The following is a 124,404-nucleotide window of genomic DNA, read 5'->3' as shown; positions in this document are numbered from 1 at the left end:
GGGGGAGTGAAAGGCAGAGGGGAAAGCAGACTCCCTGCTGAGCAAGGAGACTACTGCCGAACTCCATCCCAGCACCCTGGGATAACGACCTGAGCTGAAGACAGATGCTTAACTGACTGAGCCACCCAGATATCCCTATTTTTAATTTTTTGCCAACTCTTGTTATTTCTTGTCTTTTTCAGAATAGCCATTCTAACAGGTGTGAGGTGATACTTCATTGTGGCTTTGATTTCAGTTTTCCTGAAGGTTAGTGATGTTGAGCATCTTTTCATGTGTCTGTTGGCCATATGTATATCTTCTTTGGAAAAAATGTCTTCTTGGGTCTTCTGCCAATTTTTTAAATTGGATTGTGTTGTTTTGTTTTGTTTTTTCTGTTGAGTTGTAGGATTTCTTTATATATTTTGGATATTAACCCCTTATCAGATACATGATTTGCAGAAATTTTCTCCCATTCCATAGGTTGCCTTTTCATTTTGTTGTTGGTTTCCTTTGCTGTGCAGAAGCTTTTTACTTTGATGTAGTCCCACTATTTATTTTTACTTTTGGTGTTAGATGAAATAAAACCGTTATTGTGAAGACTGATGTCCAGGAGCTTACCACCTGTATTTTCCTCATCGCCTAGGAGTTTGTTTTATGGTTTCAGGCCTTAAATTCAAGTCTTCAATCCATTTTGAGTTCATTTTTGTGTATGGTGTAAGATAGTAGGCCAGTTTCATTCTTTTGCTTGAGGCTACCCGCTTTTTCCACCACTATTTGTTGAAGAGACCATCTTTTCCCCATTGTATATTCTTGGCTCCTTTGTCATAAATTATTTGACCATGTAAATACAGGTTTATTTCTGGACTCTGTATTCTCTTCCATTTATCTGTCTGTTTATATGCTAACGCTATACTATTTGGTTACTAGAGCTTTATAATATACTTCGAAATCAGGAAGCATGATCCCTCTAGATTTGCTCATCTTTGTGAAGATTGCTTTGGCTGTTTGGGGTCTTTTGTGGTTCTATATGAATTTTAGGATTACTTGTTCTAGTTCTGTGAAAAATACCATTGAAATTTCGAAAGGAGTTGCACTGAATCTTTGGATTGCTTTGAGTAGTATGGACATTTTAACAGTATTAGTTCTTCCAGTCCATGAACATGGAATATCTTTCCATTTATTTGGGTCTTCTTCACTTTCTTTCGTTAATGTCTTACAGTTTTCAGGGTACAGGTCTTTCACCACCTGGGTTAAATTTATTTCTGTGTATTTTATTCTCCACCCCCCCCCCCGCCTGGGGAAGGTGGGGGTGGGGTGGAGGGAAGGAGAGAGAGAGAATCTTTTTTTGGGGGGGTGGGGGGAGAAAATCTTAAGCAGGCTCTATGACCACCAGTGTGGAGCCCAATGTGGCACTCCATCTCATGACCCAGAGATTATGACCTGAGCCAAAATCAAGAGTCCTACACTTAACCGACTAAGCTACCCAGGTGCCCCTGTATTTTATTCTTTTTGATGCAATTGTAAAGGAGATTGTTTTCTTAATTTCTCTTTCTGATAGTTCATCATTAGGGTATAGAACCACAGATTTTGTATACTGATTTTTTACCCTGTAACATTACTGAATTTGTTCATTAGTTCCAACAGTTTTTTGGTAGAGTCTTTAGGGTTTTCTAGATGTATTATCTGTACATAATATCATGTAATGTGCAGATAGTGACAGTTTTACTTCTTTTTCAATGTGGATGTCTTTATTTGTTTCCTTTCTAATTGCTTTGGCTAGGACTTCCAGTACTATGTTAAATTTAAATTTATGGTATTAAAATTACTTTTTAGTTACCTAAGCTATTCATAAAAAACAACATTCTCCTGGTAATAAATAGAAACATGGAAGATAAGACTAAAATCTCCTTTAACCACACCCTGGGACTTGTACTTACTCCAGTCCTGGTCCTCACCTGGTCTCAGAAGTTATCAGGCTGATGTGTTTTCTGCAAATCTTAGTTTTATGTATTTATATACCTGTGTATATTCCTACAGAAAATCGTAGAAATATGTGTGAGTGTTTTAAACTACTGTAAATATCTGCAACTTCTTTTATTCAGAAATATATTTTGGAGTCTCCCCATGTTAGTTTGTATAATTCTACTTTATTATTCTGTGTATTTCTAAGGTTTTACCATCAAGTTTAATATTTACTATAATTTTCTGGTAGGTATACTTTATGAGTTTAAAAAGTTCTCTTCTAGTTTTGGTTTGTCAAGAATTTTTGTCTTAATTTTAAATGGTGAATATCACATGCTTTTCTGCTATTTATTAAGATGATCACATAATTTCTCTATGTTCTTCTGTTAATGTAGTGAATTATAATGACACATCGTCAAATGTCGCACCATCCTTGAAGTCTTGAGATAACTCATATATGAGTAACACTTTTGTCATACCCTGTAGGTTTTTATATGCTTTTGTTGTCTCACATTTATTTTGAAGTGTGTTTTAAATTTTTCAGCCTCATAGCTTATTTGTAGTTTTGTTTTCAGGTTTTGGTGTTAGGCTTATGTTGACCTCATAAAATGTGTTGAGAAGTGTTCTCTACTTTCTAAAACACCCCAAAATTTGTATATGAGTACTGTTTTTCCTTCCTTGAATGTTGATAGAATTTACCAGTGAAACCATTGGGCTTGTAGTTTTCTTTGATAATGAATTCATTTTTTTAATTGAAGTACAGTTGTCCTACAATATTATTCTCAGGTGTACATAGTGATTCAACATTTATATACATTAGGAAGTGATCACCATTATAAGTCTAGCTACCATCTGTCACCATACGAAGTTGTTACATTATTATCACTTATATTTCCTATAGTGTACATTGCATTCCCATCTTATTTATTTTATAACTGAGAAGTTTGTGCCTTTTATCTCCTTTCCTTATTTTGCCCATTTCCCCTGTGGCACCACAAGATTATTGTCTGTATCTATGAGTCTGTTTCTGTTTTCTTTTTGTTTTGTTTTTAGGCTCCCCATATAAGTGAAATCATTTGATAGTTGTCTTTCTCTGTCTGACTCAACTTCACTTAGCATAATACCCTCTGGGTCCATCCATGTTGTCCCAAATGACAAGGTTTCATTTTTTTAAATGGCTGAATAGTATTCCATTGTATATTTTTATACCATATATTCTTTATCCATTCATCTATTGATAGACCCTTAAGTTGTTTCCATATCTCTGCTGTTGTAAGTAATGTTGCAGTGAACAAGGGGATTCATATATTTTTTCTAGTTAGTGCTTTTGTTTTCTTCCAGTAATACCCAGCTGTGCAATTGCTGGATTGTATGGTATTTCTATTTTTAATTTTGGGGGGAACCTCCAGACTATCCATTGCAGCTACACCATTTTGCATTCCCACCAACAGTACCCAAGTTTTCCCTTTTTTCTACATCTTTGCTGACCTTGTTATTTCTTGTCTTTGATACTCACCATTCTGACAGGTATGAGGTGATATCTCACTGTAGTTTGGGTTTGAATTTCACTGAAGATTAGTGATGTTGAACATCTTTTCATGTGTCTGTTCGCCATCTGTATGTATTCTTTGGAGTAATGTCTGTTTAGGTTCTCTATCCATTTTCAATTGGATTTTTTTTTGATAGAGTTGTATGAGTTCATTTTTTTTTTTTTTAAGATTTGTTGTTGTTGTTGTTTGTTTGACAGAGAGAGACACAGCGAGAGAGGGAACACAAGCAGAGGGAGTAGGAGAGGGAGAAGCAGGCTTCCCGCTGAGCAGGGAGTCCGATGTGGGGCTCGATCCCAGGACCCTGGGATCATGACCCAAGCCAAAGACAGACACTTAATGACTGAGCCACCCAGGCGCCCCTGTATGAGGTCTTTATATATTTTGGATATTAACCCCTTATCTGTTTTATCAGTTGCAAATGTCTTCTCTCATTTAGTAGATAGGGTGCATTTCATTCTGTTGATGGTTTCCTTCCAGTTTTGAAGGAGTGGCTTTATGCAGAAGGTATCCTGTCAGGTCCAGTTGTGCGACCCCACCCCCCAACCCCTCATTACTTGAGCCAGGTGCCCTAGTGGTCTCCCCTGTTTGGGCTGCAGGTACCCTCCTGTTGTAGCTGGGTTGCACTTGGTGTGGACTCACTGGTGTGCAGAGCTGTTCCCCAGTGCAGCTTCTGTGAAGCCTAGCCACGTCAGCTGTGGATGTGCCTGTGGATGTGGATGTGCAGCTTCTGTGAAGCCTAGCCACGTCTGGCTGAGAGTCCAGGCCATAACTGCTGTGAGCATGCTCATGTGCAGGGTTGGCCCCTCACGCAGTTGGCTGTGAAGTCCTGGAGCAACAGCTGGTGGGCATGTGTGTGGATGGGATAGGCCTCCCGTGTGTTGGCAGTGAGGTCCGGCTGTGACTATCGCAGGTCCTTTCGTGTTTGGCTCTTTCCCCTGGGATGGAGGTTGCTTGGCGGGGATGGGGTAATGGGGAGGCTGGGACTCTGGGACAGCCGCCTCCACGTCCAGGTGTGGCCAGGTGGGAACATCTTTGGGGGGTGCCAGGCTGGAGCAGGCAAGTTGGGCTGGTGAAGTCTGCAGAGGGAGGCTGCGGCCAGATGATTGGTGCTAGCGCAGTAGGTAGAGTGTTAGAAATGGCTGCTGCCAGGCTGGGCCAGCTGGGGAGAAGGGAAATGAATAAAAAAGTGTCTGTTAACACTGTACGCTTTGGAGAATGTTCTACCAGATCCCTGCCCCTGTGGCACATGTCCTAAAATTGGTGAATGGATCTCCTTTCCGTGTAAGCCAGGTGCTTGTCCAACTGCTGCCTCTGCTCTGGAACTGGGACCGAGTGACATTATGCACCTGTCCTTTAAGTGTCCTACTGCCTTCTGGGTCTCCCATATGTAAGCACCACTGGCTTTCACAGCCGTTTGTAATGGGGACTCATTTTTCCCATGCATGTTTCTTGACTGGGGATCCAGATGTGGGGCTTGGACCCCTTGTTCCTCTTTGAGGGCCTGTATGTTTGTGCTATCCCTCTGCAGGAGATCACTGTGCAGGGGCTGTGGGTCCTGACTAGATCACATCTCTGCCCCTCCCACCATCTTGAATGTGGCTTTATATCTGTAGTTGTATAAGATCTGTTCTGGTAGTCTTCAGTTTGTCTTCAGAGATAGTTGTTTTGTATGTAGTTGGTGATGTTGGTATGTCCATGGGAGGAAGTAAGCTCAGGATCTTCCTACTTTGCCATCTCGCTCCCTCCTCCTGAATTCAATTTCTTTGAAAGATATAGTGCTATTGAAAATTTCTGTTTCATCTTCTTTCAAATTTAGTGAGATATTTTTCATTGAATTTGTTCATTTAATCTGGCAAATTGGTTGGCATAAAGTTTTCATAAATACAGTCTTATTGTCCCTTTAACGTCTATATTATCTATAGTGAGAACCCCATTTTCATTACTGATTTTGGTGGTTGGTGTTTCCTTTCTCGTTGTAACTGGGAGTTTTCTGTTTTTTTCAAAGAAAGATTTTGGCTTTATTAATTTTCTCTTCTGTTTGTCTTTTTTCTATTTTGTTAATTTCTGTTCTGTATTATTTTATACATTCTACTTTCTTTGGTTTTACTCTTTTTTGAGCTTCATAAGTAGAACCTTACATCACTGATTTTAGATCTTTTTTTTCTTTTTTGTTTCATGTTTTTATTTAAATTCCACTTAGTTAACATATAGTGGGATATTAGTTTCAGGAGTAGAATTTAGTGATTCATCACTTACATAAAACATCCAGTGCTCATCACAACAAGTGCTCTCCTTAATAACCATCACCCATTTAGCCCATCCCCCTGCCCATCTCCCTTCTAGTGACCCTCAGTTTGTTCTCTGTAGGTAAGGGTCTTGTGTTTTGTTTTTAAGATTTTATTTATTTATTTATTTATTTAAGAGCTAGAGAAAGAGAGAGAGTGAGGGGAGAGGAGCAGAGGGGGAGGGAGAGAGAGGGGGAAAATAATTTTAAGCAGACTGCGCTGAGCACAGAGCCCAGTGTGGGGCTCGATCTCATGACCCTGAGATCATGACCTGAGCTGAAACCAAGAATCCAATGCTTGACTGATTGAGCCATGCCCCGAGTCTGTTTTATGGTTTACCTCTCTCTCTTTTTTTCTCTCTATGTTCATCCGTTCTGTTTCCACATATGGGTGAAATCATATGACATTTATCTTTGTCTGACTGACTTGTTTCGCTTAGCATAATACACTCTAGCTCCATCCACATCATTGCAAATGGCAAGATTTCATTCTTTTTTATGGCTGAGTAACATTCCTGTGTGTGTGTGTGTGTGTGTGTGTGTACATACACCACAACTTCTTTATCCATTCATCTGTCAGTGGGCATTTGGGCTTTTTCCATAATTTGGCTATTGTTGATAATGCTGCTATAAACATTGGGATACATGTGTCCCTTAAAATCAGTATTTTTGTATCTTTTGGGTAAATATCTAGTAGTCCAATTGCTGGATTGTAGGGTAGTTCCCTTTTTAACTTTTTGATGAACCTCTATACTGTTTTCCAGAGTGGCTGCACCAGTTTGCATTCCTACCAGTAGTGTGAGAGGGTTTCCCTTTCTCTGCATCCTTGCCAAGATCTGTTGTTTCCTGACTTGTTAATTTTACCCATTCTCACCAGTGTGAGGTGGTATCTAGTTGTGGTATTGATTTGTATTTCCCTTATGATGAGTGATGTTGAGCATCTTTTCATGTGTCTGTTAGTTGTCTGGATGTTTTCTTTGGAGAAATGTGTGTTCATGTCTTCTGCCCAGTTCTTTACTGGATTATGTGTTTTACTGGGTGTTGAGTTTGGTAAGTTCTTTATAGGTTTTGGATACTAACCCTTTTTTTTTTTAAGTTTTTTATAGTTTCATTGATTGTTTCCTTCGCTGTGCAGAAGCTTTTTATCTTGATGAAGTCCCAGTAATTCATTTTTGCTTTTGTTTCCCTTGCCTCTGGAAACATAGCTGATAAGAAGTTGCTGCGGCCAAGGTCAAAGTGGTTGCTGCCTTTGTTCTCCTCTAGGATTTTGATGGTTTCCTGTCTCACATTTAGCTCTTGAATCTATTTTGAATTTATTTTTGTGTATGGTGTAATAAAGTGGTCCAGTTTCATTCTGCATGTGGCTGTCCAGTTTTCCCAATACCATTTGTTGAAGAGACTGTTTTTTTCCCATTGGATATTCTTTCCTGCTTGTTGAAGATCAGTTGACCATATAATTGTGGGTCCATTTCTGGTTTTCTATTCTGTTTTGTTGATCTATGTGTCTGTTTTTGTGCCAGTACTATACTGTCTTGATCACTACAGCTTTGTAATACAGCTTAAAGTCTGGAATCATGATGCCTCCAGCTTTGCTCTTCTTTTTCAACATTCCTATGGCTCTTTGGGATCTTTTTTGATTCTATACAAATTTTAGGATTGTTTGTTCTAGGTCTGTGAAAAATATTGGTGGTATTTTGATAGGGATTGCATAAAATGTGTGGATTGCTTTGGGTAGTATAGACAATTTAACAACATTTGTTCTTCCAATCAATGGCATAGAATGTTTTTCCATTTCTTTGTGTCCTCTTCAATTTCTTTCACAAATGTTCTGTAGTTTTCAGAGTACAGATCCTTTACCTCTTTGGTTAGGTTTATTCCTAGGTATCTTACGGTTTTTGGTGTAATTGTAAATGGAATTGATTCCTTGATTTCTCTTTCTGCTGCTTCATTACTGGTGTATGGAAATGCAGTATTTCTATATATTGATTTTGGTTTTTGTTGTTGTTTTGGGTTGTTTTGGTTTGTCAGTTTTTCTTTAATGATGAATACAAAAGTTTTTCACATCTAAACTTTAAGCATGGCAAATAGTTTCTTCCCAGATTCATTGTTTCAAAATCCATTTAGTTATTCTACCCTTTGGAGAGGGTGGGGGAAATATGATTAAAATTTCCCCATCTATACAAGTCTTACTGTGTTCTTTTTTTAAATTTAAATTCAGTTAATTAACATATAATGCATTATTAGTTTCAGAGGTAGAGGTCAGTGATAATACCCAGTGCTCATTATATCACGGACCCTCTTTAATGTTCACCACCCTGTTACCCCATCCTCCTATCCCCTCCCCTCCAGCAACCCTCAATTTGTTTCCTATGATTGAGTCTCTTATGCTTTGTCTCCCTTTATGATTTCATCTTGTTTTATTTTTTTCTCTCTTCCCCTATGATCCTCTGTTTTGTTTCTTAAATTCCACATATGAGTGAGATCATATGATTATTGTCTTCCTCTGACTTGTTTTGCTTAGCATAGTACCCTCTAGTCCATCCATGCCATTGCAAATGGCAAGATTTCATTTTTTGATGGCTGAGTTGTATTCCATTGTGTGTATGTATATGTGTGTGTGTGTATGTGTATATATACACATACATATTACATCTTCTTTATCCATTCATCTGTCTATGGACATCTGGGCTCTTTCCATAGTTTGGCTATTGTGGACATTGCTGCTATATATATTGGGGTGCATGTGCCCCTTAGGATCACTACATTTGTATCTTTGGGGTAAATACCCAGTAGTGCAATTGCTGGGTCATAGGTAGCTCTATTTTCAACTTTTTGAGGAACCTCCATACTGTTTTCCAGAGTGGCTGCACCAGCTTGCATTCCCACCAATGATGTAGGAGGGTTCCCCTTTCTCCGCATCCTTGCCAACATCTGTCATTTCCTGAATTGTTAATTTTAACCATGCTGACCAGTGTGAGGTCGTATCTCATTGTGGTTTTGATTTGTATTTCCCTGATGCCTAGGGATGTTGAGCATTTTTCCATAGATCTGTTGGCCATTTGTATGTCTCTGGAGAAATGTCTGTTCATGTCTTCTGCCCATTTCTTGATTGGATTATTTGTTCTTTGGGTGTTGAGTTTGATAAGTTCTTTGTAGATTTTGGATACTAGCCCTTTATCTGATAAGACATTTGCAAATATCTTCTCCCATTCTGTCAGTTGTCTTTTGGTTTTGTCGACTGTTTCCTTTGCAAACGCTTTTTATCTTGATAAGTCCCAATAGTTCATTTTTACCTTTGTTTCCCTTGCCTTTGGAGATGTGTCTAGGAAGAAGTTGCTGTGGCTGAGGCCTGTGTTCTCCTCTAGGATTTTGATGGATTCCTGTCTCGCATTTAAGTCTTTCAACCATTTTGAGTCTATTTTAGTGTATGGTGTAAGGAAATGGTCCAGTTTCAATCTTCTGCATGTGGCTGTCCAATTTTCCCAACACCATTTGTTGAAGAGACTGTCTTTTTTTCATTGGATATTCTTTCCTAATTTGTTCAAGATCAGTTGACCATAAAGTTGAGGGTCCATTTCTGGGTTTTCTTTTCTGTTGCATTGACCTGTGTGTGTGTTTTTGTGCCAGTACCATACTGTCTTGATGGTTACGGCTTTGTAATAGAGCTTGAAGCCCGGGATTGTGATGCCACCAGCTTTGCTTTTCTTTTTCAACATTCCTCTGGCTATTCGGGTTCTTTTTTGCTTCCATAGAAATTTTAGGATTATTTATTCCAGCTCTGTAAAAAAAGTGGATGGTATTTTGATGGGGATTGCATTGAATGTGTAGATTGCTCTAGGTAGCATTGACATCTTCACAATATTTGTTCTTCCAATCCATGAGCATGGAACGTTTTTCCATTTCTTTGTGTCTTCCTCAATTTCTTTCATGAGTATTTTATAGTTTTCTGAGTACAGATCCTTTGCCTCTGGTTAGGTTTATTCCTAGGTATCTTATGGTTTTGGGTACAATTGTAAATGGGATCAATTCCTTAATTTCTCTTTCTTCTGTCTCATTTTTAGTGTATAGAAATGCAGCTGATTTCTATGCATTGATTTTATATCCTGCCACTTTGCTGAATTCCTGTGTGAGTTCTAGCAATTTTGGGGTGGAGTCTTTTGGGTTTTCCACATAGAGTATCATGTCATCTGCAAAGAGTGAGAGTTTGACTTCTTTGCTGATTCTGATGCCTTTTATTTTTTTGTGTTGTCTGATTGGCTAGTCTGAGGCTAGGACTTCTAGTACTGTATTGAACAACCATGATGATAGTGGACATCCCTGCCATGTTCCCGACCTTAGGGGAAAAGCTCTCAGTTTTTCCCCATTGAGAATGATATTCTCACTGTGGGTTTTTTATAGATGGCTTTTATGATTTGAGGTGTGTACCCTCTGTCCCTACACTGTGAAGAGTTCTAATCAAGAAAGGATACAGTACTTTGTCCAGTGCTTTTTCTGCATCTCCTGAGAGGATCATATGGTTCTTGTCCTTTTTCTTATTAATGTAGTGTATCACATTGATTGATTTGCAGATGTTGAACCACACTTACAGCCCAGGAGTAAGTCCTACTTGGTCCTGGTGAATAATCTTTTTAATGTACTGTTGGGTCCTATTAGCTAGTATCTTGGTGAGAATTTTGGCATCCATGTTCATCAGGGATATTGGTCTATAATTCTCCTTTTTGGTGGGGTCTTTGTCTGGTTTTGGGATCAAGGTAATGCTGGCCTTATAGAATGAGTTTGGGAGTTTTCCTTCCATTTCTATTTTTTGAAACAGCTTCAGAAGAATAGGTATTAATTCTTAATGTTTGGTAGAGTTCCCCAGGGAAGCCAAATGGCCCTGGACACTTGTTTGTTGGGAGATTTTTGATTACTGCTTCAATTTCCTTGCTGGTTATGGGTCTGTTCAGGTTTTCTATTTCTTTCTGTTTCAGTTTTGGTAGTTTATAAGTTTCCAGGAATACATCCATTTCTTCCAGATTGCCCAGTTTGTTGGCATATAGTTTACTCATGTTATGTTCTTATAATTGTTTGTATTTCTTCGGTGTTGGTTGTGACCTCTCCTCTTTCATTCATGATTTTATTTATTGGAGTCCTTTCTCTTTTCTTTCTGGTAAGTCTGAGTAGGAGTTTATTGATCTTATTAATTCTTTCAAAGAACCAGCTTCTAGTTTTGTTGATCTGTTCTACTGTTCTTTTGGTTTCTGTTTCATTGATTTTTGCTCTAATCTTTATTATTTCTCTTCCGCTGGGTTTAGGCTTTATTTTCTGTTCTTTCTCCAGCTCCTTTAGGTATGAGGTTAGTTTATGTATTTGAGACCTTTCTTGTTTCTTAAGGCTTGTATTGTTATATTCTTCTGTCTTAGGACCTCCTTTGGTACATCTCACAGGTTTTGAACAATTGTGTTTTCATTTTCATTTGTTTCCATGAATTTTTTAAATTCTTTTTAAATTTCCTGGTTGACCCATTCATTCTTTAGTAGGATGTTCTTTAGCCTCCATGTATTTGAGGTTTTTTTCCAAATTTCCCCTTGTGATTGAGGTCCAGTTTCAAAGCTTTGTGGTCTGAAAATATGCAGGGAATGATTCCAATCTTTGGTACTGCTTGAGACCTGATTTGTGACCCAGTATGTGATCTATTCTGGAGAATGTTCCATGTGCACTTGAGAAGAATGTGTATTCAGTTACTTTAGGATGGAATGCTCTGAATGTATCTGTGAAGTCCATCTGGTCCATTGTGTCATTCAAAGCCCTTGTTTCCTTGTTGATCTTCTGCTTAGATGATCTGTCCATTGCAGTGAGTAGGGTGTTAAAGTCCCTTACTAGTATTGCATTATTATCAATGTGTTTCTTTAATTTTGTTATTAATTGGTTTATATAATTGGCTGCTTCCATGGTAGGGGCATAAATATTTAGAATTGTTAGATCTTCTTGTTGGATAGACCCTTTAATTATGATACAGTGTCCTTCCTCATCTCTTATTACAGTCTTTGGTTTAAAATCTAATTTGTCTGATATAAGGATTGCTACCCCAGCTTTCTTTTGATGTCCATTAGCATGGTAAATTGTTTTCCACCCCCCTCACTTTCAATCTGGAGGTGTCTTTGGGCCCAAAATGAGTCTCTTGCAGACAGCATATCGATGGGTCTTGCTTTTTTATCTAATCTGATACCTGTGTCTTTTGATTGGGGCATTTAACCCATTTACATTCAGAGTAACTACTGAAAGATATGAATTTAGTGCCCCTGTATTTCCTGGAAAGTCACTGTTTCTGTAAATTGTCTCTATTCCTTTCTGGTCTGTGTTACTTTTGGGCTGTCTTTTCTTTTAAAGGATCCCCTTTAATATTTCTTGCAGGGTTGGTTTAGTGATCACAAATTCTTTTAGTTTCTCTTTGTCCTGGAAGTTTTTTATCTCTCATTCTATTTTGAATGACATCCTTGCTTGATAAGGTATTCTTGGCTGTGTATTTTTCTTATTTAGCACCCTGAATATATCATGCCAGTCCTTTCTGGCCTGCCAGGTCTCTGTGGATAGGTCTGCTGCCAGTCTAATGTTTGTACCATTGTAGGTTATGGACCTCTTGTTCCAAGCTGCTTTAAGGATTTTCTCTTTGTCTCTGAGACTCCTAAGTTTTACCATTATATGTTGGTTGTTGACCTATTTTTATTGATTTTGAGGAGGGTTCTCTGTGCCTCCTGGACTTGGATGCCTGTTTCCTTCCCCAGGTTAGGGAAGTTCTCTGCTATAATTTGCTAGAGTATACCTTCTGCCCTTCTCTCTCTCTCCCCTTCCTCTTCTTCTGGGATCCCAATTATTCTAATATTGTCTTGCTTTATGCTATCACTTATGTTTTGAGTTCTCCCCTCATGATCCAGTAGTTGTTTATATATATATTTTTAATCTATTTAAATGTTATATTTGCCTCCCACGAATAAACCTTTATTTCACTCAAACTGAGCAATAAATCTTCCACACTGAAGTATCTTCCTTGCCCAATTAATCCAAAGGAAAAAAACTGAAATGATTAATAAAGAAAAATGTAGGGACTAACACACCCTTTTAATATGTTTTTAAATATTTTTAAGGTTTAAAAAGTGTTTAAAGTTTGTAATTCCTAGTAGGAAAACATTATCTGAATGAATACCCTAATGGCAAACCACTATAGAATGTTTCAGCTGCATTTGGGGCAGAGGGGTAGGGATTCTCTTCACAGCACCTCAGCTTTCTTCATGAGAAGGTCAGAGGTACACTGGTTTATATTATTGCGACATCCATTAGGTGATCGTTGCTTTTCCTTCAGCAAGGGCTTTATTTGTCAGAAGGGCATTATGCTTGACCTCCAAATTTGGCTGACAATTTACTGATGAGATTCATAACCTTTGAATTGCTCTGATATTTTGACATATTCGCTGGGTTCTGGGCCACATCCTGGAAGGCCACCATAACATCTGGATCCTGCATGGCTGCGAGAACCCCTGGATCACTAAGAATTTCATTGAGCCCAGGCATTCCTGCCATTCCAGGCATCCCCCCTGCCATTCCAGGCATTCCTCCAGGAAAATTACCAGGCATTCCCCCAGGAAAGCCACCTGGGAAAGAGCCATACTGAGCTCCTGATTGTCGTCTGGCTTCTTCCTCCCTCTGGGCTCTCTTATGTTCTTCCTGAGCCTTCTTAACCCTTTCTGTTCTTTCTTTGATCTCTCGCTCTTCACGTTTTCACTCATAACTTTCTCCGATGTTCAGCAATTTTCTGGGCCCCCTTCTTTCAGCATTGCACTAGCATCTTCATCGTAATCCAGTTTACAAGCAAGGGCAAGATCATATGCTGCTTCTTCCCAATGGCCCAGAACTCTGTGTGCTTTCCCTCGCCACTTATAAGGCTGAGCTGAATCAGGATTTATTTCAATGGCTCTGTCACAGTCTCAAATGGCAGCATTTGGTTTCTGTAATTTGATGAAGACACTGGCTCTCTTGGCATACAGAATGGCCAAGCAAGGATTCAGTTTGATGGCATCTGTGAACAAGTCAGTGGCTTTCTGTAGTTCACCATCATTTAGGGCATCAGTGGCAGCCACTTTTTATCATTTGCCTGATCCATCATTTCCTCAGTTATCTCTACATTTTCATCTCCCATTTCTTGAGGGGCATCAGTATCTGGTTCAATCACACCTTCATTGTCAATTTCTAGATCACTTTCCTCACTTGATGGTTCATCTGTCTTTATGTTTTCCTCCACCTTCTTACTGTTTTTTCTACCTTCGTATTGTCTTCTGATAGAGTTTTATGAGTGGCAGGTGGTATTTTACCCCCCATGCTCTCCACCCACTCCCACAGGAAGCACATTTCCTCGGTGTGCAGACGCTTGGATCCTGCTTACACATTTTCACGAAGGCCTGAAGCTCGCTCACTTGCGGGGGTCCATGGTCCAGAGGCGGTGGCAGGCGGCAGGCGAGGCTGAGGTTGCGGCCCGATTCCAGGCCCGGGTACTAGCTCAGTGTGATCGTGTGGAAGGGGGCCATTTATATTTCTTTTTCTCAGCTTTATTCTCCATCATTTGGTCTTCTGTATCATTAATTCTTTCTTCTGCCTCATTTATCCCAGCAGTTAGAGCCTCCATTTTTTTTTTTTAAATATTTTTATTATTATTTATTTGACAGAGAGAGACACAGCGAGAGAGGGAATACAAGCAGGTGGAATGGGAGAGGGAGAAGCAGGCTTCCCACAGAGCAGGGAGCCCGATGCGGGGCTCGATCCCAGGACCCTGGGATCATGACCTGAGCCGAAGGCAGATGCTTAACGACTGAGCCACCCAGGCGCCCCGAGCCTCCATTTTTTATTGCATCTCATTAATAGCCTTTGTGATTTCAACTTGATTAGATTTTAGTTCTTTTATTTCTCCAGAAAGGGCTTCTCCAGTGTCTTCTTTGCTTTTTTCAAGCCCAGCTACTATCTTTATAATTGTTATTTTGAACTTTAGTTCTGACATCTTACTTCTATCCATACTGATTAGGTCCCTGACAGTACTGCCTCTTGTTCTCTTTTTTAAGGTGAGTTTTTCCGTCTTGTCATTATTGCAGAAAGTGGTCGCTTTTCTATTTGTAGAGTTGCAGCAGTTCTTTTCTTAGTTCTCTGGTTGAGTTCACAGGTGTTCAGAATGATTTGGTAGCCATCTAGCTGAATTCCTGGGACCAGACAAAACTAAGGTCTACTACTCCTCTGCCATCTTGGATCTTCCTTCTGTATGTTGATTTTGTGTCTGCAACTTTACTGAATTTGTGTATCAGTGCTGGCAATTTTTTGGTGGAGTCTTCCAGGTTTTCTTCATAGTATATCATGTTGTCTGCAAATAGTGAAGGTTTGACTTCTTCCTTGCCAATTTGGATGCCTTGTATTTCTTGTTCCTGTCTGATTGCGAGGCTAGGACTTCCAGTACTGTGTTAAATAACAGTGGTGAGAGTGGACATCCCTGTCTTGTTCCTGACTGTAGAGAAAAAGCTCTCAGTTTTTCCCTATTGAGAATGATATTAGCTCTGGGCATTTTATATATGGCTTTTATGATGTTGAGATATGTTCCCTATATCCCTACTTTTTTGAGGGTTTTTATCAAGAATGGATGCTATACTTTGTCAAATGCTTTTTTTGCATCTATTGGAAGGATCATGTGGTTCTTACCCTTTCTTTTATTCATGTGGTGTATCATGTTGATTGATTTGTGAATATTGAATCACCCTTGCAGTCGAGAAATAAATCCCACTTGACTGTGGTGAATGATTCTTTTCATGAAGGGATTCGATTTGCTAGTATTTTGTTGAGAATTTTCATATTGATTTTCATCAGGGATATTAGTCTGTAATTCTCTTTTTTAGTGGAGTCTTTGGTTTTGGAATCAGGGTAATGCTGGCCTTGTAGAAAGAGTTTGGAAGTTTTCCTTCCATTTCTGTCTTTTGGAACATTTTGGAAGAATAGGTATTAACTCTTCTTTAAATGTCTGGTAGAATTCCCCTGGGAAGCCATCTGCTCCTGGAGTTTTGTTTGTTGGGAGACTTTTGTTTACTGATTCAATTTCTTTGCTGGCTATTGGTCTGTTCAAGTTTTCTGTTTCTTCCATTTTTAGTTTTGGTAGTTAATATGTTTCTAGGAATTTATGCATTTCTTCCAGATTGCCTAATTTGTTGGCATATAATTTTTCATAATATTCTCTTATAATTGTATTCCTGTGCTGTTGGTTGTTATCTCTCCCTTTTCATTCATGATTTTAACTATTTGGGACCTTTCTCTTTTCTTTTTGGTAAGACTGGCTAGGGGGTTATCAATTGTATTGATTCTTTCAGAGAACCAGCTCCTGATTTCATTGGTCTGTTCTACTGGTTTTTGTTTGTTTCTATATCTTTTATGTATGCTCTAATCTTTATTATTTCCCTTCTTCTCCTGGCTTTAGGCTTCATTTGTTCTTGTTCTTTTTTTTTTTTTTTTAAAGATTTTATTTATTTATTCATGACAGACAGAGAGAGAGAGAGGCAGAGGGATAAGCAGGCTCCCAAGGAGCAGGGAGCCCGATGTGGGACTTGAACCCAGGACCCTGAGATCATGACCTGAGCTGAAGGCAGACGCTTAACCATCTGAGCCACCCAGGTGCCCCATTTGTTCTTTTTCTAGCTCCTATAGATGTAAGGTTAGGTTGTGTATTTGAGATTTTTATTGCTTCTTGAGGAAGGACTGTATTGCTATATACTTTCCTTTTATGACTGCTTTTGCTGCCTCCCAAAGGTTTTGGACTCTCCTGTTTTCACTACTGTTTGTTTCCATCTATTTTTAAAGTTTCTTCTTTAATTTCCTCGTTGACCCATTCATTCTTAAAGAACATAGGATGTTCTTTAACCTCTGTGTATTTGTGGTCTTTCCACATTTTTTCTTGTCATTGACTTCAAGTTTCATAACATTGTGGTCAGAAAATGTGCACAGTATAATCTCAGTTTTTTTGTACTTGTTGAGGTCTGATTTGTGACCCAGTATGTAATATTCTGGAGAATGCCCCATGTGCACTCGAGAAGAATGTGTATTTTCCTGCTTTAGGATGAGATGTTTCGAATATGTCTGTTAAGTCCGTCTGGTCCAGTGTGTCATTCAATGCCATTGTTTCCTTGTTGATTTTCTGCTTAGATGATATAGCCATTGCTGTAAATGGGGTGTTAAAGTCCCCTTCTCTTTTTTTTAAATTTTATTTTATTATGTTCTGTTAGTCACCATACATTACATCATTAGTTTTTGATGTAGTGTTCCATGATTCCTTGTTTGCGTATAACACCCAGTGCTCCATGCAATACGTGCCCTCCTTAATACCCATCACCGGGCTAACCCATCCCCCCAGCCCCCTCTCCTCTAAAACCCTCAGTTTTTTTCTCAGAGTCCATAGTCTCATGGTTCGTCTCCCCTTCCGATCCCCCCCCCCTTCATTTTTCCCTCCCTACTTTCTTCTTTTTTTTTTTTTTTAACATATAATGAATTATTTGTATCAGGTACAGGTCTGTGATTCATCAGTCTTACACAATTCACAGCACTCACCATAACACATACCCTCCCCAATGTCCATCACCCAGCCACCCCATCCCTCCCACCCCCCACCACTCCAGCAACCCTCAGTTTGTTTCCTGAGATTAAGAATTCCTCATATCAGTGAGATCATGTGATACTTGTCTTTCTCTGATTGTAAAGTCCCCTACTATTATTGTGTTATTATCAATGAGTTCCTTTGTTTGTTATTAACTTCTTTATGTATTTGGGTCCTCCCAAGTTGGGCACATAAATATTTACAATAGTTAGATCTTCTTGTTGGATAGGACAGATCCCTTTATTATGATACAGTGCCCTTCTTCATCTCTTGTTACAGTCTTTGGTTTAATGTCTAGTTTGTCTGACATAAGTATGGCTACTCCGGCTTTCTTTTGGTGTCCGTTAGCTTGATAAATGCTTCTCCATTTATCCCCTCGCTTTCAATCTGCAGGTGTCTTTAGGTCTAAAATTAATCTTCTGTAGGCATCATATAGACTGATCCTGTTTTTTATCCATTTAAATGTGGAATGATTATTGATAGGTATGAATTTGGTGTATTGTATTACTTGTTAAGTAGTTGTTTCTAAAGATTTTCTCTGTTCCTTTCTAGTCTTTTTCACTTTAGTCTTTCTTTTAGTCTTTCTTGCCCACTCAGAGTCCCCTTTAATACTGCTTTTTTAAATTTTTATTCATTTTTGAGAGAGAGAGAGAGAGCGGGTGGGGGGGAAGGGTAGAGGCAGAGGGAGAAGCAGGTTCCCCGCTGAGCAGGGAGCCTGGTACGGGACTTGATCCCAGGACCCTGGGATCATGACTGAGCCGAAGGCAGATGCTTAACCTACTGAGCCCCACCCAGGTGCCCCCCTTTACTATTTCTTGTAGGGCTGGTTTAGTTTTGTTTGTCTGGGAAACTCTTTTTCTCTCCTTCTATTCTGAATGACAAGCCTTGCTGGCTAGAGTATTCTTGGCTGCATATTTTTCTCATTCAGTATATTGAATATATCCTGCCACTCTCTTCTGGCTTGCCAAGTTTCTGTGGAGAGATCTGCTGCTAACCTTATTTGTCTTTCTTTGTAAGTTAGGGATTTCTTTTCCCTTGCTGCTTTTAGGATTTTTTCCTTATCTCTGTATTTTGCAAATTTTACTACTATATGTCTTGGTGTTGGCCTGCTTTTGTTGATTTTGATGGTAGTTCTCTGTGCTTTCTGGATATGGATATGTGTTTCCTTCCCCAGATTAGGGAAGTTTTCAGCTATAATTTCCTCAGGTAAACCTTCTGCCCCTTTTCCCCTCTTTTCTTCTTCTGGGACTCCTATGATATGGATGTTATTACACTTTATGGAGTTGCTGATTTCCTTAAGTCTACATTTGTGATCCAATATTTTTCTTTCCCTCTTTTCATATTCATTATTTTCAGTAATTTTGTCTTCTATATCACTTATTCATTCCTCCCCTTCTTCCATTCTTGTGGTCATTACATTCAGTTGGTTTTGCATCTCACTTATAGCATTTTTTTTTTTTTTGGCCTGACTAGTTTTTAGGTCTTTTATTTCTGTGGTAAGGGACTCCCTAGTGTCTTCTATGCTTCTCTCAAGTCCAGCTAGTGTCCTTACGATTGTTGTTTTAAATTCTGGATCATGCATGTTATTTATATCTGTTTCAGTTAGATCCCTGGCCATGACCTTTTCTTTTTTGGGGATGAATTCCTCCATCTTGTCATTTTTGTGTAGGTCTTTGTCTTCTCTGTGTTAGGAAAGCCTGTTATGTTTCCTGCTCCTGAGAGTAATGGTTTTAGTAAGAAAAGGTCATAAACTGTCCAGGGCCTTGCGATTCAGAAAGTGTTTCTGGTATATGCTATGTGTACTCTGCTGCTGTGTTTTGGCTGCTCTTTTCCTCCAGTCAGTCCTCTGGAGAATTTCTCCTTGCCTGCAGTGGGGAGTGTTTGCACTTTGGCCAGAGTGTGGTCAGTTTTAACTAGGTGTGCTCTGGGCTGCTTGTTAAAAGAGACCTGATGCTCTTTCCATTAGAGCTGAAGCTTTGCAGCACTCTGTGGTCAGCAGACTTGGTGCATGTGGGGGGCTTTGGCTGGTCTTCTGGGTGAGGGGCCTGCTGCTCTGGTTCTCAGGTACACTTGGCCTAGTAAAGAAGCACATGCAGAGTGCAGGAGGCAGGGCTTAGTGTAAGCAGCCTGTGCCTCCACTGTTGGTGCAGTGCTGCTTACTGGTGTTAGTTTATACTGAGAGGCTGGGGAGGGAAATAATGCCAACCCTCTCCCTTGTCTCTGAAGAGGGGTTTGTGCCCACCACTGTCCAGGAAGCCCTCACAGAAGAGTGAACAGTCTCCCCTCATGTGTCCCAGGCCTCCCTCAGATCCCTGCCTTCACCCTGTCTGTGCCTCTTCGGGCTGTCTTCCTGTCCTGCAGCACAGTGCACCTGTGTTCTATCCCAGGGAGGCCAGCTGAGTTTTGAAACTCTCAACTGTAGAGGGACCTGGTATGTGGCATACCTGCACTCATGCTCTCGGGGAGGGTCTCACTCTTCTGGGGCTGGTGCTGGTTTGTCCCAGAAGGGCAGTCGCACCAAAGCGCCAGAGCTTGGAGTTTGGAGCAAAGTGCAGCAAAAAGCCAGTGTCCAGGTTAGCCACCCAGGTTAGCAGGTGTCTCTGCACCTATGCTGAGAGTCAGGGGAAGGTAATGGCATCTGTGGGCTCTTTTGTCCTTGGTGAGGCAATGCCACCTCGTCCAGATGTGCTCCAAGAAGGGGAACCGTCTCTTCCAGTGTATTCGCTTTCTCTCTCATGCCTCTCTCGGTGATCACCACTACTTCTCCTCTGCAACACCCACAATCCTTTTCTCCCCCAGATCTCGTCTCTGCACCTTCCACAGTGTGGCCTCTTCTCTCTGCCTAGTTGTGTAGTTTGCTCTTTTAGTCCTCAGATCAATTTCTTGGGTTTTCTGAATGATCCAGTAGTTATCTAGCCATGTTTGAGTGATGAGGCAAGCTTAGGATTTTTTTTTTCAAAATTGATATTATTGCAGCCAAAACAGTGGAATTAACTGTACATAATAAACTATTATATATATATATATATACACACACACACACACACACACACACACATATGTATGTATATACACACATCACACACACACACATTTTAAGTTATAGGGAATAAAGTTTATTTTGGCAGATAGTGTTAAACAAAATTAAAGTTGCATACATTAGTAACATAACATCCTTAATTTGGTATAAGTTTGACACATTTTCTTGTTTTCCTGTGTTCTGCTAAATCACCATAACTGATTTATAAAACTGATGTGTTGAAATTTAGCTTTACTGTTTTTGCTTATGCTCAGATTCCAAACAAACTTTTTGTAAGCTTCTTCTGTCTCTGGGTCCATCTCATCATCATCATCATCCAAGTATGGATCCTCCCTATGTTTTAGGTATATGGTGTAAGGTATATTTTATATCCTTTTATTTTGTGAGTTCCTTGATTGATACTTTATAGAAATATTAATTTTTACTGCTTTTGTGTTTCCTACGTTCATACTGTCATTTTTGGTCTTTCCTTTCCACTCAAAGAGTCCCCTTTAGTATTTCTTGCAGGGCTCCTTTAGTTTTTGTTTGTCTGGGAAACTCTCTCTCTCCTTCTATTTTGAATGAGAGCTTTGCTGGATAGATTATTCTGAGGTGCAGGTTTTTACCATTCAGCACTTCACTTTTTTTTTTTTTTTTAAATAATCTCTATACCCAATGTGGGACTCAAACTCATGACCCTGAGATCAAGAGTTGCATGCTCTACCTAGTGAGCCAGCCAGATGCCCCTCCCATTCAGCACTTTGAGTATATCATGCCACTCCTTTCTGGCTTGGAAAGTTCCTGCTGAAAAATCTGCCAATAGCCATATGGGGTTTCCCTTGTAGGTAACTATCTTCTTTTGTCTCACTGCTGTATTTATTTATTTAAAGATCTTATTTATTTATTAGAGAGAGAGAGCGCAAGTGAGAGAGAGAACACGAGCATGGGGGAGAGGGAGAAGCAGGCTCCTGCTGAGCAGGGAGCCTGATGTAGGACTCGATCTCAGGGCCCTGGGATCATGACTTGAGCCGAAGGCAGACACTTAACCAACTGAGTCACCCAGGCGCCCCACTGCTATTTTTAAAAAAAGATTTATATATTCATTTGAGAGAGAGAGAGAAGAGAGGGTATGCATGCATGTGCACTCAGGGAAAGGCAGAGGGAGAGAAAGAGGCAGAAAAGCAGACTCCATGCTGAGTGTGGAGCCTGATGTGGGGCTCTATCCCAGGACCCTGACATCATGACCTGAGCCAAAATCAAGAGTTGGATGCTTAACTGACTGAGCCACCCTGATGCCCCATGTCTCTCTGCTTTTAATATTTTTCATTATCACTATATTTTGCCATTTTCATTACAATATGTCTTGGTGTAGATCTGCTTTTGTTGATTTTGTTGGCGGTTCTCTGTGACTCCTGCATGTGCATATCTATTTCCTTTTCCAGGTTAGATAAGTTTTCAGCTATTATTTTTTAAAATAAATTCTCTGCCCCATTTTCTCTTTCTTCTTCTAGGACTCCTGTAATAACAAATGTACTATGTTTGATGGAGTCACTGAGTTCCCTAAGTCTATTCTCATTTTGCATAATTCTTTTGTCTCTCTTTTATTCAGCTTGATTACTTTTATTACTCTTTCTTCCAGGTCACCAATTCATTCCTCTGCTTCTTCCAGCCTGCTGTTTATTCTATCAAATATGTTTCTCATTTTGTTTATTGAGCCATTTATCTCTTCTATGTTATTCCTTATCTCTGTGTTAATAGTCTCACTAATGTCCTATACTCTTTTCTCAAGCCCAGGGAGTATCCTTATGATCGTTGCTTTAAATTCTCTATTAGGCATTATTACTGATCTCTTTTTCACTTAGATCCCTGGTGTGGTCTTGTTCTGTTCTTTCATTTGGGACAAATTCCTTTGTCTTCTCATTTTGTCTAAGTCTCTGTGCTTGTTTCTTTGTGTTAGGGAAGTCTGCTATGTCTCCTGTTCTTGAGAGTAATGGCTTTATGAAGAAGAGGTCCCTGCATTGTAATGTCACCTGTTCCCTAGGGCCTGGTGCTCTTGAGAGTATATCCATTGTGTGTTGCATGCACTCTGCTTTTGTGTCCTGGCTGCTTTATCGGGTCAGTTGTCTGCAGAGGCTCTCTTTGCCTCTTGTGGGCAGTCTTTGGTCCCTGGCCTGATTGTGGTGAGTTTCAAGTAGGTGTGCTCTGGTCTGCTTATGAAATGAGACCTGTTGGGGCTGTACCACTGCCACCAGAACTGAGGGTCCCAAAACTCCCACATTAGGAGATGAGGTGTGAGCATGGGTTTGGGCCAGTCTTCTGGGGGAAGGGCCTGCCGTGCTGGGACTGAGGCAGGTGTGACTGGGAGGGATGGCTCCACCAGTGCGTGGGGGTGCAGGGCTTGGTGTAAGTTAGGTGGCAAGTGTCTGTGCTGGTTCCTGCAGGTGGCCCTGTACTTATGCTAAGGGGCAGGATGGGAAATGGTGTCTGTGAGTTCTTTTCTTCCGGGAGGAGTCTCATCATGAACGCTGACTCTCTGTGATATGCTCTGAGATGAGGAACTAACCTCATCATGTGTGCCCCAGGTGCTCTTCAGATCACTGTTCCCAAGCTGTAAGTCTGCAGAGTGTTTGACCTGCCTTTGCTCTTACAGCAGCCCCAGTGTCCTCTGGAACTCTCTTAGAGCCAAGCATGCTGACCTTTAGAACTCCAGGCTTTAAGCCCGGCTGGTTGGAAGAACTCAGGAAATTTGGGCCCTCCTGCTTTCTAAGCCAATTGCTATGGGGATTCATTTTCCTGTTGCCCTCCACTGTGTGTTAGCTTGTCTCTAGTCCTTCTCTGCAACCATAGCTCCCTCCCCACTGCAGTGGCCACAATCAGTTTCTCCCAAACTGCGTCTCTGCACTTCCTGCCTTCTTCAATGTGGTCTCTACCTTTAGTTGTGGAGTTTGTTTTGTCAGTCTAAAGGTCGATTTCTAGCATACTTAAGATGACTTGATAGTTACCCAGTTGTATTCATGGAGCGAGGTAATCCTAGGGTCCTCCTACTCTGCCATCTTCCCCTGTCTCAAGAATCCAGTTCTTGGGGCGCCTGGGTGGCTTAGTCAGTTAAGCATCTGCCTTTGGCTCAGGCCATGATCCTGGGGTCCTGGGATCGAGTCCCGCTTAGGGCTCCTTGCTCAGTGGGGAGTCTGCTTCTCCCTCTCCCTCTGCTGCTCCCTCTGCTTGTGTGCTCACTCTCTCATGAGTGCGTTCTTTCTCTCTTGCTCTTTCTCTCTCTCTGTCAAATAAAGAAAATCTTAAAAAAAAAAAAAAAAGAATCCAGTTCCTTTATTAAGCTGGAAATACTTGTGCAAAGCTGTAAAAAATGCTGTTCTTCTCACTACTTGGGAGGGGGTGGGAATTAGCTGTTTTTCTTAAAGGTATGTTATCTATATTAAGATGTAATAGATTTTGAGTTTTTATTTTTAATGAATTAATAAATATTTTAGAGCATTAGTTTTCATATGATCTAGGAAATATCAGTAGATATATCCCATATAAACAAAAGCCCCTTGGGGACTCTTGATACTCTTCAAAAGTATAATGGAGTCTGAGGACAAAAATGTTTTAGAATCGAGTGTTAGAACCGCATACTGTGGTGCAAAATTTTGAGAAGGAGAGTATGTGATAAGGCATTTCATTGGATATTGAGTTAATGCCAGTTCTTTGAATTACAGTAGTATATTACATATTGACAAAATTAGTCACAAAGTATTTGGAAGTTATTTTGTGCTGTAGGACCTAAAATGTTGCATAAAAAGGAGAAGAAAAAAATGATCTCTGTTAGTCTTTAAATTAGCAAAAGCCACCACTTCCTCCAGACACTTTGCTGCCATCTAGTGGAACGTAGTAAATCCACAAATCTATTAGGACAATAGTGTGAATGATGCCCCATAGAATTCTGTAGTACACTGTTGGTTGTGGCAGCTTTGAATATCAACTGGAAGATTCCATGCGATTGGTTCTCAGCTGCCTCTCAGATCAAATTATGAGACCAAGAAGTTTGAGAACCATGGGCATGAGCAAAGGTACAGAGATGGGATTGAACACAGTGGGTTCACAGAGCAAAAATATAATCTGAGTAAAGCAAAAATTTGCATTAGTAGTAGTAGGAAATTAGGTTTTCAGGCAGAGTAGAATCACACCATTGGATATGTTGAGATCTGAGGTATAGGTAGTAGGGAGTCATTGAAGGTTCCAGAGCACTACCATGTAGAAATAGTTTAGGAAGCTCAGAGGAATAGTGGTTGCCAAGACGGATGGGGGGGCGGGGGTGGGGGGGGTAGATGAATGCTGGATGGATGGGTGGGCACGTGGATGGCCAGCTAGGAGCAGGATGGTTTTCAGAACAGGAAACCAGAAAAGAAGTTATCAAGTGTCTTGATACAGCCTCTCCTTGGTTGTAACTGATTGTCAGAGGGGACAGGAGAATAGGAATGACCTATCAGATAATAAACATTGAGTCTAGATTTTAGATTTGAAAAATAGAAGTCTCAGTGATAGCCTTTTGAGTTTTTTAATTTTCTAAGAGGAACACTGACACAACTGCTTTATTCATGAGAGAGAGGTGAGGTAAAGTCTGATTTTCAGATAACTGGCAAAGTTTAACACACCAAGATCATCCTTTAATTAAAGAAAAGTTTTACTCTGCTGCCCTCTTCTGGATATTAGGTAATTGCCTAAATAATTCTTAAACTGGTGGTCAATTAGTGTGGGAAGAATTGCCACTGAAACGCAGGAACTTAGCTGCAAAAGAAGGAAATCAAGGTAAAATGTAAAAAAAGAAATGATGGCAAACCAAAAACCGTACAAACTTAGAAGTATTTTACCAACTTTTATTTGAAAATTTCTAACCTATGGAAAAGTACAATGAAAAACCATCTAAGTTTCAGCAATTGTTAATATTTTGCAAGATTGCCTCCCTTTGTCTCTCTTTTTTTCCTTTCCATTTGAACAGCTTTACAAGAATAACATTTTTCTTTTTCTTTTCTTTTCTTTTTATTGTGTTAATCACCATACGTTACATCATTAGTTTTTGATGTAGTGTTCCATGATTCATTGTTTGCGTATAACACCCAGTGCTCCATGCAGAACGGGCCCTCTTTAATACCCATCACCAGGCTAACCCATCCCCCCACCCCCCTCCCCTCTAGAAGCCTCAGTTTGTTTTTCAGAGTCCATAGTCTCTCTTGATTCGTTCCCCCCCTCCGAATTCCCCCCCTTCATTTTTCCCTTCCTACTATCTTTTTTTTTTTTTTAACATATAATGTATTATTTATTTCAGAGGTACAGGTCTGTGATTCAAGCGCTCACCATAGCACATACCCTCCCCAATGTCCATCACCCAGCCACCCCATCCTTCCCACCCCCCACCACTCCAGCAACCCTCATTTGTTTCCTGAGATTAAGAATTCCTCATATCAGTTAGGTCATATGATACATGTCTAAGAATAACATTTTTCTATGTAATACCAATATCATATGCAATATCATGAATATATAGTCCATATTTAAATTTCTCTTATCTCAAAAATGACTTGTTTTTAAAATTGGATCAGAGTTCACGCATTGCATTTTGTCTATTTTAATCTGCTCTAATTTAGTCTACCTCTGCTTTTGTTTTTCATGACATAAAACATTTATTTATTTAGTTAGTTGGTAGGCTCCACACCCAGTGTGGAGCCCATCATGGGGCCTGAATTCCCGACCCTGAGATCAAGACCTGAGCTGATGTCAAGAGTTGGACACTTAACCAACTGAACCCCAGGTGCCCCAAGACATAAAACATTTATGAAGAGATCAGACCTGGTGTCTTGCATAAATGTTTTATATTCACCATTTTTCTGATTGTTCCTCATAATTCAACTTGGACACTTTTGGCAAAAGGTAGACTTTTAATTTTGATGATACAGATCCTTATAATATATATTATATATAATGTGTACTTACTGCATTGCATCAGGAGTCACATCATTTCGGTCTGTCCTGGTAACGCGATGCTACATGTGAGCACTTTTTAAAAGTGACAACAGACCTCGACTGGAAGATAATAGTTTCCCATTATATTTTTAAGTAATCTCTAGAGTGATGCTCTGTGGCCATGAGAGGGTCCTTTTTCCCAACCTGTCACTCAGTAGTTTCAGCATCAATGAGGATTTTTGCCTGAGTCCATTACTACACTAGAGTTCATGAAATGATGTGTTTCTAATTTGATCCCCCTTTCTGTATTTTTAGTTTTTTTAGGGTATTCTTTGGTAAAGAACAGTTTTCTTTTTCTCATTCTCTGCCCTGTCATAATCACTGTTGGCTCTTGGATCTTTTTTTTTTTTCCCCAGCATATTAACATCATTATCCTGTTTGATGATCAAATTGCCCCAAATTTGTTCTGTAGGAGCCCTGTTAAGCTGTATCCTTTTGACTTGCCCCATTAGGCTTATGTTTTAGGCTCACTTTCTATTTTATTGTTCCAGATCTGGAACTAGTTATTTATATAAGGAGCCCTGTTTCTTTTCATTTAAGGTGTCAGCCTTAGACGCCAAGCTTGAGAAGAGAGGTGTGCTCATTGTTACTAAAAACTATATTTTAAAAACCATGAGTTCGGGGTGCCTGGGTGGCTCAGGCGTTAAGCGTCTGCCTTCAGCTCAGGTCATGATCCCAGGGTCCTGGGATCAAGCTCCCCATTGGGCTCCCTGCTGCACAGGAAGCCTGCTCCTCCCTCTTTCGCTCCCCCTGCTTGTGTTCCTGTTCTCGCTGTCTCTCTCTCTGTGGTCGAATAAATAAATACAATCTTAAAAAAACAAAACCATGAGTTCATGGCCAATTGAAATTTAATAACATTTGATTTCCCCCTACCTTCTCCCATTCATATTTATATCTTCCTTCTCCCACAGTGAAAACCCTGTTTCTCAGTGGCATCAATATATTTACTTATTCACTCTGTCCTACAGTATGCAAAATGCTTTGAGAATTACGACACTGCTACCGAAACCAAATATTTATTTGCTTTCTTTAGTTCTTGAATATATCCCACTAAGAATATACAGTCAGAAAACTGTTCTCATCAGTCACTTAAGCTATAAATATTTTAGTTAAGTTAGAAATCAGCTATATTTTTTTAGTCAGTAATTTCTCCTTGCCATTTGGTTCAACAAACCAAGGTTGAGTCTGTTTCAGCCCCTGCACTAGTCAGTGAGGGCACAGAAATAAATAAGATACTCTTCCTACAGCTGCAAAACTCATAGTCTCTTACAGAAGAAATGTAATTAAAAGATTATAGCCCAGTGGGGGAAGGATGAAAAAGTTTAGTTATGGCTGCCAAAGCATTACAGGAGAGACTCATCTGACTCAGCATGGGTAGGGGTAACTTTCTAGAGGAACTAAGAGTAAGTCTTGAAGAATAAGTTGAAGTGAATCAAGTGAAGAGAGGGACAGAATGTCCTAGTAGAGGAGTGTGATGATAAAAGACACCATTCCCTGTGCTGGGAAATAGCAATGGCTGGGAAGTTGTCTTGGTCTTGAGAAGGTGATAGTCCAGGAGATGAGAGAGTTGAGCAGAAGTCAGACCATGAAAAGAACCTTGTAAGCCATCTAGACTACTTCCCTTCACTTCTACGTAAGTTTTTTTTTAAGATTTTATTTATTTGAGACAGAGAGAATGAGAGACAGAGAGCATGAGAGGGAGGAGGGTCAGAGGGAGAAGCAGACTCCCTGCCGAGCAGGGAGCCCGATGCGGGACTCGATCCCGGGACTCCAGGATCATGACCTGAGCCGAAGGCAGTCGCTTAACCAACTGAGCCACCCAGGCGCCCCATCTACGTAAGTTTTTTAAAATGAGATATAGCAGTGTATTAGTTTTATAAGTACAACATAACGATTTGATATATGTATACACTGCAAAATCACCACCACAATAAGTTAACATCTATCACCACACATAGTTAACAATTTTTTTCTTGTGCTGAGAGCTTTTAAGATCTACTCTCAGCAACTTTCAAATATACAATATAGTATTGTTAGCTGTAGTCACCATGTTGTACTCAATACTGTACATTCCTAGGACTTATAGCTGGAAGTTTGTACCTTTTAACCACCTTTACCCATTTTGCCCACCTATAATCCCCAACCCCTGGCAGCCACCAATCTGTTCTATGTATCTGTGAGTTTGTTTTTTAAGATGCTACATATTAGTGGATCATACCATCTTTGTTTTTCTCTGACTTATTTCACTTAACATAATGCCCTCGAGGTTCATTGATGTTGTTGCAAATGATAGGATTTCTTTCTTTTTCACAGCTGAATAACACATACACACACACACACACGCACACCACATCTTTATCCTTTCGTCTAATTGATGGACACTTGGGTGGTTTTTATGTGTTGGTTATTGAAAATAATGCTGCAGTGAACATGGGAATGCAGATACCTTTTTGAGATAATCATTTCATTTCTTTCGGATAAATACTCAGCGGTGGAATTACTGGATCATGTGGAAGTTCTGTTTTTAATTTTTTGAGGAAACTTCATATTCTTTTCCACAGTGGCTGCACCAATTTACATTCCCCTAGGTGATATCTCCTTGTGGTTTTAGATTTGCATTTCCTTCATGATTATTGATGTTGAGCACCTGTTCACGTATCTCTTGGCCATTTGTATGTCTTCTTTGGAAAAACTATTCAGGTCCTCTGTGCATCTTTTAATTAGATTGGCTTTTGCTATTGAGTTGTGAGTTCTTAACATATTTTGTATTAACCCCTTATGAGATACATGACTTGCAAAGATTTTCTCCCATTTAGTAGGTTGCCTTTTCATTTTGTTGTTTCTTTTGCTGTATAGAAGTTTTTAGTTTCATGTTCCACTTACTAACTTTTGCTTTTGTTGCTTCCGCTCTGGTGTTCTATCCAAAAAATTGTTGCCAAGACCATCATCAAGAGTTTTTATCCCTGTGTTTTTTTTCTAGGAGTTTTACATTTTCAAGTCTTATATTTAAGTCTTTAATCCATTTTGAGGTAATTTTTATGAGTGATGTAAGATCAGTGTTTGGTTTCATTATCCTGAAAATTGTTACCCAGGTTTTTCTAGCACCATTTTGAAAAGAGTTTTTTTTTTCCCTTACTGAATATTCTTGACTCCCTTGTCAAATATTAGTTGGCTGTATATGTGAGGGTGTATGCCTAGGCTCTTAATTTAGTTCCATTTGTCATTGTATCTATTTTGATGCCAGTACCATACCATTTTGATTACTATATATATTTGCATTTCCCTGATGATTAATGATTTTGAGCATCTTTTCATGTGTGTTGGCTATCTGTAGATGTTATTTGGAAAAATAACTAATCAGGTACTCTGCCCATTTTTTAATCATATTGTTTGTTTTTTGGTGTTTAGTTGTATGAGTTCTTTATATATTTGGATATTAACCCCTCATCGTATATATCGTTTGCAAATATCTTCTCCTATTTAGTAGGTTGCCTTTTTGTTTTGTCGATGGCAGCCTTCACTGTGCAGAAGTTTTTTAGTGTGATATAATCCCAATAGTTTATTTTTGCTCTTGCTGCCTTTGCCAGAGGAGAGAGAACCAAAAAATACTGCTAAGACTGATGTCCAAGAGTTTACTATGTTTTCTTTTAAGATTTTTATGGTTTAGCTCCTGTGTTTAGGTCTTTAATCCACTTTGAACTTATTTTTGTATATGGTATAAGAAAGTGATTGTTTTATTCTTTTACTTGTAGCTGTCCAGTTTTTCTAACACATTTATTGGGGAGACTGTCTTTTCCCCATTGTGTATTCTTGACTCCTTTGTCATAGATAATTTGACCATATAAGTATGGCTCTATTTCTGGGCTCTCTGTTCTCTTCAATTCAGCTGTGTTCTGTTTTTGTGCCAGTACCATACTGTTTTGATTACTACAGCTTTGTAGTATAGTTTAAAATCTGGGATTGTGATAATTCTAGCTTTGTTACTCATTCTCAGGATTGTTTTGGCTTCTCAGGGTCTTTTGTGGTTTCAGATAAATGTTAGGGTTCTTTGTTCTTGTTCTGTGAAAAATACTATTGGTTATTTTTTTTTTAAAGATGTATTTGAGAAAGAGCAAGACAGTGCACACATGTAGGGGGAGGGGCAGAGGAAGAGAATCTCAAGCAGACTCCCCACTGAGTGGGGAGTCCAACGCAGGGCTCTATCTCACAATCTATGAGACCATAACCTGAGTCAGATGCTTAACCAACTGAGCCACCCAGGTGCCCTTGTTGGTATTTTGATAGGGACTGCACTGAATCTATAGACTGCTTTGGATAGTATGGACATCTTAACAATATTAATTCTTCCAGAGCAGGAGCATGGTATATTGGTATATATTTTCATTTATTTGTGTCTTCTTCAATTTCTTTTATCAGTGTTTTAATAGTTTTCAAAGTACAGGTCTTCCACTTCTTTGGTTAAATTTACTCCTAGGTATTTTATTCTTTTTGATGCAATTGTAAATGGGATTGTTTTCCTAATTTCTCTTTCTGCTAGTTATTATCACTGTATAGAAATGCAACATATTTCTCTGCATCAATTTTGTATCTCAACTTTACTGAATTCATTTATTAGTTCTAACATTTTTGGTGGAATTTTTGGATTTTATGTATATAAGGTTATATCATCTGTAGACAAAGACAGTTTTACTTCTTTCTTTCTGATTTGGATGCTTTTTAGTTTTTTTTTCTTATTGTTCGGGCCAGGAAATTCCAGTACTATGTTGAGTAAGACTGGTGAGAGTACGCACCCCTAATTGTTCCTAATCTTAGAGGAAAAGCTATCAACTTTTCATCTACACAACTAAGTTATGTACAGCCCTCATCCTGGCAGCATATTTATGTAAAGGTTGAGAAATCTCCCTAAGTACATTGACTTTAAGGGAAAATAACAATTATATATATGAAAACTTAGTTGAGTGTGATGTTAGTTGTGTACTTGTCATGTATGGCCTTTATCATGTTGAAGTATGTTCCTTCTATACCCCAATTGTTGAGCGTTTTTTTTAAATCATAAAATGATATTGCCATTTTGTCAAAAGCTTTCTGCATCTATGTGCCATATCACATTTTTTGGTTTGTATATGTTGAACCATGCTTGTATCCCAGGAATAAATTCCTCTTGTTCGTGGTGTGTGATCCTTTTGATGTGCTGCTGAATTCAGTTTGATGTTTTGTTGTGATTTTTCACATCTGTACTTATCAGGGATTTTGGCCTGTAGTTTTCTTTGCCAGTAGAGTCCTTATATGGCTTTGGTATCAGGCTAATGTTGGCCTCATGAATTGAGTTTGGGAGTGTTCCCTCTTCAGTTCTTTGGCAAAGTTTGAGAAGGATATTGATTCTTTAAATGTTTGATAGAATTCACCTGTGAAACAATCTTGTCCTGGGCTTTTTTTTTTAATTTTTTAAGTTTTATTATGTTAATCACCATACATTACATTATTAGTTTTTGATGTAATGTTCCATGATTCATTGTTTGCGTATAACACCCAGTGCTCCATTCAGTACGTGCCCTCTTTAGTACCCATCACCAGGCTAACCCATCCTCCTACCCTCCTCCCCTCTAGAACCCTCAGTTTGTTTCTCAGAGACCATAGTCCCTCATGGTTCGTCTCCCCATCCGATTTCCCCCGCTTCATTTTTCCCTTCCTGCTATCTTGGTTTTTTTTTTTAATATAATGTATTATTTGTTTCAGAGGTACAGGTCTGTGATTCAACAGTCTTGCACAATTCACAGCGCTCACCATAGCACATACCCTCCCCAATGTCTATCACCCAGCCACCCCATCCCTCCCATCCCCCACCACTCCAGCAAACCTCAGTTTGTTTCCTGAGATAAAGAATTCCTAATATCAATGAGATCATATGATACATGTCTTTCTCTGATTGACTTATTTAGCTCAGCATAATACCCTCCAGTTCCATCCACGTCATTGCAAATGGCAAGATTTCATTCCTTTTGATGGCTGCATAATATTCCATTGTGTATATATACCACATGTTCTTTATCCATCATCTGTCGATGGACATCTTAGCTCTTTCCATAGTTTGGCTATTGTGGACATTGCTGCTATAAACATCAGGGTGCATGTACCCCTTCGGATCCCTACATTTGTAAATTTGGGGTAAATACCCAGTAGTGCAATTGCTGGGTCATATGGTAGCTCTATTTTCAACTTTTTGAGGAACCTTCATACTGTTTTCCAGAGTGGCTGCACCAGCTTGCATTCCCACCAACAGTGTAGGAAGGTTCCCCTTTCTCCGCATCCCCGCCAACATCTTTCGTTTCCTGACTTGTTAATTTTAGCCATTCTGACTGGTGTGAGGTGGTATCTCATTGAGGTTTTAATTTGGATTTCCCTGATGCCGAGCAATGTTGAGCAGTTTTTCACGTGTCTGTTGGCCATTTGGATGTCTTTGGAAAAATGTCTGTTCATCTGCCCATTTCTTGATTGGATTAGTTGTTCTTTGGGTGTTGAGTTTGATAAGTTCTTTATAGATTTTGGATACTAGCCCTTTATCTGATATGTCATTTACAGATATCTTCTCCCATTCTGTCGGTTGTCTTTTGGTTTTGTCGACTCTTTCCTTTGCTGTGCAAAAGCTTTTTATCTTGATGAAGTCCCAATAGTTCATTTTTGCCCTTGCTTCCCTTGCCTTTGGCGATGTTTCTAGGAAGAAGGTGCTGTGGCTGAGGTCGAAGAGGTTGCTGCCTGTGTTCTCCTTTAGGATTTTGATGGATTCCTGTCTCACATTTAGGTCTTTCAACCATTTTGAGTCTATTTTTGTGTGTGGTGTAAGGAAATGGTCCGGTTTCATTCTTCTGCATGTGGCTGTCCAATTTTCCCAACACCATTTGTTGAAGAGACTGTCTTTTTTCCATTGGACATTCTTTCCTGCTTTGTCAAAGATGAGTTGACCATAGAGTTGAGGGTCCATTTCTGGGCTCTCTATTCTGTTCCATTGATCTATGTGTCTGTTTTTGTGCCAGTACCATGCTGTCTTGATGATGACAGCTTTGTAATAGACCTTGAAGTCTGGAATTGTGATGCCACCAGCTTTGCTTTTCTTTCTCAACATTCCTCTGGCTATGCGGGGTCTTTTCTGGTTCCATACAAATTTTAGGATTATTTGCTCAATTTCTTTGAAAAAAGTGGATGGTATTTTGATAGGAATTGCATTGAATGTGTAGATTGTTCTAGGTAGCATTGGCATCTTCACAATATTTGTTCTTCCAATCCATGAGCATGGAACGTTTTTCCATTTCTTTGTGTCTTCCTCAATTTCTTTCATGAGTATTTTGTAGTTTTCTGAGTACAGATTCTTTGCCTCTTTGGTTAGATTTATTCCTAGGTATCTTATGGTTTTGGGTGCAATTGTAAATGGGATCAACTCCTTAATTTCTCTTTCTTCTGTCTTGTTGGTGGTGTATAGGAATGCCACTGATTTCTGTGCATTGATTTTATATCCTGCCACTTGACTGAATTCCTGTATGAGTTCTAGCAGTTTTGGGGTGGAGTAGTTTGGGTTTTCCACATAAAGTATCATATCATCTGCAAAGAGTGAGAGTTTGACTTCTTCTTTGCCGATTTGGATGCCTTTTGTTTCTTGTTGTTGTCTGATTGCTGTGGCTAGGACTTCTAGTACTATGTTGAACAATAGTGGCGAGAGTGGGCATCCTTGACGTGTTCCTGATCTTAAGGGAAAGGCTCTCAGCTTTTCCCCATTGAGGATGATATTCACTGTGGGTTTTTCATAGATGGCTTTTATGAACTTGAGGAATGTTCCCTCTATCCCTCTACTCTGAAGAGTTTTGATCAAGAAAGGATGCTGTACTTTGTCAAATGCTTTTTCTGCATCTGTTGAGAGGATCATATGATTCTTGTTCTTTCTTTTATTAATGTATTGTAACACATTGATTGATTTGCGGATGTTGAACCAACCTTGCAGCCCAGGGATAAATCCCACTTGGTCCTGGTGAATAATCCTTTGAATGTACTGTTGGATCCTGTTGGCTAGTATTTTGGTGAGAATTTTTGTATCCATGTTCATCAAGGATATTGGTCTGTAATTCTCCTTTTTGATGGGGTCTTTGGTTTGGGGATCAAGGTAATGGTGGCCTCATAAAACGAGTTTGGAAATTTTCCTTCCATTTCTATTTTTTGGAACAGTTTCAGAAGAATAGGTATTCATTCTTCTTGAAATGTTTGGTAGAATTCCCCTGGGAAGCCATCTGGCCCTGGGCTTTTGTTTGTTGGGAGATTTTTGATGACTGCTTCAATTTCCTTAGTGGTTATAGGTCTGTTCAGGTTTTCTCTTTCTTCCTGGTTCAGTTTTGGTAGTTTATAGAGCTCTAGGAATGCATCCATTTCTTCCAGCTTATCTAATTTGCTGGCATATAGTTGCTTATTATATATTCTTATAATTGTTTGTATTTCTTTGGTGTTGGTTGTGATCTCTCCTCTTTCATTCATGATTTTATTTATTTGGGTCATTTTTCTTTTTGATAAGTCTGGTCAGGGGTTTATCAATCTTATTAATTCTTTCAAAGAACCAGCTCCTAGTTTCGTTGATCTGTTCTACTGTTCTTTTGGTTTCGTTTTCATTGATTTCTGCTCTCATCTTTATTATTTCTCTTTTCCTGCTGGGTTTAGGCTTTATTTGCTGTTCTTTCTCCAGCTCTTTTAGGTGTAGGGTTAGGTTGTGTATTTGAGACCTTTCTTGTTTCTTGAGAAAGGCTTGTATTGCTATATACTTTCCTCTTAGGACTGCCTTTGCTGCATCCCAAAGATTTTGAACAGTTGTGTTTTCATTTTCATTTGTTTCCATGAATTTTTTAAACTCTTCTTTAATTTCCTGGTTGACCCATTCATTCTTTATTAGGATGCTCTTTAGCCTCCATGTATTTGAGTTCTTTCCGACTTTCCTCTTGTGATTGAGTTCTAGTTTCAAAGCATTGTGGTCTGAAAATATGCAGGGAATGGTCCCAGTCTTTTGGTACTGGTTGAGACCTGATTTGTGACCTAGGATGTGATCTATTCTGGAGAATGTTCCATGGGCACTAGAGAAAAATGTGTATTCCGTTGCTTTGGGATGGAATGTTCTGAATATGTCTGTGAAGTCCATTTGGTCCAGTGTGTCATTTAAAGTCTTTATTTCCTTGTTGATCTTTTGCTTAGATGATCTGTCCATTTCAGTGAGGGGGGTGTTAAAGTCCCCCACTATTATTGTAATGTTGTCGATGTGTTTCTTTGCTTTTCTTATTAATTGGCTTATATAATTGGCTGCTCCCATGTTAGGGGCATAGATATTTACAATTGTTAGATCTTCTTGTTGGACAGACCCTTTAAGTAGGATATAGTGTCCTTCCTCATCTCTTATTACAGTCTTTGGTTTAAAATCCAATTTGTCTGATATATGGATTGCCATCCCAGCTTTCTTTTGGTTTTCCACCCCCTCACTTTCAATCTGGGGGTTTCTTTGGGTCTAAAATGAGTCTCTTGCAGACAGCATATCGATGGGCCTTGTTTTTTTTATCCAATCTGATTGTGTGTGTCTTTTGATTGGGGCATTTAGCTCATTTACATTCAGGGTAACTATTGAAAGATATGAATTTAGTGCCATTGTATTGCCTGTAAGGTGACTGTTATTGTATATTGTCTGTGTTCCTTTCTGGTCTGTGTTACTTTAGGCTCTCTTTGCTTAGAGGACCCCTTTCAATATGTCTCATAGGGCTGGTTTCATGTTTGCAAATTCCTTTAGTTTTTGTTTGTCCTGGAAGCTTTTTATCTCTCATTCTATTTTCAATGACAGCCTAGCTGGATAGAGTATTCTTGGCTGCATATTTTTCTCGTTTAGTGCTCTGCATATATCCTGCCAGTCCTTTCTGGCCTGCCAGGTCTCTGTGGATAGGTCTGTTGCCAATCTAATGTTTCTACCACTGTAGGTTACATATCTCTTCTCCCGAGCTGCTTTCAAGATTTTCTCTTTGTCTCTGAGACTCGTAAGTTTTACTATTAGATGTCGGGGTGTTGACCTATTTTTATTGATTTTGAGGGGGGTTTTCTGTGCCTCCTGGATTTTGATACCTGTTTCCTTCCCCAAATTAGGGAAGTTGTCTGCTATAATTTGCTCCAATATACCTTCTGCCCCTCTCTCTCTTTCTTCTTCTGGGATCCCAATTATTCTAATATCATTTTGTCTTATGGTATCACTTATCTCTCAAATTCTGCCCTTGTGATCCAGTAGTTGTTTATCTCTCTTTTTCTCAGCCTCTTTATTTTCCATCATTTGGTCTTGTATATCACTGATTCTCTCTTCTGCCTCATTTATCCTAGCAGTTAGAGCCTCCATTTTTTATTGCACCTCATTAATAGTAGTTTTTTGATTACTGATTCAGGGAGCTTGTGTTCCCTGCAAGCTTTCCGTTCAGCTTTGGAAGCCGAGAGTGAAAATGGCGGCCTCCCAGTCTCTGCCCCAGAGGAGCAGAGAACTCGGGGCCCCGCTCCTTAGTGCGCCCCCAGAGAAAAGCATTCAGTCACTCCCATCTCCCCAGTCTCCGGCTGCACTCCGTGCTCACCCAGCCTGTGACCGAGCATTTCTATCTCTGGCTCACGACCCCATGTGGAGTCTCCAAACCCAGCAGATCCCTGCGGTGCGCTCCCGCGCCACTCCTCCCGGGGCAGGAAGGGGAGCCTCCCCGGATCTGCCGCTTGTTGGGTCCCTGCTGGTGGATCAGTGGTCCGACTGCCGCGGATCACGGTTTATGACAACCCTGAGCTGAGAGCCCGCTCCTTGGGTCTGTCTCTGCAGCCGGCTTCCCCGCTCCGATCCCTGGGAGCTCTGCCACACTCAGGCACCCCCGGTCTTTCTGTGACGCCGAGGGTCCTGAGACCACACTGTCCCGCGAGGATTCCACCCCCCGCTTAGCCACCGGAGTGACGTCCCTCAGTGGAGCTGACTTCTAAAAGTTCCGATTTTGTGCTCCGCTGCTCTATCACTTGCCAGAAGCAGCCGACGGAGGCCCCCTCCCCCACCATCTATCTTCCCAAATATTGCCTCGGATTCACTTCTCCGCACGTCCTACCTTCCAGTAAGTGGTCGCTTTTCTGTTCAGAGTTGCTGCTATTCTTTCTTCAATCTCCTCTTGAGTTCGTAGGTGTTCAGAATGGTTTGATCCCTATCCAGCTGAGTTCCTGGGACCAGATGAAATTTAGATCTCCTACTTCCTCTGCCATCTTGCTCCTGGGCTTTTTTTGGCGGTGGGGGGTAGTTTTTTTATTACTGATTCAATGTCCTTACTTGTTATCAGTCTGTTCACATTTTCTGTTTGTTCATGATTCAGTTTTGGTAGGGACCTGTTAACGCTGCCATGATACTTATGTCACTCTCCATAATTTTTTTTTTTTTTGTGGGACTTGAACTCCCCACCCAGAGATCAAGACCTGAGCTGAGATCAAGTCATACGCTTAACCAGCTGAGCCACCCAGGCACCCCCTTTCATAATTTATCTGGACACTGTAGTTATGGTCTGACTTTGTCTCGGCTTCTTGTACCACCGTGTTTCTTTCTTCAAGATGCTACTAGACTGAGGGCGCCTGGGTGGCTCAGTCGGTTAAGCGACTGCCTTCGGCTCAGGTCATGATCCTGGAGTCCCGGGATCGAGTCCCGCATCGGGCTCCCTGCTCGGCAGGGAGTCTGCTTCTCCCTCTGACCCTCCTCCCTCTCCTGCTCTCTCTCTCATTCTCTCTCTCAAATAAATAAATAAAATCTAAAAAAAAAAAAAAAAAGATGCTACTAGAATGCCACTTCTTGCCAAGGATTTCTCAGTATCTCTTGTCCCCTGTTATTTCTCCTCCTTTCTTTCCTTCCTTTCCCTTTCACCCTAGTTACACCCTTATTCTCTCAGTATGTCTTTTTTTTTATTTTTTGAAAGATTTTATTTATTTGGCAGAGAGAGAGAGCAAGCGAACACAAGCAGTGGGAGTGGCAGGCAGAGGGAGAGGGAGAAGCAGACTCTCCACTGAGTACACAGGGAGCCCGATGTGGGGCTGGATGCCAGGACCCTGGGATCATGACCTGAGCCGAAGGCAGACGCTTAACTGACTGAGCCACCCAGGCGCCCCTCAGTATGTCTTTATACATATTGAGAAAGCTTCAGCAAATTGACTTTAAAGGAAAATGCCATTTAATTATCTCTAAACTCGAATAGTTGTTTCGGCATTGTCAGAAAAGCTACTTTGGGGTGTGATGGCTTTGCCTCTTCACTCACGTTAGCTTAGGTTTAGCCCTACGTGGCTGGCAAAGCTATGAGGGCCATGAGGCATGGGCTAGAGTGATTCCAGGTTGACTACAAAGTAATGAGGCTGGCTTCAATCATGGATAAGTTCTTCAGTCACATAATACTGATAGAGTATCTGTTGTCAAATAAAATCACAAAGTTAATGATATCACAGTGATGGCATATTTGAATGCTACATATGCATAATTTGCTACATGATAATTAGGCTTTAGTGGTAAACATTTCACATTAGTGCATATAATTAGACATTAATTTTCTCCTCAGAGATTTGTTCTGTAGCATCTGTAATCAGCATCTCCACTTTCCCCTTTTCTTATAGCTCTTAGAAGACAAAAGTCAAGTGGAGATTCTCAATATTCTACCTTCTTTTGTTTTATAAGCCTGGACCAAAGTCAGGGTCAAAAAGTGGCTGGCCACAGGTCAGATATAGCGTATGAGTTTTGTTTAGCCTGTAGTTCCTAATCCAAATTTTAAATTAGTTTCCCATGTTTAAACACCAGGAAATTGCAGATAAAATCCCGATCTCCAGCTTCTTTTAAAAAAAATTTATAGAGGCTTTGGCAACACTGTTATTTATTTCTTCCCATTCCAGTGTGGCAAGCATGGACCCCCTTCTTGAACATGAATTGGCATGAACTCTCAGGTTGGCCACAGGCCCTGCTAAGGACACTTCTAGCCACATAGGTATTTGATCTGTAACCTTTGGATCACTCATTCATTCAATTAAACATATATTGTGCATCCAGTGTGCCTGGCAATGTTGTAGGCCATTTACATAGGTTCTTTTACTTCACACAACACTGTCACTTTCATCCCATAGGGGCAGAAGTGTAGGTTCAGAAGGTCAAATGTCAAGTGACAGAGCCAGATTTGACCCAGGGTATGTTTCATGCTCTGTGGTTTCCAGGTCCATCCTTATGACCTACTACTGTTCCCTAGAAACCTAAAAATTGTCATGATGTAGAAAGATGACAGTTTGCAGAAGTTTCTGTTAGTCACTGTTTTCCCCAGTGGCAGCAGTATTTCATGCATTTTTTATAACAAGTGAATTACTGTATTAGTTCACATGTGCATTCATTGGCATTTCCAGGTAAGCATGATACCCCAACATTTTTTTAGATTGTATCTAACCTGCAGATACGGTCCTTTTACACAATGATTAATGCCTTTTAAATAGAATCAAAGAACAACAGAATTTATTTTAATTCCTCTAAGGCAAAAACCTGTTTTCAAAGGTAATATTTTCTGGAAATGACAGAGGGGTACCCTTTAACAGTAATCTCTAAAGCCTATTTAAAAGATGCACATTTTGGGGGGCGCCTGGTTAAGCGTCCAACTCTTGATTTTAGCTCAGGTTGTGATCTCAGGGTTGCAAGATTGAGCCCCACGTCGGGGTCCACACTGGGCATGGAGCCTGTTTAAGATTCTCTTTCTCCTTCTCCCTGTGCCTCATCCCTGCCCCCCTCGCTTCCTCTCTTAAAAAAAAAAAATGCATATTTTCCTATTATACAGAACCTGTATGACAAACATAGAGACAGAAAATGCCATCTGAACCCACACTTACTTCGTGACATTACCTATTTTGCAGGGTTAAATTCATCTTGTTTCTGATTGTTTGATCCTGTGAGAAATGACTACTGGCAGAAAAACGAAGGATAAAAGTGGAAATGAGCACACAACCACAAGGTACAATCTAAGACTAAAATTGTGAGGCAGTCCAAAGGAGTTCACTGGTGTAGCTTGAATTGCAGAATGATTGAAATTGGCTGGTTTCCGCATTTGTGAAATAGAGTGTAATCACTGTTCCAAGGTATGCCTGACAAATACTTGCTGATGAGTAAATCTTCATTCCCTTTCTCAACAGTTTAACGTAAGAGGATAGGTTTTTTTTTTATTAAAAGATTTTACTTATGTATTTGACAGAGAGACACAGCGAGAGAGGGAACGCAAGCAGGGGGAGTGGGAGAGGGAGAAGCAGGCTTCCTGCCGAGCAGGGAGCCCGATGTGGGGCTCCATCCCAGGACCCTGGGATCACAACCCGAGCCGAAGGTAGACACCTAACGACTGAGCCACCAGGTGCCCCAAGGAGATAGTTTTTATTGTTTCTTTAATTCCACACAATATAAAAAGAGTTGTGTGAAAAGAATCAATTAAATTTAACCTGTGCTGTCTGGGAACAGTAGTAGTATTTATGTGAAAGTATACAACATGTCAAGCCACATAAGGTAGATTGTTAAAAGAGTTATAATTTTCACTTAAGATTAAAAAAAATTAATTTTTTTGGAAGAGCTTTCCTTCTTGTTGTCAAAAAGTCCTTAGATGTTGATAGTCGGGGAGGCTGTGAGTCAATGGGGCCAGGAGCCATATGGGTAATCTCTGAATATTCTGCTCAATTTTGCTGTGAACCTAAAAGTGCTCTAAAAAAATAAAGTACATTGCATATATATATGCTACAATATGTATAATACAACTTTTAAATATACATGTAAGATGGCTTTAAAAAATATATACGCAACATATATATACTAAAGCCCACAGGTAAATGGGAACAAAGATAGTCCAGCAGGGGTTGGGCCCCATGCAGGGAAGGCTGCCTGTTGGGAATCGGATTGGTTACACAGGGGGTTGGGGTGGGGACTTGAACAAATAAGTCAATATATTGAGGTACATGGGAGTCAGGTTTTTCACTGTCCAGGAAAGGGTTAAAAATATGGAAAGGGGGGAGACTTGAATGAACCTGGTGGTGGTAAACTGAAATTAGATTGGTATGAACTCATGGTTTGTGTGTGTAGGTTATGTATGTATATTTCTCATATGCACAAGAAATCTATGTATAGTGGATATATAGTAGTTTTGTCTACCTCTACCAGGAGGGCCTGGGAGCAAGTGACAAAATGACACCCAAGAGCAATGAGTATTTTTAGCACCTTGTTTTTAAATACCAGTCTCCATCAAAGGAATCTTTGGAAAATGGCTGATCCCAGGGCTGAAGCAGAGAACACACAAGATGGGTCTCTAAGTACGGAAGTGTTCAAAGAATACTGGTGGCTTGCCAGTGGACAGAGAAACTGGCTTTCAGAGGCACCCAATGGCTGAGTTGGACCATTTGAGCAAATATATGATGACAGTAATCGATTTTCTCTCACTGAATCGGAGTCCACAAATCCACTCTGATATAAATGAATAATAAGTGGGAGAAGAGAAAGCTCTTCTTTATAGCAAAATGTCCATTAATAAAATAAAGAATGCAAGAACTAGAAAATCACCATTTGGCAACTATCAGAGTAATAATTCAGAATTCAAGAAAGCTAAGAGCAGAGAGTTAAAGTTGAATGAAGAACAAACTATGTAATCTCAAAGTATCAGCTCTGCAAAATACTTAACATAAAGCTAGATATTAATTACAAAGGGAAACAGTAACTTTTTAGTGATGAAGCCTACTCAGATGATCACAGTTAATATCACCAGCATTGGGACAAATTGGCTTTGTAGCGCCCCCTGGTAAGACACACCAAGAAGAGCCCAGCATAGGGCTCCCCTGCTCAGTGGGGAGTCTGTTTCTCCGTCTCCCTCTGCCCACCCACCCCCCCCCCCCCCCCAAAAAAATCTTAAAAAAAAAAAAAAAAAAGACACACCAAGAAGAGCAGAACATCACCTCTCTGATATTCCTCTCACAAATGCATACTCTGAATCCAGTCATGAGGAAGCACCAAACTCCAACAGAGGACCTCTATAAAACAATAACCTGTAATCTTAAAAAATATTAAAGTCATGAAGATCAAGAAAAAACTCAGGAATGATTCTGGATTGAATGAAACTGAAGAAACTTGACTATGAGGAACACGTGATCTTGGTCTGGCTCCCTTAGCTATGAAGGACATAACTGGGCAGGTGGCAAAATAAATAAAATTACCAACCTTTGTTCAAAAACTTTTATTTACTATAAAGACAAACACCAAAATAGGTACAAATACTATAAAATTGGTTCAATGGGGTAAAAATTTTAATTAAAATATCTCGATATATTTAAAATAACAAAGGATACATTTAAGCCAAATTTTCTTAACCCAGAGATTTTTTTTGTAACATTTGCTTACACAGTAAGGTGCTAATAGAAGTTAGCCCTTAAGCCCTGGAAGTCTTAGGAATTATAGTCACACAGCAAATATAATTTCATTGTGAAAGTGAACTTTGGTAGAAGAAAAATCTATAGGACACCTGAGGTAGTAGAACCTGGAATAAACAGCAGTAGACATTATTTACAACTTTCGAGTACCAAATAACATTAAGAACACAAAAATAATTACACAATACAATTTTCAGTCCAGCTTTGATCCAAAGAAAATAAGAATATTATATCACATTTGCATTGAAAACAAAACAAAAAACAAAACACCACAATTACCAGCAAGCTGAGGGAACTGCAAACAAACTCAAACAATGGATTTGGACATCTAGAGGCAGTTTGAGTTTGAAATGTGGTGGGCATGGTGATCTACAAAGTAATACTGATTAGCTGAGGTTCCTCAGTTTATACAGTTTACATTTCTGTCAGACACAGTATTAATCTGACTAGTGATGATCTTCCAGTACATAAAATGGCAAGAGTGCATCCGTTAAAGCTTGCACATGAGAAACTCGGAAACAATCTTATTAGGGTTGTGAAAATTCTAAGTAGTCACACACATAAAAAAGATAGAAAATAAAAAAGAAAGTCAAGTACAACACATTTAGAGCTACCAAACTTCACATTTCGGTACTATTTTTAACTCTTCAAATATTGCCAATCTTCCAAAACAAAGGAATGTAAAATTTCACTAAGAGACACATTTCACGTAAAAAAAAAAACAAAAGCAAAAACCTGCCTTTTAAAAATATGCAATATATCCCTGTAAACTTATGTTGTAACTTATTTTACTTCCAATTTGTGATGTACATTTAAAATGTACTCTATATAGCTTATTTAGTTTATCCTGAGTCTTTGAGAATAACCAATTCTGTTTCACTCTGCAATAATTCAACTGGCTTCTGAAGAGTTAAACTTAACATCTCAAAAAGTTGTATTAAATATTTAATCAGTACTTGATTTAAAAGACTCACAAAAAAAGGATAAAAGAGCTGCCATTTTCCTTCAGGATTCCATGCTTCTGAATTCAACTCAGATGAAAACCATTAGGTAATTGTGCAAAATCCAAGAATTAGTAAGTCAAATTCAATTTCACTTTTCGTTCTGAACTTTTAAATTCATTCAAATTTATTTTGTAAAAACACTATTACTCATTGGTAGTTATTAGTTCATTTTTCTTTAATTATCAGCCAGGCCTATTGTAAAGAAATAATGCATGGTAGAAGGAAAATAGCAGTTTAATGTTACTATTAGTGGTGATGGATGATGAATGATAGATTGTTACATACAAAATAAGACTTCAATGGTGTGAAGTTTCCTACAGAAGAAACCAATACATTAAAAAAAAAAAATCAAATTTCAAGGTAATCTTGATCTTGGTTTTGAGCTGCATCACAGAGAATAGTTGATTTTCACTTAATTTATATTTAACCTATATGAAAAGAGCAGTGACTGACTCAGTGAAGGTAGTATTTTATTATATTCCAATTTTAAAAAACAAAATTAAATCTGTATTAAAAAAAAGCCTCTTGCAATAGCAAGATATTTAATAAACTCTAGTTCACACCTAGTTCTATTTTTTTTTTTTCTGGTTTGAAAAGATCACCTTTCCCTGAATATTAAACAAAAGTGAAGGTGAAATGAAAATATAGAACCATGATTTCCAAAAACGAAATGAATGGGCCAACAGTAAAATGCACAGTGAACCACAATTGCCCAGGCATTTAAAAAATAAAGGTCAACTGTGGTTCATAAAGAAGTTACCAACTTTTAAAAATATATTTACTGCTAGTTATAGCATATTCTGACCTAAAAGAGGCAGATACTGATTTATAGCCAGTGACAAAAAAACAACGGAATTGCAGAACCCCCTGCTTGTGATCACGATATGAAATGGAAGAATAATTGAAACATTAAAATAGATCCTGAGCCCCTCAGCTGCTAATATTGCTGAAAAAGTGCTCCAAAAAAACCCCCAAAATACGCTTCTGTTAATTAGTCATGCAAACTTCGCTGCTTTCCTGTTTACCTATGGCCAGTTCTTTGAAAGGCACGGTTTAGTTTCTGCACAAATTGTGGACTTTTGCATACTAAGCTTAGGTACAGATCATGATTTGTCAATCACATACTTAGGTTAAGGGTTCCCCACTGGTCTTGTTCATTGCTGTTCGGTGGCATGAAGGCCAGCATATTATCAGCGTGGTTCCCCACAAAAGTTTTGCCTCGTTGAGCATCCGGTCTCCATTATAGTTTATAATTGGCTACCAAGTAGTACGGAAGACTGGATGCTTCAGTAGCTCTCTTGACGGAGGTCTGTCCTGAGGTTGAAGTTCTAAACACCGAAGAGCCACATCTCGTAAACCAGGAGACAAATGTGAAGGGATTGACGGAGCAGTAGTTGCACTTGCAATCTGTAAGAAAAACCACCAGCATGCTGACACCTGGCACAGTTGGGACTTCTGTAGTACACATGCATTCTGTACATGGAAGAATTGAAGCTGAGGTGCGTGGACTTTCTTCTGACAGAATCTATGGAAAAACTCACCTGCTGGATGGGAGGCTTCCTCCAAGAACCTTCCAATTTTAGAATTTTTAGAAATTTGACCAAATACATCCTGAGCAGATGGATCTAAGGGTTTCCCTTATTGTCTCAAATTTTACACGACTAAGTGCACCAAAATGCTTAGACAGGTTGGTAAAGTATTCACTTTATACTATATGCTCACGTACATTTTCTACTGTTCAGCAGAGAGAGCTATTCAAAGTGAGAGAGACCACACCTGTCCATTTAGTGCATCAGACACACAGCTGCACCGATTGAGGAAGGGCTCTAAAGTGTGGGAAGGACCGGAGGCTGTTATGGCAGGTGGGAGGTGCCGGGACAGGGTGCTGGTGCAGTGGACTTCGCTTTACTCAGCCCCAGAGATAATTTGCTTATTCCCATAATAATCCCATGAAGTAGGTGCTGTCATTATACCCATTTTACAACCAAGAAAACAGAGGGTAGATCGAATAAGTCATTTCCCTAGCCACAGGGCTATTAAAGGCTGGAGCCATGGTTTGAAACCATGTCTGTATCACTCCAGAGCCCGAGCTTTTTTTTTTTTTTTTTTTTTTTTTAATTTAAATTCAGTTAATTAACATATAATGTATTTGTTTCAGGGGTATAGGTCTGTGATTCATCAGTCTTATGTAATACCCAGTGCTCATGACAACACATACCCTCCCCAATGTCCCACCCGGTTACCCCATCCCACATCAGAGCCTGAGCTTTTAACTAGCACATGTCTGGATCAAAAGCTAAAAACTTCAACTATTATATTCTTCTCTGCTGGAAATGGACAGAATGGATTTCAGAGTTGTCAGAAAGGTAGAACAGACAGGATTTGGTACCCGACTCGGGTGTAAATTTCTTAAATACAGAAAATAGTAAGTCAGATTTTAAGAACTGGCAGCTTGTGTACATAAAGAGCTCTATGTTTTTACATTTGAAAGTTGGATATATCTATTTACATGTTTCACTGAGAAACAATGATTCATCATTTGCTAACTCACTGTTCACTGTGACTTTATAGAGCTTTACTACTGTGAAAAATGAGGACCAACTGTACATGCTGCCAACATTCACCACACCATATAAATTCCTGGAGATGTATACATGCATATTTATTTCAAGGAGGATATGCTTTCACCTGAGATTGAGAGTTAAGGAGAACCCATGAAAATCTGCCTCCTGCCAGTTTTAGCAGAAAGAAGTAATTTTTATATCACAGTTACCTTAAATATCAAAGCAAGATGATTGGAGTGTTTTTCTGCGTTCCAAGGTGGTTTAGCACAAGCCATTTCTATAATGGCACAGCCAACACTCCACACATCACAGCTCCTACCATACTGCTGACCTCTTAGTACCTAAAATAGAGAGTTAATTTGGAAATATGACTCATTAAAAAGAGAGAAAGACATTCTGTAGTTATGGATTCTAGTTTTTTATTTCAGATCAAAACAGTGGTACAGACAGCAACTCCATGGACTACCCTGATGTCTCATTTATTTCATCAACAAGCTTAATCTCCTATGTGGCACAAAAGTATTTTGGAGAATTCTGAGATTCTGAAAAAGAGTCGCATCATAGAATTTCCAAGCATCCCCATAGTGCACTTAAGTAAACTATGGAGCCAGAGGACAACGATTATCACTACATATAAACATGAAGAGTTCGGAACACAACAGAAGAAGCCTGATTCAGAATAGCAATGCTTAGTTAAACTTCTTCCACTACTACTAAGACCAGCTTCTCTGTGCTCACCTCCCTTTGGAATAGGGAGAGAATAATGGTTGAGATTCCTAATTATGTGTTCTTTGGGTGTACTACAACACTAGTAGTACAAATTACCCCAAAATTCTTTGTTAGAAATAGCCTTATAGGCAAAACTATTAAAACCTGTCTTTTAAAATTTTGTCAAGACAAAGATGGAAAGGTAAGGGTCTGAAATCAAGGATATCATTAAAACCTTATTTTAGAGCCATGAGCTTCTAATTGGTAAGCATATACTGAATAATACTGCAAACTAATTTGCTGTAATTCTGTCACAAAGAACTCCAAATATTTTCTTTCATCACACTGAAAGCTGCTTCTCACCTCAGGTGCCATAAATGCAATTGTCCCCAGTAACTGTCCCTGAAACTCTCCTGCACCAGTTCCTTTTGATGCCAACCTTGCTGCAGCTCCGAAATCTGCAATTCTCAGTCTCTGACCTGTGCTGTCAATTAGCAGATTGGCACCTGTCAACAGAAACAGCAAATGACCTTGTATGTTAAAAACAAAAGAACAGATTAAAAACTCAGTAAAATACTACTCACGAAACAGGACAGTAACAAAGGAAGTGGACATGGAAGCATTCAGAGAAATCTCCCCTCTGAATTCACTTCATTCTTGCTAAAGGCATACAGGTATCAACAGTACAAAATAAATAAAATCCAAATCCTCAGAGGGAAGATCAAAGTAACAAGGCAGAAAGAGATAAAGGCAGACATTTAATGAAATGTTACTAAGTGTTAAAAAGCTTTAATATAATGATTCCCAACAAAAATCTTCCCTCAAAGTTAAAATTTTAGTGTAGTTTCCATTTTAAGACAAAGTGCTATTGAAACATACTCACCTAGACCAATTCAAAATATATAGTCCTTTCACAATTATAAAAAATTAATGTTGTAAAATTACTTGAATAGGTTATGTCAAATACTAGCCACAGACATTCATGTCAGAAAACCAAAGCTGGTTTTTTTTTTTTAAGATTTTATTTATTTATTAGAGAGAATGAGCGGGGGTGGGGGGGAGAGGGAGAAGCAGGCTTCCCACTGAGCAGGGAGCCCGATGCGGGGCTCGATCCCAGGGTCCCGGGATCATGACCTGAGCTGACAGCAGATGCTCAACCGACGGAGCCACCCAGGCGCCCCCCAAAGTTGTTCTTAATAAGCTGAAATGCAAAAGATTTGAAAGGATTTTTCTCAAAAGAAGTACATGATATCCCAATTATTCTGAATAAAACCAGGAACAGGAGCTTTTGGGGAGGCAGTAGGTCATAAGACCAAGACAGGAAATCAGAGACCTGATTTTTATACCTGGTTTGCCATCAATGAGCAGTAACACTGGAAAAGTCAGTCTCTCTGAAGCGGGTAGATTACATGACTCCACAGGTTCCTTTCACTTCTATTAATTCTAGTGGTTTGAGTTACTCAGGAGAAACAATCCCATAGTTGATCTCAAGTTAGAAACCATCAACAAAGGTCCAAGTTGTAAAACTACATTTGTTTTCTATTTATTACTAGTAGGTAGTAATTAGAAGAATACCTACCTTTGACATCTCTATGAATGATCTGGTTTTCATGGAGATACGAAAGGCCACGAAGTAACTGTTCAGTATAGTTAATAACTACTGATTCCTTGAAGGCTCCGTATTTACTGAGCAAATGAGCCACAGATCCCCCTATAAGACAAACATATAATAGTTATCATAAACTCAAGCCAAAATTAAAACTGTTTACTACACTTTGGTTATATAAGCTTGTGCCCCAAGAGCTCACATTCACATCTGAAATGTTAAATTTATCCTCTGCATCAGAAGTCAAACAGATTTTAAAATTAACACATTCCAGGAATCTGAAAACCTATCAATTAGACATTTTCATCAAGCTTTCATGAAATAGTTTTTTGGAAGGTCAAGATTTCAGAAAACTTTAAAACTTAACAATTTTACATGGAACTATTTCTGCAATGTACCATTCATCTCTCTTTTTGACCAAGATACACAAAATACCTTTCTTAGTAAGACTTAAGTAAAGAATGCTAACATGTTATTTTGCAGAAGGTAGAGAGAAGCCAGGCAAGAGAGGAGCCAGAAGATCCAGCATGAGGCTTCATATTCTACTATTTACCAGCTCTGACCTGGGACAGGTCACAAACTCAATAAACCTCACACTGAGAAGTATTTATAATAGTCAACCTAAAAACAACAATCAACACAGCTATAACCAACATCAGAGAACATACTAAAGAACAGATATGTAAATAGAAATCCATTCCTTCAGTTGCAAAAAAAAAATCTAAGAAGTTAAACCACGCACTTATCATTTATTACATCCCAAGTTACTTGTTTTACTGTACATATGATATCACATAAAATTCAGTTTTTACTTGTTCAAGTAGATAATTAGGTTCAACATTATGCTTCAGTGCTAGTTTACCTACAATAATTTTTCCAAGTTATATCTTAATTTCATTTTTATATTGTCACGTTAAAACATCTCAAATCTGTCCCACTGATGGCCACCTGGAAAAACATGAGTCTTATACATAGCAGGTTTTTTAAAAATTATCCCTATAAAACAGTGTTACACAATCATTTAAAAAGAAACACTGAAAAAGTCTGAAAGGTAGAGACAATGAATATTTTTAAAAACATATAATGTATTATTTGTTTCAGAGGTACAGGTCTGTGACTCATCAGTCTTACACAATTCACAGCACTCACCATAGCACATACCCTCCCCAGTGTCCATCACCCAGCCACCCCATCCCTCCCACCCCCCCTCCACTCCAGCAACCCTCAGTTTGTTTCCTGAGATTGAGTCTCTTATGGTTTATCTCCCTCTCCAGTTTCGTCTTGTTTCATTTTTCCCTCCCTTCCCCTATGATCCTGTCTTGTTTCTCAAATTCCTCATATCAGTGAGATCATATGATACCGAGACAATGAATATCTTATTTATATTTAAATGTAAGACAAAATGGGCAACCCAACCCTCTTGGCTCCCCTCTGTCTTTGGGAGCTTTGTACTATTGCTCAATAAACTTTGCTTTGCTGCCCACCAATCAGTAAGTATAAGACAAAAAAAAGTATTTCCGGTTCGTATTATGTTAGGGATGATTTGCTTTTAGAAAAACAACTACTTATTAAAAATGTCTTTATTAAACTGTTTTTCCTAAATTTAGTATCAGCCAGAAAGTTCAATTCATGTACTATTACTGGTGATTTAAAACAGGAACATACCTGCCATCCATTCGATGAAGAGATTATAATTGCTCTTCTCACATGTGGCTCCCAACATCCTAATGATGTTGGGATGATTCAAATGGCTCATCATTCTGATCTCTTCTCTTAATGCTTCCACTACTTCTTCTTGCTCAGAAGATGTATTTCTGACATATGTCACCTGTTTCAATAACCATGTTTACAAAGTTTTGAATTCTGATGAATTATTCTATTTACAAACTTCACTAACAATCTGATCTAAAATGGACAAATTCAGATCAGTTTATAGATTAACAGGAGTTGGCATTTATGCTCATGGATACAATGTAGATACTTTATAAAAAACCAAGTCAAGCTCTTAGAAAAGAGAGTCTAGCTTAAGAAGCAGTGAAATACCAGAAAAAGGGAAAAAACTGGGATGTTGCCAATCCTCCAAAACTGTTTAAAGATAGAATGAGAAAAGCCTATTCATAGAAGAACCAACATCATTTAAAAATGAAAGCTTTATTATTTTATCTTGATAAGCATGCTCAATATAAAAAGTCAACTACAGAGATCCCAAGATGTTGCTGCACTGGTAACACTGCTAAAAGGAGTAGGAAACCCTAACTCTTGTTTATAAAAAGCACAGACCCAAACCAAAAACAACCTCTATGAGTCCCATTGTGATGCTGCATCTTAAAATAATCATGCTTCAAGACTATACTTTCAGGGGTCATTTCTACAGTTCATTAAAATAATCATGCTTCAGCTTTTCATTAGAATTCATGATGCTTTTGGTGCTTCAGCAGTATTTACTTTGAAATTCAGGTTTCTGAAAAGAACTACAGTGTATACACACAGGGACATATCCTTTATTTTTCTTATTTGCTCATGCTTCGTTTTTATAATTTAAGTCATTTATGTGCTCCCTAGATATTTACCTGTTTAACAGCCATTAAAGTTCCAGTTCCCACATCTTGAGCCTGGTAACAGGAAGAAAATGCTCCGAGGCCTATCTGCTGACCTTTCAGCCATTCAGTGTCTTCTCTGTAAGGCTGTTTTGCTTTGGTATGTCCTGGTAGAGTTTCTGGTGTCTACGTATTAAATGAAAGCAATCTTTTTACTGTTAAGTTACAAGAGGAAGAGTTTGTGAAATTAGTCTGGCAAAATATTATTCTTGTTCGGCCTGGCTTCCCAAACCATCTATAAAGTTGACCTCTGAAGGGACTGTGTTGGTGACCAATGTCAAATGCAGAAGTGATCACCATTACAGAAGCAACCAGAAATGCCTTTGAAATAGGCAAGTAGTGTTTGTGGTCAAGCAACGACACAAAACTGTTGTATAATTCTATGTGAAAAACTGCTTCTCACGATTAACTCAGTGAAAAGCATCATTTCTGAGTTAGATTTCTTTCAGCTTGGTCCAAGGAAACTCTCTAATCTCTTCAAGACTATACTTACATCCTGTTGAATAATGATGATGTCTTCTCCATTTTCAACTTGTAGTTGAGGAACTACAGGGAGGGCATCCTGAGACGCTGACATTGCCATGGCAATTGCTAAAGCTGCTTCTTCTTCAGCTTCCATCTTTTCTTTGCATTTCTGATTATGATTCACATCATCTTTGTAGGTATCATCATTTTCATCCTTTTCCGGAGAGAGCACAGCAACTTCTGACTTAAAAGTTACTGTTGTGTCACTTGAAGGCATAGATGCTTCAAGAAGGTCCTCAATACTGGAGTTGAGCTCTGCATTGACATCTAATCTGCATTTCTCTTCTACTGGGGTGAACACTGTCTCATCACTGGGTATGACAGCATTACTGTTATTGCTGCTGCTGCCAAAGCTGTCATCACATTTGGCAGGACTGTTCAGATCAAGTGTCATGCTATTCTTTGAGGCATCTCCCTGTTTACTTGTATTACCTGGGGTAGGTCGAGATGGCTTTGGCCTGTGTATATTACTAGAGGGCAGGGGTCTTGACTGAGTAAAGATGGGGGAAAGTTTATCTGAGTCTCTGTTTTCGGAACAGTTTCTCTGGAACTGTAGAGAAAATTTGCGCTGTGTTTGAGGAGATGCAGAAGGTATTTTGCAGGGAATGAATCCCTGAGGTCTATGCTTAGAGACATCTGTTCCAGTACCAGTTGGTGCAGAGGGGGCAGATGAAGAAGGAGTTGACAAGGGTGGAAACATTAATGGGGAATGATGAGATAAAGGAGAGGTGTTCAAACACTGACTGTGGGGTCTGCCTTTTGTTTGAACCATTGGCTTTGGTTGCTCCATTGTTGTTGAACTGGGAAGTCCTACTGAAATGCTGCCCAGTCTGTCAGTAATGTCCTCTGAATTGGCGCTCAGTTTTGTAGCACGCAGTCCTTTTCCAGTTTTCTCTAAATGGTCTATGCACTCAGGGGAGCTGTTCTCTCTGGTTTCGGGATAGCTGGTAGGGACAGACACCTGCGAAAAGCTGTCATGTCGACCATCCGAAGTGTCTCCAATGCCCAGTTGAATGGCCTCAGCAATTTCCACCTCATCTGCAATAGCCATCAAACGACGACGCATCCTGGCAAAATGAGTGGAACTGGAAACATTCAGCATTTCTAATAGTTTTGAAAATACGTGGGGTACTGCAGTAACCATTCTTGCAGAACTCAAATATATCCTTCGGGAGAGTTTACCAACCATTGAGTGGGAATTATCAATGGACTGCAAAGCAAAGGTTAAGAGGGACAGCAGCTTTTTATACCTGAAAGAAAAAAAAACCACATTCAATTACTAGACAAGTCAAAATTACTGCAAAATATATGCAAATTAAAAAAGGTACTAATTTACAACTTACACATTTAAAAAAATAATTTCAGAACAAAGGATCTATAAATTTTTAATTAAGTAGCCTAGACTTGAGGTTTTTATATCAATCAAAGATTAAGGTATTAGTGACCTATATATGCTCTGTAATTTCTGAGTCTTTCATGAATCTAAAATGTGTCCTTCTTAGGGGAGTGGGGATGGAGTAGAAAGGAAGAACAAAGTAATATATTTGCAGAAGAAAAATTACCTGACTTCAACAGGCTCAGCTTGTGAAACATCAGTACTGACAATATGAGGGTAAAATTCAGCAGGAAATTCCAACAGCAGTCTGTCTATAAGACAAAGGCGGCCAAGAAGTTCTTGCCAGTTGTTTGATTCAGTTTGGTTTCCAAGAATACAACTTAAGACATAATCAACACCACCAATACCAATGGATCCTATGAAAAGGAAAGCAAAAATAATTGAAAAACAGTGATATTAAAATCTAAAAACATGATCAAAATAGCATAATGCCAAGAATAATACTCTAATTATATTCATTTTAAGAATTTCTTAGGGGTTGCGCCTGGGTGGCTCAGTCCGGTTAAATGGCCAACTCTTGATTTTGGTTCAGATCATCATCTCAGAGTCCTGGCATTGAGCCCTGAGTCTGGCTCTGTGCTCAGCAGGGAGTCTGCTCCCTCTCCCTCTGCCCCTTCCCCTGTGCGGTCTCTCTCAGATAAATAAATCTTTTAAAAAAGAAAGAATTTCTTAGATTAATTCATATTTCTAATGTTAGCTGACTCAATCAATTTACACAATTATTCCAAACTCCCGTTTACAACTGCCCTATCAGAGATTACGGGATTAGACAGTCGGCGAAGGAAAATGGTAAGACGTGCTATATTAAGTAAAATGTTATTACCAGCTTTAAGTATTTCTCTGCCAACTGCCAACTCTCCTGCTTGGCCTTTGCATAATTCCAGCAGTGTTGATATAGACAGTTGACTTGTACGACTAAAAATGAAAGAAGCAACGTCAGACTTGGATCTTAGATAAAATACACATTAAAAGGACAATAGTAATGTAATGCTATGTGAAAAGGTGGGGAAAAAAGCTTCCACAAGTGTTCGCTTTTCCACCACTAAAATCACATTAACAATGTCCCTACAAATAATAATATTCATTATTTAAGGTCTAATTTCATAAGTTTTACCTCATTTGTATTAAGCACAGAACTTTTACTACTGGCTCTTAGAGAGCAAATACTGATTTAAATAGCAAACCAGATAAAAGGCGTATTTTGATTATTTCATTAAAATAAAAAAGAAGACTCATTTTGATTTCTGAATTTTCAGTAAGACTCTCTTGCTTTAAAAATTAAACCTTCCCATCCAAAACTTTATATTCTCTTATATAGTCTGAGTGAGTTCCAAATACCTTAAAATCGCTTTACTGTATTTTTTTATAATGTTCTGTCATTGAAGGGACCAGGTAAACAACCTAATTTTAGTATTCGGGAAAGCACACAGCACAACAAATGCCACAAAAGCAATGAAGTTATCAGAAAAATTACTCTAATCCTGAAAAACTGTAATTTATTTACTATGCATTTTGCAAATTATTTGTTAATTTGCCTAATGTTGTTCAGGTATTATAGTATTCTAAGCAACAAGACAAACTCTAATACTTTCTATCCATAGGCTTGTGTAGAGAAAACAATGGAGGCACAAGACAGACTTCATGAAATGACAAGCAAGTCAAATCTAAGCACCTAGTTTTTGAGACCATACAAACCTACAAACTACATCATGTGACTTAGGAAGACAAAAGTTGGGCTGAGCGAGCTCCAAATGGGTATAATGGCTGAGGCACAACAAGGGAGATTCAGTGTACTCCCCCTCCCCCCGCCCCCAGAGAAGGGTGGGACGGGAAGAGGGAGAATGCCCAATGACCTTTGGCGCCAGCTGTACTCATTAAAGGAGCAGTAAGCGAACCAGTGGTCTCATAAAAGCACAGTTTATTTTTTACTATGATTGTGCCTCACTTCTCTACTTATCCTTACCCCTCCAATTAGCATTACTCTTGTTCCTTGTCAGTTTTTAAGGATATTGCAGGGCTATATGGAATTTGTTGCTGTGGGTTTTTTTTTTAGCATAAACTGTCATAGAGTAAAATTCCATTACACAGCAAATATGGAATTGTTTTTTTAAGCAGATGCAATGATTTTATTGGTTCCTATCCCATGTAACTCATTCTCTAAAATGAGATTATGTATATAACACCTATTGTTCTTTCAACTGGAGTTGAGATTAAGAATATTACTTTAAGATAAAATCAATCACAACACAATATGGTTATCCATGCAGTTTGTTAGCCTGTCATTAGTCCTTCTCCCTAGTGTTTAACAGCTTTAAGTGTTACATTTTAATTTCACATCTCATATTAGAAAACAATATTCAAAGCCTCATTTAATAAGTATGTATCAAATACTCACCAGGTGTGAGGCTTGTTGCTAGGCTTTTAATATAAGAGGGTTTGAAGCAGTTCATCAATAGGGCCTTACCTATTGGCATCTGCACACTTGACTAGGATGGTGTCTACAACTGGCCGGAGAAGTCTCTGCAGTTTGATTCTTTCTGCCAAACTATGGCAAGGTGTATATACTAGCATGGCTCTCAACGTTTTCTGGGAGGAAAAAACTGAAGGTCAGTTTAATTGCATTTGAAAAGCATCAAAGACCCTGGCATAATCTGAGGCGATTTAATAAAATAAATAATGATAGGAAAGGATTATAACCCATAAATAAATAATCCATGAATCCATACTGATACAAATAAATGAATAAATAAACAGATGGGGTACAAAGAAACTCTCTGAACTATTTCTGCAATTTTTGAAGTATGAATTTCAAAATGAGAAGTTAAAAAAGAGCTTTCAATGCCAAAGATGGAATAATATGAGCAACAAATTAAATGATGATAGTACTGGATTTTAATCCATAGATGAAAATAAATACCCATCAGCCTATATTGGTATAAATTTAAAAACTTAAGAAATACATCAATGGGGAGAGAAGAGACAGTTCCTCTTGATAGAAGAATTCCAATTAATTAATATAGAAGGAATGAGGGAAACAGAAAATCACCATTAGAGCACCATAATAATAAGGTCTAATTCCATAATTTCGTAAGTTTTACATCATTTGTGTTAAGCACAGAACTTTTACTACTGGCTCTCAGAGAACAAATATTGATTTAAATAGCAAACCAGATAAAAGGCGTATTTTGATTATTTCATTAAAATAAAAAAGAAGACTCGTTTTGATTTCCGAATTTTCAGTAAGACTCTCTTGCTTTAAAAATTAAACCTTCCCATCCAAAACTTTATATTCTCTTATATAGTCTGAGTGAGTTCCAAATACCTTAAAATCTCTTTACTGTATTTTTTTATAATGTTCTGTCATTGAAGGGACCAGGTAAACAACCTAATTTTAGTATTCGGGAAAGCACACAACACAACAAATGCCACAAAAGCAATGAAGTTATCAGAAAAATATGTACTCTAATCCTGAAAAACTAATTTATTTACTATGCATTTTGCAAATTATTTGTTAATTTGCCTAATGTTGTTCAGGTATTATAAATAGTATTCTATCTAAGCAACAAGACAAACTCTAATACTTTCAATCCATAGGCAAATCCACTGACAAATGCTAAAATCAGTGGGCAAAATTCTTAAGAGAAACAGGATCAAAGTATCTCCTCCAAGATATTTATTAATAGTAATTTATAGCAAGAAACCCAACAGACATCACCTTAACCAAATGATGAAAGACAGCATCACCAATAATAAGACACACCAACATCATGTACCCCTTGATACAATGCACTAAGAATAGCAACATCACCTCTCGTATTCTTATGAAAAATGCATAAACTCAATCAAATCATGAGAAAATATGAGATAAACCCAAAATGAGGGACATTCTTCAAAATAAGTGGCCAGCACACTTCAAAAATGTCAAGATGTATCCAAGACAAGGAAAGACTGAGGAACTGTCACAGATGGGAAGACATTAAGGGAGCACAGTAACTAAATGCAATGTGAGTTTCTGGACTGGCTCCTAAAACAGAAAAAAGACATTAATGGAAAAACTGGTAAAAACTGAGTAAGGTCTGTGGCTTAGCCGTAAAGAACACTGCTGCAACAATTGGGGATATCTGATTATGGATTTCATAAGTACATAATAATATTGTTATTAATGCTAAATTTCCTGAGTCTGCTGATTGCACTGTGGTTATACAGAAGAATGTATTTGTTCTTAAAAGATACGCGCTAAAATATTTGAGCTGAAATGTCATGTGATGCCTGCAAATAACTCTCAAATGGTTCAGCAAATGAGGGAGGGGAGGGGAAAACAGGAAAGACAAAAGGGAAGGGAGAAAGAATGCAGAGCTTTTAAGGGAAGAAGCCATTTCTGCTTCCACTGTGCATGGCACACTAATTATAGAGGAATCAGAATATAGTATGATTTTCAGAGTCTCTTCACTTCACAGCTCACAAACTACATGGGAAACCATGTGAACTTAAGAAACAACCAGACAGTAAGGCAGTACATTGAACAACCAAGTATGCCTGAAGGTTTGTGTTGGAAAATAATAAGAAAAAGAGGTAAAAAGGTGGGCCAAGAACATTGGTCTTTACAGTATGCTGGTCCCTGGATATTCTACATAAAAAAACAGACCATGGTAAGATAGATTTGGGAAATAATGCATTCTACTTCTTGCTCTTAAAAATTCCTAATGTACATTAGCTTACTGAAGGTTCCTAGAAGCCATGCAGTGAACAGACCCACTTAACTCGTGTAATTCATTGCGCGTCAATTTTAACTGAACACAGAACTCTTTCTTCAGGGGAGGTTTTCTCATAATCCTGCCAAACTGTCATGAAATATGCTTTTGGAAATGCTGCTAAAGCAACGGAATCATCTTAAGGGTTTCTAACCTAGGGAATAATCAAAGTGGTCTTTAAGGAATACTGATGGCTACTATATAGTCAATGTTCTTACAGTGTGCCAGACATTATGGCTAGAGGTTTTACACAATCTCATTTCAAACCTAAGTGGTAACATTTTCATTATTTTATATGTGAGGAAGCTGAAATTTAATGAGTCCTAAAGTCACACTGCTGGCAAATGAAGAACCAGAATTTGAATCAAGGTCTCTATAATCTTAACCTTACGTTCAGATTGCCTAGGCTAGTCCCAGTTTAACTAGCAGATTATTCAAGTACCCCAGATAGGATGATAAATTATGAAAGCACTCAGTTCTGACTCCAAATTCATGTTCATAACCGTCAGGCTGTATTACCTCTCAAAAAGAAGATTCACAGGGCATAGTTGTTATAGGATGGATTAGAAAAAGACTGAGAGTGGAAGCAGAGAGATTAATGAGTTTTAAAAACGAACTAGGTAAGAATTATTCTAAAGCAGTGGTTGTGAACTGGGCAATTTTGACCCTCAGGGGACACTAAGCAATGCCTGGAGACATTCTTGGTTGTCATGAAGGGGGTGGGAGGGAGAAGAGAGGTTTGCTACTGGTATCTAGCGGGTAGCGGCCAGGGATGCTACTAAAACATCCTACAGTGCATGAGACAGCGTAATTATCTGGCTCAATGTCAATAGTGCTGAGGTTGGGAAACCCTGTTTTAAAGATATGTATACTCAGAATGGAGAAAGTCAAATTAGCCTCCAAAATTACAAATTAACCTCCTCATTCCATCCCACTCATGAAAGACAACTTCTAATAGCTTCGACTAGAAAAACAACTCAGTCATCTATGTCATGGAACCCTCCTCTGTGAAAAGGATCCTGAATTTCCATACAACAATGTTTATTAATAACCAGTTCTCCTTAATGTCTAATATCAAATTTTTAAAAAATCAAAGTAATTATGATCATGCATTTTTAATTTGATCATGTGTAAGGTGGAAGGTAAATTTAAAAATATGAACAGCAAGACATGGCTATTTTAGGGGAGAAAAGTAAACAGTATATAAGAAAACTTGAATAGATTAAAACAAGTAAAATCCAAATGAAGAGAATAAATGGAAAACTGCAATTTCTTGGGATTATGGAATAAAGATTTGGATTTTCCAAAATTCAATCAGGTAAAGTAGTTTCACTGGATCTTAAGAGTGGTATCTACAAGCTCTAAACAAAACAAAAAAAACCCACCCATAATGCTTTGGTTACATAATAAAGCTACTTACTAAAGCAGCAACGTACACTTTGTAGACAGGGTCAGCACAGACCATTGACAAAACGTTGCAGCATGCCTCTACCACGTCTCCTGAGATACTGGTCTGGGAAGACCCACTGCTGGCTCCAGCACTCGGGCTGCTTCTACCGTTGCTCCCAGAATTTCCAGTGCTCTCCCCATTTGCCAATAGCAGAGCCCCACTAACATCGTGGGAAAGACGCCTGAGAGCCATCTCTCTTACATTCCAGTTTCTAGAAAATAAGCAGCCAACGAGTTCCATTCCAAATACCTATAGTCAAACAAACAATGAATTCAATGTGGAGAAAAACTAATGAACCTCAAGTATTTGAATATAAGCATGATTTTTGATTACTAAAGGAAAATTGTGGACATTTCTTAAATCCTCACCAATCTACACAGTTTCTGGCCACTTAATCAGAAGGAGGAATTTTATACTCAAGTTTAACTGCTAATTATCCAAACCCTTTTACATTTATTAGCTCAAATAAAATTAAGAGTGAACTCCATTAAGTAATTAGATGGATATGTATATGACTCTGTACTCCTATACTTACGACAAAAAAAATCTGTGAAGAACCCCAACTTTATATTTGTATTAAGGTAGTTAAACAGAGAAAAAACTGAAGCAAGATAAAGCCAAACCAAAAAAGGCACTAGAGTGTCCAAGAGATACAGAGTATTTCTCCTATAGATGACAGTGGTAAGTCAAAAACTTTTACTGTGATTTTTGTCTTGTAGAAAAAGGTTAAAGAAAAAAAAAACCCTCAACAAAATAGATGGAACTATAATGAAGGGAGTGGAAAAATCTAAAGAAAAAAGAAAAAAACTCATGTTCAAATCAAATCACCATGCCTGCAAAGCCCTAGAGTCCCTAAATAAAGGAAAGGTTTTGACATTATGGGCCAATTAGGTAAAAGTAAACTTAAAACCTAAGATAACTTATCATATGAAAAATTTCTAAATTTTAGAGATGAATAAACACAATTTTAGGGCAAATAAATGATGATTTACTTAAATGTGTTCTGTTACAAGGTGACAGTAAAGGAGAATAAATCAACTAGAATATAGTCAACTTATTATATGCCTGGCACGTAGTGTTAAAGAGCATACCATGGATTAAGTCTTAATTCTGTCTTATGTCATATTCTTAGTAAAAAACTAGGAGTAGATAGCATAGCCCAGCCTAAAGCTTAAGCAAAACCGACTACACCACTGCCCTGAAAGAATGCGTCCAATAGCTCCTAAGTATCGAGAGTTCTCTTGAGGACTCATGAAGGGCCAGGTGAGGGCCTATGTTCAATACCACTAATGAACCAGATAAAAGAAATAAAGTATGTTTATTAAGTTTGCAAATTTTATTAGATTCATGATAGGTTACTTACATGCTGAGAAAAGAGAATTCAAAAGCTGCAGGACTATAATAGTCATAAAAAGAAAAAGGAAATCCTAATGACACACAAGTTGAATGAATTGGTGTGTCTGTTTACAAATTTAATAGTATTAAACAGAATTTAACAGATTACTGAAAGCATTTTACTTCACTACTGTCTACTGGAGACGTTGTTTAGTTTGGGATTCTACATTTTAAAAACATAATAGACTTAGCAGACAACGACAAAGAAAATCACTAGACTCTAACCAACCAACCAATAGAAATTCCAATTTACTGAGGAAGAAAAAACATTTCATCAGAAGAGAAAGTAAAAACGGAAACTGCCCTTTCAAATAAAAATGGCTAATATAAGGTAAAAGCCATATATTTTTTTCCCTTATTCATCCACTCAGCAATTATTAAGCACCTACTATATATGCCATGAGGATACAGAAAAGAGAAATTGAGTTTAAATGGTGATAAATAAGAAAAATGACAAATTCTTGGTAGAAATGGGATTAAACACTTGAACAAGTTAGCATTGAAGGAGTCTAGTGTCTATCCTTAGATAATCCTGATGTCTGATGGTTCAGAGCTCTTTCTAGAGATGGGAGGTGAGACTCCAAGAATTTTTGAAGTTTAAACTATAATAAGCAGCAGAGTGGTAACACCAGAGGTGAAATTTTCAATCGAATTATCAGTCATGATGGAGGGAAGCAAATTATAATATAAACAACTGGGAGATAGCTACATTAATTGGTCTATAAAGGTTTATTTGAGAAGCAAAGAATAAGAACTACTTACCTGAATCCATGGCTCAGCTAAATCTTTGTAAGCAGGGGGAATCTGCTGAGTTCCATAATGAGTAAGGTTAAAATTGCTCTCCTGACTCCTTCGTTGTGACCCAGCCAAAGGCTGCTGCTGTATGGTTTGCTGCTGTGCAGCTCGCAGGGAAGAAGGGGAATCCACAGGGCTTGACAGCTCATGGCTAAATGAAATATTAACAAAAGCGTGTTAAAAGATTTAAATAACACTTTGAGAACATTTTTATCTTTTATTAAACATATCCAAATCATTAATTCAAAATTCAAAATTACCTGTAGAAATCATGAGATCTCCACTTAGACCTACAAAGGGGACATATTAAAGGTTCTCTATTTCTTCTACATTCTTCTGCCCCTGAAAAATTAAAGGAAAAAAACTTAAAAAAAATATAAATGCTTAACATTAAGTAGTTGTATATAATAATTGCTGCTAATGGCTAGTATAGGTTTATATCAAAGGAACCTCAAAAAATAATTTGACGTATTTACCTAGAAGCAAGCAAACACAGGAGGTAAAATTATTCTGATGCGTGTACCTTTTGCAAATGCTATTTTTCTTACAACATGTATTTTGCTAACTATTTTTTAAAACATTCTGCCCACTTGATCACCTGGTAATGTCATTCCAAAACTTGCTTTCATGTTACCCTGTCATGCCTGCCCAGGTCTTCTTCTACCTCCTCACCTCCACGTACACCTTCCAGACCAGAATTATGTTTTTAATTCTGTGCATGCCTTCCATTACTACATGTATCACACTATATTACATTTCTTTGCTCACAAAGCTCAACTCCTAACAAATCCTAAACTCCAATTCGTTGAAAACTTTACATAAGGGCCTAGATATACTTCTTTTCTTCTCCCCGCAAAAGTCAGGTTAAAATCCTAACTAATATAGTTGACTCCTAGAGTAACTGTGCTGAGGAAGCACAGGGAGAAAAAGAGCCACATACAGATTGACATGCAGTGGTGATGCAGCTTGTTCCTGCAGCCATCTTCACACACGGTAAGACTCTCTTCATCAAGCATGCCCAACAAGCAAATAGGACACATCTGTTCCTCCTCATCTTTTATACTATGAGGAAGGGGAAAGGAAAGCATTAAATGCTAAAGAATATAATACAGAATTAACACCATAGCTAAAAACAATTTTGGATTCTTTACAATATGAAAAAACTGATTAGAAAGTCTTGTTAGGAGCATCTTCTGTGGAACTATTTGAGAAATATTTATTTCTCCTATTACTATACAGTAATTTTAAATAAGATTCACACCACTAGTATTTATAGAGTGTGGGTGTGTGTTAACCTTTCCTTGCTATGAATACAATTCAATATACGAACTACAATCTTAGAGACCGATGTAGCCCCTCAATTCTGCTGTTGTACCTTTTGAACAAACTGCTATAAGGTTTGACTATATACAAACATGTGATATGCCAATAGTTTCAAGATTTCAATTACTGGAAAGGACTTAAGAGCTCATCTATCTAGGTAAGTTTGAAAGCCCATCACAGGCACTTTTTGTGGGTCCATAAACTGATCCAACTTTCCTAGAAACTAAGCTAGAAACATATGTCACATTGTTAATAAGCAAAACCTTTCAACTAGACTTCTAGGAATACATCATAAGGAAACAGACAAAATAATAAACGTGTGTGTGTATGTATATAAAAGAATGTTCACTGCAGTATTGTTTAGCATAAAGAAAAAAAATCAACCAAATGAACATCAAAAGAAGGTTAAAAGAAATAGTACACCACACACTGTGAAGCTTTTAAAAAGGATCTAAGACATTCATAAATGACAAAGACATCTACAATATACTATATGGTGAAAAAAAAAAGCATGACAGAATTCTAATTTGTATAGAATGATTCCAATTTATGGCAATATTGCAACTTTATTGTGTATATTTGAAATACTCTTAATACACAAAGTGCTTTTAAAAATCAGTAAGAAAAATACTAGTAATGATTCAATAGTAAAATGGGCAAAGAAGATAAAAAGGCAATTGAAATGAAAAATACCAATAGTCAGTTAAGTATGAAAAATGAAGTATAAAGTGCATATTAATGAAACCATATCTTTTTTTTTTTTTTAATAATCTGATTGACACAAATTGTATAGGTTGGTAACATCTGGCCTTGATATTGGCATAGGAAAACAACTTCTCATATATACTGCTGGTGGGAGTAAAAACTGAAATTTTTTGAAAGGAAAGTGCTAGTATTTCTTAAATTACTTAATGTACATATACATGACCTAAAAAACCTATTTTCTAGGATGCTATCCTACAGAGTTATTTGGAATATATAAACAAAGAAATTTAATAGGCAAAAAATTAGGTGTACTAAATGTCCATTAATTATGGCAATGGCAAAATAAATTGTGGCGTATCTACATAATCTTATACAGCCATGAAAAGAAAGTAGTGTGTATTTTTGTACTGACTCAGGAAAATGGTCCTGGTATCTAAAGTTAAACAAAAATATAACAAGTTTCAGATCAAAATATAATGAGAGAAGTACTGAGGAGTGTGTGTGTGTGTCTGTATAAAAAAACAGTGCAGGGTAGAGTTTTATTTCCTTTATTTAATTTTTAAAAGCTATTAAACTATTAACAATAGTTATTTTGTATGCAGCCCAGACTGGAGAGAGGGGTTTTGTTTTATATTTTATAAATTTTTGTTGAACCTTCATGATGTTACGAGTGGCTTTTAAAAATCAGTAACCGTATTTCCATTACAGTATAAAGACTAGGTTCTGAGATGTTAAATAAGCTGCCAGAGACATAAAATCAGTTTGTGGTAGGCTTTAATTTGAGGAGAATATCTCATAATCTACCTACCCCAACAAATTAGAGTCTCTACTAAGCTTAGGCTTTTCTCTGGGCCTAATACTACTCTTCTACAACCTTAAGCTATATAATTCCTGAAAAACAGGTCTGAATGACTGACAGCAAAGTAACAGTTTGCTTAAAAAACTTTCATAAAAGCTGAACAAACAGGTCCAGCAGTCATGATGCATGATTCCTGAGGTGAAGGCACACACACTAGTAGTCTTTTACCCTCCTGATTATCTGCCCCTTCTCTTTATCTCTTTTCATAATTATGGAGCTATGTGGAGTGGGGAAGTGCCGTCAAAATATGCATGTGGTTAATGACAAAAATTAACAGAACCATGGCAGAAATGATTTGTACAACAGTCTGTAATAAAAATATTAATGGCAGAGATGATCCCAGGTCAAGTAACTTTAAAATTACACCAAAAATAGCTTAGAAGAAAAAATAAAATTCCACAATTTAGTCCAGTTGCAAGTACAACTTATTACTCAAATGCTTTTCTGACTTCAGCATCCATTTATTGTTGGACATGAATTGTTTCTGTATTTTCACATTTTAAGAAACCAGTAGAAACATTTTTGTACCCACTTCTTTTACATTTCACATTTTCTTTTTAGCACAGATTTTTCAGAATTAAAGTCACTTGAGTAGAGAGCAGGTATTAGCATACTACAAGGGGATCAAATAAGCCTGTTCCAGCTTTTGTAAATAAAGTTTTACTGGAACACAGCCATACCCATTCATTCACTTATCCTCTATGGCTATTTCTGCTACAGGGGCAGAGATGAGTAGTTCTGACAGAGACCTGATGAACCTTAAAGCCCAAAGTATAAAAAAGTCACCCATAATAATGTCATCTATTAATAACCATTAAAATTCTTCCTCATTATGTATGCACCCACAATACCTTCATATATAAAAATTGGGTTCAGGCATAACATACAGTATTATAACCTAGATTTTGTTTCATGTCATTCAGTATTCTTCAGAAGCATATTTTTTTTTAAAGATTTATTTGAGAGAGAGAAAGAGAGTGCGAGACAGCAAGCGACAACAGGGGAAGGGGCAGTAAAAAGTGGAAGAATCTGAAACAGACTCTCTCCGGAGCTCAGAGCCTGAGACCAGGCTCAATCTCACAATCCTGAGAGATCATGACCTGAGCTGAAATCAAGAGTCGGATGCTTAACCAACTGAACCACCCAGGCGCCCTAGAAGCATAATTTTAATAGCTGCATGAACTATTCCTAATATGGGTATACTTTAACCATTCCCTTGCTGGATATTTAAGCTGTTCTCATTTTTTTCCATAATGCTGACAAACAGTCATATATATAAATCTTGTACATTTCTCAGATAAAATTTTTTTGTCAAAAAAAAAGTACATTTACTGCATCAACAAATATTAACATTTTAAAAACCATTTTTTTTTTCCAGAAAGGCTATAGAACTTGACATACAGTGAAGCAAATCCTTATACAAGAACTAAATTGTCTCATGACAAAGTCTCTACTAATTATCTAAATAAATCTGGTATCTTTTTTTAATGATCATTTCCTTAGTTATTAGGTTAACTAAACCATTTTCATGTTTGTTAGCCTCTTGAAATTCTTTTGTGAATATTCTCTTCATGCCCTTTGCCCATTTACGTACTAGGACCTTAGGTTCACTTTGTCCCAATTCTGGCTTTTGTTGTTTCTTCTATAATTTAAAATTAATTACAATGCAATCAGGTCTCCAGACAAATTTCCTGGTTTTTGGGTTTTTTTTTTGTAGTCTTTAGATATAAAAATCTGTGATTACATGAAATATTAACCTACTTACCTACACAGTATAATTACTCAGTATATCAAGATGACAGCTTCAGTGGTTCTCCCCATGGATACATTAATCCAAATGAATTCATAAAACCTCCATAGGCCAGCTCATATTTGGAAGGTATCTTCATTTATTTTAGAGAGAAACTTTCTATTTTACCTTTGCCTACCTGGTTTTAAACATTTTTTATTTTTTCCAAAATAAAAAGCTACAGGAATGTGAATCCAAAGGAGAAGAGCTCCAGAATACGTTTGGGTCAGGAAGCGCAAGAAATAAAGCTCCTTTTTTCATCTATTTAGAAGACATAAGGAGTAAGAGAAAGAGCCCTGAACTAGAAGTCAAGATACTGAGGTTCTGGTTCTGCCTTTGCTCAGCTGAGCTGCATGACCTCTTTTGGCTTCAGTTATCACTGAACAATGTAAACTAGAAATCTCTAAAATTCCCAAAAAACTTGTAAAACTCTGCAATTCTAAAATCAATAATCAAAAATAAGAAAATTTAAACATTTACTTTTCCCATAGGTCTCTCCATTCTTTTCTTCAAAAATCCCTTGACCTGATTACTTTCTATTCTTCATGAATTTTGAAGTAGTAATAATACTTAAAAAAATTGCTTGGATGAAGATGGGACTTAATCACTTAGACTAGTGCTTCTCAAACAGGTGCCTCAGGAACATATAGGAGGTACCCTTTTTAGAGAAGCAGCATTCCTTTCTGGAGTAATTTAAAAAACTCATTTTTACATTAAAACCAATGAAGAAACCCAATAAAGAACTTGGAAAAGAAAGAAAATTCACATGAGACTTGAAAATTTTTTCACACCTGTCATTTTGGGCTGTATTTCAGGTCCTTCAGCATTACATGTTCATTCTTATTAGCAGCTAGGCAATGGAAGAGTTTGAGAAGCACTGCAGATTTTCAATACCTGTGATTAACGGCTACTGTTACCTCTTAATTACAAATGATTAGTCTGTTTAGAAGAGCATCCTTGTGTTCTCACAAGTAAAACAGCCTGTAATGAGGATTCTGTGAAAATATCTATGAAAGAAGTGGTGATGTCATACAAATTAAAGGTCCTACATTGGAAAGTGATTTTGGAAAACCACTTTGGCTTGTATATAATTTGTTTATAAAAGAACTAAAGACATATTTTTTACACAGTGTCTCAGCTTCATTGTCTGCAAAAGAGTGATAAAACCTACGTAATGAGGATGGTATATGAACAGAATGAGACACCATACTTGGCAAAAAGTAATGATTGATAACAGTAGCCACTTATATTTTATACTTGCCACCTGATTTTTCTTATGACTCTTTATTATACTCTGATTTTTAAGGTGCCATTTTCCAAGTGTAGTTTTTCAGGATGAAAAGTCCATATATATGTATGCATATATGTGTGCCTACACTATACTCAGATGACCTTTAATATTGTTTACCCCTGATTTTAACTTCAAAGCCAAGATTCAGTAAGTAAATTATTTTAGAGCAACTTAACAAGCAGATACAAAAAATGACCTCTCAAATCAAAAAATAACACTGGATTAATGCTTTTAATTCCTTAAAAAGTACTAACCTGTTTTCTGAACTAGATGTAGAAGTACTAGATGATGACAATGTATGAGAATTTGACATGCGTGAAACAAACTTCTGGATGGTGTTACGAGATGGAGCTTTGATCCTTGAGCTACGCCTACTGTGATATTTCTGGAACAAACTTTCAACCTAACATTGAAAAAAGACAGTAACAATGATATTCGCACTATAATATACAGATAAAGAGTTCTAGAGATTGAATTGTCTTTTATTTCATAAAATTTTCATAAAGCCAATTTAAGAGCTTCAAAAATAAGAATATATATAGCTTACTAAGATTTACAGCAGGTCAGTGTTTACTTTCTTTTCAATCTGGAAGAAAAAACTAATCAGTCAATGGATTATAAGAGATAAGCCTCAAATAATTCTTAAATATCTTCACAGCTTCAAAATGACCACTGTCTATTTAGAGCTCATGGAAAATTGTCAGGAATGAGCCATAAAAATTTGTTAGCAATTTTACTCTAAAGCATTTATTAAAAATTACCTCAAAATTCTTTAAAGTTTTTCTCCATAACATTGGGTCTGAAGGTTCTAGTTGAAATACCCGGAGCATAACAAACAACAGATGAATACAAAATGTTCCACGCCCACAGCTGCAGTTCTAAAGAGTTAAAAGAGAACCTATTGGTAATAAATCTGTGGTTCTATTGGAATTCCTAAGATCACTTTTTTTATATTTCCAAGTTTAACGAAGTTTCTATTAATTTTCTTCATTCTTTTTTTTTTTTAAAGATTTTATTTATTTATTTGACAGAGAGAGCGAGCGAGAGCAGGAACACAAGCACGGGGAGTGGGAGAGGGAGAAGCAGGCTTCCTGGTGAGCAGGGAGCCCGATGTGGGGCTCAATCCCAGGACCCTGGGATCATGACCTGAGCCAAAGGCAGACGCTTAACGACTGAGCCACCCAGGCACCCTGCTTCATTATTCTTATATAGTAAGATATATAAGGATATGTAAGAAAAGTCTACACTATGACTTAATCTCTTATTTTTGGTGAATTTATTAAATCAAATTTGTATTCTAAAGTATACTGAGTCATACTAGAGACGTTCACAAATACATTAAATAAAAATGTTTACTAGCACAAAATATATTTTAAATTCACTTTAGTTAACTAAAGAGAATTAACTGATCTAAATTTAAGAATGTTATAGTACATACATTTGAGTTAGTACTAGATACTAATAAAATGTAAAATGGTGAAAAATCCTACCTGAGGCCCGATAAACACCCGGTATTTATTGTCTGGGCTGTCTCCTCCAATCAGGAAAGAGTTGGGTCCTATTTGTTGCAGTAAGTACAGCCTGGCCCGCATAACTTTGTTTACACGGCGGTTTGTCTCCTCAGGGCTATATGGTGAGAAGCCATCTGGTGAAGGGGCTCTTCGAGGTGGTGTGATTCGCCCACTCTGAAACTTTACAGCATTGTTTTTCTATTAGGTAAATTGCTTACTTCTTGATAAGAAACAACTACCTAAAAAAGGGTCACACCAGATGGCCATGTGGCATTTTATATTCTGAAAAAATGCCCCAAAATAAGATGGGATAAAATGCATTTTGCAAATGCTTTTTATCTGACATATGCATCACAAGTAAACTTCTAAAATCTCAGTCATCCTTAAAACTAATGATAAACATTTGGCTGAGTGAGACAACCGTGTGGTAATTTTACAAAATGAAAATATTTGAGTTCTTTGAAAAGTACTATGTAAACCAAGGTTAAAAGCATAAAAATTCATCCATAAGCAAGCAAAATGATTTGTTTCTAGTGATAAAAATTAAACATCCAATTTCCTGGCTTCCACTTAATGTGTTACTAAATGCTCTTTTGCAATGGTAATTTATAAACACCACCATGGAATTCCTCCCATGGTACACTCTGTAGAGAACTAATGGCAAGTGACTTTCCCCAGATTAAGACATTTTACTGAAGGCTGACAAAATCTCCTGTGGTGAAGGTGATATATATCACTCATTCCACTCCACTGATTCCTCTAGAACTTGGTCTTTCTATATCAATGCCCAGTGGAAATTCTAGTTCTTTTGATGCCTGGTTTAATTGTTAAAGATAATAAATGTTGGTGAGAACATGAAGGATTAGAACCCTCATACAGTGCTGGTGGGAAAATAAAATGGTACAGCTGCTTTGGAAAACATGAGCCAGCAATTCCACTTCCAGGTATAAACCCAAGAGAAGTGAAAGATATGTACACAAACAGATTCGTATGCAAATGTTCCCAACAGGATTATTCATAATAACCAAAGAGTGGAAACAACCCAAACATCCATCAACTAACAAATGGATAAACCAAATGTGTATATCCATACAAAAGAATGCTATTCTATAATTAAAAATGGAGTACTTCCAAAAAGAATTACAGAGAATTGGGTCAATCGGAAATTAATTTTGAATGTTAAACAAACAAAAAAACCACAAGAATGATATTGCATAGCTAATATTTTTGTTAAGATATATACGTACATGGCAAAAATCAATGCATACATTGATAAACATATTTTGTGGGGGAAAAAACCCCAGAAAAACCAAGCAAAAACAAATGGGGTACTGATACAAGTTATACCATGGATGAACCTCGAAAACATAATGGTAGGTGAAAGAAACCAGTAACAAAACACCACATATACTGCATGATTCCATTTACTATTTATGAAATAACCAGAATAGGCAAATTATATATAGACTAAGAAAGCAGATTAATGGTTGCTGAGGGCTGGGCAGAGACTGCTAATTGGTCTGGGGTTTCTTTTTGAGGTGATGAAAATGTTTTAAAAGTTGACTGTAGTGATGGCTACAACTCTGAATAGACCAAAACCCAATGAATAGTACAATTTAAACAGGTGAATTGTACAGTATAGGAATTATATCTCAATCCGGCCATTTTTTTTAATAGGCAGTTATTAAAAAGTAAAAGAAAAAACAAGTATACATGTACATGTTATATGACCTAAGTATTCACTTCAGACTATGGATATGCTCACAGATGTGTAAAATGATGTATGTATAAAAAGTATGTTTGCAAGACTGCTTTTTGGTAATGAAAAGAAGGAATATACATGTCCCCATTAGTATGCAGTTCATTAAATAAACTGTGATTTATCCAGATAATGAAATGTTAACTTGGTGTTAAAAAAAAATGAGGGGTAACTTTGACTAACATATACCCTAAAGTGGGGGAGTGAAGGGGAAACTCAATTCTGTATATACTTGTGGTAGACTTTTATACTTTGATGGCTCCTATAAACCATACCTCCCAGTATTTATATCCTGTGTAGTCCCCCACCACACTGATTCTGGATATGCAACTAGCATGTAACTACCTTTGGGCAATAAGGCATTAGGAAACAAGGTAGCTTGATAAAAACTTCCACACTGGACTTGCCCTCTTGATATATCTTTTTTTGGCTTAGTAGAAATTTCTCTCATAGATCCAGAGGCTAGAAGTCCAAGAACAGGTGTCAGCAGGGTCCCCTCTGAGGACAGAGACAAAGAATCTGTTCCATGCTCTCTCCCAGCTTGCAAAACTTGGTGTTGCAACCCAACTTCCACAGTATGAGGAAGAGATGTCAACAGCCTCCAACTGTTCTGGCATCCCAGCTGAAGCACCAGACACATGAGTAAGGAAGCATCTTGGATATTCCAGCTTTAGCAGATACCATGGGGAACAGACATAAGTCATTCCTGCTGAGCCCCACCTAATTTGCAGATTCATGAGCAATAACAAGATTGTTCTTGTTTTAAGTTTAAAAAAAATAGCTCATTTAAAGATGTGTCAACATAAAGCCAATAAATACTGTTGGGTATCTTGGGCTTTAATGTAAAAAAAATTTACTTAAAATTTACTTCTGGAAGGATTTATATGCTGATCAAAGGAAAACCAAATCTCACCCTGTGGTCATGATCTTAGTCATTCTACCACCCACTCATTTGCTCTTTGCTCTTCAAGTTTAGAAAGTAAATTTTAACTTGCATTTCTGCCACTAGAAGTCTTACTCTCTCTCAGAAAGATAGTACCTATCATTTTGCAAATTTCTCTGATGTCTGATTTAATACAGAAGACAGCTGGATTCTCATCCATGTCTCTGCATTGAGTCTACTGTGATAATGAGGTTTTGGTTAAAGTACATGAAGAAAATGTGGCTTCACAAATATATGCAGCTGGAAAAGGTATTTTAAAAGACTCTTCCAATAATTGTGAACACTCTTCTTTGATACTAGTCCCAAGAAGACTGTGATATGGAATCTGAAACCACATCAACAAACTTTTCCTACTGTTACACATGAAAATCCAGATGGTCTATCTTACACAATGTGAATGGATCATTTACCTAAGGATGATTTTGTTTCATCATGCACTGGCCATTGGGAAAATATTGGTTCACCAAGTTATGCAGATCTCCTAAATGTTTACACATTTCACTGTGCAATACATTAAAAAAAAAATCACATTTGATAACATCACTGATCTCGTTAGAAAATTCAAGTATCGGGAAACTGTCAAGTTTACAGTGGTGGATATGAGTTTCCCAAAATTCTAATCTCACTGGTGAAAAAAACATTTCACTTGTCTTTCTTGAAGTTCCTTCCTTCACTTAACTCATCTTAAGGAAAATGTCTGCCAAAAATACCCCAATTTCTGTTGTCATAGCTTTAATTTAGGTGCGCTTTACCCTAAAGCTTTATATTTACCCACCACTGTAAATGTTAATGCAGTGAAAGAGGCAAATAACATCCAGTTTTATTACAAAACTTATTTTGATCTAATGGATCTACAGAAGGGGTCTCAGGACCTGCTCTCTTCCCCCAACCAAGGGTCTGTGGACCACACTTGGAGAAATGCTGCTCTAACAGATGGCTAGCCAATCTTTCCTGTGTTATAAATGTACCTAAAAATTGTAGAAACTTAACATACTTGTTGAAACATTAACTTACAGGCACTGGGGAAACTCTTTTTCTCCGAACTCCTGGAGATTCTGACTTCACTGAGCGACCTGATGGGGAGCTGCCAGGAGAAGGACTGCGTCGGCCTTTGGGAACGGGTGACGCGGGGCTCACCTGGCCCTCTCCTTGAGACTCAGTTGCCAAGTTGTGAATTTCAGAACCATCTCCTTTAATAGGGATTGGTTTTACCACCTAAATTAAAATCCCAACATTCTGATTACTTAAAAATAGAAAAAGTAAGTACATTTGAATACATCAGACCAAGAAATGAACTCAAGTTTTCATTATACAATATTATACAAACATAACAATTTATCAACTTTTATTTAGTATTACTTCAAATGATAAATGTTAAGACTATTTTTACCCCACAGATGTCATTCATTTAGGCTTTATCACTAAATTGTTACACATAATTTTAGAATTTAGTATTATCTGTTATTATGTGCCCTAAATCACTTAACATTCAAAATCAATAATCACAGGTTAATAAACAAATGTGCAAAATAAGCACTTTTACATTCAACTAGATTCAAGGAGATATTTTCTTTTTCATTTCTATTGAGAAAATACATGATCTTGAAAACAATAATGGGCATAATTTAAATGCCCAAATAGTCTGATTAATATAAAACCATTGTCTTTTTTTTTGCAATGTTTTATTACAGTAGCTTTAGACATGTATTTCAGAATCACCAATAGAAGCTACATATTTGAAGAGCAATCTCTTAAGCAGAAAGGCAGGTTGCAAGACCTGTTATTTCTCAGCAGACCTAATCTAGCTCTGACCAAAAGGTCAAACCCTGTAGCCTTACCTAACCTTCCCTGCCTTTCTCCCACTACTCTTCTACTGTTCTGCTAGCCAGCTGCTGTGCCTATCAAACATGACTAACCTGTCGTCTTACTGGGCTTTCACTCCCCCTCCCCCCACTCCACATCTTCAGCCTGCAGCGCACCAGACAGCATACCTTCACCTGGTGAAAAACCCCTATCTTTTAAGGCTCGGTTAAAATCCTATGTTTTACAAACGCCCTTAACTCTATCAGCCTGACATTTTTCTTTTTAAATTGTTACTGCTCTCTGCCTACTCCACACATTTGGCATACAGTCACAAACTGTTCTGTGGTATTTCATGCCTTTATTTTTATTTATAAGTTGCATTTTCTTAATTGGAGATGTTTATACCTCACGTTTCAAGAAGGACCTGATTTAATTTACATAAAACATAAAAACAAACAAAAGCAGACTTTCCAAGTAGACTATAAACTTAAGGGTAGTATGAAATCTGTAAACTATGAGATATAGGGTAGCATAACTGAACTTAAGGACTACATGTTGTCTTATTCCACACATCTCTTCCCTCTTTACCTGTGTCCTATATACAGATAATGTACTTGAGAAAAAAAAGAATTTGGCCTTAGATAACTGAATGTCCTAGTTTATATGTAATAAAGGATTGGCTTTATTGGCTTCTTTTCAAAAAGTTATGATTTCTGCTTTACGGTATTCTCAAAAGATTTGGACTCTCCACCAGTATAAGGAGCTCAAGAAAGCAGCACATCCACACTTCAGATGGTTTAAACTGCTCAAAGGTTCTTTATATTAACTGGGCAAAAATGTACCCCCTTCTATAAGATGTTTCAAAAGAACTTCCTCTTTTCTAAGATGAATTCCTGATTTCTTCATCTGCATCCTCTGACATGATTACTAAAACGGTCAGGGGTTCTCACTAAACTACTTCATATGAAAAACAAATGGAAGAAATGTGGAAGCTTAGCTGGAAAGGAAAGGACTCATGGGTAATATAGCAGCTTAGCTTAAAAACCTGGTATATAAAGGAACAATTAAATATATTCTATATTAGCTCCATGGGTTAGCACCATTGGGTAGAATGTGCAAGACAGAATGCAGCTCAATGAGGGAAGTCTATGTGGCTTTTGAGCATTGGAAACATGGCTAATGTGGCTGAGGAACAAAATTTTTACTTATTCACATTTAATTAATTTATACTTGAAAAATAGGCAAGTGGGGGACACCTGGCTGGCTCAGTTGGTTAAGCGTCCCACTCTTGATTTCAGCTCAGTATGATCTCAGGGTTTTGAGATCGAACCCCATGTCGGGCTCTGGCACTGGGCATGAAGCCTGTTTAAGATTCTCTCTCCCTCTCCCTCTGCTCCTCCCACCCCCTTTCTCTCCCTCTCTTAAAAAAAAAAAAAAAAAAAGGCAAGTGGGATGCATGTAGGGCTAGATGATCATACAGCTGAAGGGTTTCAATTGTCGAATGAGTAGCTTGCCCAATAACTTTTATGATTATACCCACCATCCCTTGCCCTCCCCCAAGCCTAATAAATCTTAACTTGTCATCTTTACTTATAAAGAACAAACAAAAAGCAAATAAAAACTTGCTGATACAGACTGATACTGGGACACTTAATTAACAATTGAGATCTACTTCCTTTATTAGAAAGACAAGCACATTTCATAGTATTTGTCTACTTTAAAAGCAAATAACCATGGCAAAGGATAGAGTATGCCTTTCTTTCCTAATTCTATCAATCTAGGTTTTCTTTCCCCAAACTCTGGGCATCTTTTAAATTTACCTCAAACCCCATGAGTCTATTCAACCTTTCTGCTTTCCTGGATGATTTCTGGAACTCAGATCTTTGGATCCTACCTTAGAGAAAGAATATCAAAATAAAATGAGAAAAAATGCTTTTCTTTTTTAAAGCACAATATAAATCTCTACTAAAAGGATTTTAGCTACTGACAGTAGGGGGCAGTGTTGCTTTAAGCATTACCTCCCCAACCCAACCAGTTTAGTTTCTATAACAGTTTAAGGTGCTTAGTGAGCATAGTTTTAGCTGTATTTTGTTCCAAGTGGCTAGAATATCAAGCAAATGAAACGACTGCATTCAAAATCAAGAAGAAAAAAAGCTTAAAAGAGGATCTATTTATGCTTCATTTCCCACTTCCTCCTATGCTTTCTTCCTTACATCAGGTAACCCACAGCCACTTACCACAGGGCCTCTCCTATTTCTCCTTTCCAGCCACTCGTGCTTCCAGGCTGGCATACAGGTTGCCTTCAGTTTCTCCCTGATCATTCGTTCTTCTGGGCGATCGTCCATCTTGTGCAACCCCTTGAGAGTTTCTTTACTGTCCATCTCACGACTAAAATGGGAGAAAGAAGAATGAGATTAATATATAAAAAATAATTTCTAAGAACAAATAGTATTTTATACTTTCATTGGACATGTAACTACAAAGGTAACTGCTAAAAACCCCCCAATGATTTAAGCCAAGTATGAAAGTATCACTGTGAATCACATATACACTAATGTTCAATGCCGCATGATAATGTGAGTTTAATAATGCCTTTAAAAAGAAAGGTTCTATTTAGAAGGTACAGACTTACTAATAATACTAATGCAGACCTTTGTTCCCAGGTAGTTAACAAAATGGATCCCAAGACATTAAGTATGGCATTAACGAACACATTCGTGAACATTGCACTGTTTCCAATTACACCATTCTCACGTCCTGAAGTATTTAACAGATATTTAGAAGAGTATTTTACTACTCTAGGATTTCCAATAATTTAAGGATTTCCAGGATTTCCAATAATTTATCCCAGCATTTTCAGTAATTTAAGTCACTATAGATTGAATCTGGTGGATATGCTCATTTTCTGAAAAAAAGCTAAATAAATATTTAATAAGCTAAGTGTAACCTCACCCATATTCTATGATCCCACAATATTTGTTCAAAGCCTAAATAATTAAATTTATATTCTCCCAACAATAATTCCACATCAAAGCACTGGGGATACTCTGTATATAAAAAGTAAAAATTGGTACAAACATCTGACCTTTACTCCATAATATAGTGTGGAGTTATCAGAATAAAATAATGTGGAAGCTAGTAACTTGAGAATTAATTCTACAAAGCCTAAATGGTAAAGCATCCACTAATTTCAAATACACTTATATCCACATATGGATATATACAACAAATACAAAATGCATATGCATGGATTTTAAAACCTGTTTCATAAGGAAATAGTTAACGCATTTGTACTCTGGGAGAAGTAACAATTTAAAAAATACTAAGCTAACTTCAATAACTATTTTGGACATTCTATAAAGCTACAGAACAGTTACTTTTTTTTTTACACAGATAGGAAAAGGAAATACTCAAGGAAATACCAGAGACGATAACCGCAAGCTTATAAAAAATTAAATGCAAACTCCTCTAGGAATTTTCCAGCTAATTACAACCATAGAGCATCAGTATCTTCAGAGAACCAGCAAAAAAAAAAAACTACTTAAAACTAAATATGCACTAGAAAGGAAATCGTTAATTGGATTTCCTGAAGCATCAATTCTGTGAGGGCAGTAGAAATGAACAAGTTAAATACCCCTGTGCAGAGAAACTGGTCTAGATAGTTTTAGGAATGCAAAAGAGCACAAAACATTTGAAACTTGCAAATGGGCATTAAGAGCATATAGAAGAATATTTCCGCCATACAGGTATAAGAAAACTGTCGAAAAGAAAGAGCCTATATGAAAAGAAAAAAGGTAAATAAAGAATGGAAGGAAGGAAGGAGATTCTTTTATTTACTTAGAAGTGCCTGGCTCTTTTTCCTGCTCTGATTATAGTATAAAATATAACTTTTTGGGTGTCTAAGAGGAAGAGTAGAGAGGGAGGGAGGAGTGGGAAAGGAAGAGAGGACAGAAAGGGGAAAGAAAGGGAGAGGGAAAAAAGAGAATGAGAGAGAGAAGGAGTTGGGCGGGGGAGGACAAAGGGAAGGACAAGAAGGGAGGGAGGGTAGAGAAATGTTCTCCCAAAACTTTATCCTGCTCAGTTACTACTTACCCAGGGAAGCTCGGATTTACAGGCAACCCAATTTATGGGCTGATTGCATACCAAAAATTCACTTACAACTCTCTGGTTTGAAAAGCAAACACTTTCCCCTCCAGTAAAAATGTTGCAAGGCGTGGCTAGGTTCCCAGGCTAGTTCTCAAAAAATAAGTCACACTGCAGAACTGCAGTGCATTTTCACCCTAGAAGCTCCTGCACTCCTGGACACAGGAGCTTATCCTCCCTTTGGTCTTAAATGTCTCTCCTCCCCCAAATTTGTTTTATGAGTATCTCTTCTCCATTCTGTATTTTCAGTGTCTCTGTCCCTGGCACACACCCAAACACGGAGAAGACTCTCCCTGTCTAAACAAAGCTTCCTGATAATGTGGCCTCCTTAAAGTCGGCGTGATTTGCCTCTTTCCTTTCCACTTGTTGGAAAATACTGTAATCACTTAAACCAATTTCTTAATAAATAATAGGGGATAAGCATACTAGTACCTCAACTTTTACATACATACAAGATTATTTCTTCTGAACAAATGCAGTGAAATGGAATTGCTGGGTCAAATTTGTACACAAATTAAGATTTTTGGTGATACTGGCAAATTATCTTCAAGAAAATGTATCTTCTACTCTAACCCCCTAGGTCAAGTTGCCAACTTAGCTGGTCTGTACTAACAAAAGACTCCTAAGGAGGCTTCTTCACTTTGTAAATTTTTTTAAAAAGATTTTATTTATTTATTTGAGAGAGAGAGAGAGAAACAGCATGAAAGGGAAGAGGGTCAGAGGAAGAAGCAGGCTCTCCGCTGAGCCGGGTGCCCAATGTGGGACTCGATCCCAGGACTCCGGGATCATGACCTGAACCAAAGGCAGTCGCTTAACCCACTGAGCCACCCAGGTGCCCTTTCACTTTGAATCTTACTCCAATCCAGGCTTCACAGAGCAGCCAGGGTTACTTCCTCTATTAAAACCCTCCAGGGGCGCCTGGGTGGCTCAGTCGGTTAAGCGGCTGCCTTCGGCTCAGGTCATGATCCCAGGGTCCTGGGATCGAGCCCCACATCGGGCTCCCTGCTCAGCAGAGAGCCTGCTTCTCCCTTTCCCTCTGCCTGCCGCTCTGCCTACTTGTGCTATCTCTCTGTCAAATAAATAAATTAAAACAAAAACAAACCCTCCAGTGGTATCCCCCTGGGTTGGACTAAAATTCAAAATGTTTAACAGGTCCTATGTGGCCATGCACCACCTTGTCTTATGTCAACTGAAGTCACTTAGACCCTCACCCTGCTCCTTGTGTTTCTTCCACTGCCTGAAAAACTCCAACATCGCTCCTCCTCAAGACTTTTGCACAGACTGTTTCTTGTCTACTTTTCATCTCGTTCATTTCTACTCACTTTTCAACTTTTCTTCTACACCTCAGAGATGGTCCCAATGTCGGTTAGGAATCCCTAGTTACATTCCTTCACAGCACTGTACTTTTCCTTTAAAGTGCTCATTGCAATTTGCAAACCTATTTCCCCACCATGAACTATAAATTCCATGAAGGCAGGGACCAGTGTTTTATCCATCATTATATATTCAACATCTAACAGTGTCTGGCTTATGATGGGTTTCAAAGCATATATTAAATGAATAATCATTTATTAACAACTTTGCCAGCCCTAAGGACATTCCTAGTTTTAAAATTTAATGATTACTCACGTTAATCTTTTTACAAAGTTCTGTATTTAATTAAGATTATATTTGTAATTTAGATTTTATTCAGTAGAGCAATTTTTGTTGTTCCTAAATTAATCTGCAAATATAAAACAAAAAGTTATTTCTAATGTTTTCTTAAATAATAATCATATATCACTAATTCTAAAATGTGTATTTTTTTTGCATTTTACTATCTGTGAAATCTGAATGCTGCTTAGAATCAAATGCTGTAATTTATGGTAGGGTTTATATAAGATAATGGTTCAATTTATAACCAATGGGATCTTATATTCAATGAAATATACAGTAAATCCTATTCTTCTTGCTAGGAACAAAATCATGTGTGTATGTATATAGCATTCATGTATCTTCTTATCCAATTAATACTATAGCTATAACAGGAAACATCTTTTCTTCTAAAACACAAACTAATCTAAACAGACAGTTGCTAAATCACCAGGAGATTAGAGGGCCTCTAATTCATTTTGGTTAAACATGAGTGTTTTGGAGAGTTATTTTTGCATTAGTACCTACAACCAATACCTGTTATTGTAACTAAAGTAATAGCTTGTACATTTCTGACTCTTTGACAAAACAAACATACATATTTTGAGAAACCACTTTGAAGACTTTAAAAATAAATGAAATTTTTGGGGCGCCTGGGTGGCTTAGTCGTTAAGCGTCTGCCTTTGGCTCAGGTCATGATCCCAGGGTCCTGGGATCGAGCCCCGCATCGGGCTCCCTGCTCGTCAGGAAGCCTGCTTCTCCCTCTCCCACTCCCCCTGCTTGTGTTCCCTCTCTCGCTGTGTCTCCCTCTGTCAAATAAATAAATTCTTTAAAAAAAAAAATGAAATTTTAGCCAGACAGATATGAGAAACTTAAACATTGTTACAAACTAAGCTTTATCTTCCTCTCCTGTTTATTTACAAAACATTTTTCTTGCTTTTTTTGGTTCTAAACATTCCTCAGAATGAATCTTTGATCAACCTAGAGCTTCAAAGCACCTTTCTTCTCTGAGGTTAGGCTTCTTGTTCTGGTCCCTTTGTAGACCTACAGAATTTACCTGCTAACAGATGAGATGGTTCAATGGTCCCTTCTTAATGAAGTCACTGGTCCTCTGACTACCTGTGGTAGCAACTATTGTTGACTGGACTGCCACTCTTGTAGCTCTCCTCTCCCTGAACTTCTAGGAGGTGATTTTTTCCCCAGTTCTGCTTCTAACTCTCTGACTGACCTCACTGGTATCATATACCAGACCCTCTTCCCGGAGCCCCTTCAACACTAGCCACCACTTCTCGAAGCACTAAAATACTCTTCTGTAGCACACCAAGGTACTTCATACCTCTCTGCTATTGCAGATGATTTTTTTTTCCCTGACAGAACTACCCTATCATCTTACATGTCTTCAGTAAAGAATTTCCTACTACCATTCTATAGCAGTTGCCACTCCCTCCCCACTGAGTTAATATTAATTATAATACATTATAAAGTTGAGTATTAGTTTAAGTATCTGCTTCTCTCACCACACTGGGAGTTTTTCTGGGACAGGTTACAACATCCTACTCATTTTTCTATCATCAGTAGCAAATGTCCTCTACAGGCCACAAAAGGCACATGAACCAAAGCCAGAGGGCCTATCCAGCCATAGCCACCTCCCCTTCCAAGGATGGTGCCTGATTCTCGGGAGCACCGTGCTTTATACATTTGAACCCATCCTGCAGTCCACAGTTGGCCAGTGCAAGAATGTGCCCTGGTCCAAAGACCCTCTAAACCAGATGGTACTGTACATTTTAACCATATCTGCCCAGTATGGGTATGTGACTGCAAGATACACAGATAGTGTCACTACAGGAAAAATGGCATCGAAATAGAGAAAAAGAGCAAAGCAGTAAGTAGGAACAATAAGACAGAAATAAGAGAGAAGAAAGAGAAATCAGAAGATGTGGTTGGCAATGGAAGGAAGGGAAAAAGCAATGCAAATAAACTTAAGAGTTGTACCTGGGCCACATGATATGCTGTTAACAATGATCAGAGCTACTTTTAAACTTCCCTGGGTGGTGAATAACCAAGTTCTCCAGAGGCCACATGTATGCGCTGCCTTGGAGGAAACTTCTTGGGTCCATTTTACATTGCACTGAAATAAACCCTAATATGTCTCTCTTCCCTGTATCCCCAAAGAGCCTGACTACAGCATTAATACAGCACACTGCTCTGGCACACACAAGATATTAGAAAAACATTCAAAAATAGAATTCTATCAAGTTAAATATGATTTTTAAAAGGTATTTCTTAAATGGTTCATTTTTACCATGGAAATATGTATGTCAGTCAACAACAAGTGATACGGAGAAATAGCTGCCAGACTTACATCATAATAGAAAAAAATTAATGTTACATGCCAGGCAAGGTGTTAGGTGCTTTATAGATATTTACGTGTACTTCACCCTCCCAATAACCCTATGAGGTTGTTACCATCTGAGGCTTGGAGAGGCTGATTTACATGCTTGGGGTCACACAGTTTATAAGGAGCAAGAGCAAGATTCAAACCCCAGTCAATCTGACTCTTGTCTGCTATGGCAGGTCACTGTCAACTCTGATTTGGTTTTACAATGACTCAACATCAGGTATCTGTGCTGTGACAAAGAGAACATATAATGGGGTGAATTATTACTTAACCCCATTATCTAGCTGATGAGAATACAAAGTTTAAACTAGTTTTTACAATGGTGACTATTATAAGAATTAAAAAAGCACATTAATTCTCTTCATTAATAGAGCACTTCACTGTAATAAGAGTATGTAATGACCATATGAAACCTTTCTAGAAACTAATGGAGTTTAACTTTAGTATATATAAACATTTCCAGAACAGTTCACATTATGGATAACTTTACATAGAAACTCAATTCTGTCCGTGTCCAAGGAATCTCAAGGAACCCTGGAAAATACACTGAAATGTCTGGGATAGGCACAATTCAGAGCCACCCAACTGAGGTCTACTTGGGAAGTTCTCAAAAGAGGAGGAAATCATATATTAAAACCCACAAGCTTTGTGACCAAGGGGAGAGAAGAGCAAGGGAGGAACTATCTTCCAAAATAAGACTCGTCTATTGTGGGATCCTTAAAATTTGAGTTTCCAGGTAAAAGTCAAGAGAAGGAAGGACTTCGGTAAGAATGGGGAGAGTGTGTGGTGAAGCATAAGGCTAACAACAGAGGCTAACAATCCCTTACCATGGACAGGGCACTGTGCTAACAGCTCCACATGGGTCACCTCAGTCAATTCTCATGACTTGGGACTTTTACTATCCCAATGGCAGATAAGAAAAAACAAACAAGGAGGTTAAGTTGTGTCCAAGGTGACAAAGTCTGTATGTGAAAAATACAGGATTGAAACCCAGACAGGAATAATTCCACAGTCTCTTATATCTTACAGGTCAAAAGGGAAATGAGTATTTACAAGTGCTTAAAATTTGTTGACCAAGATCTGAGGCCAAAATATCTGTAAAAACTATTTTCCCATAAGATAATTTCTTGAGAGATATGCGCTACTACTGGCGTTTTCCCTCTTCTGAGCAGGAAGAATGAAATAAAATCAATGGTCCGTCCAACCCTTCCATCTTTATAATACAACAACCACAACTTATCTAATTTTACGTAAAAAATAATAGTATATAAAGTGGCTCACGTGTGTATGATAATTAGTCCCCAAAAGGCTTTATTCCAACTTATGCTCAGTAATATTTGACCCCGAAAACCAATGATGGCACGACTCCTATTTATTTACAATGAGAAACAGGCAATTGCTTTTTCCCCATAAAGAGTAACCATGTACTCTTTGTCACAACAAAGGACTATTGATTTCTTATATGGATATGGCCATGGTATAATCAGTGTTATAATATGTGGAATCACTATCAGAAGTTTTTACTGGGGAGGGGGGCAGCTATTTCTAGTATTGTACAAATCTTCCTATTTAGTCCTTTGAGGGATACAGGCACAGAATCTCACCCTTAAAAAGCCCATGTTCTGGTTAACAACATCAAAGGTTAAATAATAAGGAGACCAAATAACAAAGACAATAATATAACTTATTGTCAACAATGATTATAAGTAGTTTAATACCACCTTAGTGATTTTGACTGATTCTATTTATAAATTATTCCAAATTATCTGTACATACTAAAATTCAGTTTATCTGACCTCATGGATTAGTTTCTGTTAAAATGGCACTTCATCTGAGTTTTAAGATTAAAATTATTCAGCAAAAATTACAAGATTTTGAAAAGTTGGACATGGTATAGAAACGTGAAGAGTATATATGAAATTAACCAAAATTAAACTGATAGAATATATTAATGGGTAAACATACTGCAATTGCTTGTTCACTTGCTGACTTAGGCCACTGCAGACAAGTAAGTGCATTCCCCTGGCATGTCCTGCAGCTACCAACAGAGGGCACCCGCAGCAACAGATGCTCTGGGCTCCATAAATAATTGCTGATTCAGAGTCAGAAGTAGCTGGTTATCATTTCTAATAAACAAATTATCTGGGAAATAACACTGCAGGTGTAGTACCCAGCAGACACACACAGCCTATTTTTTAACCCATAACTTCTACCATCAATTAGTATCTCTGGGACATAAAAACAATTTCAAAGAGAACAAGAAGAATATTCAAAAGGTTTTCTGACTTCTAAATTAGTAATTTGTAAAATATTAGCTCAACAATCATTATGCAAATATAGTAACAGGGAGTTTACAAAAAGCAAAGAGCTACTAGACAGTATCAAAGCATCAAAGCATTTAAAAAATATTTATTTATTTTGGGGGGGGCAGAGGGAGAGGGAGTCTTTTTTTTTTTTTAAAGATTTTTATTTATTTATTTGAGACAGACAGAATGAGAAACAGAGAGCATGAGAGGGAGGAGGGTCAGAGGGAGAAGCAGACTCCCTGCTGAGCAGGGAGCCCGATGCGGGACTCGATCCCGGGACTCCGGGATCATGACCTGAGCCGAAGGCAGGTGCTTAACCAACTGAGCCACCCAGGTGCCCGGGAGAGGGAGTCTTAAGCGGACTCTCACAACCCTGAGATCACGACCTGATCCAAAACCAAAAGTTGGACACTTAACCGAATGCGCCACTGAGAAGAGACGCCCCAGTATCAAAGCATTTGTAAAGGTAGCAACTCCATATGGAATTTTTTTGGCAGTCAATTACCTATGACCTAGTCTATGGAGTAAACTCAAAGGCTCCTTTTAGAGAATTCAAGTGAATCAAAAAGAAAAGTGTATTTTGGGACACCTGGCTGGCTTAGTCAGTGGAACATGGGACTCTTGATCTTGGGGTTTTAAGTTCGAGCCCCACAATGGGTGTAGAGATCACTTAAAAATAAATCTTAAAAAAAAAAAGTGTATTTTAAACTACATGGTTCTACATTATATGTTCTTATATATGTGATAAATATGTATGGATATATTTAAAGAAATTGATACTCTACGAACACTGAATAAATTCTAAGGGATTGATAAGTGAATTATTACTGGTAATTATAACTTTTAAATTCAGACACCATTAAAAATATTTTTTAATGTACGTAACATATATTATTAAGTGAAGAAAGAAAAGATTCTAGGTTGTTTTCTTTTATGAACTGTATTTTTGTTTAATTCTACTCAAAACTGTTTTATGATTAAAAGGCACCTTTCTTGATCACATCTCCATAGCAATATTCAAATACAAGTTTGATAAAACTGCTTTGCAGGAAAAATAAATCTTGTGTAATTAACACACAAGCCTTTGGATGGACTTCAGTAACTTTCAAAGTTACTGACATACTGAAGGTAAAACACCAAGGTTGGACTTTCAGGTAGACACGTTTATACATGAGTAAATATCATCAAACTAAAGGGGCTGTGTTTCCTGTGCCTAAGAACCACATAAACCAAGAACAAAATACAGTGAAAAATTATGTTCAAAATCACTCTTAACACTTGCCTAGTCGCAGGAAGAATATAAAGCAGCAATGCAAAAACTTGGTTAAGAAGTTTCCTTGGTACATCTGTATCTCTCAGAAATGTAATGGCAGATTCCATTAAAAACTACTACATTTAAATTAATTAATTTACCACAAACAGATCAGTCTAATATGCATTACTGATGACATTACGTGGTAATGGAACTGTGATATTCTATCCAAATCTGGAAAAATTACTCTTCCTTCTAAATGTGCTAATAGATGAATCTGAAAATACATTTACATCAATTGAAAATAATTATATATACTTTATCAAGTCAGAGGATATGTAAGATAATAATCACATGTACTGACAAATGTGTAACTGACTGGTCAAGAAAATGTCTACAATAGAAGTTAAAACCTGTCAGGAGGCAATTAAGAATTTAAAGAAAACTAAAGGAAATAAGACAAGTCAAGTTAGTAATCAAGTTAGTAAGGAAGTAAAAATCCTACAAGATTAGCAATTTGAAATCAGAAAATATGTTCGTAAAAAAGCATTCAAAGAGAAAAAGCAGAGACAGTGAAGGTAGACATCTTTTCAAGGTAACACCCCTTATGTATCAGCATAAAAAACAAATCAGACTAAAGTGAAACACATGCTTTCAGTTCTGTAATGACTCAAGTTCAGTGTAAAATGAAATGGTAATATTTATGGTAGACAAGTGAAAATTGTAAAAATGGTCAGAAGTGAACAGAAATGAGTTTTGTGATTTTCTAAGATGCACCAAACTCACAAAATACATGAAAATCTTACTGAGAGAAAAACAATGAATGCTACTCTTCTAGCAATGACAGACAAAACAAATGGACCGAAAAGTTAACTAGCTGCCAGTGGAATGTTTCTTAGTTTTCAAAAATATTTTTTTTTACTCATCAAAGTAATGACCTTTGTAACAATATTTCCAGGGAGAAAGATTCACGTTATTCTTTTCTTCGCACCCACAAACGTGGGACATCTACCAGGCTTAACGTAAACTTTAGTTTCTGACAGCCAGTAACAAAGGGAGTTTAAGACGAATATGGTCCCATTTTTCATTTGCTCCTTTCCAGCAAAAACCCATGAAAGCTTCAAAAACTTTTTATCCTGTAGGTTTGTATTCTTTTGATATTCACTGCTAAAAATTCCACTGTTTATTCTTCCTTTGTGTGTCCTTGATACTTGACAAAGAACCTTTAGAAACCTTTGAAAAAAATGGGACGTTTGAGCATCCTCTTCCTTAACTGTTGAACATAGATCAGTAAGCAAGGAAAAGGATGCTAATATTTTATAGTATTTGGCTAAATGTGTATTTCCTTTCAAGAATTCCCCTTTTGTGCTACTTAACAGATCTAGGGTTGGGAATGTCTAAATGACAAATGATGCAAAAGTATAGTGAGCTTTTACAATACATTAGAGAAGTAGATTGGAACTCCCTATACCACTACCGTGAGACAGTTTCCAGCAAAGCACTGTGTGTCCTGTCCTCCATCTAGTACATAGTTCATGGTACAAAGCAGGTAAGAGGGCAGGGGGTTGTTGGAAGGGATGGCTGTTCCTTCACCATTTTGCTTTTCATCAAAAAGATCCCAAATCAATGTTATATGGAAGTTCTTCTGTATGCTTTTCTTTGGAACCTTCTTCAGTGGGTGTGCAACTGCATTTTTACTATGTCAGTTATTTTTCAAAAAACATGGCAGCTTAGTTTGAGTATTCTTTTAAGAGATCAAGTGAGTAAGACTAATAATTGGGAAATTGGTCTGTTACTGTACATATTCCCCTCTTTTAAGAAAAGTTCGTTTACAGTTAAAAATATAACATTGTGAGTGAATGCCATTGATGTTAATAAAAACCCTTGGGCTGTTTTTAATGTTCCCAGATTAATGGAGAAGAGAGTATAGCACTGGATTACAGCACAAAGCGCTCTTACAGCCTTTGCTAGGAGAATGATTTCTTTCAAATACTGCAGAACAGCTGATAGTATTTCTAAAGTACTTCCTTCTAGCTGGTGGAAAGGCATGTTAACTGGGATGCTCAGAATGAGGAAGAATGACTTCCTGACAAATGCTGCTTTTCTTCTTTATGCTTTTAATACTAGAAAACCACTCTGTTCAATGAATGTTGGCACGTCTACTACATGGAAGCTCTGAGCTAGGCAAGAGACATAGATATACAAAGTGGGATAAAGAAACAAAAGATAAATAAGATAGGACCTCTATTCCTCCAGGTGCTTAGTCTAGCACAAGAGAGAAAGTAAGATGCCATCTCTCCTATAATGAAGTATTTTAATATATCATAAACAGTTGCAAGGATGGAGTGGATATCCATCCTTAATTTTATCTAGGGGAATCCTGGAAAGATCCACAGAGGAGGTCATACCTGAATAATTTTAAAGGAAAGAACAGGATTGGCAGGCATGGTACTGATGAAGACTGAAAGATTTTCTAGACAAAAGATATAACTTTGGTAAAAACAATGTTCTATAAAATATTAAACAATTTATGATTCTGCTGTTAGGAAACGCGAGATAAGATGAAGTTAAACAGGTTATTTAAAAACCTATGTGCACTTCATTTTCCAAGGGCGGGGGGAAGAAGGTACACAGCATTCCTTACACATATTTGGCACAGAAGTCCCTTTCAGCAGAACACCTTTGATAGAGTAGTGGTTCTGGGGATATACTGTGAGAAATCTGTACTGAATCATCTTTACAATCCCTTCTGGCTCAAATTAGTATGTCTAAGAAGAATCCAGAGAAGAAACTGTCTTACTGTCTTAATATAAGACTTCTCAAGCTATCACAAAATTCAGCATGTTTTTAGTGCAACTAAGGCTCTAAGAATTTAAAATATGGGGGGGAAAAGATTACCCTACAGCCAGCTTCAGAGATGGGTAAAATCACCTGATACGAACCCATCCTAAGAGAAGAGGGTGTCACATATTCAAACTTCGCCTTGTCTAACTATTAGCAGAGGCCCGAGTTTGTCACTAAGATTTGCCCCTGTCTACTCACTCTTTGTCAAGGACTTGGGTGAAGATGAGACATCAGCCAAAGGAAAAAAACAAAAAACCTGACAAGCCATTTTCTCTCATCTCCACATGCCTCGAGTAAAGCCCCAGAATGTGAAATAAAATAGGGACCTGGGGCACAGTCTTCACTTCACTGCAAACTCCCAAAGCTCTGGCACAGTGGGATCACTCTTGTGTCGTTGGCACTGATAGCCGTGTTCCTGGCAGTGACTGGTGGGAAGGCGGTCAGAGCAGAAAGAGTGTCAGTACCCAGGAAAAGCAGTGAGACCAATGTGGCTGGAGGAAGCAAAGGCAATGGACAAGGAGGCAGCACTGTCCAGAGACAGCTACAGGGCAACAGACCAAATGCATTCATGAGCCATGTCAGACCCGCACTGGGGAGTTAAAAAGTATTGTGAGGGGTGGCTGGGTGGGGTGTCTTAGGGGTACTGATGGGGGCAAAAGCCACTCAAACCAGTAAAATCTGGGTTGTACACACAACAAAACCAAAAAGACTTTTTATTCACTAGAGAGGACATAATTTGAAGGATATGTTTCTAGGATAGGGTAGAAACAGAAGTCGTAACCACACACATAATCAAAAAGTATGGCACAGTGATAAGGGGAATGAACTCTGGAGCTAAACTGCCTGGGTTCAAATCCAAGATCTGACACTATTAGCTATGGCTTTGGCCCAAGGTATTTACCTTCTCTGTACCTCAACTTCCTCACTGTAAAATGGGGATAATAATATCTACCATATAGTGTGACTAGTAGGATTAAATAAGTTAATATACATGTAGAGTGCCTAAAAGGGTTTCTTCTGCAAAACGGAGATAGGTATTATTTATGATGCACTTTCCTATGTGCCTTTCACTGTTTTAAGCCCTTTGCATATAGTTCTCATCTCACAGAATGTTAAAGTGAATGAACATGAATGAAGCACTCAACAAGTGCCAATTACATGGTAGGGACCCAAATAAATTTAACTACTAAAATTACCTATTATTATTCATGATGTTGATGTTGATTAAAGCTACTCTTTAGGGAGCACCTCCTCTGTACTAGGTACTATGCTAGATGTTGTCCATATAGTGGCTCTAATTCTCACCACGGCTATAAGGTGAAACACACCATCTTCATGGTGGGCACAAAGAAACTCTTGCAGAAAGATCAACTAACTTGACTAGGAATTCATAGTAAGTGGGATTTCCGAGTTTTAAAACTGGGTTTCTTTGGCCTCAAAGTCCCATCCTCCTCCTTGCACACTATGTTGATTCATATTTTCTTTTAACAATACATTAGTTGAAAAACAGATGAAAATAGCAAAATACAACTTTTTTCTAGTTTTAGGAGGTAACTGCTGTACAATTCTACCAGGTAGTCTGCTATCTGTGGGGTGCCAGGAGGGAGGCAGGGGGACAAGGAGGCCTCCAACTGTTTGTTTAATATTTGTTCCTGTAAAGTATACACATTCACATACCCAACTGCAGCAAAAATTGTAAAATATTAACATTTATTAAATACAGGCAAAAGTTTTATGGCTGTTCATTATACTATGCCCTAATATTTTTCCCTCTGTATTTTTCTATATGGCCGAAATCTTTAAAAATAGGCACATGCTCCGGAACTACTACTCTCTACATTGTGGGAGGCTTCAAGAACCAAAGAATAAAAGGATCGGGGAGTTTGGAGATTCACAGTCAAGTCCTAACTGCCATTAACCAGCTACATGAGTGTCAGTAATTCACAACCTTTCTGGAATTCCAGAATTTACCAAATCAGATCAGACTACAAGGCAATACTTCAGGGCCATCCAATGTGAACATTATGACTCATTTATTAATGCCACTACATACATGCTGTAGTCCTGCAAGGGAAATATTAATATCAAAAAAGATAAACCTCAACACGACTCATAAACTCCCTTATTCGTTAAATCTGAAGAGTACCTTCTAATAGTTTATTTGTGTAAATATTCTTTGCTACTCCTACGATCCAGTGGCTCCCAGTATTTTAAAATGTGAGAATCCTTTCTTAACATCACTAGCACCATCATCAGCAAAGTACGTACGTGGATCCGCAGACCCTGTGAAAACTTCGGCTAGGAAATACTAAACTTTCAGACTCTGTATACTTGATGGTCACTACCATAAAAGCAATAAACCTAATTATGAAAAGGGGTGAGTATTATATTTAAAAGACTATCAGAGCTCTCTCAGAAATGTCAAACTGTCAGGACAAACATTCAAGAAAGGAGAGACCAAAAAACATGGATTTTTAGGTTGTTTTACATTAAAAATTCTTCTGGGTTTTTGTTTTTTTTTTTTAACGAATTAACCACAAATTTCTCTTTCTTAAAAGACACAACCATTTTTGCATATTTAAGTGCTATAAGTCAAAATGATGTGAAGTAGTGGCCAGAAATAAGAAATGAAGCATGGATGCTTTGTGGCCAAGTCTCAGCTGCACTTACGACAATGGCCAAGCTGAATCCTAACTCCCATGGTTCCAGGGCTCTCTGCAGCCACACATCCTGTTTTTTTCATAATCTGGTGTCATAATTTCAGAAGTGCTTGGTCTGTGTCATAAAAGTGATGGTTTGCTTTTTTAAAATGAAGAAAAGCTGGGATATGTTAATATTTAATGTGTCATTTTGCATACTAACCTGAAAACCCAATTACTGCTAAAACATTTGTATTTTGTATTATTAAAAATTATGTGTTTTGCAGGGTGCCTGGGTGGCTCAGTCAGTTGGGCACCCAACTCTTGATTTCAGCTCAGGGATCTCAGAGTCATGGGATCAAGCCCCATGTCGGCAGGCTCTGCACTCAGCAGGGAGTCTGCTTGAGATTCTCTCTCCCTCTCTTCCTTCTGTCCCTCCCCACCAGCTCGTGAACTCTCTCTCTCTCAAATTAAAAAAATATATATGTTTTCAGAGACTATGTATCATTCATTCAGCTAATTATCACTCCTTACTTATGTAATAAGATTAGACATCACTATAATTTATTTTTTAAGATCTACTCTCTTAGCTGCAATTTATTCTTTAAACTGAAAACGTGACTAACCTTTGGTTAATTACATCTGGTATTTAGGACACAAGCTTGACATGTTTGGATTAGACAAGATAAACATTTTATATGGAATAAATTCTAATGCCCTACACTGTATATTTTTTTGGTTTTCAGTTCAGGATTTTAATATAAAATATCATTCCTCAGTGGGCTGTACAATTAATCCGTCTATAACAGCAAGTAATAAATCAATGTGTCATACAGTCTTGCTCCTCTTGAAAAAAATCACTCTCTACTTACACAGTCCAGTAAACAAGTGGGAAAAGCTGCAAATGTTTGATGCCTAGCAATAAATTAAGCCAAAACACCATAAATGTGCCAATAAACTATAAATAATGGCCATGTAAAATTCTCAAATAAAATCTTTTAATTCTGTTACTGTGTGTTTGCTAGTGTTCATGTTCTCAGCCTTTCACTGATGAGATAACATCTTGTTCATAACTACCAAAAGTACCATATGGATTACTGTGAAAGAGGTATTTGGATTTCCAACTTGACTTCAGGAATCTCCCCAGATGACCTACGGCCAAGTTGTGATCAAATAATCTCTGTACTAATATTATTCTCCAGGTGACTGAGGTCTCCCCACCAGATGTTGAGACCAATGTCATATGTTCCTTGCTCCCCTTCAGTTATTCGTTGGAATAATTTCTTTCCAGCCATTTGTTCACCTATTCCCACTCAAGGAGTGTACACATACCCATCTTAAAACAAAACAGAAAACTTTGGGCCAATCAATACATTAAAATCATGTGAAGGTTTTGAAACTTGCAAAGCGCTGATCATGTTTATGTTTGTTTTATTTTCTACAACTGGTTTTGGAGGCACAAACTTCCTCTAAGAATACTAGGCACCCTATTTAATCCATTAGATGATGATATCAGGAGTGAACCTAACTTCTTTGTTCACTGGCTGGCATAAGCTACCTATTTGTAGTTGAAAAAAAGTAAGAATTCAAAGTGAAGCAGAACATTCTAGAATGGAATGACAGGGAAGGGGAAAAAAAAATCCTCATTCAGTAGGTGGCACTCTTTCCTTAAAAATATAACTTAGGCGAATATTAATATCAAAGATGTCATCCGCCCCTCGAATCACTTTAAAGACATATTAATTCTGATATCCTGTTCCAAATATAGTCTGAATTATTACTTTCTACCTAAATAATGTCTTCCTCATTTCAACAGAAATGGAGGTGTTCATAAATATGCCAATTTTTTTTTCACTGTAGCAAAAGCTACAATTTAGAAGAACCAAATAATTGCGTTTATTTTAAAATGGCAGGTTCTGACTTATGACTTAGCCTGGTATATGCCTCAAAAGACAGTCATTATAACCATTTCTAATTTTAATGAATTCAGTTATAAAAAGAATAATCTGAATGGAAATGGGGCAAAAGACTGTACTTATATAAATTATATTATTGTGTTTATTGCTGTTTAAAAACGTGGCAGCATCTCTTTTTCATAAGCATGCATATGAATATTCCCTTTACTTGGAGTAACTTCGACTCAATTCATACCATTCTGGCTGATACTCAACCTCAAAACTTTTAAGTTGAAAAATGGGAACAAAGCTGACAATAAAATGTAATTTATCTACAATACAGAAGAAGGAAAAGATAAAAATAAAATTTGTCTAGTTTTCCTGAGGCATATCTCTTAGTCTCAGTGCCCTGTAGTTGCCTCTTATCACTCAAGTTCTAGGGTCATCTCTACCTTAGAGAAACTGTCCCAGATGCTGCCTTTAGCCTTTCCCACTAGTCACAGCCCCTCTAACTCAGTCTGAGGTTGGGATGAGGTATGGATTCCTCTATCCCCACTAAGTGTAAATAGCACTATTAAAATGGTCTCTTACTTATCTGTCTCCAACACTTGACTGTGAGGGCAAGAAATGATCCTTGAGGACAGAAATGGGTCTCAACACATTCCCTGCCCTAGCAGAAAGTTTGGTACTTAATAAATAAGTGCTCAATAAAGGAACAGATTGATCTTTCCCCTTGTGCTATATTTTTCTTAAGGGTAAGGCCCATGTCTTCCATTCTAATATTATGGACCTTCTAATGCTTGGCACCTATACAGAGCAGGCTGGGAAAAATTAATGCCTTTTCAATATGAGCCTTTAGACCAGAAAGATCTCTAGGATGTAAATAAGCTTCACTGAAACCTTTGTTTAAACCAAGTATCTACCATTAGTTCTAGGGGCTGCAGAAAGAGAGAAGAGCTGGGACCATCCCTTGTGGAGTAAAAGATTTCATCCCCTGTAAAAGAAGTCAAGAACCATGAGCCTAGACATCTGTATTTCAGTGAAAAAACTTTCCCATAACTTTGGAGCTTATCCATGACTCTAGTTTTGTTAATGCCTGTTGATTTTCCTACGGTTAATAAGAATAAAAAGTCTTGAAGGATACCCCAACAGGTTTTGTGTCTGGGAGGGGAGAGGCAGAAGCCATGAGACTACATCTTACTGTGAAGCAAACTCAGAGGGAACTAGCTAAGGGGACCAACGAATGGAGTGTGTCCAGGGAAGGGGCAGTGTTGGAACCCCAAATCCAGACTCCTCAAACCTGGGTTCTCCTAGTTTAGGGGGATACAGCTGGAGGATGCATTTGAAGCCAGAGCATAAGCATGAAAAACAGAACATCTATTTCCAGAATGCCAATTTTATTCTAAGATTTGGGGGAGGGGTACAATGCAAGTTTTGTGTTAAAAATACAAAGATGGCTAAAACAAAATTCAAAAGAATTAATTAATGTAAACCATGAGACTAGAGACCTGAGAATCAATTTTGTTCATGATTCTAAGTAAGCATTCTGAGGATGGCGGACTGCATGGGACACTCCTGGGTTCTTTCTCTTCAACAGAACTGAATGGATGGCCAGTGTTCACCAATCAGCTAAAGCAGCTGTTCTCAACCACGGTCCAATCACAATATGATGTTTACATAAATAAGATATGACAAAACTTAAAAAAAATTGTTTAGAGAGTATAATTTGTCAACGGCACAACAACTAGCCATATCTAAGCAATAAGTCACCCTCTACCTAAGGCAGAGATAAGATAAACTGCATACCTGCCAAGTATAAGCCATCTCTCTACCACTTATCAAGAAAACTACCTACCAGTTATGTAACATAAGTAATATCTACAGGCATATTTCTAAATATGTCCTAAACTATTTTTCTAAAAATATGTAAAAACTTTGATACTTTATTATTACCAAGAAAGTACTCTTGCATCACCTCCCCAGGTGCGTCACCACACCACACCTTCAACATCAAATTCTAATTGGCTACCAGTCAGGTCTGCGTGCTGACCAAGTTAAAAATGGGACGAGGACACTATTTCTAAGAGGTAACTATGCGTGACAAATAGGAAGGGGTAGAGAAATATAAGGAGCCACCGAGAGGGCTGGGAAAGAAAGCAATCTTCTGAACACCTGGGGCAGGGAAAGTCACTTAAAAAAAAAGTGTTCCTTGTCATCTGCAGGGAAGTCCATAAAACATGACCAAACTGTGCACGTAGAAACCATGAAATGGGTTCCAAGCACACTTAAAACACTTGTTTTGTTAGAACATAATCTCTGTAAGAGCAGGGATTTTTTTGTCTGTTCCATTGCTGGTGTATTCCTAGTACCTGGCACACAGCCAGTTCTTAATAAATTCGTTGAGTGAGTGAATGTTTTGCTATGTCATGAATTGCAATAATTTAAACACAGAGAAAATGCCTATCTACATATTTCATAACCATGGCAAACTTTTATTTTTTATTTTTATTTATTTATTTTTTAAAGATTTTATTTATTTATTCATGAGAGACAGAGAGAAAGAGAGAGGTAGAGGGAGAAGCAGGCTCCCAAGGAGCAGGGAGCCTGATGCGGGACTCGATCCCAGGACCCTGAGATCATGACCTGAGCCGAAGGCAGACGCTTAACCATCTGAGCCACCCAGGCGCCCACCATGGCAAACTTTTAATCACAGACTGGCTTCCTATTCCCCATTCAGTCAAGTGCCCTCCAAGCCTCCTCCTCAAGAAATGTCAGTGTTTCAGAAAAGCAAGCTCATTACTTGAACAACAAAACCTCCTCTCTTTGCTCCATCTCTTCAGCCTATAAGCATTCTTCCCTCTCCTAGCCTTCTTTAAAAACCAACCAAATCAACTCTAAAATGCTTCTTTGCCTTTGCTAACCCATAGGCATTCCCCTCTCTCCACTAGCTTTTTTTTTTTTTTTTAAGATGTTATGTATTTATGAGAGAGAGAGACAGTGAAGAGAGGGAACACAAGCAGGGGGAGTGGGAGAGGGAGAAGCAGGCTTCCCGCGGAGCAGGGAGCCCGATGTGGGGCTCGATCCCAGGACCCTGGGATCATGACCTGAGCCGAAGGCAGACGCTTAACTGACTGAGCCACCCAGGTGCCCCCCTCCACTAGCTTCTCAAGAGGAACTGCTCTGTCACCCCCTAACGAGGCACAGTGGCTCCGATGCCCACCGCTGCGCGAAAACTGCTGGTCAGGAGACATGCACAGCCACCCTTGCATTCCTTGCCCAGTGGCACTGCTACTGCTGACCATTTTCTCCTTGGACAAAGTCCTCTCCCCTGCCTTTTGGGTGTCATCTGTCCTGTGACATCTCAGGCTCCTTTGCAGGTTCTCCTCTGCTTTCCTTCCAGGAAATCCTGGCACTCCTCAGAAGAAAGAATCTGAGCTAGGATTTCCCTACCACTCTTTCAGAGGTCCAGATATGAGCCAGGGCCTATCTGTAAGGGAATTAAAATTGCCCACAGCAACTCCCCATTCATTCCTCAATCCTCAGCAATTGTGGAAGATTCTGAGCAACCCAGGGTTCAGTGAGCAACGGTATCCTTAGAAACACTCATGAGAAGCCATGAAACTTCAATCCCAAAGCCGGAATTATTATCACTGTAATAAGATGTAAGATTAAGCATATCTTACTTTCCACAAGTTATTTTCTTAAAAGATGTATATAAATAAAATATACATAATAAAATAATTTTCAGGAGTTTGACGCTGCATAATTTTTTATTTTTTTCTTGGGTGTGTGTGTGTGTGCCAACTTACATTTTTATTAAAAGGGCTTTCTTAAGGCATAACAGTATTTCTTTCTTCATCTTTTTTCTTCACTGCCTACATCATTTGTACCCTAAAAGGATAATCAACAGGCAGCATTTATGAAGCTGTCCTCATATCCAGTATATACACGAATACTGTCAAATCCAGGTAGAATGACAACTACTCCTTTTTTCTCCAAGAGTTCTTCCTGAAACTAGCTACCAGGAGTCAATAACTAGCTAGAGAACACAAGAATTGAATCTTCTTACCTCCCCAACTGAGTTCCTAGCCACAGTAATACATACACAGTATGCCAGTAAACATGGGCTGAGTTGAAATGATAGTGTTAAGTTTCTATAAGCAGCACATATGTAAGATTTATAGGACAGCAAACCCATTACCATTATTTTCAAGAAAACAAAATAAGGGAATAACACACAGTTAAGGGCAAAGATATTTATCTTGCCCTGAAGGAGATTTCATTTTTACCTGAGTGGCCTTTCTGTAGTTAAACTCAAAGATTATCTCCTTTGTTTGTGGGGGAGGCACAGGGTCAGGGAGATTACTGAATTCTCTCAAAGCCACTAAGCTCTTTTAATTATCAAAGAAGATGCCTGCTGAACACAAACTAAAGATCCCACACTTGGTAGGCAGCCATTTGTTAACTTACATTACTAGGCAAGAACAAACACCAATAAGAGAATAAATGAACTAAAATTCATTTAGGCATACCTCTATATCGGATGGTAGCCTTAGATATTGACATCTTTATTCAAATTAGTAAAAAAAGGAATAGCCAACAATTAAAATACACCAACTAAAAGAATGCTAAAGCCTGAATTGAGCTTTAATTTAAAACCACTGGACATGAAAACTAGTTATTTTTTTCAGGACTCATTTACAAAGAGTTCTAATAATTATACTTAGGTATAAAGAAATAAATTTCAAAACTTCTGAAACACCCAAGGCAGCTACCTTAGAGCATGCACTAGGCCACTCCAGTGTAAGCTGAGGAGAGGCAGCATAGGAGGGAGTGGGTGTGTATACAGAAGAGGGTCAGACTTTCCCTCTGCCTCTTACTACTTCACTTGCGTGGGGAGGCTAACTGTTCTGAGGTATTCTCACCATCTGTAAAATGGGAATGATGGCTGTGTCACAGGGTGCGAGGGAGACAAAGTCTGTGCGTGTACTCTCTGAAGGGTGAAGGTTCCACAGTGTTAACAATGACCACTTCTAATGCATATGCACTCCAAGCACATCTCCCATTCTGTGGGCAAAGTTCTGTGCATTAAGGAATTCAACTATATTTGCAGCCTGGAGCCTACTCTCTTCTCTGGCACAGTAAACACAGTGAAGTCTAAATTTATTTGTGCTTACAACTGGTCTTATAAGAACGTCACGCCACAAGGAAAAACGTTAACATGGTTCAATGATGCTTCCTGTGTATTTTGGAGGACCCAAACATAATTTAAAAAGTCATCACCAGATACAGTTTTTACTTCAATAAAAGCCAAGACAAAGAAATAAGTAACAGATAATAAACTGTGTGCGCTATTGTAACTCAAACCTATCTCCTGATTTTAAAATATATATTATATATATATATAAAATACCTACTATATATGTATTTTATATATATATATTATGTATATATATATATATCTTTTGTGTGTGTGTGTGTGTGTGTGTGTGTAAAAGACTATTTAAAGGTTAACAGCACAGTCTTAGAGTCAAACTATGAGGGTTCACAGCCAGGCTTCACCACCTGGTTAGCTGCTAAGTTACCTCACCTCTCAGAGTGTCTGCTTTCTCGCTTGTAAAATGGGAATAAAACTGCACTTCACAAGGACAGTACAAGGCTTAAGTGAGAGAAACTATATAATGCACCCAGTGGACCAGGCACGGAGGAAGTGAATTATTACTGCTCTTTCCAATAAGACCAGCACACAGGAGTATACTGCTGAACTAGAATGAGCTGAGGGAACTCAGCACCGGCCAGCTGGCCCAGCCCCGCACTCCACGGCTCTGCTCAACCCCCTGTTGGTGACTGAACATCTCTAATGTTACTGTGATATTTAGGGAGGCAGGTGCTTTGCACTCTGGAATTCTAAAGTGCTGGGACCATAAATCCTAGTGCTTTATTTTTACCCTTTGAAAGCACTTTCACATACAACATCTCATTTGATCTTCTCTAATTCTAAAAGTAGGAAAGGTATTGTTTCTAATTCATAGATGAGGACAAACTCAAAGAGGCTAAAGTACTTGGCTCAATCTCCTGCAGAGCTGAGAAGACAGTACTGGGGACAGGCCAGCTGGCGTAAGCCAATGCTAATACTTAGTCTACCACAATCAGCTCCTGGACAGCAGGTTAAATACCTTTCCACTAAAGACACATGAAAATTCCCTACACAACAGCTGAACGGGGAAACAAGGAATCAGATGCATCCGTAAGGAACTCTTGAATTTGAACTGCAATTTGATTCGGCTTTTAATTTTAACTGAAACAGGAAAGAAAGTTGAAGTGCTGTATCAGAATAATTTTGGTTTTCAAAGTATTTTCCACATTCTCTCACCTTTAAGTTGGGCTATTTGACCCTTGAGAGGTCAAAGAAAAATTGATTTGTTCCTAATTTTTTTCATTAGTCCTACATAAGCAATTGTAAAAAGACTAGAATATTCAAAGTTGTTTTTAATGTTTAAAGTTCTAAGAGAAAGAAACAGTTAATGAATCCAAATATCATTTAATAAGTGCAGAAATGAACACACTACCAATTTTTTGAAAGGGCAGTCTAAAGGCCCACTGGTAGTTAGTCCAATTAAACTTGAATTACAAAATGAACAATTAGGAATACGTTAGGTTACAAATCACGGGTTAACAAAAAATTAAGGCCTGGGTCTTCTGTGGTCCATCTCCCTCTGTCAGAGTCTAACTACCTTGTAATAAATAAGCCTGATTAAATTTTGTAGTCCACTGGCTGTAAAGACTGATTCTAGCTGATGCTGCCCAACCACTGCCACCAGTAACGGTCCCTTCTCTTCTCCATCCCACCCATTCCTGATCCAGTCTCCTAAAAAAGTCCCACTGGTGGCTTCTATGCTCCAGCAGGGCAGAACACGTCAATATCTTGAGCGAGTATTATCCAAAAGCAGTTCTGTGGTATCTGAACTGGGGCAGGGAGTCCACCCTGGCCTCAGCTGCAGCATAGCAGAGGACCCCTCTTTGCCCAGGATCCAGGGTAAGACCCAGTGAGGTTTCACTTCCCAGACTTATAGGAGAGACCCCGAAATAACTACCGGGCTGCTGGGCAGAAAATGAAAGCCACAACAGCTGAGAGTGCTGACTTCACCATTTCCTCCATGACACACAATCCTGGAGGAGAGTTGGTGATGGCTGTCAGGTCTTCACAGTGTCCAAACCCCAAATTCGTACACATCATGCTAAAAACCCAAGATTTTATCCCATTTTCACAGTTAAAAGTGTTATAGAATAAAGAGCTGGAATGATGAAATTATAAAATTTCCAAGGATATTTTAATGGTTTATGGAAAGAAGAGAGAATATTAATATTGTATTTAAATAGATTTGATTCATGTGGCTATGAAGCATATGGAAAAAACTGAATATTTAAAATATATCCCTTAAGCAGAAACTTTTACAAAATGTAAGTGCTATTATCAATGTTTTTAATGCAGGCAATCTCCCTTAGTACACTTTAAAAAAAAGCAATCCTAGGGGCACATGGGTGGCTCAGTTGGTTAAGCAGCTGCCTTTGGCTCAGGTCATGATCCCAGGGTCCTGGGATCAAGCCCCGCATTGGGCTCCTCAGCAGAGAACCTGCTTCTCCCTCTCCCTCTGCCTGCCACTCCCCCTGCTTGTGCTCTCTATGTCAAATAAATAAATAAAATCTTTAAAAAATAAAAATAAAAAATTTAAAAAACTTAAAAAGCAATCCTAGATTAGGTATTTCAAAAGTAACTAACTGATAGCATGTATTTTTCTAGGTCTTTGGGCTAAATTTTGTGACAGAGTTAAAAACAATCTGGCTTCAGGCAATATAAAATGTAGCTCCTGTGCTCAAAGTAATATACTGGGGCAGAAGTAACTCAATAGCATGAGGAAAGAAAATCAGCCTAGGAGTAAAAGTATGGTATAGGTAACTCAAAGTGTAGAGCAGATTGATCACAAAGACAAACCCTATCAATGCTCAATAAATAATTTATAAAGATTTATTTTTAATAAAGAACTGAGAAATACATGAAAATGTGTGAGTGCAATGGCATTATAGGAACCTCGCTATAGCAAAGAATTCAGTGTACGTGGCTTACTGAAGACCTTGTAATAGCAAGTCCCAGAACAACTTGTCAGCACGAACGAAAAGGCAAGACCTACATGTGTGTTTGGGGGCTGGGGGCGGGGCAGGGGATGTGTATGTGTTGTAGGCAAGGGAGTATGAAACAGAGACAGAACTCAGAAAAAATAATTTCATTTTGGCTTGGTGTATGACCAACCATATTATCTACTCAGATAAGAAATTTCTACTAATTTGTTTTTAGTAATTAAAATCTGCAACATTCAGTATATTGGGGAACCTTCAATAAGAATAAAGCATTATATTACACAATGTAATTCTGAGCACATTTCTTTACCAAGTTGCTGTATTTAGAGATAAGCTGACTTCAGAAACTAATGGTTTTCTATCTTATCACCAAAACTTGGCCCAGGAATTAAGAGAGAGAAGAGAAAGCAAGAAGTTCTTGAGCATAAACCTTTTCTCTTTGGTGCCAAAACTGCCTTTATGGGTCTAAGCCCCAAGAGGGAAGGCTTTGTTCTCATGCATCTTTGACATATTTAAAACTCCTAGCAAATCCTCCTGCAGCGGAGGGAAATGTTCCACCATGCACTTATAAAACTGAAGGATGATTTCAGTTTGCATTGTGCAAATGACAGTCTTACCTGCCTTATTAGCGGTAACAAAAACTACTGCTAGTTATCACAATGCATCACAATAAGCTAGAAGAATGGTGCTAATGCAATTGAGACTCAAAAGCACTTGCTCTATTTCTCATAGCAGCTGTGTCTAAATAAATATTACATGCCTGTAGCATGTAATAAGTGCTCCCAAATATGTGAATAACTGATCCCAACATTCAGAACTAAGTGTACGGGTTGTCTAAATAAATATTACATGCCTGTAGCATGTAATAAGTGCTCCCAAATATGTGAATAACTGATCCCAACATTCAGAACTAAGTGTATGGGTTGTGATGGAAGCAGGAAGGGTCAGGTATTCCTCACTACCAGGAATCTAAACAAACAGTAATTAGTGCTGGATGTGCTCAGCAATGAATTAGAAGCAGCTTCAGTTCTGTGTATGAAGAATAGCAATGGGCAAGAGAGTTTTCTATGGATATGCTTCAAGTTGGTACAATCACAAATGATTAAGTCAGTTAAAAAGTCCTATTCCAAATCTACTTGAAAGTCAACTTTTCCTAGAACTTGAGCCCCAAATTACTAGATTAAAAAAAAATCCACAGTGAAATTCATACTTACTAAGAATTGCCAACTCTATTCAAATTATGTGAAAAGAACCCCGCCCACTACAATTAAGTTTGAATTTTCATGATCAGGAAACAATACAACTAAGTGTCACCAAACAACATATTTTAAAGTTTTAACTAAAAAGGAAAGTATGTATACATATTTGCATTTATGGAAAGAACTTTATAAACACAGAAAAAAGTCCAAGCAGGAATTTGCTTATTAGAGGTCATCCCTGGGGATATCCATCCTTATACAACTAAAGCTGAAGTAAAGAAAGACAATTTTTAACAGTATAGTTATCAAAAATTAGATTTATTTTTTTTAAACATTTATTTATTTGACAGAAAGCGAGAGAAAGCACAAGCAGGGGGAGCATCAGAGGGAGAGGGAAAAGCAGGCTCCCCACTGAGCAGGGAGCCCAATGTGGGGCTCAATCCCATGAACCCGGGATCACAACCTGAGCCGAAGGCAGCCACCTAACCGACTGAGCCACCCAGGCTCCCCCAAAAATTAGATTTAAAGTTATTTTCAAAATTCCTCTCTAACAGAATCTGTTAAACACAAACATGCTAACTACTCAGTCCTAATTTCTCTCCACTTTGTAAAATACTATCCTCCCAGTATAGTTATAGGCTTTTAAAAAGTAAGTATTTTCTCATCATTTAACAAATATGATTTCTTTTTTCTGAGCCTTCATTAATTCTCCTTTGAATTTCTCCTTAGAGTTGATATCCAGGTTTAAAATTCCAAGAGGTGGTAAGTTCAAAAATAAATTGTTGTTTCAATAATTACAACTAAATATAGTCACAAGAGGTAATTTTCCAATTAAATTAGTGGAAAGTTGCTAGAGCTTTAAGGGAACCAAGAGATTATGTAAGTCAATCTCTTCTTTTCACAGATGAGAAAACCAAACCCAGGAGACCAGCCTTATGTCCTCACAAAGTGATGAGATCCCTGATCTATGTACTAGCAATGATATGCTTTATCCCACATCACACAGTTTTGAAGGTTGTGTTTTCCATTATTCTAGCAAATAATTTCAAAATAATGAAGAAAAATAACTTGCTCTCAAGATGATGTATATTCTATACACACTACCTTTGCTAAACTAATGGCAACTAGTAAGGTAAACTTGAGTCTCTTAACCTCATCCTTATCTGTACAAAGTATTAATTAGTGAGTCTTCATAGTTACTTGCAGTGATGTTATTGACAGTTAATGTTTACTGAGTAGTTTTCTGGGTCAAGAATCATGCTTCATTATCTCATCTAATCACTCCGCTCACACCATTTTCGAGGTAGAACATCTGAAATTTAGAGAAGTTAAGTGACTTCCCTGGAGTCCAATAGTAGTAAGTGGCTAAAGGTCTGACTCTTAGGACGCAGGTTCCTAATCACTACACTGTGTCGTCTCTGAAATACAAATGGGCAGTTCCAAAACCACATGCGGGATCAAAGTGGATGGAATTGTTTTACAAGAGAATACCTCTGAATCCGTGAACCTCTGAAACTGTGGGAGCTGTTGGCAGTGCAAAGACCTGTGGCTGCAGACTATCTTGCACCAGCTCTGATGTAACTCCTTTGCGCCTCCTGACCCACTTCCTAGCACACCGTGATTGCCTGTCAAACTACAAAAGCTTTTTATTTTGTCCTAAGCACAAAGATCTAAGGGCTGGCCAGTGGGAGCAATAAGGAAGCAGAGAACTCTGCATGGCTCTCCGGACAGTCCCCAGCTTCGTTCCTGAGCCCCATCTACACCCTGCTCTCCACCCACACAGAGTTATCTGAATTATACTTGCAGTTCTCCATGTCAGCAGAGGGCCTCCTCCCCCAAACTCTGCCACCCCGGTCATAAAACCTCCCGCAAGCCCCTTTCACCTGTTTAACAACTCTGCATTCTTTGAGACTTGGCACGGACCTCCCATTTCCCAGAATACCCTCCCTATACCCGCCTCACTCCCTGCTGACGAAGGCCTGCACAGACCCTGTCATCAGTAGCCTGTTACCTTGTTAAACTCCTTCACAGGCATCATCCCTGCTGGGTTCCTAGAACCTTGGTGCCTGGCTCACAGCAGTCACTCAGAGTGCTCCTGAAGGCACACACAGTGGTGGCATCAGGGGGCATAAGAGCACTGGCAATGGGCATTCGCCCTGGCATGTTCACTACTCTGCCCTTTGGTTTCTCTAGAGAGACAGCCACAGACCAGACAAAAAGAGATTTCAAATGACCCCACATCTGACATGCCTGTCTTCCTATAGCCCATTAGCTCCCTGGAACCTTGCCTGAGGAGGCCAGGCAGCCGATGTAAACCTTGTGATCATGTTGCCCCGACACAGTCAAGCCCTGCGCTTGCAGCACTGGAGCATGTTTGTTCTCTGACTGGAGATGGTCTTGGATTATTCTCAAAGACAGCAATACACTGTATGGCACCAAAATATTTTCCTGACATTGCACCTTTGAAATTTTAATACAAATGGAAAAATCTGACTCACTTTACAATAATGTATACTTTCCAAACAACTCTTTGTAAACACTGCCGTTCAGTAAGACATGACCATGTATGCAGTGACAGAGGAAAAACTGAAGAGGTTTAAAAGTGGCAAATCTAATTCAGATACTGAAGAACTCTAAAGAGTTCACCAGAATTCACAATACAGTACTGACTTCTCCAAATAGCCGCATTTATATTTAGTAGAATACCAATAATTCTTTATTGCAAAGGGAATAAAAACATATTTAAAAACATCTCACAGTGGAGATGAAATGAGTATTCCAGATAAGGGAAACAGCACACTGAGAAAAAAGGGGCGAGCTGAGAAAACAATATGAACATGGAGGAACATGGATGTCTGGAGCAGGGTGTCCTGGAAGAGGGAGTGAAGAGGGGAGCAGAGCTGGTCACCAGAGGCTTCTGAGCTACAATAAGGAGTCTGGACTTCATTCTGAGGATGAAGGAAAGTTTCGTGGACAGAAGTGTCACGGTCAGACCTGCATTGTAGAAGCCCCACTCTAACTGCAGTGTAGGGAAAAGACAGGAAGACATGTCTAAAAGCAGGAGACTAGTTACAAAGGAAGCTTTGCAAGAATTGGGATGAGGTGACAGTGGTGTGACCCAGGGTTAGCAGCTGTGGTGTAGATTCCAAAGTTAGCAGAGAACTGGGAACACTGGAAGTGGAGACTGCTTGGATGCTGAAGATGAGAAAGCCAGTAGAGTAAGAGCACAGTAATTAGGGGGACGGTGGCAGGAATTACCAACAGGCATCCCAAACAACCAAGAAATCTAAGGGAGAGGACAGGAAGGCTGGGGAGGACAGGGATTCAGTCTGGACACATGGCAGCGGCAGTGCCTGCCAGACTGTACCTTCTAGAGAAGCTATCCCAGAGGCAGTTGGATGCAGGGTTCTGTCACTGAAGCTAAGACATTCCAGGAACCAAAATATTAATCAGAACGAGTCAGCAAACATATAGTTAATAATCTAATATATCCCTTCTCTTTAGTCAGTGACTTTCTTTTAATCTTTGTACAAAACTTGAAATGTGATTATTTAGGAGTTTAGGCCCCTCGTGTAAGAAAAAGATCTGGAATAAAGAAATATACTTGGGAACTTCCAAATGCTTGAAAATTTAGTGTATGATAAAGGGGATTTTTTTGTCAATTAACAGTGCTGGAACACCTAGTCATTTGGAAAAAATTAAGTTAGAGCCCTCTGTCACCCCTTAAACTTCAGATAGATCAAAGGTTAAAGTATTTTTTTAAAATACATAAAAATAGGGGTACCTGGGTGGCTCAGTTGGTTAAGCATCCAACTCTTGGTTTGGGCTCAATTCTGATCTCAGGCTTGTGAGACTGAGCCCTGCATCAGGCTCTGCGCTCAGCATGGATTCTGCTTGAGATTCTCTCTCCCTTTCCTTCTACCCCTCGCATGCTCTCTCTCTCTCACTCAAATAAATATATAAAAATATATTTTTTAATACATAAAACATATTAGAAAACACTGGTGAATTGTGATAATTCTGCACTTGGGAATAATAATAGTTATTACTTATACAGTGTTTACCATGCACCAAGCACTGTTTGAAGAACTATACAAACACACAGTCTTTGCAACAACTACGAAGTGGTATCTTCATGTCACAGCTAAGAAAACTGAAGTGCAAAGAAGCTAAGTAACTGTCCGGTTTACCCTACTTGATAGTGGTGAAACTCTGATTAGAATTCATGCATCTGTACTCTTAGGTACAATTCAGCACTGCATCTCTGGGCCATTCTTTAAGACCTAGACAGAAATAATGAAAAGAAAGAACTGAAATTTGAAAAAATAATTAAAGTTTCTTTATGGAAAAATACTATAACTGAAATTCGTAACTCACAACACAGAAGTGGAGGGAACAATTCCAATACATGTCAGAGCTAAAATTCTAATATACAAAGGATGATTACAAACCAGTAAGAAAAAATAAACAATTCTTACTCACGTGTGAAAGGAAATATACCAAAAAATATGAAACTGATAATAAATAGGACAAGTTGTACAATGATGCTAAAAAGCTAAGAAATGTAAATTAGGATAAGAAACCATCTTTCATCTACCAAACTGGCAAAAAATGAAAGACTGATGATATGCAATGTTGGCCAAAATGTGGGGCCATGGGCAGTCTCACATACTGTGAGGTAAATATAAACTGGTACAATGTTTGACGGGGCACTTCAGCTATAGAATCGAATTTTAAATATGCATGTCCTTTGACTCAGCAATTCCACTTCTGAATATTTGTTTTATAGAACTAGATGCACAAATATATGAAAATGTATATACAATGGTAGTCACTGAAGCTTAATTTAACAATCCAAAAACAAACTATATATGTCTAAAAACAGGAAACTGGCTGATGTGACATTCATAAGATGGAATATTATTCAGTCATTAAAAAGACAGCTCTATGTGTATCAAGATAACAAAATACTGTCAAGAAAAAAGCAAAGCCTATAGTAGTCTACAATGTACAGTCCTTTTTGTTAAATGATAAAGATGTAAGTTTTAAAAAAAATTCTTCTGTTGCTTTCAAGAGGATTGTCTAATAATTATATTAATGAGGTTTGATACTATAAATTACCAGAGTAATTGAAACATATTTTCAAAATTCAAAATAAATTTAGATTAAAACACTAAAACTTTTTCAGGAATATTAATATCTACATAAATTTGTCACATCTTTTATAAAATTTAAGTTTCAATGAAAATAATCTTACTTATGGGGCGCCTGGGTGGCTCAGTCGTTAAGCGTCTGCCTTCGACTTAGGTCATGATCCCAGGGTCCTGGGATCGAGCCCCGCATCGAGCTCCCTGCTTGGCGGGAAGCCTGCTTCTCCCTCTCCCACTCCCCCTGCTTGTGTTCCTGCTCTCACTATCTCTCTCTCTCTGTCAAATAAATAGATAAAATATTAAAAAAAAAAAGAATCTTACTTATTACACAAGCAGAATTTAAGAATACTAACAGAAATCCAGAAAATAAGAGATGTAGCCAACTCATTATCTTGAAGGAGAAAAAAGAAATGAAATGTCTGTTTCAAAACACTCTTCATCTTAGAGCATACAGACATGAAGAATGTTTTTGAAGTAATTAAACCAAAAAACTTGCAGTCATCAAGTAACTTGATCAATGTTACAAAGTTGGAGCTTACTGCCTGACTCCTCACAGTCTCACTAGGACAAAGGTCAGTGTATACCAGTGGTGGTGATTAATAAGCATCTTAAAGAAACTGCAGGGTATAAAATGACTCGGTCCCACAAATAAAGCAAAAAAGATTTTCCCATACAGACAATCCACACGACATTTCTACTGAGTACCCTCCAATTTTATGCAATTCTAAAGAACACTTCATTTATTCAAGGCCATAGGACTACCTCTTCTAGGTAACTTAGAACTTACCATTTTGAGGATCAAAATACTTTCTACAACTATCTCGAATGGAAATCCTACTTAAAATATAATAGGCCTTCTAATTCAGTTCACTGAGTAAACAGAAACACAAGCTTGTAATGATGAGCCACACTCGCCATTATAAAAACAAACAATCCTGATCACACTCATTCTACATAAGGAAACTGGTACCCAAAAAGTAATGTGGAAAGTTCTGTCATTTAATAAATCTATAATCTGAGAAGCTATCCAGATATGTGGAAATGAATGTTCCCACACCAGGTGTCCCCTGACAGCAATGCTGTGATGTCCTCTTCTCCCTCCCTCTCCTCTCCTGCTGTCAAGTCTCTCTGTCTATACTGCGGCCATCAGGGAACCTGTCTCTTCCTCGTACTGCTAGTCTTTCTAATTGGCTGCTTTTGATCACTGTGTGTTGGGGACACCAAATGGACAAGACCACAAGAATAATATCTTAAATAAGTGTCAGTGAATCCTGAGCCAATGCCCTTGAAACTCTTGTTAAGCGTAAAATCAAAGAACTTCAAAGGACAGATTTCGTTACAGGCCCTTTGGCGGCTGAGAGCCTTTTTTCCTTACTTCTTAGTACTAAACCATGTTCTAGATAAGGGAGGCTGTAGGATTTAGTTACCACCAGTAAACTTTAAAGTGTTTTCTGTTACGTGGCCTCTTGGTTCCTAAAATTTCATACAGTATTTGCTTAGCAAATCTTTTCTTCAATGCAAACGTGAACTTCTATTTACTCCAAGATGAATTTATATTAATAAAAAATTAATTTTGCATGACAGTAGGGTTATTGGGACAAGAATCCCAGAAGTGGTATTTTAAGTTTACATTATAAGTAAGTACTTGAAAGAGAACAATTACATTAATGCATAACACCTTTTTGAGCATATTTATACTCATATATACATAAATATACTCAAATAAATACTCAAGGGACAAAAACCCTAAAATGGCATCTTGAGCTTATATAACATTCTGAGAATTTGAAAAAATGAATCATAATAATGCATAACCTTTATGTATATATTTATGTATATATGAATATGAACCTGAGTATAGATATCATATATACATAAATATACATACACACCCATTTTCACCTCCCTAGTAAGTGCAAAAGAATCACATACAGATAGTAAACTCTTCAAACCTATAGCAGATTATCACGCAGTACAGCAGTCTCCCCTTATCCACTAGGGACACATTGCAAGACCCCAGGTGATGCCTGAAACCACAGATAGTCCCAAACCCTATATATACAATGTTTTTTCCTATACATACATACCTATGATAAAGTTTAATTTATAAATTAGGCACAGTAAGAGAGTAACAATAACTGATAAAATAGAACAATTATTGCAATATACTTTTTAAAAAGTTATGTGAATGGTGGTCACTCTCAAAATCTTACTGTACAGCACTCACCCTTCTTGTGATGATGTAACATGATAAAATGGCTACACAATGACATGAAGTGAGGTGAATGACGTAGGCATTGTGATGAAGCATTAAACTACTAATGACCTTCTGATGATGTGTCAGGAGGAGGATCATCTGCTTTCAGACCGTGACTGACCGCAGGTAACCAAAGCCTCAGAAAGTGAAACCATGGAAAGGGGAGGCATGGACTACTATATAGCTATTTCCTCCATGCCACATTAAGCTGTCCTACCTCACTCAAGGCACTTGGCAGTCTTACAGTCCAGATACCTCCCAATGAATCTATCACAAACTGAGAATTAGGCCACACCAATCATCTAGGCTTTTGCTGTGTAATCCTGTCTCAGCTAGGACCTAGACTACGTCTGCCCAAAGGTGTTAAACAAATGATCTATGAGGTTGAACTTTTCAGGTCATTATTATCCTTACTCATTTATTCCACAAATATTTACCAACGGGCAACTATGGGCCAGGCATTTTGCTAGGTGCTGGGTCGCTATCCAGCCACAGGCACTGCCCACTCAGGTCTTACAGTCTTCTGGAGAAGACAGCCATTTATCAGATGAGATAACAAATGTAAAATCACAACACTGAGAGTAAGGACACTGTGCTGTGAAGCCAGTCTGGGAGATCAGGGAAGAGCTTCCCTGAAGAGCTATCAGGGGGCTAAGATACGAACAATGAAGTGCTGACTTGGGACTGGGGAAAGTGTTCCAGCAGAGGGAGCATGCAGTGCATGCCAAAGCCCTATGGCAGGAGGTGGTGTGCTGAGTTTGAAGAAATGAAAGAAGGCAATCCTGCAGAGAACAAGGGCAAGTGTGATTTGAGATGAGCCTGGAGAGGCAGCAAGGGCCAGACAGGGCAGGGATTGAGTAGGGCATGATAAGGATTCTCTGGTCTTTAACCAAATGGCAAGCTTTTGAAAGTTTTTATACTTAATCTTACTTACTTTTCTAGAGGAACATTGTTATAATCAGATTAACATTTTAAAATGATCACTCTGGCCATATAATATGGAGAACAGATGGGAAGGGAGAAAGGAGGCTACAGGGAGCAAGTCAGGAGGCTACTACATCAGTCCAAGTAAGAGACCATCCAAGTCTGGCCTTGGGATGTGGTAACGGGGTCAAATCCCCAGGCTCTGATGGTGGACTAAATACAAGGAGTGGTCAAGGGTAACTCCTAGGTTCTGGTTCTGCCATTTCATGAGCAGAGAATATATTAGTAGGACAAGGTGTAGGGAAAACCCTGAATTTTATTTTAGATATCTGAGTATGGCTATGTCACACAGTTAGGTGTAGGTCTGGAGTTTAGGAAAGGTCATGGCTAGGAAAACAAATTCTGCAATCACTTGTGAATGGTCAATAACTATCTAGAGGCATTAATGGTGGGAATGGAGAAGACAAAATGACAGAGGCCCTAGGATCACCCTAAGGATCTTTTAATATTTATGTTCCAGAGGGTGATGATGGGCCACCAAGGAAGAACTGCCAAGGTTAAGAAGAAAATCAGGAAGGTTACCCATTAGCCCAATAACTAGTTACTTCAAGTATCAGAAACTCAATTTTCTCAGTATTTGACAGTTTGAGCATGACTCTAATTACTTTGTAACTACACTTAGCTATTAAAATAATTATTTTAAGTTTTACGTTATATAAAATCAGTCAATATTATCAACCACTGACTGCTAAATACCACCTACTGCTACTATCAACATAAGAAACAGTTCTTACCTTCAAAACTTGCCTTAAACTAGACGATGATTAAAATCACATCAAAGTAAATTGTAATCTTCAGATATAGTAATTTAAAAATAACCACTTCGGGAAAATTAATTCATCCTAACATTTATGGGCACCTAATATTCATGGGTGTCAGACACTAGTCTAGGTACTAGGCAGTGGAATAAATAGTAAGACAGAGTTCCTCATTTGTTAATAACGGATATTTAGTATCAGAATGCTGTAGGACCAGTTGAAGATTATTTGATAATATATCAGTTAAGTGACTATTTAGGCAATAACAAAAGGTAATGATCATGTCTATTTGTCAGGGCAAAGTCTCCACCCAGTATCTACTCTCTCCTTATTCCATATACACTCATCATCACTATATTTTCATGTGATAAACTTAGTTAATGCACTAACTACAGCACTGTGTAAGCTCCAAGGACTTCCCCCAGTCTTCAAGAGGTCCGATGGCCTCATTAATAATTCCTGGGTGTCAGACTGTACTCAGAAATATATGCTTGGTGGGTATTAATAACTTAACAGTTCTTGGCACTCTGACATCTCAATCTATTAAACCAAACTAACCAGACTGGTATTCCAAAGGATTCAATCACTAACAATACAGAACTCCCTTCCATACCTAAACATACCTAACTAAACCAACTATGATATGCCATAGAGTAAATGAATATAAGGATATTTTTTTGATTATCTTACATTCTAGAGCATATGTGACATTTCCTAACGTTTTCTTTCTTTTTTTTTTTTTAAGATTTTATTTATTTATTTGTCAGAGAGAGAGAGCATGCACAAGCAGGGGGAGTGGCAGGCAGAGGGAGAAGCAGGCTCCCTGCTGAATAAGGAGCCCCATGAGGAACTCCATCCCAGGAACCTGGGATCATGACCTGAGCCGAAGGCAGATGCTTAACCGACTGAGCCACCCAGGCATCCCCTAACGTTTTCTTAACTAGCAGAGTTGCTGTTACTAATAATAAAGACTAAATTTTAAAACCACCATTGGTATATATTGAGTTCCTTGCTCTCCATACCCCCTTTTAATGTTCTCTTTCAAGAAAGAAAAAAAAAACACATCTGAACTCGCAGTTCCGTACATATTCCTCTTAAGAGCGTAGGCAGAAATAGTTTGAAACTAATCTATATCTAGATTCCTTTTTCCATTACTCTGGAAATAGAAAAACTACAGCATATACCTGTCCTAAGAAAGGGGAAAGAGACCAAAGTAAAGGAGCAAAAACTAGCAGCCCAAACATACAAGCAGAAAGCAGAACAAAGGCACCACCCTTAACTACTAGCCTGGAAGGCCAATTAATTCCTCAGGAAGTTAGGGAGATAACACTGTATTCACTATAGGAATATAGTGTGGAAGATTGTAGATGAGACTCAGGGCACTAGTTTTTAATCTGGGAGTTTCTCTGTATTCCCATCTCTCTTAAAGCACTTAATATAGTACTGTTAAACACGTTCATACTAGAACCTACCAAGAGAAACAGAGGCCATGCATCAATGATCTTTTTCTCTACTACCCAGACCATCATCTTGTAGAGATCTGTAAACCTTGGACGAATGAAATAAAAAATAATAAAGGAGCAGGGTACAACTGTACTGGAAGAATTTCTCTCCATGTGTGATGATTAAGATTCATGAGTGATGTTAATTTCACCTTCTTTAATTCCCTCCACTTATAATACAGCACAAATCAAAAAAATCTAACACTCAACGTGAATCAATTATTCTCCTTGCCTAACACAATAAGGTGATCTAAGTACAGTCTACTTGTATTACATATACAAGGCCAGTTACAGAAAGCTATGCAGTATATACATATAAAGAGACAAATATATTGGCAATGGCACTGGGTAGAGACCTATTATGTTTATTATGACTCCTGCAGAACAAATTCCTCCTTAAAAATTATCAATTTAATTATTAATTTGGAAAAATAAAAGCAGCATAGATGGTGGAAAGAAATGAACTGTGGAGTCAGACTGACCTGGCTCTGTCTTCTAGTTATGTGATCACAGAGCTTTAGCATCACAAATGAGTTTCCCTCTCTTGAAAACAGAAATTACAATGCCTTGGAGGGCTGTAGTGATAATGAAATGAGATACTATATACAACTGGCCTGACCTGCAGAAGGCAAGAAAGGTGACTACATAAAAGGAATCCAAACATATCTGTATACTCAATGAACATGTTTTAGCCACAGCTAAAATCCTCTTATAATCTTGCTGTAAGAAGAGCACCTGACTAATCTCACTGTTTTGCAACGAACCATTTACTTTAATTCTGTTCCTGGTTACTTCTTTCATGTTTAAAAATGTTCTTAAATTATTTGTTGGGTCTGTTCCTAAAACTGCACATTTCCTCACATTAATCTTCTACCCATTTACATTTTTAAGTAGCTCTAACTTTTGACTTAGGATATAAAAAGAGGAAAGGACTGAGGAAAACCACCATAGGCAAAGTGTTCCCAAGGTTAGAGGTGCAATATAGTGTAGTTCTGAAGCAGCCTCTGGAGACCATTACTGTTCCATGCCACGTTTTTCTATTGCCTTCTTTATAGAGAAATACCTCTCAACCCAAGAAAATGGGTAACAAATGCAAAAGTTGTCCTTTCTCACTCAGAGTACTTCTGAATGCCCTATATTTTCCCTCAGGGGAATCCATTCACCATTAACTGCCTTGCCACCCCATTATTTCTTCTTCTGGAATGCTTATAGCCAGTGTCAAGGACTGATGAGCAGACAGCCTAGGCAAGCTGTAGCTGGTTATTTTGCTCTCTTCAAAACAAAGAACACTCCTTTCTTTCTATGTTTTGAAATCTTCAAGTCAGTAAGTCAGTGACCATTTCTAAGACATGCAACATATGCTGGAGGTGCTATAGAAGACAGGAAAGAGTATCAATGAACAGGGCTACTTCCTGGTTTTTGTATCTAACAAATGGAGTTATTATAATGTACTGGAAATCATACATTAAGGAATGTTGGTTAACCAGTCACCCTTGCCAAAATCAGATATGAAAATAAAACAAAAGTTGGCAACAACTATAGCTCTGATATTTTTCTTTCAGAATTACATTTAATAAGGTTAAGTATAATGAAGAATGCATTAATGTTCTTACCTGATTTAAAACAGAATTTGTAGACAATTCATAACTATGAAACTTACACATTCACATAAGTTACCTTATGTAACTACTTCTATTGTTTCATAAAATCACCAACTTAATTTTTTACAACTTATTTTTAGATAATAATGTTCCTATATCTCCTCTAGTAAAAAGTCACTAAATTATATTTTTAACCTAGCAGCTTCTAAAAGGAAGTGAAAGCTGGGGGCTATATGAGGATATAAAAGCAGCCTATGAAATGGCTTTAGTTTTAAACAAAAACTAACATTAACAAGTACAGCATATCTTGTTCTTTCATGGGGCCAGCAAATTGATAGGGTTTTTTTAAGTTACAAAAATAGGATAGAGTAATTATATCTACCAAACTCACAACAGCCTGTTCAATGGAAAGTAACACTGTAATTTTTCTTCAGAAACAATAAATAGGAAGAAAAAGTTCCTAATTCTGTAATATAAGTTAAAATTCCAAACCCTTGGGCGGCACTTACAGGCACAAAACTTCATTGATTTCAATTATTACCCTAAAGGAGAGGGACAGACATAAAATCTTTTATTTTTAATATGAATATAACTTACACAATTTATACTTCACAAATTTATTTTCCACATTTTCAGAACAGTTTCTACATCTAAAGATCAAAAAAACTGAAGGAAATTCTGAAATTAAAAATCATAGAACTCTTTTAAAAATACAACAGGTCTTTAGACAGAAGGGAACTCCAGACCCATAGTACTCCTGAAACATTAAAATACTTCAAAATCTCAGTGCTATATTTTTCTCCAGAAAGTACAAATGAAACTACTGTCAAAAAAGTAAAATGTAAAGTTCACTGAACTCTTTATAATCAAAGTATTTATACCAATAGATGCAAATGAACTTCAACCCCACAGACAAGGAACTAGAAGGAAAAATCACTGTATTTTCAAGCTTAGAGAATCAACATTTTACTATAAACGAAGTCTGTAGGTATTACATTTGGGGTGAATAAACAGCATTCTGGCTAGTGAAATTCATTTTTTAAAAATGATTATGCTGATTAGCTCCTTATTTCACACACTGCATTATAATCCACTCCTTCAACTAAGAGGGCAAAACCACCTATATTATAACATGCAAAAATTAAACATGGGTTACTCAGTTCCTCAATTCTATCTGCCTCCACCTTAGTCTTATTTTGTGTGGAGGCAACTCTAAACAACTTCTATACATTATTTTTACAGTGGTTGCTCCTCTACTGTAGTCATAGCTCATCAACAGGACTAGAATGCTGACACTAAATTATTTACTGTATTCAAAAAGTTGCTCTCATAAGAACAGATAAAATTAACTTCTAAAATTTAAGGTTTAATATTTTTATCTGGAGCTCATTTGTAGTACTAACTGCCTTCAAAGAATTATTCTAGTGAGGTTTTAATCCAATCTTGACAGAAGCAGGAAAGTGTAGAGAAACTTAGCTCTTGTAACACTAACTTATATTTACAAGTGCACACACAGATAACTATCACAGCCACAAATCTCCTTTCCTCTCGAGATTGCCATGGCACAGTGTTGACCATAATTTTTAGGGTTTTCTGTTTTTTGTTTTTTGGTGGGGTGTGCAACTTCCTGGTAATAAATGAACTGTGGTTTTAAATAAATAAAAATATCAAGCTCAGAAAGTGCCAAAGCACTTTAGATAATTAACCCAAACCAAGGATTCCTATTGTCAAATTCGTCTCACAAGGGAAACAAATATAAGACACAGTCTTTAAAATACCCAGAATAAAGGTCAGGAAACTCTACAGGGCAATGGTTAACTATCACGAAAACATTTCCAGCAACTCAAAATACTCATCAAGACTACGCTGTGCAAACACTAGTCAGATTTCCTAAAAACAAGGATTACGACTGTCACACTTAAAAGAATTTCCTTTAACATAAAGATTTCCAGTTGCCAACAAAGTGTCAGGCCAAGAACGGCTGGTCTGTTACCTTACACGTACCGTAATGCATAGGCACGTAGGACTATCTGAGCCGAAGCCCACTGCACTGTGGTCCCCGGAATCCCGCAGCCGGCGGGTAGCCCGCGCAGCTGCACGAGCAGGAAGCACCGCACCCCAGCCGCGGTCCCCAGCCACGCCGGAGAGGCTGCGGGGAGCAGTCACCACTGCTTTGAAACTGAATGGCTGACACATCCGGTCCTGGCTCTTACACCACTCCGCCAAATGCAAACTTCAAAGGCCAAATTCAAACTCCAAACAGAAGTCACTCAAGTTTTAGTGGCGCTGCGCGCATTCCCAAGAACATGTAGAGCCCCTGAGGGACGCAATGAGAAAACCCAAGTCCTAAAATATTCCAAGTCCCCGGGTTTGTAGCCCGCCCGCTCGCCCGCCCGCCCACACCGCTTTGACAGGCGTTACAGAGCCTTCCACCCCGAGCGCCCCGCGGCCGTACCGCCTACGGCCGGCTCCCGGGCGGGCCCGGGTACCTGACGAGGGGCTCTGCCTGTCAAGGTCCGGTGTACCTCACGGCGTTTCCCGACGCCCCAGCCCCCCTACCCGGCCTAAGGCTGGGCTCCGCACCCACCCCGCCCCTTTTTTGACCACCGCCTGTCTGCAGGCTCGGGCCTCACCCCCAGCGATCCCGGGACTCTCATCTGGGGGCGCCGCCGCCCAGCCCAGCCCCTAGGCAGCGCCAGGGTCCCGCGCCGGGTCACCTCAGAGTCCCGATTCCGGGAGCCCCACAAAGCCAGCCCGGGGCCCCACACCTTATCTCAACGGGTCCCTGCAGCGCGGCTCGCACGCCTGTCACATGTCTGCAAACAATAACAAACTCTCCGGCACGTCCCGCCCCGGGTCCCCGTTCCGTCCCCCAGGCCAGGTCCGGGCCGCCGCCCGACGCCGGAGGGGTCAAAGGGGGTGCCCGAGGGCTCGGATCCCGGCGAGCGGCGCGCAGCCTCGCTGCGCGGAGCCCCGGGACGCAGTGCGCGGTGCCCGGGGTTCATTCATTGCCCTCGTCTGTCCGCCCGCCCCCCAAGTCCTCGTCGCGTCCCGGCCTCGCTGCTCACCCGGCGGGGGCCGCTGCAGGAGGCGCCTCGGCGGCGGGCGTCCGCTTCTCCCCGGGCTCGGCCCCCGCGGGGCTCGGGGCGCCGCTGTCCTGTGCGGCCGCGGGCTCCAGAGGGTGGGCGCCGCCACGGTTCGCGGCTCCGTGAGACTGCGGCACCGCCACAGGCTGGAAACCGCTCCCGCCCGCCGCCGCTTCCGAGGGCTCCGGCGACGGGGAAGTGGAAGAGGACGACGGCGAGGCGGCGAGGAAGAGCGGCGGCTCCGGCAGCTGGTCCAGCTCCACACTCCGCACTTTGCGCAGCTGCCGCCGCCGCCAGTCAGCCCGCTCGCGGCCCCCGCTGCCCGCCTCCCGCAGCAGTCCCGCGGCTGCCGCGGGCGCGCTGCTCGCCTTGAGAGCCCCTCCGCCGCCGCCCGCCTCGGGGCTCGCCGCCCCGGCGCCCGGGAATCCCGACGACGAGGCGCGATTCCCCGCCGCCGCCGCCATTTTCTCTCGCGGGCTACATTCGCTCGGCCCCTGCGAGGGAGGGAGGGGGCGGGGAGAGCGCAGGGGGAGGGCGGACCGGCGGGCGCTGCGCCGCTAGCGTAGAGCCGCCTGCGCCAACTGCGTGAGCAGGGCCCGCCGGGTGCTTGGCCTGGACGGTCTGGCAGGCGCACCGGCTCCGGCCCGGGGGCGTGGGGGTGGGGGTGGGATGGCGGGGAGCAGGTGGAAGGAGTGGGCTGTGCGCCCGGCGTCGCGCGCGGGCCGGCGAAATGGGCTGGGACGTAACTGCCCCAAAGGCGCCCTGGGCTTAGCGTGCTGCACTCGCTGGGCGCCAGGTAGTCCCGGGCTGCACCGGCGAGAGGAGGAGCCTCGGCGGCCACAGTGCGCCGCTTCCTCTCCGCCGCAATCTCGGCCCGGTTCGTCGGGAGGTCGCCCAACGAGAGTTGCAGTTCCAACTTAGGTGTGTAGTGCGTTGAAGGGGATGCAGGCGAGAGGGTTTGCGGTCTGTCATTCTCACTGCCCTTTGCAGTGGGCGTCGGGGAACCCGGGCGAGGACCAATCCTCCTCCCCCACTCCGCGCGGGACGCGCAGGTGGCGCCCTGGGTTGTCGCCTGATGCAAAGCGAAAGAAACCCAATATTTAGCAGACGTGCAGCCGCGCCCCCCAAAAAAAGTTTTTTAAAAAAATCTTTTCTCCTCTTTTGTCCTCCTCTCCCCCAACACGAGCTACAAATAAAAATTTCAAAGTTTCCTGGGATCTCTTGTTCACAACCTGAAGTCACCGATTTGGGACATCCCTCTCACCTCTTTCTCCGCCCTCGCTAGAGAGAGACTTGGAGGGGCGGAAGTCCTTGTACATCTTTATTTTTCCCTCCGCTGTTTTTGGGAAAGGCAGCAGTATACAGGACCACAAAGAGCATGTTAGGGGAAGGAACCTAGGCTGTGCCAGAAAGTGCTCGATAATGTCATCCTCGGCCAGGTTTTGGCCCTCCCCGAATCCGATGCTTCTGGCGGCACGTCCTTCTTCCCGGCAGGGTCGGGTCACCGTCCGGGTTCCATCCGCCCCCACCCCTGCAGTCCCCCCGAGTTGCCTAACGTGGCGTTCCGAACCCTTCCAGTCCTTGGGGCAGTCTCGGCGGAGCAGAGCCTTGGAATGGAAAAAGCACCATTTACATGTTAATGATTTTCGACCTTTCTTCTGACAAGTAGAGCTTCTGCGTGGCGTTTATTTCTCCCCTCTCTTCTTTTCCTCGAGCTGATTTGTCTGTGAGGGGAAACCTCCCACAACCACGGACATGCATCCCTAGATTTATTTTGTGCACGTTAATTAAGACATGGGGGTGGGGGGGAGGGTTCCTCACGAACAGAAGGAGCGCTATCTTGTCAGTGTTCATAGACTTAGACGTTAAGTCAGTACTGTCTACAAAATAATTCATTTGACTTCTTGAAACTAGGTAAAATGAAAGTCTCCTTCCCGACTATAAATGTTAACTGAGGAGGGTGGTGATATTCGAGGGATTTTTAAAAATGGTATTGATTTTATATTAGCTCAATATTTTGAATACTGCTGCATCTGCCGTAAGATAGTTTTAGATAGTTACATTCAACAGTACAAATTTTGGAAAGTTTAGATAAATCTGTTAAAATTTGAAATCTACATTTAGGCTATAATTATACACTCTTTTAATGGTTGCCAAGTGTATCATCCAAGCTAAACACTAGTTATTTCCCAGGTCTTCCCAGATTGCCACACCCACCAAATCCTAAATTGAAAAGGATCAACTTTCCTCTTTCCTATTTAGATTGAAAAACCTTTAAATGGCATACACATACTCTGGTACTTGTAAATGAGAAAAGCAAGTGGACGCCCTTAGCCTTTCAAAATTGTTCCAGTTTTAAAGTTTGGCCATAGTAGCAAAGTAGAACAAGATTCCAGCAAAACTCTTTATTTGTACCAAACACAACACTGTCAACTAGCCCCAGTTCTCCACACCACCATGGAGAAACCCCGGTACTGGTCTTTTGCCGAGTTTTTGATGCTTTTTTTTTTTTTTTAAGATTTTATTTATTTATTTGAGAGAGAGAGTGAGAGAGAGCACGCAAGAGGGGGTAGGGTTAGAGGGGGAAGCAGACTCCCCGCCGAGCAGGGAGCCCGATGTGGGACTCGATCCCGGGACTCCGGGATCATGACCTGAACCGAAGGCAGCCGCTTAACCAACTGAGCCACCCAGGCGCCCGAGTTTTTGATGCTTTAAGTCATTTTGCCCTTGATCTTTTATGTAAATATTTGGGTTGTCATTATGTATCTGTACACTGACAAACTGATTTTTTTTTTTTTTTGAGAGGGAGAGAGAAATAATCAAAGGACATGCTTGACTGCAAAGGATGTTCTTCCTCTGTCATATGTTAATACAAAGTCTCCAACCCATGGGATGGCTACTGTAGTTTCTCTGTCTTAAGCGTGGTTAGGACTCGCTCTGGTTTTGGTGCTGTGGCTCCTGCTTTATGTTACTGCTCAAATGCATATCTTCAAGTGCCTTATTTTGATTCCTTTAATGGCATAAAGGAGACTTGTGTCTTTTCAAAGGTTGTTTGTGCACTGAAAATTCCAGTTACTATTCCCAAGCTCTTTAGTTCTATCCTTTCTTAGATACAAGCATTGCAATGATTACATTTATGCCATGAAAACTTCACTAACCTTTATGCCAGTCCTTTACAGATCACTGCTTCTACACAGTGCTTCTGGGAATCGTCACACTTCAGTTCCTACACACATTAATTTGGAGTATCTAGTTTAATGTTGGTGCATTTCTTGGTTGTGTATAAATATCACTGACCTTAGAATGAGCAGATTTAGTATGCACCGGCAGAAATATTTCAGACTGTACATCATTCATCATATATTTATTAAACACCTACCATGCACATGCAAGGATTTTTCCTCTTCTCTGAGGATAGTATTTGTTGTTTTTCATATTTACAAAATTAAATAAAACATTCCTCTCTGCAAATATTTTTATTAGGTATTTATCAGGCTGACTCTTAGAGGATTTCAGATCCGTGTGTGTGTGTGTGTGTGTGTGTGTGTGTTTTCATGCTTGTTTGTAAGATCTATGTCTTAGGTTGACATAAAGAGTACAAATGTAACCTGGAGAATGCTTGTGTTCTATTAGGCTTATATATATTTATTTATTTAATACAGAATACGTGCTGGAGAGTTGGCCTAGAATTTGGTTTCTCCACTTTCCAGACACCATACTTCCAGGTGTTTCTACATGTTCTAAGTCAGGAAATCTTGTCATTTATGGGGTAATTGGCCCCCTACAAGGACAGTGTAGGTGACATGGTAGAAAGTTTCTTAAGCAGCCTCCGCTTAGCTGACTCGTCCAGCTACATTCCCAGTGTGGTGTACAACATGCAGAGGGATGCCAGAGCACAATGAATGCTCATGGTGCCTCTACACTTCTCCCTCCAGGTGAACTGTGGGCCCCAGGAAAATCTGTCCTACTTGTTCCCAAACCTGATTATACCAACTATAACTGTCCTTATGAAATTTAATTAAACACTATTAAATTATTAAATTAATAAAACATGGGTATGTGAATGCAAAAAGAACGTTAGAAAACTAAGTTAAATGCTTTGGAAAATGAAAGAAGGTGAGACACTGAAAAAAGTCTCTCTTGGGGCGCCCGTGTGGTTCAGTTGGTTAAGCCTCCGACTCTTGATTTTGGCTCAGGTCATGATCTCAGGGTCATGAAATCAAGCCCCCGGGGGGTTGGGCTCCATGCTCAGCAGGGAGTCAGCTTGAGATTCTCTCTCTCCCTCTCCCCCTTCCCCTCCCCCCCTCTTTCTCAAATCATACATAAATAAATCCTTAAAAAAAACTCTATCAAATTAGTTGTGGATGGGATAACTGTAAAAGATTGGGAAAGCAAGTATCTATCAGTTCTCGCTTTGCTTTAAAAAACTAAAAGTGAAAATTGTAGACCGTGAGATATGTGACATAGATACATGAAACTCTAAATAGTGAACCCACACGTAACAGACCAAGGTCCTACAGCCAAATACTGGTTAAAAAAACCCAAACCATACAAAACAAAATCCTGTTATTTATGTTTTAAGCTAAAATAAGATATTTAAGATATATATATCTTATAAAGATACATAAACATATACATATTTATGATTGCTTTTTATTAACCAGCCATCTAAATATTTTTCATATATTTGCATGTACTTAAAATCAGAAACTAAATTTTGTTGTAAATAATGAAAAACAAATGAATTAGGTTTTTCTACTTCAAAATAAAACTATAGCTTATGAAATTGATCTCTCACAGTTAGCAAAATTCTGCTACCTTTACAACTCTGCACTGATTCTTTGAATTCTTTCGATGAGTCATGTTGGTTAATGTTTTTGATGTATGGTGAGGTGTTCTTTCTCCATTTGACTTTTGTGGTTTATTTCTGATTATTATTTTTGCAAAAAGTATTTGAAGACTTCATACATTATCTCAAGGTCCTCCTGTAATACTCAGTTGCTTTCTTTGAACTGATGTCCTTGTTGGTTTCCTCTTCCTTTGTGGTCTGCTGGTTCAACTCTGTTGAATCCTATAGTGAAAAGGCTTTACATGTGAGCTGAGAAGTTCAGTACCACTACCAGTGGCTTAATTAACTTCTGCGTCTTTTGGAACATTTGCACTTCACTTTGCAATTGATTTGCATTGTTTTGGGGTGAAAACTGCTAAACAGGTATACAAAATTGGCATCTACTAGAGCAGTGCTAATAAAATTTAATGCAAGCCACAAATACAAGTCACATATGTGATTTAAAATTTTTAGTAGCCACATTAAAAAAATAAAAAGAAAGAAGTGAAATTAATTACAGTATTGTGCTATTTTATATAATACATCCTAAATATTACTATTTCAATATGTAATCAATATATAAAATATTATTAATGATAACGTCTGTCATTTATTTTTGTACTAGATCTTTGAAATCTGGTGTATATTTTATACTTCAGAACATCTCGAACATCATTTTGGACTAGCCACATTTCAGGTGCTCAAAAGACACATGTAGCTAGTGGCTGTGATTTAGGCAGCCCAGTCCTAGAGCCGTTGTACCTAACACTTATGAGTTTGATGTACTCCTAAATGCTTGGTTAGGCCAGATTGGGGTATAATTAAAAATATCCATGTTTATGTGTTCAGGAAATAAAAAATCACAACAGATAGAAATTGGTAACATATAATAAGTAAATTACTTTCTACCTCCGGTGGTTAACCTTTCAAATAAATTTTAGGCACTATTGTCAGTTATTTTTCTAAACTGCAGTTCTGATTCTGTTCCTTCTCCTCAAACTCTTTAATGGTTCCACATCACATAGAGAATAGAATCCAAATTCCTTCTTTCATTCATTCAACAAATATTAAGTGCATTAACTCCTATGTGCTAGTCACCATGCAAGGCCCAAGAATACCATAGGATTGAAGTAGCAGATATGCTTTCTACCCTCCTGAACCTCTCAATCTCCTCCTTCTACTTTCCACCATTAATTGTTCTGCTCTCACCATTCACTCTGTCCTGAGGCCCTGGCTCCAGCCACAAGTATCTGTCCTTTGTTCCAGCCACAAGTAACATTAACCAACAAGTATCTGCTCCATACAGTTGTAGCTGGGAAGCAGCTGCCTGGCCAGGACTGTTTCCCAGCCGTCCCTGCAGTTAGATATGGCCATGTGACTGGTTCTCATCAATAGAATATGAACCATGGCTTTAAAGGAATGGCACTGGCTGGATACAGATGACTACAATGCCCCATGGGATAGCAGAGTCACAGAATGAAAGGGTCCCTGAAGGACTAGCTAGAGGACAGCCTCTCTAGATAGCCTGAATTTGTTCCCGGGAAGAAAATTCTATTGTCTTGTGCCATTACTTATTTAGATCTATTTGTTAGAACAATTTACCATAAATAATACAATATAATTTTCTTTGTTCACTAATGCATTGTGATACTGCTTTCGATAGGAGAAGCAGACCCAAGAAGACTTCAGTATCAGCTAGGTTGGTGTTTGAATCTCAGTTCTTCCATTACTAGCTACATGACCTTTGGCAAGTTGTACACACTTTAGTCATCAGAAACATGGGGATTTTCTGTTAGAGCCTCCCCCTTCTCCTCTCACTGTTACTGCTACTTCGGTGTACATCATCCAGATATCCATGCCAGCTACATCTCTCTGGCCTCTGAAGTCACTTTGCTGACCATATAGGCTGCTGGAAGTGGACCCCACACCCCTATCCTGAGCAGTTCTTAACCAATGATGAGTGTTGCAGTGGTGTACTGCAGACGGCTCTGCATCAGTTTATAAGAACCTGGAGGGCATGTGTCTTCCCAACTTCAAGTTCAGTGATGTCACATTGGTAGCTTAAAATTGACCATGATGAGTGTATTTACACCA

General features: G+C 38.7%; 1 protein-coding gene and 1 pseudogene across 2 annotated transcripts; both read right to left on the bottom strand.

The window, feature by feature from the left end:
* Nucleotides 1-13,125: 13,125 nt before the first annotated feature.
* On the bottom strand, nucleotides 13,126-23,131 carry LOC118017124 (annotated as a pseudogene).
* A 19,650-nt stretch (nucleotides 23,132-42,781) lies between these two features.
* MAP3K1 (mitogen-activated protein kinase kinase kinase 1) lies at nucleotides 42,782-117,950 on the bottom strand. 2 transcript variants are annotated; one of them, XM_035014448.1, is made up of 20 exons: nucleotides 117,465-117,950; nucleotides 75,938-76,088; nucleotides 72,912-73,112; nucleotides 69,175-69,375; nucleotides 68,446-68,562; nucleotides 67,939-68,087; nucleotides 62,658-62,779; nucleotides 61,978-62,059; nucleotides 61,685-61,868; nucleotides 59,498-59,776; nucleotides 55,791-55,912; nucleotides 54,150-54,241; nucleotides 53,493-53,682; nucleotides 51,899-53,180; nucleotides 51,379-51,531; nucleotides 50,474-50,636; nucleotides 48,782-48,913; nucleotides 47,566-47,708; nucleotides 46,704-46,835; nucleotides 42,782-45,337 (listed from the first exon to the last, which is right to left on the bottom strand). In XM_035014448.1, exons 1-20 carry the CDS (start codon nucleotides 117,944-117,946, stop codon nucleotides 45,188-45,190), a joined length of 4,527 nt encoding a protein of 1,508 aa, XP_034870339.1. In that variant the 5' UTR covers nucleotides 117,947-117,950; the 3' UTR covers nucleotides 42,782-45,187. The 2 variants fall into 2 exon arrangements, with proteins under 2 accessions (XP_034870339.1, XP_034870340.1); XM_035014449.1 differs by lacking the exon at nucleotides 117,465-117,950 and adding an exon at nucleotides 116,401-116,860.
* Nucleotides 117,951-124,404: the final 6,454 nt, after the last annotated feature.

The sequence above is a fragment of the Mirounga leonina genome, unplaced genomic scaffold (assembly GCF_011800145.1).
Source record: "Mirounga leonina isolate KUSES-001 unplaced genomic scaffold, KU_Mleo_1.0 Mir_168, whole genome shotgun sequence".
Lineage (NCBI taxonomy): Eukaryota > Metazoa > Chordata > Mammalia > Carnivora > Phocidae > Mirounga > Mirounga leonina.
Note: the sequence above shows the minus strand (reverse complement) of the source record. Positions and strands in the feature narration are given on the sequence as shown.

Bases quoted from the DNA above. Each gene is read 5' to 3' on its own strand.
- MAP3K1 (XM_035014448.1), bottom strand. From the start codon at position 117,946: ATGGCGGCGGCGGCGGGGAATCGCGCCTCGTCGTCGGGATTCCCGGGC. The intron at 51,532-51,898 runs GTAAGTATAGTC...TTTAATACGTAG, and splicing joins TCATCATTATTCAACAGGAT to ACACCAGAAACTCTACCAGG. The intron at 46,836-47,565 runs GTGAGAAGCAGC...TCTCTATTTTAG, and splicing joins TTGCATTTATGGCACCTGAG to GTACTAAGAGGTCAGCAGTA.